The sequence below is a fragment of the Arachis hypogaea genome, chromosome 7, assembly GCF_003086295.3.
Source record: "Arachis hypogaea cultivar Tifrunner chromosome 7, arahy.Tifrunner.gnm2.J5K5, whole genome shotgun sequence".
Taxonomy (NCBI): Eukaryota; Viridiplantae; Streptophyta; class Magnoliopsida; order Fabales; family Fabaceae; genus Arachis; species Arachis hypogaea.
The window spans coordinates 43,243,139-43,387,317 of record NC_092042.1 but is presented as its reverse complement, the minus strand read 5'-3'; the positions used below and the strand labels follow the sequence as shown (position 1 = coordinate 43,387,317).

Sequence of the window (144,179 nt, the reverse complement as noted above, 5' to 3'; positions counted from 1 at the left end):
AAATGTCCTATTTATACTAGACTAGCTACTAGGGTTTACAAAAGTAAGTAATTGATGCAGAAATCCACTTTCGGGGCCCACTTTGTGTGTGCTTGGGCTGAGCTTGAGCTTTACACGTGCAGAGGCTTCTCTTGGAGTTGAACGCCAAGTTGTAACGTATTTTTGGCATTCAACTCTGGTTCATGACGTGTTTCTGGCGTTTGACTCCAGAATGCAACATGGAACTAGCGTTGAGCGCCAATTTGCATTGTCTAATCTCGAATAAATTATGGACTATTATATATTGCTGGAAAGCTCTGGATGTCTAATTTCCAACGCCGTTAAGAGTGTGCCATTTGGAGTTCTGTAGCTCCAGAAAATCCATTTCGAGTGCAGGGAGGTCAGAATCCAACAGCATCAGCAGTCCTTTGACTGCCTTTTATCAGAGTTTTGCTCAGGTCCCTCAATTTCAGCCAGAAAATACCTGAAATCACAAAAAAACACACAAACTCATAGTAAAGTCCAGAGATATTAATTTTACTTAAAAACTAATAAAAACATCCCTAAAAGTAGCTAGATCCTACTAAAAACTATCTAAAAACAATGCCAAAAAGCGTATAAATTATCCGCTCATCAGTCTCCTTCCTTTTTGCAGGTTAGTTTTCTTTTTTTTTTTCATTCTTTCCGCACTTATTTTTGAAAAGTTTTGTTCTTTGTTTTGTGAAAGCTTTAATCTTTTCTGCTTTTGTCGTGTATCTGGTCAAATGCGTGCTTTGAGAATTCTGTGCATGACTTTTTCGTGCTTCCTGCTAGTTAGGGTTTTGACTGCTGATATTATCTTCTTGATTGTATCTTCTTAGTTTGTGCCTTTGATTATTTCCCTTTAGTGAAAATGCTGAACCGTCTGACTTTGAGAGAAGATTGTGCCCTTTTTTTATATTTTCTGATGATTTTACGATTTTCCTCTCGGAGTGTTGCTTGTTGGAAGAGGGTTATTTTCTTTGTTGAGAGTTTTGTTGGGACGTAGCCTTGTAGATTTTTCTAAGTCCTTGCTCTGTCACTGCCTCCAAAGGACGTCCCTGGACCTTGGGTTGTGTCCTGGGGTTTCCTTTTGCTATTGTGTATGTTTTCGTCCAAGCTGTTTTCTTTGTTATGCCCGAGTTGTTTATTTAGTAATACTTCTCTCTTTCTCTTTTGTTGTAGGACTAGTTGATCATGTCTTCTCACAAAAATATTGTCGAGACATCTTCCAAGGTTCCTGAGGGTATGTCTGACTGGCTGGACTCCCTCGTCTTGATGTATGTTTCTGTAGTTAACTCTGAGTACTGTGCGGAGCTTAGAAAACATCATCGAATCTGTAGTAGTAGAGATCAGGAGAAAAACTATGAATTGGTAGTGCATGACTCTGATGAAAGGGTTTGCTTTTCGGCTCTGACCCAGGGGGAATGCCCCTATTTTTATGCTTACGACTACTTTTTCAATCAAATGAACATCACCCTTCCTTTGACCTCTTTTGAGACCGACTTGTTGTGGTCGTGCAACGTAGCTCCATCCCAGCTTCATCCAAACTCCTGGGGTTTTATCAAGATCTTTTAGTTGCTTTGCCAAGAGTTGGACGTCAAACCTTCTCAAACTCTCTTTCTTTATCTTTTTGTTTTGACTAAGCCTGGGATTCCTTCAAAAAAGAAAGCTTCGTGGATTTCCTTTCAGTCTTCTCAAGGGCATAAATTGTTTGCTATGTATGACGAGTCCTTTAGGGACTTTAAGAATTACTTTTTTAAGGTATGAGCTGTAGAGGAAGCTCGACCATTTTTTTTAGAGTCGAATAATGAACTTGCCTTCCCCTTGTGTTAGCAAAAGAATGTTGTGGTGTCTCGATACTCGTAGGAGATGCTTGATGAGGTCGAGCAGGCCTTTGTGAATGTGTTGGAGGATATTTGGGGGCAACCTCCTCATCTCACTACAAAGAAATTTTTAGGGGACCCTTCTCTTGTCTGAGCTGAGCTGGGTAGTGACCGACTTCCTTTGCTCCATTTTTACTTGCTTATGCTTCTATTTCTTCCAGTTTGTAACTTGGTTTCTGATTGTTTTATTCTTTTTTCAGAGATGGCAAAGACCAACGACTCCATAAAGGCCTTCAAAAAGGCGAGGAAGGCTAATGCTGCCCAGAACATCTTAGCTAAGGCTGCATGGGAGGGATCTTCTCAAGTTCCTCCGAAGAAGCCGATCTTGAGCTCTGCCGGGCCGAGGAGGATGATTCCAACTCCTCATGTCCATTTGGTTGATCCTCTCCAGACCTCTACTGCTACTTCCTCTCCTGCTGTTGGCCCTCCTCCGAAAAGACAGAGAACTGTTGAGCCTTTCAACTTGGACGCCCCTGATTTTGATGTTGTTGGGTTTGTTGACCAGCAAATTGCTCCTTATGGTGTTGTGCCTACGAATGATGTATCCATCCTTAGCCATTTGGAATTTATTACCCAAAACAGTGCTAAGATGGCACATATGGGGGCAGCTTTATACCAGACTGCCCAGGATCTTCCCATTCATGCAACAAAGGCTTTTATGGAGGAGGCCAAATCGGAGTTTGATAGGATCAAAGGTTTGAAGGATGAGCTTGAGGTGAATGTGACAAAGCTGGAAAAAAATTGGAAGGTGAGAAGACTCGGGCTACTGCGGCTGTAGCTATGGCAAATCTAGCTGAGGAGATGGCTTAGAAGCATAAGGATAGCTATGTCCGGACTTATAGGGAGATGGTAGAGTTTCGGGAAAGTTTGGAATCTGTTCGATCTGATTATGCCGAGCTCCAAGGTCATCTTGTGGGCAGTGTGACTGCTACTTATGAGAATCTGAAGTTTCAAGTCCGAGTTCTTTCTCCCAAGCTTGACCTGTCTCTCTTCAGTTTAGACAATATTGTAGAAGATGGGAAGATTGTCCCTGCCCCGGATGACGATGATGACGATGTAGATCCACCTCCTGTGCCATCTGCCAAAGCTCCTGCTGCCCCGACTTCTTCGGCTCCTACTACTGAGGTTGGCCATCCTGAGTCGAACCCTGATGTTCAGATCCTGAACCAGCCAGATGGAACTGTTGCTGATGTCCCACTTGCGACCCGTCCTCCTTTGCCTCGAGATGCTGCCACTGAGGAATCTTTGCATCCTTTATAGTTTCTAATTTGTTTTCATATCTGTGATGGCCCGACTTGTAGGTCTTTGGACTTCTATTTTATGACTGTTTGATCTGTTTTGACTTTGGATACTTTTAGTTACTTTTCTTTTAGCAACTTTATTTAGAAAAACAAAGTATTTTCTCAAGCTCTTGCGGTCGACTTTCAAATGGCCTCTTGAGTCTGTTTTATTATAACAACTTTGTTTCTTTGTGATATGCTCCTCTGCAACTTTCTTTAGCACTTTTCAAGAATCTTGAGAGTGTTGGAGTTTTGTTGTCCGACCTCTTTTTTGGTTCCTCTTGTGAGGTCATGGCTTGCTTTGGTTGAAGCTAGCTTTTGTTTACCTAGTCGTCTTTGCATTTCTTCATTACTTGTGGATTGGTTTTATGGCTTTCTGGGTCCGCCTTGAGTCCCTTATAGCGTATGCCTTCTGTTGGCTGACTTATTCATCTCGGTCTGTCCGAAGTTATTTCTAGTAATCCATATTATTTGGACCTTTGTCAGGTCTTTTTTATGGATTACTTTTTATAACTTTTCCAGGTTTGTTGGGCCAACTTCATCATGTCGATCCCTTCTAAGTTATTTCTAGTAATCCATTTTATTTGGACCTTTGTCAGGTCTCTTTTATGGATTACTTTTATAACTTTTGTAGGTTTGTTGGGCCGACTTCATCATGTCGGTCCCTTCTAAGTTATTTCTAGTAATCCATTTTATTTGGACCTTTGTCAGGTCTCTTTTATGGATTACTTTTATAACTTTTGTAGGTTTGTTGGGCCGACTTCATCATGTCGGTCCCTTCTAATTTATTTCTAGTAATCCTCTTTTTTAGGGTTAGCCATGCCTCTTTCTAGGGATTACTTTTTATAACTTTTGTTGTTGTAGTCGACTGGTCCGACTTCTTTATGTCGGTCCGTCTTTAAGTTATTTTTACCAACCCATTTTTTATTAAGACCTCGTCAGGTCCTTTCCTATGGATCACTTTTGATAACTTCTTGCATTATTCTGTTTTTGCCGCTTTCATCTTTGCCAATTTTGTAGAAATTGAGTTTGATTCTCACTTGGTTGACCTTTGATGAATTCGGTCTTTCACCTTTGTTGGTCTTTATCATGATCGAGCAGTGAATTCTGATTTTCACTTTTTGCCGATCTGTCACTTTATAATCGGGCGATGAATTTTTTTGCGTTTCAGATTAATGCGTCTTGATGAAAGGATTTGTAGAAAATCTGAAAAACTTTATTCAAAATAAGCAAATATATACATGTGGGTGTTTTACCCTTCTAAGTCGGGCAATTTTATAGATCTTGGCTTGGTGCCTCATTAAAAACCTTTTCAGGAAAAAGAGTGCACCTTGACCTAAGATCTTTATTACCTCTAACTATAATACCTTCTTAGGTTGCAGGCATGCCTCAACCATGGTAGCTCTCGCCCTTCTAGTTCGGACACCCTGTAGTAGCCTTTTACCAGTACTTCTGTGACTCGGTAGGGTCCTTTCCAGTTAGCTGCTAGCTTCCCCTCTCCCGGTTGACTTGTTCCGATATCATTTCAGATTAGGATGAGGTTGTTGTTCGCAAAGCTTCGCTGTACTACCTTCTGATTCTATCTTGAAGTAATTTGACGTTTTAATGCCTCTTCCTTGATCCGAGCTCTTTCTCAGATTTCTGGAAGTTGGTCGAGTTCTGCTCTTTGAAGTTGGGAGTTGGATTCTTCACTGTAGTGGATTACTCTGGGCAATCCTTCTTCGAATTCTATTAGGATATTGCCTCTATTCCGTAAGCTAATCGGAAGGGTAACTCCCTTGTTGTGGAATGTGGAGTTGTCCGATATGCCCATAGGACTTGTGGGAGCTCTTTAGCCCAGGCTCCGTTTGCATCTTGTAATCTCCATTTTAGCCCAGCTAATATGACTTTGTTAGCAGCTTCTGCTTGTCCATTAGCCTGGGGGTGTTCTACGGATGTGAATTGGTGTGTTATGTTCAGGTCGGCCACTAACTTTCTAAAGCCTGCGTCTGTGAATTGAGTGCCATTGTCTGTGGTAATGGAGTATGGAACCCCAAACCTTGTGACGATGTTCCTATATAGGAATTTCCGACTTCTTTGAGCAGTGGCGTTAGCTAAAGGCTTTGCCTCAATCCATTTTGTAAAATAATCTACCCCTACAATGAGGAACTTGGCTTGTCCCGATCCTTGAGAGAAAGGACCGAGGAGATCGAGTCCCCATTTTGCAAATGGCCAGGGTGAGGTTACGCTGATGACCTCCTATGGTGGGGCGATATGAAAATTGGCATGTTTCTGACATGGTAGACATGTCTTCACAAATTCTGTTACCTCTTTTTGTAAAGTCGGCCAACAGAATCCGGCCCGGAGTATTTTTTTGTGAGAACTTGCGCTCCGAGATGGTTGCCACATATGCCACTGTGTATTTCTTCTAAAACTTCCTTTGTGTTAGAAGTCGGTACACATTTCAATAGGGGTGTTGAAATCCCTCTTTTATATAGAGTATTGTTTATTATGGTGTAATACTATGCCTTCTATTTCAACCTCTTTGCCTCCTTCTTATCTGTAGGGAGTGTTTCTATTTTGAGGTAGTTAATTATGGGAGTCATCCATCCTTGATCCAAACCTGTTATAGCTAGGACCTTTTTTTCTTTCGAGATGGACGGGTTTTGCAATATTTCCTGGATGAGGCTTCTATTGTTGCCCACTGGTTTGGTGCTGGCTAGTTTTGAGAGTGCATCAACTCGAGCGTTCTGTCCCTGAGGTATGTGGCGGACCCCGAGTTGTTCGAGCTGTTATCTGGTTTTGTCCAAGTACTTTTTCATGGTGGGATCCTTGGCTTGGTAGCTCCCTGCTATTTGTGAGGTGACTACTTGTGAGTCGCTGAAGATGATAAGTTTTTGAACTCCGACCTCTTTAACCAGCTTCAAACCAGCTAGTAATTCCTCGTATTCGGCTTGGTTATTTGAAGCAGGGAACCCGAACTTGAGGGAAAGTTCGATTTGGGTTCCCTGGTCGCTTTCTATTATCACACCTGCGCCGCTTCCAATTTTTTTTGAAGAACCATCTACGTAGAGATTTTATTCATTGGGATTTCCAGGGTGTCAGTAAACTCTACAATGAAGTCGGCCAGATACTGTGATTTGATGGCTGTCTGAGCTTCATATTGAAGGTCGAATTCAGACAACTCGACTGCCCATTGTAAGATTCTTCCTGCTAAGTCTGTTTTCTGCAGAATGCCTTGTATGGGCTAGTTGGTCTGAACCTCAATGGTGTGGGCCTGGAAATAAGGGCGAAGTCGTCGAGATGTTAGTATGAGAGCATAGGCAAATTTTTCTATTTTTTGGTAGTTCAGCTCGGACCCTTGTAGTGCTTTGCTGGTGAAGTATATTGGTTGTTGTCCATGTTTGTCCTCTCTGACCAGTGCTAAAGCTATTGCCCGATGCCCTATTGCGAGGTACAATACAAGGGGTTCTCCTTCCCGTGGCCGAGTTATAATAGGTGGTTGTCCCAGGAACCTTTTGAAATCCTGGAAAGCCTGTTCACACTCAACTATCCATTCAAACTTCTTTCCCTTCATTAGAGTAGCGTAGAAGGGGAGAGATCTTATTGCCGATCCGGATAGAAATCTGGACAAGGCTGCCAATCTTCCATTTAGTTGTTGTACCTCTTTGACACAGGTCGGACTCTTCATGTCGAGTATAGCCCGGTATTTATTCAGATTTGCCTCGATTCCTCTTTGTGTGAGCATAAAACCTAAGAATTTGTCGGCTTCCACTACGAAGGTGCATTTGGCAGGGTTAAGTCGCATGCCCTGCCTTCTTATGGTATCGAATACTTGGGTGAGGTCGGACAGAATGATTCCTCGCTTTGTGTCTTTATTAACATGTCATCCACGTATACCTCCAAGATCTTTCCGACATGGTCAGTGAAGACTTTATTCATTAACCTTTGGTAAGTGGCTCCTGCATTTTTGAGTCCGAATGGCATGACGATATAGAAGTAGTTTACTTTTGGGGTTAAGAATGAGCTTTTTTCTTGATCGGGCGGGTACATCGGAATTTGATTGTATCCCGAATAGGCGTCTATAAACGAAAGGTATTTGTATCCGGAGGAGGCATCCACCAGAGCGTCAATACTGGGGAGTGGATACGGATCTTTTGGGCAAGCTTTGTTGAGATCGATGTAATCAGTGCACATCTGCCACTTTCCATTTGACTTTTTCACCAAGACGACATTGGCTAGCCATAGTGGGTACTTGACTTCTCTTATGAATCCCACCTCTAGTAGAGCTTGTACCTGTTCTTTCACAGCTTGGGATCGTTCTAGTCCGAGCTTTCTATGCCTCTGCTGTACTGGCCGAGATCCTGGGTAAACTACCAACTTGTGGCACATTAACTTGGGGTCTATGCCCGGCATGTCTGCGGCCTTCCATGCGAAGAGGTCGACATTGTCTTTTAAGAACTATATGAGGGACTCCTTTACGTCTCCTTTTAGGATTGTGCCGATATTGGTTGTTTTATCTGGGACATCTCCGATCTGGACTTTTTCTATTTCGCCTTCGGGTTGTTGACGAAGTTCTTCCTACCCTCGAACTCCCCCGAGTTCGATGGTGCGGATTTCTTCTCCTTTGCCTCTGAGGTTCAGACTTTCGTTGTAACAGCGGTGCGGTATCTTCTGGTCTGCTTTTATCGTAGCTATCCCTTCTGTGGTTGGAAACTTCATGCAGAGATATGGAGTCGAGACTACTACGCCGAGCTGATTTAGCGTTGTCCGACCTATCAGGGCATTGTAGGCTGAACTTACGTTGACCACGATGTAGTCTATGTTGAGCGTTTTTGACCAATTTCCTTTTCCAAAGGTTGTGTGCAGTGAGATGTATCCAAGTGGTTGGATTGGAGTGTCTCCTAGTCCGAATAAACTGTTTGGATATGCTCTGAGCTCTTTTTCTTATAGGCCGAGTTTGCCGAAGGCAGTTTTGAACAATATGTCAGTCGAGCTTCCTGATGAGCGGATAATTTATACGCTTTTTGGCATTGTTTTTGGTATGTTTTTAGTATAATTTAATTAGTTTTTAGTATATTTTTAGTAGTTTTTAGTTAAAATTCACTTTTCTGGACTCTACTATGAGTTTGTGTGTTTTTCTGTGATTTCAGGTATTTTCTGGCTGAAATTGAGGGTCCTGATCAAAAATTTGATTCAGAGACTGAAAAGGACTGTAGATGCTGTTGGATTCTGACCTCCCTGCACTCGAAGTGGATTTTCTGGAGCTACAGAAGCCCAATTGGCGCGCTCTCAACGGCATTGGAATGTAGACATCCTGGTCTTTCCAGCAATGTTTAATAGTCCATACTTTGCCCGAGATTTGATGGCCCAAACCGGCGTGGCAAATCAGCCTCAGAAATTCCAGCGTTTAACGCTGGAACTAGCATAAAACTTGGAGTTAAACGCCCAAACTGGCATGAAAGCTGGCGTTTCACTCCAGAAAGAGTCTCTACACACGAAAAGCTTCAGTGCTCAGCCCAAGCACACACCAAGTGGACCCAGAAGTGGATTTTTATGTCATTTACTCATTTCTGTATACCCTAGGTTACTAGCTCACTATCAATAGGATCTTTTGACATTGTATCTGTACCTCATGATACTTTACACGTTTCTTTGTGTACTTTCCACGGCATGAGTCTCTAAACCCCATGGTTGGGGGTGAGGAGCTCTGCTGTGTCTTGATGGATTAATGCAATTACTACTGTTTTTCATTCAATCATGCTTGCTTCCATTCTAAGATATCACTTGTTCTTAAATCGGATGAATGTGATGATCCGTGACAATCATCATCATTCTCAACTATGAACGTGTGCCTGACAACCACCTCCGTTCTACCTTAGATTAAGTAGATATCTCTTGGATTCTTTAACTGGAATCTTCGTGGTATAAGCTAGAACTGATGGCGGCATTCAAGAGAATCCGGAAGGTCTAAACTTTGTCTGTGGTATTCTGAGTAGGATTCAATGATTGAATGACTGTGACGAGCTTCAAACTCTTGAAGGCGAGGCGTTAATGACAGACCCAAAAGAATCACTGGATTCTATTCCGGCCTGATTGAGAACCGACAGATGGATAGCCGTGCCGTGACAGGGTGCGTTGAACATTTCCACTGAGAGGATGGGAGGTAGCCACTGACAACGGTGAAACCCTTGCATACAGCTTGCCATGGAAGGAACCTTGCGTGCTTGAAGAAGAAGACAGTAGGAAAGCAGAGATTCAGAAGATGGAGCATCTCCAAAACCTCAACCTGTTCCCCATTACTGCAAAACAAGTACTGATTTCATGTTCTTTTACTTTTCACAATCAATCCTGATAATTTCTGATATCCTGACTAAGATTTACAAGATAACCATAGCTTGCTTCAAGCCGACAATATCCGTGGGATCGACCCTTACTCACGTAAGGTATTACTTGGACGACCAAGTGCACTTGCTGGTTAGTTGTGCGGGGTTGCAAAAGTGTGATTGCAATTTTGTGCACCACGTCCCTGGTCTACCAGCGTGCGGTGGAGATTAGCGTTGGCTAATAATATGATAGTGATGACCATGGGGTTATCATGTCCTGAGATGACCCCAGCTGCGTCTTCTTTAGTGAAAGTGATAGTGGGGAGGTCGGGTGCTCTTTCTCCTCCCTCGACATGATATACTTCTTTGAGATGTCTTTTGCGAGATGATTTAGAGATTTCTCCTCCCGAAATCCTCCGTGTATCATATGAACGTGTCTCTCTGGGGTACGAGATGGTCGTTCAGTTCGTCCGACTTCTTTGTCCCTTCTTCTTTTTCTTGGCTCATCTGATTTGTTGGCTAAGTACTGATCTAGTCTCCCCTCTCTTACCAATTTTTCTATGACATTCTTCAAATTGAAGCACTCTTTGGTGGGATGTCCATAAATCCGATGGTATTCATAGTATTCTGCCTGATTTCCTCCTCCTTTCTTGCTTTTGAGTGGGCGAATCCAAAAACTTGGTGTTCCATACCATGGCATAAACACAACTTCGCACAACTAACCAGCAAGTGTACTGGGTCGTCCAAGTAATAAACCTTACGCGAGTAAGGGTCGATCCCACAGAGATTGTTGGTATGAAGCAAGCTATGGTCACCTTGTAAATCTTAGTCAGGCAAACTCAAATGGGTATGGTGATAAACGCATATAACATAAAGATAAAGATAGAGATACTTATGTAATTCATTAGTAGGAATTTCAGATAAGCGTATGAAGATGCTTTCCCTTCCGTCTCTCTGCTTTCCTACTGTCTTCATCCAATCCTTCTTACTCCTTTCCATGGCAAGCTTAAGCAAGCGTTTCACCGTTGTCAGTGGCTACCTCCCATCCTCTTAGTGGAAATGTTCAACGCACCCTGTCACGGCACGGCTATCCATCTGTCGGTTCTCGATCAGGCCGGAATAGAATCCAGTGATTCTTTTGCGTCTGTCACTAACGCCCCGCCCTCAGGAGTTGGAAGCACGTCACAGTCATTCAATCATTGAATCCTACTCAGAATACCACAGACAAGGTTAGACCTTCCGGATTCTCTTGAATGCCGCCATCAGTTCTAGCCTATACCACGAAGATTCCGGTTAAAGAATCCAAGAGATATTCACCCAGTCTAAGGTAGAACGGAGGTGGTTGTCAGTCACACGTTCATAGGTGAGAATGATGATGAGTGTCACGGATCATCACATTCATCAAGTTGAAGAACAAGTGATATCTTAGAACAAGAACAAGCGGAATTGAATAGAAGAACAATAGTAATTGCATTAATACTCGAGGTACAGCAGAGCTCCACACCTTAATCTATGGTGTGTAGAAACTCCACCGTTGAAAATACATAAGAACAAGAGTGATCATTGGTTTCGGCCCCAGAGAGGGAACCAGAAGAACCAAGATGAAAATATAATAGTAAAAGGTCCTACTTATAGAAAACTAGTAGCCTAGGGTGTACAGAGATGAGTAAAAGACATAAAAATCCGCTTCCGGGCCCACTTGGTGTGTGCTTGGGCTGAGCAATGAAGCATTTTCGTGTAGAGACTCTTCTTGGAGTTAAACGCCAGCTTTGGTGCCAGTTTGGGCGTTTAACTCCCATTCTTGTGCCAGTTCCGGCGTTTAACGCTGGAATTCCTGAGGGTGACTTTGAACGCCGGTTTGGGCCATCAAATCTTGGGCAAAGTATGGACTATCATATATTGCTGGAAAGCCCAGGATGTCTACTTTCCAACGCTTTTGAGAGCGCGCCAATTGGGCTTCTGTAGCTCCAGAAAATCCACTTCGAGTGCAGGGAGGTCAGAATCCAACAGCATCTGCAGTCCTTTTTGGTCTCTGAATCAGATTTTTGCTCAGGTCCCTCAATTTCAACCAGAAAATACCTGAAATCACAGAAAAACACACAAACTCATAGTAAAGTCCAGAAAAGTGAATTTTAACTAAAAACTAATAAAAATATACTAAAAACTAACTAGATCATACTAAAAACATACAAAAAATAATGCCAAAAAGCGTACAAATTATCCGCTCATCACAACACCAAACTTAAATTGTTGCTTGTCCTCAAGCAACTGAAAATCAAATAAGATAAAAAGAAGAGAATATGCAATGAATTCCAAAAACATCTATGAAGATCAGTATTAATTAGATGAGCGGGGCTTTTAGCTTTTTGCCTCTGAATAGTTTTGGCATCTCACTCTATCCTTTGAAATTCAGAATGATTGGCTTCTTTAGGAACTCAGAATCCAGATAGTGTTATTGATTCTCCTAGTTAAGTATGATGATTCTTGAACATAGCTACTTATTGAGTCTTGGCTGTGGCCCAAAGCACTCTGTCTTCCAGTATTACCACCGGATACATACATGCCACAGACACATAATTGGGTGAACCTTTTCAGATTGTGACTCAGCTTTGCTAGAGTCCCCAACTAGAGGTGTCCAGGGTTCTTAAGCACACTCTTTTTGCCTTGGATCACAACTTTATTTCTTTCTTTTCTCTATTTTTTTTCGAATATTTTTTTTTCAAAATTTTCTTCTTTTTTTTTTTCATTGCTTTTTTCTTGCTTCAAGAATCATTTTTATGATTTTTCAGATCCTCAGTAACATGTCTCCTTTTTCATCATTCTTTCAAGAGCCAACATTCATGAACCACAAATTCAAAAGACATATGCACTGTTTAAGCATACATTCAGAAGACAAAAATATTGCCACCACATCAAAATAATTAAACTGTTATAAAATTCAAAATTCATGCAATTCTTCTCTTTTTCAATTAAGAACAATTTTTTTCAAGAAAGGTGATGGATTCATAGGACATTCATAACTTTTAGGCATAGACACTAAGACACTAATGATCACAAGACACAAACATAGATAAACATAAGCACTAAAATTCGAAAAACAGAAAATAAAGAACAAGGAGATTAAAGAACGGGTCCACCTTAGTGATGGCGGCTCTTTCTTCCTCTTGAAGACCCTATGGAGTGCTTGAGCTCCTCAATGTCTCTTCCTTGTCTTTGTTGCTCCTCTCTCATGATTCTTTGATCTTCTCTAATTTCATGGAGGATGATGGAGTGTTCTTGATGCTCCACCCTTAGTTGTCCCATGTTGGAACTCAATTCTCCTAGGTAGGTGTTAAGTTGCTCCCAATAGTTTTGTGGAGGAAAGTGCATCCCTTGAGGTATCTCAGGGATCTCATGATGTGTGGGGTCTCTTGTGTGCTCCATCCTCTTCTTAGTGATGGGCTTGTCCTCATCAATAGGGATGTCTCCCTCTATGTCAACTCCAACTGAATAACAGAGGTGACAAATGAGATGAGGGAAGGCTAACCTTGCCAAGGTAGAGGACTTATCCGCCACCTTATAAAGCTCTTGAGCTATAACCTCATGAACTTCTATTTCTTCTCCAATCATGATGCTATGAATCATGATAGCCCGGTCTATGGTAACTTCGGACCGGTTGCTAGTGGGAATGATTGAGCGTTGAATAAACTCCAACCATCCTCTAGCCACGGGTTTGAGGTCATGCCTTCTCAATTGAACCGGCTTCCCTCTTGAATCTCTCTTCCATTGGGCTCCCTCTTCACATATGACTGTGAGGACTTGGTCCAACCTTTGATCAAAGTTGACCCTTCTAGTGTAAGGATGTTCATCTCCTTGCATCATGGGCAAGTTGAATGCCAACCTTACCCTTTCCGGACTAAAATCCAAGTATTTCCCCCGAACCATAGTAAGATAATTCTTTGGATCCGGGTTCATACTTTGATCATGGTTCTTGGTGATCCATGCATTGGCATAGAACTCTTGAACCATTAAGATTCCGACTTGTTGAATGGGGTTGGTAAGAACTTCCCAACCTCTTCTTCGGATCTCATGTCGGATCTCCGGATATTCACTCTTTTTGAGTGAGAAAGGGACCTCGGGGATCACCTTCTTCAAGGCCACAACTTCATAGAAGTGGTCTTGATGCACCCTTGAGATGAATCTTTCCATCTCCCATGACTCGGAGGTGGAAGCTTTTGCCTTCCCTTTCCTCTTTCTAGAGGTTTCTCCGGCCTTGGATGCCATAAATGGTTATGGAAAAACAAAAAGCAATGCTTTTACCACACCAAACTTAAAAGGTTTGCTCGTCCTCGAGCAAAGGAAGAAAGAAGAGAGTAGAAGAAGAAGAAATGAGTAAGAAGGGAATGGCTTTGTGTTCGGCCAAAAGGGGGAGAAGTGGTGTTTAGGTTGTGTGAAAATGAAAGAGTGAAGATGGGTTTATATAGGAGAGGGGGAAGGGAAGGGTTCGGTCACTTGAGGGTGGGTTTGGGTGGGAAAGTGGTTTGAATTTGAATGGTGAGGTAGGTGGGGTTTTATGAAGGATGGATGTGAGTGGTGAAGAGAAAGATGGAATTTGATAGGTGAAGGGTTTTTGGGGAAGAGGTGTTGAGGTGATTGGTGAATGGGTGAAGAAGAGAGAGAGTGGTGGGGTAGGTGGGGATCCTGTGGGGTCCACAGATCCTGAGGTGTCAAGGAAAAGTCATCCCTGCACCAAATGGCAAGCAAAATTGCGTTTTTAGCCATTTCTGGCGTTAAACGCCGGGCTGGTGCCCATTTCTGGCGTTTAACGCCAGCTTCTTGCCCTTTTCTGGCGTTTAACGCCAGTCTGGTGCCCCTTTCTGGCGTTAAACGCCCAGAATGGTGCCAGACTGGGCGTTAAACGCCCATCTGCTAACCTTACTGGCGTTTAAACGCCAGTAGGTGCGTCCTCTAGGGTGTGCTGTTTTTCTTCCTGTTTTTTCATTCTGTTTTTGCTCTTTTCATTGATTTTGTGACTTCTCATGATCATCAACCTACAAAAAACATAAAATAACAAAGGAGAATAGATAAAATATAACATTGGGTTGCCTCCCAACAAGCGCTTCTTTAATGTCATTAGCTTGACAGAGGACTCTCATGGAGCCTCAAAAATGCTCAGAGCAATGTTGGAACCTCCCAACACCAAACTTAGAGTTTGAATGTGGGGGTTCAACACCAAACTTAGAGTTTGGTTGTGGCCTCCCAACACCAAACTTAGAGTTTGACAGTGGGGGCTCTGTTTGGCTCTGTTTTGACAGAAGCTCTTCATGCTTCCTCTCCATGATGACAGAGGGATATCCTTGAGCCTTAAACACAAAGGATTCTTCATTCACTTGAATGATCAACTCTCCTCTATCAACATCAATCACAGCCCTTGCTGTGGCTAGGAAGGGTCTGCCAAGGATGATGGATTCATCCATGCACTTCCCAGTCTCTAGGACTATGAAATCAGCAGGGATGTAATGGTCTTCAACTTTTACCAGAACATCCTCTACAAGTCCATAGGCTTGTTTTCTTGAGTTGTCTGCCATCTCTAGTGAGATTTTTGCAGCTTGCACCTCAAAGATCCCTAACTTCTCCATTACAGAGAGAGGCATGAGGTTTACACTTGACTCTAAGTCACACAAGGCCTTCTTGAAGGTCATGGTGCCTATGGTACAAGGTATTGAAAACTTCCCAGGATCCTGTCTCTTTTGAGGCAGTTTCTGCCTAGACAAGTCATCCAGTTCTTTGGTGAGCAAAGGGGGTTCATCCTCCCAAGTCTCATTTCCAAATAACTTGTCATTCAGCTTCATGATTGCTCCAAGGTATTTAGCAACTTGCTCTTCAGTGACATACTCATCCTCTTCAGAGGAAGAATACTCATCAGAGCTCATGAATGGCAGAAGTAAGTTCAATGGAATCTCTATGGTCTCATTTTGAGCCTCAGATTCCCATGGTTCCTCATTGGGGAACTCATTAGAGGCCAGTGGACGTCCATTGAGGTCTTCCTCAGTGGCGTTCACTGCCTCTCTTTCCTCTCCACATTCGGCCATGTTGATGGCTTTGCACTCTCCTTTTGGATTTTCTTCTGTATTGCTTGGGAGAGTACTAGGAGGGAGTTCAGTAATTTTCTTGCTCAGCTGACCCACTTGTGCCTCCAAGTTTCTAATGGAGGACCTTGTTTCAGTCATGAAACTTTGAGTGGTTTTGATTAGATCAGAGACCATGGTTGCTAAGTTAGAGTTATTCTACTTAGAACTCTCTGTCTGTTGCTGAGAAGATGATGAAAAAGGCTGGCTATTGCTAAACCTGTTTCTTCCACCATTATTATTGTTGAAACCTTGTTGAGGTCTCTGTTGATCCTTCCATGAAAAATTTGGATGATTTCTCCATGAAGGATTATAGGTGTTTCCATAGCGTTCTCCCATGTAATTCACCTCTTCCATTGAAGGGTTCTCAGGATCATAAGCTTCTTCCTCAAATGAAGCTTCCTTAGTACTGCTTGGTGCATTTTGCATTCCAGACAGACTTTGAGAAATCATATTGACTTGTTGAGTCAATATTTTGTTCTGAGCCAATATGGCATTCAGAGTGTCAATCTCAAGAACTCCTTTCTTCTGACTAGTCCCATTGTTCACAGGATTTCTTTCAGAAGTGTACATGAATTGGTTATTTGCAACCATTTCAATCAGTTCTTGAGCTTCTGTAGGCGTCTTCTTCAGATGAAGAGAGCCTCCAGCAGAGCTATCCAAAGACATCTTGGACAGTTCAGACAGACCATCATAGAAAATACCTATGATGCTCCATTCAGAAAGCATATCAGAAGGACACTTTCTGATTAATTGTTTGTATCTTTCCCAAGCTTCATAGAGGGATTCTCCTTCCTTCTGTCTGAAGGTTTGGACTTCCACTCTAAGCTTACTCAATTTTTGAGGTGGAAAGAACTTTGCCAAGAAGGCATTGACTAGCTTTTCCCAAGAGTCCAGGCTTTCTTTAGGTTGTGAGTCCAACCATGTCCTAGCTCTGTCTCTTACAGCAAAAGGGAATAGCATAAGTCTGTAGACCTCAGGGTCAACCCCATTAGTCTTGACAGTGTCACAGATTTGCAAGAACTCAGCTAAAAACTGATGAGGATCTTCCAATGGAAGTCCATGGAACTTGCAATTCTGTTGCATTAGAGAAACTAATTGAGGCTTAAGCTCAAAGTTGTTTGCTCCAATGGCAGGGATAGAGATGCTTCTCCCATAGAAGTCGGGAGTAGGTGCAGTAAAGTCACCCAGCACCTTCCTTGCATTGTTGGCATTGTTGTTGTTTTCGGCTGCCATGAGTTCTTCTTCCTTGAAGAATTCGGTTAGGTCCTCTACAGAGAGTTGTGCCTTAACTTCTCTTAGCTTTCGCTTCAAGGTCCTTTCAGGTTCAGGATCAGCCTCAACAAGAATGCTTTTGTCTTTGCTCCTGCTCATAAGAAAGAGAAGAGAACAAGAAATGTGGAATCCTCTATGTCACAGTATAGAGATTCCTTGAGGTGTCAGAGGAAAAGAAAAATGAAAGGCAGAAGTAGAAAATTCGAACTTATCAAAGAAGATGGAGTTCGAATTTTGCATTAAGGGATAGTGTTAGTCCATAAATAGAAGGATGTGAGAAGAAGGGAAGTGATTTTCGAAAATTAAGTAAGAAATTTTGAAAACATTTTGAAAAACACTAATTAATTTTCGAAAACCAAGAGTGGGAAAGAGGTAAAGTGATTTTTGAAAAAGATTTTGAAATTAGAACTCAAAAAGATTTGATTGAAAACTATTTTGAAAAAGATGTGGTTAAGAAGATATGATTGATTTTAAAAAGATGTGATTGAGAAGATATGATTTGAAAAACATTTTAAAAGATTTGATTTTGAAAATTAATGACTTGGCTATCAAGAAAAGATATGATTCAAACATTAAACCTTTCTCAACAGAAAAGGCAATATCTTGAAATGTTGAATCAAATCATTAATTGATAGCAAGTATCCTTAAAAATGGAAAGAAATCAATTTTGAAAACATATGATTGAAAAGATATGATTTGAAAAAGATTTGATTTTGAAAAAAACTTGGAAAACTTGAAAAAAATTTGCATTGAAAGCAAAATCTTCCCTCTTGTGCCATCCTGGCGTTAAACGCCCAGAATGGTGCACATTCTGGCGTTTAACGCCCAAAACTATACCCTTTTGGGCGTTAAACGCCCAACCAGGTACCCTGGCTGGCGTTTAAACGCCAGTCTGTCCTTCTTCACTGGGCGTTTTGAACGCCCAGCTTTTTCTGTGCAATTCCTCTGCAGTATGTTCTGAATCTTCAATTCTCTGTATTATTGACTTGAAAAGACACAAATTAAAAATATTTTTGGATTTTTAATAATAAGGAATAATCAAAATACAACTAAAATCAAATTACAATGCATGCAAGACACCAAACTTAGCAGTTTGTATACTACTGACACTAATGAGAATGCATATGAGACACATAAACACTCAAACCAAGAGAATTCAAAGATCAGAATAAGAAATCATCAAGAACAACTTGAAGATCCTTAAGACACATGAATGAATGTATGCAATTGACACCAAACTTAAAATGAGACACTAGACTTAAACAAGAAATATTTTTGGATTTTATGACTTTGTAATTTTTTTTTTGTGCTTTTTCAAAAATCTAGTGGAAAAAGGTATCAAAATTCTTAATGAGAATTCCAGGAATCATGCAATGTTAGTCTAAAGCTTTAGTCTAAAGAAATTAGACATGGCTAGCCAAGCTTCAGCAGGACATTGCATTCAAGAGCTAAATTGATGAAGATCAATCAGCTTTGGTGATGACAAGAACATCACCTTGAAACACTAGAATTCATTCTTAAGAATTCTGAAGAAAAAAAATACCTAATCTAAGCAACAAGATGAACCGTCAGTTGTCCAAACTCAACAATCCCCGGCAACGGCGCCAAAAACTTGATAGCGCGAAATTGTGATCAATACTTTTCACAAATCAAATAATCCCCGGTAATGAATCCAAAAACCTGGTGTTCAATACCATGGCATAAACACAACTTCGCACAACTAACCAGCAAGTGTACTGGGTCGTCCAAGTAATAAACCTTACGCGAGTAAGGGTCGATCCCACAGAGATTGTTGGTATGAAGCAAGCTATGGTCACCTTGTAAATCTTAGTCAGGCAAACTCAAATGGGTATGGTGATAAACGCATATAACATAATGATAAAGATAGAGATACTTATGTAATTCATTAGTAGGAATTTCAGATAAGCGTATGAAGATGCTTTCCCTTCCGTCTCTCTACTTTCCTACTGTCTTCATCTAATCCTTCTTACTCCTTTCCATGGCAAGCTTAAGCAAGGGTTTCACCGTTGTCAGTGGCTACCTCCCATCCTCTCAGTGGAAATGTTCAACGCACCCTGTCATGGCACGGCTATCCATCTGTCGGTTCTCGATCAGGCCGGAATAGAATCCAGTGATTCTTTTGCGTCTGTCACTAACGCCCCGCCCTCAGGAGTTTGAAGCACGTCACAGTCATTCAATCATTGAATCCTACTCAGAATACCACAGACAAGGTTAGACCTTCCGGATTCTCTTGAATGCCGCCATCAGTTCTAGCCTATACCACGAAGATTCCGGTTAAAGAATCCAAGAGATATTCACCCAGTCTAAGGTAGAACGGAGGTGGTTGTCAGTCACACGTTCATAGGTGAGAATGATGATGAGTGTCACGGATCATCACATTCATCAAGTTGAAGAACAAGTGATATCTTAGAACAAGAACAAGCGGAATTGAATAGAAGAACAATAGTAATTGCATTAATACTCGAGGTACAGCAGAGCTCCACACCTTAAAATTCACTTTTCTGGACTCTACTATGAGTTTGTGTGTTTTTCTGTGATTTCAGGTATTTTCTGGCTGAAATTGAGGGTCCTGAGCAAAAATCTGATTCAGAGACTGAAAAGGACTGTAGATGCTGTTGGATTCTGACCTCCCTGCACTCGAAGTGGATTTTCTGGAGCTACAGAAGCCCAATTGGCGCGCTCTCAACGGCATTGGAAAGTAGACATCCTGGGCTTTCCAGCAATGTATAACGCTGGAACTGGCATAAAACTTGGAGTTAAACGCCCATACTGGCATGAAAGCTGGCGTTTCACTCCAGAAAGAGTCTCTACACACGAAAAGCTTCAGTGCTCAGCCCAAGCACACACCAAGTGGACCCAGAAGTGGATTTTTATGTCATTTACTCATTTCTGTATACCCTAGGTTACTAGCTCACTATCAATAGGATCTTTTGACATTGTATCTGTACCTCATGATACTTTACACGTTTCTTTGTGTACTTTCCACGGCATGAGTCTCTAAACCCCATGGTTGGGGGTGAGGAGCTCTGCTGTGTCTTGATGGATTAATGCAATTACTACTGTTTTTCATTCAATCATGCTTGCTTCCATTCTAAGATATCACTTGTTCTTAAATCGGATGAATGTGATGATCCGTGACAATCATCATCATTCTCAACTATGAACGTGTGCCTGACAACCACCTCCGTTCTACCTTAGATTAAGTAGATATCTCTTGGATTCTTTAACCGGAATCTTCGTGGTATAAGCTAGAACTGATGGCGGCATTCAAGAGAATCCGGAAGGTCTAAACTTTGTCTGTGGTATTCTGAGTAGGATTCAATGATTGAATGACTGTGACGAGCTTCAAACTCTTGAAGGCGAGGCGTTAATGACAGACCCAAAAGAATCACTGGATTCTATTCCGGCCTGATTGAGAACCGACAGATGGATAGCCGTGCCGTGACAGGGTGCGTTGAACATTTCCACTGAGAGGATGGGAGGTAGCCACTGACAACGGTGAAACCCTTGCATACAGCTTGCCATGGAAGGAACCTTGCGTGCTTGAAGAAGAAGACAGTAGGAAAGCAGAGATTCAGAAGATGGAGCATCTCCAAAACCTCAACCTGTTCCCCATTACTGCAAAACAAGTACTGATTTCATGTTCTTTTACTTTTCACAATCAATCCTGATAATTTCTGATATCCTGACTAAGATTTACAAGATAACCATAGCTTGCTTCAAGCCGACAATATCCGTGGGATCGACCCTTACTCACGTAAGGTATTACTTGGACGACCAAGTGCACTTGCTGGTTAGTTGTGCGGGGTTGCAAAAGTGTGATTGCAATTTTGTGCACCACGTTCCTGGTCTACCAGCGTGCGGTGGAGATTAGCGTTGGCTAATAATATGATAGTGATGACCATGGGGTTATCATGTCCTGAGATGACCCCAGCTGCGTCTTCTTTAGTGAAAGTGATAGTGGGGAGGTCGGGTGCTCTTTCTCCTCCCTCGACATGATATACTTCTTTGAGATGTCTTTTGCGAGATGATTTAGAGATTTCTCCTCCCGAAATCCTCCGTGTATCATATGAACGTGTCTCTCTGGGGTACGAGATGGTCGTTCAGTTCGTCCGACTTCTTTGTCCCTTCTTCTTTTTCTTGGCTCATCTGATTTGTTGGCTAAGTACTGATCTAGTCTCCCCTCTCTTACCAATTTTTCTATGACATTCTTCAAATTGAAGCACTCTTTGGTGGGATGTCCATAAATCCGATGGTATTCATAGTATTCTGCCTGATTTCCTCCTCCTTTCTTGCTTTTGAGTGGGCGAATCCAAAAACTTGGTGTTCCATACCATGGCATAAACACAACTTCGCACAACTAACCAGCAAGTGTACTGGGTCGTCCAAGTAATAAACCTTACGCGAGTAAGGGTCGATCCCACAGAGATTGTTGGTATGAAGCAAGCTATGGTCACCTTGTAAATCTTAGTCAGGCAAACTCAAATGGGTATGGTGATAAACGCATATAACATAAAGATAAAGATAGAGATACTTATGTAATTCATTAGTAGGAATTTCAGATAAGCGTATGAAGATGCTTTCCCTTCCGTCTCTCTGCTTTCCTACTGTCTTCATCCAATCCTTCTTACTCCTTTCCATGGCAAGCTTAAGCAAGCGTTTCACCGTTGTCAGTGGCTACCTCCCATCCTCTTAGTGGAAATGTTCAACGCACCCTGTCACGGCACGGCTATCCATCTGTCGGTTCTCGATCAGGCCGGAATAGAATCCAGTGATTCTTTTGCGTCTGTCACTAACGCCCCGCCCTCAGGAGTTGGAAGCACGTCACAGTCATTCAATCATTGAATCCTACTCAGAATACCACAGACAAGGTTAGACCTTCCGGATTCTCTTGAATGCCGCCATCAGTTCTAGCCTATACCACGAAGATTCCGGTTAAAGAATCCAAGAGATATTCACCCAGTCTAAGGTAGAACGGAGGTGGTTGTCAGTCACACGTTCATAGGTGAGAATGATGATGAGTGTCACGGATCATCACATTCATCAAGTTGAAGAACAAGTGATATCTTAGAACAAGAACAAGCGGAATTGAATAGAAGAACAATAGTAATTGCATTAATACTCGAGGTACAGCAGAGCTCCACACCTTAATCTATGGTGTGTAGAAACTCCACCGTTGAAAATACATAAGAACAAGAGTGATCATTGGTTTCGGCCCCAGAGAGGGAACCAGAAGAACCAAGATGAAAATATAATAGTAAAAGGTCCTACTTATAGAAAACTAGTAGCCTAGGGTGTACAGAGATGAGTAAAAGACATAAAAATCCGCTTCCGGGCCCACTTGGTGTGTGCTTGGGCTGAGCAATGAAGCATTTTCGTGTAGAGACTCTTCTTGGAGTTAAACGCCAGCTTTGGTGCCAGTTTGGGCGTTTAACTCCCATTCTTGTGCCAGTTCCGGCGTTTAACGCTGGAATTCCTGAGGGTGACTTTGAACGCCGGTTTGGGCCATCAAATCTTGGGCAAAGTATGGACTATCATATATTGCTGGAAAGCCCAGGATGTCTACTTTCCAACGCTTTTGAGAGCGCGCCAATTGGGCTTCTGTAGCTCCAGAAAATCCACTTCGAGTGCAGGGAGGTCAGAATCCAACAGCATCTGCAGTCCTTTTTGGTCTCTGAATCAGATTTTTGCTCAGGTCCCTCAATTTCAGCCAGAAAATACCTGAAATCACAGAAAAACACACAAACTCATAGTAAAGTCCAGAAAAGTGGATTTTAACTAAAAACTAATAAAAATATACTAAAAACTAACTAGATCATACTAAAAACATACTAAAAACAATGCCAAAAAGCGTACAAATTATCCGCTCATCAGTATGGGAAGGCCTGTCATCTGCCCGTGGAATTGGAACATAAAGCCTACTGGGCAACCAGATTCCTAAACATGGATGCCCAGTTAGCTGGTGAAAAAAGATTGCTCCAGCTAAATGAGCTAGAGGAGTTCAGACTCAATGCCTTTGAAAATGCAAAAATTTATAAGGAAAAGGCAAAGAAGTGGCATGACAAGAAGTTGTCATCCAGAGTCTTTGAGCCAGGACAAAAAGTTCTGCTCTTCAACTCTAGGCTCAGATTGTTTCCAGGAAAACTCAAATCCCGGTGGAGGGGTCCGTATGTGATTACAGGAGTGTCACCATATGGATATGTTGAGCTTCAGGATATTGATTCTGACAAAAAGTTTATTGTTAATGGACAGAGAATCAAGCATTATCTTGAAAGCAATTTTGAGCAGGAATGCTCAAAACTGAGACTTGAGTGATTCTCAGTAAAGGTCCAGCTAAAGACAGTAAAGAAGCGCTTGCTGGGAGGCAACCCAGTCATTAGCAGGTTATATGTTTTGTTTTTACAAAGGCAAGTATCAAAAATGAAGGAATTCACAGAGTTACAGAAGGATTCAGTGCAAAAAGCAGAGAAAAAGAGCTTACTGGCGAAAAAACGCCAGTAAGGGGCATTTTGGGTGTTAAACGCCAGAATGGGCACCATTCTGGGCGTTTAACGCCAGGTGTGCAGCATCCTGGGTGTTTAGAAAAACGCCCAGTGATAAAGGGAATTCTGGCGTTTAACGCCAGCTAGGGCACCTGGCTGGGCGTTAAACGCCCACAATGGGCAACAAATGGGCGTTAAACGCCAGAATGGATGCCATTCTGGGCGTTTAACGCCAGAAAGGTGGGGGACCAAGATTTTGATTTTCAATCAAATTTTTTTTAAATTTTCCTTTTCTTACCCATACTTTTCTACATAAATACATCCCAACCTTTCATCATTCACTTTCAAATCTTCAAAAATCTAAAGTCATTCTTCAAATCTCTCTCAAATCAATCCCAAATTTTATTCAAAAACTCACCCTTCTCTCAAATTCTCTCCATATCTTCTCAAATCTCCTTTCAATTTTTTTCGAAATCTCCTCCCCCCCTTATAAGAACATGTTCGGCCTCCTCATTCCCCCACACCATTCGAATTTGCTCTTCTCCTCTCTCTCTTCTTTCCTTTATCTTGCTTGAGGACAAGCAAACCTCTAAGTTTGGTGTGCTTTTCCGTGATCACTAAGCCAAGATTCATCAAGATCATGGCTCCTAAGGGAAAACAAACCAATTTAAGAGGAAAGAAAGAGAATAATCCAAAGAATCTTTGGAATCAAGAGAAGTTCTTAACCAAAGAACATGAAGACCATTATCACAAAATAATGGGTCTGAGGTCAGTGATCCCGGAAGTTAAATTTAATCTGAAAGAAGATGAATATCTGGGGATCCAAGAGCAAATTCGAAATAGAGGATGGGAAGTTCTAACCAATCCTGAGATAAAGGTTGGAAGGAATATGGTTCAGGAATTCTACTCAAATCTGTGGCTAACAGATAAGCAGAGAATGACTGGAACTGCTTACCATACCTACAGAACCATGGTCGGAGGGAAAGTTATGTACTTCCATCTGGACAAAATAAGAGAAATCTTCAAACTGCCTCAATTGCAGGATGATCCTGAATCCTTTAATAGGAGAATGGGGAGAGCAGATAAAGGGTTGGATCAAGTTCTAGAGGACATATGCCTCCCTGGAACTAAGTGGATAACCAATTCAAAGGGTGTCCTAAACCAACTCAAGAGGGGAGACCTCAAACCAATTGCAAGAGGTTGGCTAGACTTTATTGGGCGTTCCATACTGCCCACTAGCAACCGTTCTGAGGTCACTATCAAGAGAGCAGTGATGATTCATTGCATTATGCTTGGAAAAGAAGTGGAGGTTCATCATGTGATTGCTTGTGAGATCTACACAATTGCAAATAAGAATTCCACTGAAGCCAAATTGGCTTACCCAAGCTTGATCTCCTTGCTCTGTAAAGAGGCTGGGGTAAAGATGGGAGTAGATGAATTCATACCCATTGAACATCCAATCACCAAGAAGTCAATGGAAGGACAAATGCAAGACAACTCTATCAAGAGGAGGGCGTAGGAATTCCTCCCTGAATTCCCTAAAATTGACTACTGGACCAGCCTAGAAGCATCCATCATCAAGTTACAAGAAACTATGGAGCAACTGAAGGAAGAACAGCAGAATCAGAACTGCATGCTCTGCAAATTGCTGAAGGAACAAGAGAAGCAGGGGCGTGAACTCCAAGAGTTGAAACGCCAAAAGCTCTCATCTCAAGTTGAGGGAGCATCCACTTCTCAAAATCAAGGTTGTTGAGTCCTAACTCTGTGAAAACCTCTATCATTAGGAGCCTATTTAAATTTTTGTTTTCTATTTTTATTTTCTAGTCTCATCTTATATCTATTTTTGAGTCTTGTTTTTAATTCATAATTAATAAAATTTAAAGATCATGTCTTAAAGCTATGAATGTCCTATGAATCCATCACCTCTCTTAAATGAAAAATGCTTTAATCACAAAAGAACAAGAAGTACAGGATTTCGAAATTTATCCTTGAAACTAGCTGAATTAGTTTGATGTGGTGACAATAATTTTTGTTTTCCGAATGAATGCTTGAACAGTGCATATGTCTTTTGAATTTGTTGTTTTGAGAATGTTAAAATTGTTGGCTCTTGAAAGAATGAGAAAAAAAAGAGAACTGTTATTGAGGATCTAAAAAAATCATTAGATTGATTCTTGAAGCAAGAAAAAGCAGTGAATACAAAAAAAAAATAAAAAAAAATTTCGAAAAACAAAGAGAGAAAAGAAAGAAATAAAGTTGTGATCCAAGGCAAAAAGAGTGTGCTTAAGAACCCTGGACACCTCTAATTGGGGACTCTAGCAAAGCTGAGTCACAATCCGAAAGGGTTCACCCAATTATGTGTCTGTGGCATGTATGTATCCGGTGGTAATACTGGAAGACAGAGTGTTTAGGGCCACAGCCAAGACTCATACACTAGCTATGTTCAAGAATCATTATGCTTAACTAGGAGAATCAATAACACTATCTGAGTTCTGAGTTCCTATAGATGCCAATCATTCTGAACTTCAAGGGATGAAGTGAGATGCCAAAACTGTTCGGAAGCAAAAAGCTACTAGTCCCGCTCATCTAATTGGAGCTAAGTTTCCTTGATGTTTTGGAGTCTATAGTATATTCTCTTCTTTTTATCCTACTTTGATTTTCAGTTGCTTGGGGACAAGCAACAATTTAAGTTTGGTGTTGTGATGAGCGGATAATTTATACGCTTTTTGGCATTGTTTTTGGTATGTTTTTAGTATAATTTAATTAATTTTTAGTATATTTTTAGTAGTTTTTAGTTAAAATTCACTTTTCTGGACTCTACTATGAGTTTGTGTGTTTTTCTGTGATTTCAGGTATTTTCTGGCTGAAATTGAGGGTCCTGAGCAAAAATCTGATTCAGAGACTGAAAAGGACTGTAGATGCTGTTGGATTCTGACCTCCCTGCACTCGAAGTGGATTTTCTGGAGCTACAGAAGCCCAATTGGCGCGCTCTCAACGGCATTGGAAAGTAGACATCCTGGGCTTTCCAGCAATGTATAACGCTGGAACTGGCATAAAACTTGGAGTTAAACGCCCATACTGGCATGAAAGCTGGCGTTTCACTCCAGAAAGAGTCTCTACACACGAAAAGCTTCAGTGCTCAGCCCAAGCACACACCAAGTGGACCCAGAAGTGGATTTTTATGTCATTTACTCATTTCTGTATACCCTAGGTTACTAGCTCACTATCAATAGGATCTTTTGACATTGTATCTGTACCTCATGATACTTTACACGTTTCTTTGTGTACTTTCCACGGCATGAGTCTCTAAACCCCATGGTTGGGGGTGAGGAGCTCTGCTGTGTCTTGATGGATTAATGCAATTACTACTGTTTTTCATTCAATCATGCTTGCTTCCATTCTAAGATATCACTTGTTCTTAAATCGGATGAATGTGATGATCCGTGACAATCATCATCATTCTCAACTATGAACGTGTGCCTGACAACCACCTCCGTTCTACCTTAGATTAAGTAGATATCTCTTGGATTCTTTAACCGGAATCTTCGTGGTATAAGCTAGAACTGATGGCGGCATTCAAGAGAATCCGGAAGGTCTAAACCTTGTCTGTGGTATTCTGAGTAGGATTCAATGATTGAATGACTGTGACGAGCTTCAAACTCCTGAAGGCGGGGCGTTAGTGACAGACGCAAAAGAATCACTGGATTCTATTCCGGCCTGATTGAGAACCGACAGATGGATAGCCGTGCCGTGACAGGGTGCGTTGAACATTTCCACTGAGAAGGATGGGAGGTAGCCACTGACAACGGTGAAACCCTTGCATACAGCTTGCCATGGAAGGAACCTTGCGTGCTTGAAGAAGAAGACAGTAGGAAAGCAGAGATTCAGAAGATGGAGCATCTCCAAAACCTCAACCTGTTCCCCATTACTGCAAAACAAGTACTGATTTCATGTTCTTTTACTTTTCACAATCAATCCTGATAATTTCTGATATCCTGACTAAGATTTACAAGATAACCATAGCTTGCTTCAAGCCGACAATCTCTGTGGGATCGACCCTTACTCACGTAAGGTATTACTTAGACGACCCAGTGCACTTGCTGGTTAGTTGTGCGGGGTTGCAAAAGTGTGATTGCAATTTCGTGCACCACTTCCCTGGTCTACCAGCGTGCGGTGGAGATTAGCGTTGGCTAATAATATGATAGTGATGACCATGGGGTTATCATGTCCTGAGATGACCCCAGCTGCGTCTTCTTTAGTGAAAGTGATAGTGGGGAGGTCGGGTGCTCTTTCTCCTCCCTCGACATGATATACTTCTTTGAGATGTCTTTTGCGAGATGATTTAGAGATTTATCCTCCCGCAAATCCTCCGTGTATCATGTGAACGTGTCTCTCTGGGGTACGAGATGGTCGTTCAGTTCGTCCGACTTCTTTGTCCCTTCTTCTTTTTCTTGGCTCATCTGATTTGTTGGCTAAGTACTGATCTAGTCTCCCCTCTCTTACCAATTTTTCTATGACATTTTTCAAATTGAAGCACTCGTTGGTGGGATGTCCATAAATTCGATGGTATTCGTAGTATTCTGCCTGATTTCCTCCTCCTTTCTTGCTTTTGAGTGGGCGAGGTGGGGGTATCTTTTCAGTATGGCATACTTCTCGATAGACATCTACAAAGGACACCGGAAGAGGGGTGTAATTGTGGTATTTCTTGATCTTTTTTCCATGCTGATCTTCTTTTTTCTTGGACTCTTTATCCTTATCTCGAGAGGAGTAGGAGAATCTGGACTTTGAGGTCTCTCCTAGTCAAGAGTTTTCCTCCATGTTGATGTATTTTTCTGCTTTTTCTTGTACTTCGTTCAGAGATGTGGGATATTTTTTTGATATGGAGTAACTAAAAGGTCCTTCTCGTAAGCCATTGATGAGACCCATGATGGCTGCTTCTGTTAGTAGACTTTGTATGTCCAGACATGCTTTGTTGAATCTTTCCATGTAGTTGCGAAGACTTTTCCAATCTCCTTGCTTAATTCATAATAGGCTTGGGGCATGTTTAGTTTTGTCCTTCTGAATGGAGAATCTGGCTAAAAACTTCTTGGCTAAGTCGTCAAAGCTTGAGATGGACCTAGGGGGCAGATTCTCGAACCATTTAATTGCTATTTTTGTCAAGGTAGTCGGGAAGGCTTTGCAGCGGACTGCATCTGAGGCGTTGGTAAGATACATTCTACTTCTGAAATTACTGAGATGATGGCTGAGATCTGATGTGCCATCGTACAGAGTCATGACGGGGGGTTTGAAATCTTTTGGGATTTTGGCCTTCAGGATCTCTTTAGTGAATGGGTCTTGGTCCTTGCGGGAACTATCTTTGTGGCTGGATCGAGTAGTTTTAGCTTTTAGATCGGCTTCAAGCTTTAGGAGCTTGTCTTCTAATTCTCGGTGTCGCCTAGCTTCCCTTCGTAAGTCTCTCTCAGCTTCCCGTTGATATTCGACCTCTTTTTAGAGTTGCTTTAGGCGCTCTTGAAGTGCCTCCATGACTCCTGTGTTTGGTGAATTTTTATCTTTGTTAGGTTGAGAAGCATCGTCTAGTGTGACATCCGCGTTCTTATGTGGCATTCTGTTTTCCAGATCAGAATTGTGGTTCTTGTCAAAGTTGTCCACCATGATGATGGGATGACTTCCAGGTTCCCCGGCAACGGCGCCAATGTTCCGAGGGTTACCAGAAACTGTAGGTCGATCTCAGACGAGATCTTCTGTACTGGTCGGAGCTATTGTGTCTGACTTGATGATGGTGGCCGGAGCCGCCGTGTCCGACTTGTTGGACTTGGTGGTGGTGCTGATCCTTTGCCACCGGAGGGTGGTGGTACCTGCAAGGGACTCCGATGCTTAAGTTAGCAAGGGTATTAAGTAGATTTTTAGTAGAATCAGAGTATTAGTTATACCTGGGTGCTCCAGTGTATTTAAAATCATATGGAGTGACCTTTCTGGAGATAAGATAGTTATCTTATCTTTGAGTGAAGTCATCTTATCTTCAAGGGGACCGCCCTTATCTCTATAGGCTTGGGCTGCCTTTGGATTTGGGTCGTGCTCTTCTGTTTTGGCCTTTTTTTGGGCTTTCCTGGTGATTTGGCCGAGCTCTTTTCAGAAGAGGTCGGATAGTCCTGACCTGAAGAGGTCGGTCGACTTGTCGTCAATCAACCCGGGTCGAACAGCTCGACCCAAGGTATGAACAATATTCAATTAGGCAAACCATTACAAGTAAACAAAGCATACAAACAGATAGAAAATGCATATGATGAATGCCAGCCCTACTGTGATATCACATTGTCAGTTCAACTACCAACCCGACACATCTCCATGGAGATGTTGCCTTTTGGAATCATTTTATGGGAATCCCCGAGATATAGTGCCCGAATCACTATCCAGGTACCGGTGCCTGTACGCCCTATTGATCCGAAGGGATGCGAGTGGGATACTCTTGCCACAGACCTCACATCTAAGCGCAAGCAAGATGAACTACTGCCCTTACGTCGCCGCCGCTACCTCGACAGGCGGGATTAACCACCGTCCCTACTAGGCGCATAGCGTCTCAAAATCTTAATACAAAGCAGTAATTCAGTGGTTTTTCAAAAAACATTTTCAGTACGCATAGATCCAGCATCTTCTTCAGAGTCCTCCACTCATCTCAATCACTGTAAGTTCACATCTTAGTTCCGAACTCATTAGTTCCTCAATTCTCATCCCATACAGCAACCATTCATCACATAACGTCAAACCATCCTCAGCATGCCAGAAACCTAGGCCTCCATTTTCTAAATTTTCCAAATAATATCATCTAAAACTCTAAAATCTTTCCCAATAATTTAAATGTCTAAAACTAGGCCCAAGAGTCCTATAATGGTGTTAGAGAAGCTTACAACCTTGTTGGGAAGGTAGAATAGTTGAAAATAAGTAAATTTGTGAAACAGGACGTGTGCGGCCGCACAGGGGTCTGTGCATGCGCACGCCCAGGAATTTTAAAATGTGTGTACACACAGGAGTGTGCATACGCACAGGTGGCAAAACTTTCAGAATCTGTTCACTCGCACAACCTGTGCCAACGTCCCCAATAGATTGGCCTTCTCAACGTGTGCGTCCGCACAGGTTGAAATTTTCCCTTAGATATGTGAACACACAAGCTGTGCTAGTGCGGCAAACGAAATGCACTTCCCTGCCTGTGCGTGCGCACTGGTGTGTGCGTCCGCACAGGTCAAAATTTTCACAGGGTGTGCGCTGACGAACGGTTTTTCTATCGGTAAAGAAATTTAAAAATATAATCGCGTTGTAAGTATAGTTTCTAAACCAACAGAGAATCCTTTCATACAAACGTTTGGTTGTCACAAGTAACAAACCCAATAAAAATAATTAACCGAAGTATTCAAACCTTTGGTCGTCTTCTCAAGGAGTTGTAGGGAAGTATAATTTATTATTGGTTATTGAAAATAATATTTTTGGGTTTTTGAAATAAGGAACAAGTAGTTTGAATGACAAGAAAAATAAATTAATAATAATAAAATCTCTTGGCAAGGTATGAGAACTGGAAATCCTATCCTAGTTATCCTTATTAGGCGTGATGAGAATTGTTTATTACTCCCACTTAGTCAACCTCTAACTATGAAGGTAAGTCAAGTGGATAAATCAATATGAATCTCAAGTCCTAGTCAACTCCTGTGGAGAGACTAGCTTTAGAGGTATCCAAATTAATTAGCAACTCTCAATTTCAACTATTGCTTTATTTCGACAACTCAAGCGTTACCAATTACTCAACCAAAGCCAAGAATATAGAAAGTTAAATAAAAATCATATAACTGAAATACCTCAATTTGTATTAAAGAGAAAATCAATGTAAACATAAAGAGTTCATAAACCAAGTTGAGAAAAAGAACATTGAACCTGTAATTTGAAAAGAAGAAATAATCCCAATAAGATAAATCCTAATCCTAAGAGAGAGGAGAGAGCCTCTCTTCCTAAACTACGTCTAATCATAAAATTGTGTGTTATCAGCTTATGCTCTGTATGGATGCATTCTCCCACTTTATAGCCTCTAATCTATGTTTTCTGGGCTAAAAACTGGGTCAAAAACAGCCCAGAAATCATTGATTGCGAAATCTGTCACTTACAGATCGCTGCAAAGTCATGCGGAAGCGTCGTCCACACGTTCGCGCGGATTGGGTTTTTGCCAAGTCACGCATCCGCATGATCCATGCATTCGTATCACCTGTCTTCGAGTCAGCTATATGAAATTATATATCGTTGCGAAGCCCCGAACGTTAACTTTCCAACACAACTAAAACCGCGTCATTTGGACCTTTGTAGCTCATGTTATGGTCGATTTAGTACCAGGAGGTCAGGTTGTACAGCTTTAGCAGTTCCTTCAGTTTTTTGTATTCCTTCCACTTTTGCATGCTTCATTTCCATCCTCTAAGCCATTCCTGCCCTGTAATCCCTGAAATCACTTAACACACATATCAAGGTATCGAATGGTAATAAGAGAGGATTAAACATAGCAAACTTAAAGCCCAAAGAAGCATGTTTTCAATCATAGCACAAATTCTGGGAAAGAATTGTAAAACCATGCAAATAGTATAAATAAGTGGGTAAAGAGTTGATAAAAACCATTCAATTGAGCACAAGATAAACATTGAAATAGTGGTTTATCATGTGCCCGCACAAGGGTGTGTGTCCGGACATATCAGAAATCATGAAATTCTACAACTTTGCAGAATTTCAGATTTTTAACACCAACTTTGAATGATCATAACTTCCTCTGCAAAATTTCAAATTTTACAAACTTTATATCGATTTAAAGGGTTTTCAAAGATCTTTAAATTCCATACAGATTTCACTCAATTTTGAAAATCGAAGCAAAAGTTATGATCAAACAAAGTTCACCAAAAACTAACTTTTACCTAATTTCACCATTACCTCAATTTCTCATAAAACATAACCAAAACCATACCAAACCATTCCAAACTTCATTTCTCATCAATATTAACCCTTTGTATCATATACTACCAAGCACACCATAATTTCCTTTACCATTCATCATCCTCAACTTCCACATCAATAAATCACATTATAATCAATACTCATTAATACTTTTCCAACAACCTTACCAAATCATTAACCTTATCATCATATATTCTAATACAATCTACTTCTCAACCTCACAATTCATTCATCCTTATCATATCATTATTAATCATCATAATCAAACTCAACAACCATCAATTCATCATAAATCAACATACAACCACATTTAATACTCATCAACCATTTTTAATTCAAACCTATCATATGGATCACTAGTCTAAGTGTCCATGAATATTATATACTACATAGAGGAAACCAAAAACATACCTTGGCCAATTCCCAATATGCACCAAAACCCCAAATTGAGCCCAAGACAAGCTTTTAAGCACAATCTATGCCACCAAGAAGCTCCAACAAGCATCAACAAGCTCCAAACATCACCATAAACAAGCTATATGTAGATAAACCATCATAAATCAACCTATGGCTCATTATAATTGAAATTTCACAAGAGTTTTAATGCCTCTTACCTTGCCCAATAGTTTTGGAAACCAAAACCAACATCAATCAAAGGCTATAGTGTACCTAAACACCCAAAAATCACAAAACCTCACTTAGCCAAAACCCTAAAAACTCGAAACTTTGAAGAGAGGAACTGGGAGATTTCGTGATTACCTCAAGAGTTTCTTGGATAGGTTTTTTAGAGCTCTTCACAAGGAACGCGTAGCCGCAAACGGTGCGGCGATCGGAGCTCTGTAGCTCAAGATATCGCGAAAAGGAAAAATGTGTGAATAGTGAAAATGGAGGTTCTCTTCTCCTCCCTAGCAGCTGTGTGAGTGTTGTGTTTTGAGAGAGTTATGGCTGGTGGGTTCACTTAATGAACCCATTTATATGTTGGGCTTGGGCCCGATCCAACGCGTTAGCATTTTTAGCCCGTTTGACCCAACTTTGGGCCAAATCTTTAACACTAACACCCGGTTTTCCATTTCTAATATTTTTCTAAGGTTTTTGCTGTTTCCACTTTTTCTCGTGTGGTACCGGTAGACTTGAACCGGTTCGACTGCCGGTTTGTAGTTTTTCATGATTTTTCGTAGAAAACACATTTTCTGAATCCAGTTCTTACAAAAGGTGCTAAAACAATAGCTTGCAAGGAATTGTAAATAAAAACAGAAATTAAATCTAAATCTAAGAAGAAATTGGAGTAGAAACCCTAAAATCCTCTCTCTCTAGAAAACTACATCTAAAACCTAAAATTATGTGAATGAATTATAAATGATTAATTCTCCCCTTCTAGCTCCACTCTGCAGCCTCTATTCTTCATTTTCAGGTTTGAAACTGGGCCATAAGCAATCCAGAAATCGCCCCCAGCATTTTCTATAAATTGCCGCACGTGATGCTCTGTCACGCGTACGCGTCGCCCACGCGTACGCGTCGATTGAACAAACCCCTAGTCACACGTACGCGTCATCCACGCGTGCACGTCACTTGTCTCCTGCGCTAGTCACACGTACGTGTCGTCTACGCATGCGCGTCGCAGCTAGCTTCTCAAAACTCCAATTTCTTGCGTTCCTTCCACTTTTGCATGCTTTCTTTTCATCCCCTAAGCCATTCCTTCCCTTTGAAACCTGAAAACACCTAACACCCATATCACGACATCAAATGGCAATAAGAGAGGATTAAAATTAGCAAATTTAAGGCCAAAGAAGCATGTTTTCAATCATTGAACAAAATTAAAAAGGAAAATGTAAAACATGCGAATTATATGCATAAGTGTGAGCAATGGCGGAGCTTGAAACAAAATTTTAGGGGGCCAGAAATTTAATATAAAAGTTTAAGGTCAAACTCATCTAATGCAACTCTTTGAATTTTTTAAGATTGTATCTCACTTTCTTCGTAGAAGAACCATTTATAGGTGTTGATATTGTAGAAGTTATATGTTTTCCTTCTTGAATATTAGTCTTCCTCTTAAAAAATGCATCAATTCTTTGATTTTTCATCATTATTTTGTATAAAAATTTGAATATATATCCTGTAAAATATGAAAAAAAATTAGAAGGATAAATATTAAAATTTATAATATTTATTGATTTTTTTATCAATTTATACAAATACAATAATATCAATACTTATTGGATATTCTAATATTTTTTATCATATGAAAAATTAAATTAAATAAACAGTAATATATAAAATAATATTAAATTAAACAAATAAAAAATACCTAATTTTAGAATGAGAAACAAAACGTGTTTTTAGAATGAGAAACAAAGCAGCAAACATGATGATTTTTGTTAGATCACTTTTTTTGTTAGATGTGTTGTGAAGCCAATAAAGGTCCACTCTAAAAATAGGCGTTGAACCTGGGTGTCCTAAATTATAGTAAAGCATTTGAGTCAACTAAACTACTCTTTATTTTTTGAAGAACTACTACTAATTTTTTTATAAAAAAAAATTTGGGGGGGAGGGGCCATGGCCCCCCATTGCCCTAGTTAAGCTCCACCACTGAGTGTGAGAATAATGGATAAAATCCACTCAATTCAATACAAAATAAACCATAAAATAGTGGTTTATCACATATTCTATATGTTTGTTTGCTTTGCTGACTTGCATTGTTTGCCTAATTGTATAACATGCTTAATTGCTTCTTGCTTTACTTGCTATACATGATAATTACTTGTTCTTTACTTGTATGAATTACTTGTGTTTTCTTCTGGGATTGAGGAGGTTCGGTAGGCGGTGGCGATAGGATCGCATGGCAGTTAGGCTGGCGAAGGCTGTAGGTCAGCGGTGTAAATGTTAGTTTAGAAATTCTTTAAGATAGACTACCTTGATTCATTTATGGTTTTAAATCTTGTGCTCGATGTGAAGTTCTAGGATTGCCTCTGGCATTCTGGAATATTACATCTTACATTATTGAACATTATTACCATACTGAGAACCTCTGGTTCTCATACCATATTCTGTTGTTATTTTTCAGATGCAGGTTGTAACTCACCCCAGTGAGTTACGTAATGGTGACAGAGTGGAGGATCTCCTATCATCTTTTGCATTTTGATTACTTTTGTTTAGTACTCTCACTTTTGCTTTTTATTTGCCTTAGAGGCCAACTTTGAGAGATATATGATGTGTTTTATTTTAACATTCAAAACTTTATATGTTAGTGTATAACTGGTCGGCCTAAACTCCGCGGGCTGAGGCTAGTATCTTATCATTATTATACTCATATATATATCTATTTATACCTTGTTATTTTGTATCTATATCTTGTGCCTTTTTGCTTTTAGCTTCGTGTGAATGTTTCACGCTTTTGTAACTCGGTTTTTGAGTTTATTTCTTCATCAGGCTTCTAGAACTATTATCTCTTTCTATTATCGTATAAGCTTTAGAATTGTCGTGACTTTTAATTAACCTTTACTTTACGACATGAGGTAAGGTTTAGGGTAATTAGAGTGTTACATGAAAAGAGTTGACAAAATCCACTTAATTCAACCCAAAATAAACCATAAAATTATAGTTTATCAATTGTTCTAACCATGCTAAGACTAAAATCTCCCTAAACTAGATCCACTGGAAAATTGTTCCTACATCTTGGACTTCTTACCAACATCATTATAAGCATTTTTTTTCGCTTTTTCAACTTCACTTCCATAAGCAGAGTTTAGGATGGGCTTGAAAGATATGCGTCCAACTTCAGGTATAAGAGTAGTGAACATAGGTTCTGCCAACCCATGAATGAACCGGCAAACTTCCGTCTCTAAGTAAGGAGCACTCTTAGAAAGTTAGTAAACTCCTTAGCATATTCGATCATTGACATATTCTCTTGCCTTAATCTTTCGAAGGCAATTGTATCCTCTACTTGCTTGTTAGCTGGATAAAATCGAGCAAGAAACTCTTCTGTGAACTCTTCCCAAGAAGGAGGAGGAAGTCCAGTTGCTTTTTTTCTCTCAAGAAGAGACTCATACCAATAGCTTGTTGAATCATGCAAGTTGTAGGATACCAACTCATTAACCCATTTTTTGGTGCACTTGAGAATGCGAATATTTTTTTGTATCTTCTATATATTATTGTAGATCATTGTTTAAGGAATCCCCAATGAAAATGAATGAATTTAACTTCAGATACTTCTCAATTGGCAGTTCTTAATCCCCAAACAATTGATGAATTTTTTGAAGTTGAAGATTTGACACATTAGTAAGTCCTGCTTCACCCTTATTTTGATTTGTTAGGGCTTGTAGCACCAAATTAAAGGTTTCATTCCTCTAATTTCAACTGCTAAGTCTGCTTGAGCATCTTCTACTATGGAATTCTCTTGAACTCTCTCACGTGGTATTTCTCATCCACACCTACTAGCTATTTTTTGGCTTCTTTCTCCTTGTTGAGGCACTCCATGTGGAGGAAAAAGATTCAGTAGTGTCAAAAGCACGAATAGCTCCACTATGTTTCTTCTTAGATGGCATATTTCACCTATTGAGTAAGTAAAGTGATTGGATCACAAACGACATATATATATATATATATATATATATATATATATATATATATATATATATATATATATATATAGTTTAAAAGACAATATGATAAATAAAAGGATTTACGAGAACAAAGAATTGAGGACAATGCCTCTGGTAACATCACACTTTGTGAAAATAGGCCGGTTGTACAATTGTGATTTTACAAAAGGACACTTGTTCTATATTATACAAGAATACCTAAGGCTCTTATACCACTTTATCATGGCCCAAATCAAACTATGATTAGTGCTCAAGGGACAAATCTCTCAGCAAGCCAATCAACAAAATTTACAGAAAAATAGACAAAGTATCTTCTATTCTAGAATCTTGCCAAAATGAGTATTATCTTCCTATATCAATAATAACAACAATATATCCCAAATATATTCACAAATCAAATATATCAAAAGTCACATTATATATTTTAAGTTCATAACTAAAGTATATAGTTGATTCCATAGTTTTACATAACCAAATCATAATTTCTATCCAAAGATTTTGACTTCCAAAATTACATAACCCGCAAGAGGATCGTGTCTGTGACAAATGAAGTATTAACATAATCTAGATTTTTAGCACAAAGATTCCACCACATACAAATATAGTCCTTGGATAGAAGAAGAGCTCACTGAAAAGACTAAGATCTACTGTGGAACGGGTGAAATAGAACCTGGATTGACACCTGTATCTGAAAAATATGAGAATACAATAGAGTGAGTTTTGTAATTTAATGAGTAAATATTATATCTATAACCTACACAAGACAATATAAACTTTACCTTAAAAGTCATATTTTTGTTTAGAGATAAGAAATTCATATTAAGTAATATAGGGATGACAAATTTTCTAATCCTAATTCGAATTTATACATACTCATAAATATAAAGATGGCAAAATTAAAGATATAACTAATTATTAAGTCAAAGAGTTACCTTAAACGTTCAATAATAATTGAAATTCAAGATTTGAAATTCTCCTATTACCTGCTAAAACTTGAATTTCATTAATGAGGTTATGAAAAATAAAATTGGAGTATAAGTGAAATATTAAAATAGAGACGCGAAGAATGAAAATTAAATCTAGTGTGTTGTGATTAGGTAAGAAGTTTTGAATAAATATGATAGAATGAAAAAAGAGATGAAAAAAAGAAAAAGGGTTTTATTTTTTGTAAAGAAATGAAAAAAATAGAAAATAAAAGACAGAGAAGATCCTAAAAGAACATAAGAGAGAAAAGAAGAATTTAAGTGGGGGCATATGCTCCCCATGTGCTTGCTCTATCGCTTTTATTATTATTATTATTATTATTATTATTATTATTATTATTATTATTATTATTATTATTATTATTACATTAATATTTTAAAATTATCTTAATTTTGTTTCACTTTGAGATACAAAGGATGCATTATTCTAAAAAAATGGTCAAATTAAGTAAAATAAAAATATGATACCTATATAATAAAGTATAAATTATACGTTTTTATTTTTAATGTATCAAATTTTTTTAATATTTACTTTAAATGAATTTTATTTTGAACTTTGAAATAAATTTTAGTTTTATCATTTAATAATATCAATTTTTTTATGGTATATAGTTATTCAATTATTTGTTAATCACATCTAAGTAAATTATTTTTATTATAAGTAATTTTTTTTAAAATTTTACTCTTAAAAATTATTACTCAATATGAAACATTTGTAAAATGACTAGTATATAAACTTATGGAAAAGAAAAAAAGAGCATGGTACATACATAATAAAGTTTAAATTATACCTCTTTAATATAATTAAAATTTATTTTTAATTTTAAAATAAATTTTAATTTCATCTTTCAATAATATCAATTCTTTTATGATAGATAATTATTCAAGTATTTTTTTAATTACATCCAAGTAAATTATTTTTATTCTAAATTAATTTATCTTTTAATTTTATTTTTAATCACATAACTTACATTCTAAGTAAATTAATTTTTTATTAAGAGAAAAATTAAAAAAAATTGAATAATTATTTGTCATAAAAATTAAAATTATTGAAAAAAATTAAAATTTATTTAAAAGTTAAAAATAAAAATTAAATTAAATTACACATTAAAGAAGTTCAATATATTAGAAAAAAATATAATTTATACTTAATAGTATATGTACCATATTCTTTTTTTCTTTTTTTGGAAATTTATACATTAGCCACTCTACAAATATGAGTCAAAATATTGAATTCGTATTGCAATTCATTCCGTTGAAATTTACTATCATTTTGATAATTCTTCTAAGAGTAATGTAACATTTTATCCCCCAACGTTTTTGTCCTATTTAAGTTCTTAATATTTCAAAATCGTTTCAATTTTGTCGCACCGTTAATTCTGTTAACAGATCACTAACTACATGACAAAATTTGAGACGATTTTAAAATGTTAGGGATTTAAATAAATTCAGAAATTAAATGTTAAGTGCCAAAAGTTGAGTGAAAATTATTCTATGGTCAAATTTAATAATTTAATATTGGCAAATAAATATTATTATCATATACTATTCGAAAAAAACTTTAAATCGTAGTGAGGCACTTGTCCGATTGCCTCCATAACAATATAAGTAAATCCATTTCTAAATAATTCTAAAATATTTTTATATAATTTTTTAAGAAGAATATATAGTATTTACAATAACTTTTCTTTTAATAAAAGATGTTATTGTATTAAAGTAAGTCTCAATGAAAGTGTATATTTTAAGGATTATTAATATGATTTTTATTTAAAAAAATTATTGAACAATGTATTCTATTTTTGTCCCCAGTGTTTAAATTTTATTTCAATTTTATTTTTAATGTTTGATTTTAATTTTATCCCCAATGTTTTAATATGTTTTAACTATGAAGCACGGACACTTTGTTTAATTGCCGTGTCGATGTGTCAGACACATTTCGGACACGACGCACGGAAACAATCGTCTGACACGCGTGTCTCCCGTGTCCAAACCCCCTGTCCAAAAAAATAAAAAAAAACAGCCGGACACGGCCAAATGACATTTTGGAAAGCTCTCCTCATCATTTTCACTATCACCTTTCAATTTAACAAAAGTTAAAAACCTAACCTTTCACCTCCACCCCCAAACCCGTCTGTGGCTCCCTGGCTACATCCACTCACCCTCTCCTCACCGCCAGTCTACCGCCACCTACGGTCGTCACCGCCGTAGATGTTCATCATCTCTCTCCACAGCCACTCACTCTTAATCTCAGCATCTCCTCTTCACTGCCACCACTTCTTCTGCGGTGCTTGTCATCGCTGTTCGTTGCCGGTCACTACTTTTCCAGCCACTACTTGTTGTCGTCATTGCTCCAGTTCTCGCTACCGTGTTCGCCACCTCCCCGATCGCCACTTCTACCGTGACCGTTGCCCTGCTCTCGTGCTCTTCTGCCGTGGTCTTCTGCATTCTTCATTTCAAGTAAGGGAGAATATTTATTTTTTCATCAATCAATTTTCTGGTTCTATATTTCTATTTTTCTTTGGCCTCTGTGCTTCTCTTTGGTTCTGATTTATTTTGTCAATTTTGTGCTTCTATTTGATTTTGGATTTCTATTTTGTTCTGTGAATCTTCTTGGTTTGGTTTTGTTTTATTTTGTTTTGTGCTTCTGGAATTAGGTATTGTTAGATACTTTTTTCATAATTTTTTTCTACTGATATGAGAAGATTAGAAACTACAAAGTAATAGAAAGACACAAAACTGATAGAAGAAAGACAAGAGGAAAAAAACTAGTTGGATGGTAAGGTTACTCTTGAGTCTTGATGGTTTAAAAGTGGAGCTAGTCTCACTTCCTGATGGGTTAGGAGTTAGGACCTAAAGATGATAGAAGTGATGTGGCTGGTTTAATTGCTTCAATAGTGAGAAGTGGAGCAAGAGTTATGGTGGTGGTGGCTCTAGTTCAGAGGCTAAGGGACTGATGGAGCCAGTATTCAGCACTTATGTATATGAAGAGGAATATGGCAGTGTCTTGTAAGATTCCTAGAAATCAATTTATTTTGATTTTTTAGTTTTAGTGTAAATGTCTAGACTCTAGATAGCAATTTATCTATAATTTGTTCTATATGCACTTATGTATATGCCGTTATTATATATATCATGGTTCTAATGCTAATCCTGATTCATAGCTTTAGGTTATCTTTCTCTTCTTAGTTCTTAGTAATCATGTTCATATTGAAGGATTATTTGTTAAGGTTTTGTTGTGGTCCTTGGCATTTCGCACCTCTTATAATATGTTTTTATCTGTTTCTTTTTTAGTAAACATTAAAAAATAATAGATGGGAATGAACTCACCTTACTTACACATATTTTTAGTATTATATAATAATTTTCTTTGGTTTTGTTTTCTCTTTATGCTTTTTTGTTTTGTTTTGCTAAAGTGATGAGCGGATAATTTATACGCTTTTTGGCATTATTTTTAGATAGTTTCTAGTAGGATCTAGCTACTTTTTTGTATATTTTTATTAGTTTTTAAGCAAAATTCACATTTCTGGACTTTACTATGAGTTTGTGTATTTTTCTGTGACTTCAGGTATTTTCTGGCTAAAATTGAGGGACTTGAGTAAAAATCTAATTCAGAGGCTGAAAAAGGACTGCTGATGCTGTTGGATTCTATTCATACCCTGGGTCGAGATATCCGACCCAGAATGTTCTACAGACAAAGCGACCAACCTTTTCAGGTCAGGACAAACCGATCTCTTCTCAAAGAGCTCGGCCAAGTCACAGGAAAGCCCAATAAAGGGCCTAAATAGAGGAATACAACTCCAATCCAAAAGGCAGCCCAAACCTATAGAGATAAAGGCGGTTCCCATGAAAGATAAAAGATAAAGATAAAGATAAGATAACTAACTTATCTTATTTGCAAAGGTCACTCTACACCATTATAAATACACTGGAGCACCCAGGTATAACTAATACTCTGATTCTACTCAATACTGCTTAATACCTTGCTAACTTAAGCATCGAAGTCCCTTGCATGTACCCCCCACCCTCCGGAAATGAAGGATCACCACCATCACCAAGTCCAACAAGTCAGACACAACAGCTCTGACTTACACAGAAGATCTCGTCCGAGATCGACCTACAGTTTCAGTGGCGCCGTTGCCGGGGAACCCTGAAGTCATCCCATCACCTTGGCGGACGACCATGACAACGACCACACCTTAGATTTAGAGGAAAGAATGCCGCACAAAAGTACGGATACCACACCAAAAGATACTTTTCAAATAAACAACAAGAAGAACTCCCCAAATGAGGGAGCTGTGGATGCATTTCAAGACCGGTTAAAACAACTTGAGGAAGAAGCTCTACGCCAACGAGAGGCCGAGAAGGACCTACAAAGGGAAATAAGGCGACGCCGGGAATTGGAGAACAAACTCCTAAAACTTGAGGCCGATGTCAAGACAAAAGCCAGCCGATCTACTCTTGAAGATAGCAACCACAAGGAGCATGATCCATCCACCAAGGAGATCATGAAGACAAAAATCCCAAAGGACTTTAAACTCCCAGACATGACCTTATACGATGGCACTACAGATCCTAGCCATCATCTCAGCAACTTCAGAAGCAGAATGTATCTCACCGACGCCTCAGATGCAGTTCGTTTCAAAGCCTCCAACTACTTTAACAAAAACAGCAATTAGATGGTTCGACAACCTCCCTCCTAGGTCCATCTCAAGTTTCGATGACATGGCTAAGAAATTCCTGGCTAGATTCTCCATCCAAAAGGATAAAGCTAAACATGCTCCGAGCTTACTGGGAATCAGACAAGGAGAGCGGGAAACCATGCGTAACTACATGGAGAGATTCAACAAGACATGCATGGATATACAGAACCTGCCAACAGAAGCCGCTATTATGGGCTTCATTAATGGCTTGCGAGAAGGGCCCTTTAGTCAATCTATATCAAAGAAATACCCCACATCTCTGAACGAGGTGCAGGAACAAGCGGAAAAATACATCAACATGGAAGAAAACTCCCGATTAGGAGAGACCTCGAAGGCCGGGTTCACTCCCCGAGATAAAGACAAAGATTCCAAAAAGAAGGAAGATCGACATGGAGAGAAAATAAAAAAAATACCACAATTACACCCCTCTTCAGGTATCTCTTGTGGATGGTTTGCAACACGAAAAAAATACCACCAGCTCAACCTCTCAAAGGCAAAAAAGGAGGAGGAAACCAAGCTCGTACGAGAAGGAAAGCTAGATCAATATCTAGCCACCTATGATGATGAACAAAGAAAAAGAAAAAGAGGAGAAGATGTCGGACCAACCGCGCGATCATCTTGAACGCCAAAAAGACATGTCCACATGATACATGGCTCCAAATCATCTCACAAAAGGCATCTCAAAGACGTATATCACGTTGTAGGAAAGGAGGAAGCACCCGACATCCCGGCGATCACTTTCACCAAAGAAGACGCATTCGGCGTTGCCTCAGGGCATGACGACCCCATGGTCATCACTATTATACTAGCAAACGCAAATCTTCACCGCACGTTGATAGACCAGGGGAGTTCCGCCGATATCTTATTTAAAACTGCTTTTGACAAACTCGGCTTAGAAGAAAAAGAACTCAGAGCATATCCGGACAGCCTGTTCGGGCTAGGAGATACCCCAGTTCAACCAATGGGATGCATCTCGCTCCACACAACTTTCGGGAAAGGAAGTCAGTCAATAACACTCAAAATAGATTACATCGTAGTCGACGTAAGTTCAGCTTACAATGCCCTAATAGGTCGGACAACGTTAAATCAGCTCGGTGCAATAGTCTCGACTTCGCATCTATGCATGAAGTTCCCAACTGTAGGAGGAATAGCCACGATAAAGGCAGATCAGAAGATGGCGCACCGCTGTTACAATGAAAGTCTAAACCTCAGAGGCAGAGGAGAAGAATTCTACACAATTGAGCTCGGTGGAGTTCAGAGACGGGAGGAGCTCCGCCCACAACCTGAAGGAGAAATGGAGAAAATCCAGATTGGGGACACCCCGGACCAAACAACCAACATCAGAACACTCCTAAAAAGAGACATAAAAGAATCACTCATACAGTTTCTACAAGACAACGCCGACCTCTTTGCGTGGAAGGCCGCAGACATGCCAGGCATAGATCCCAAACTAATCTGCCACAAACTAGCAGTCTACCCAGGATCTCGGATGGTACAACAAAGGCATAGAAAGCTAGGACCAGAACGCTCTCAAGCCGTGGAAGAAGAGGAATGAGCTCTATTGGAGGCAGGTTTCATAAGAGAAGTCAAATACCCGCTATGGCTTGCTAATGTCGTATTGGTAAAAAAGTCAAACGGGAAGTGGAGAATGTGCACTGACTATACCGATCTCAACAAAGCCTGCCCAAACAATCTCTACCCACTCCCGAACATCGATGCTCTGGTGGATGCCTCCTCCGGATATAAATACCTCTCCTTCATGGATGCATACTCGGGATATAACCAAATTCCAATGTACCCACCCGACCAAGAAAAAACCTCGTTCCTAACCCCAAAGGAAAATTACTGCTACATTGTTATGACCTTCAGTCTTAAAAATGCGGGAGCCACTTACCAAAGATTAATGAACAAAGTTTTTTTGGATCACATCGGAAAGATCATGGAAGTCTACGTAGACGACATGTTAGTGAAAACGCAAGACAAAAAGAAGTTATTATCCGACCTAACACAAGTATTCAACACCATAAGACGACACGGCATGCGACTCAATCCCGCAAAATATACCTTCGCAGTAGAAGCTAGTAAATTCTTGGGTTTTATGATCACACAGAGAGGAATCGAGGCAAACCCGGACAAGTGCAGGGTCGTACTCGACATGAAAAGTCCGACTTGTGTCAAAGAGGTACAACAACTCAATGGGAGGTTGGCAGCCTTGTCCAGATTCCTGGCCGGATCAGCAATAAGATCTCTCCCCTTCTACGCTACTCTAAGAAAGGGAAAGGAGTTTGAATGGATAGTAGAATGCGAGCAAGCCTTCCAAGACTTCAAAAGATTCCTGGGACGGCCACCTATACTAAGTCGGCCATAGGAAGGAGAACCACTCATATTGTACCTCGCGGTGGGAAATCGGGCAATAGCCTCAGCACTGGTCTGAGAGGACAACAGTGGACAACAACCCATATACTTTATCAGCAAAGTATTACAAGGATCCGAGCTGAACTACTAGAAAATAGAAAAGTTCGCTTACGCTCTCATAATAGCATCTCGACGACTTTGCCCATATTTCCAGTCTCACACCATTAAAGTTCGGACCAACCAGCCCATAAAAGGGATCTTACAGAAAACAGACTTGCCAGGTAGAATCTTGCAATGGGCAATCGAACTGTCCGAATTCAACCTTCAATATGAAGCTCGGACGGCCATCAAATCTCAATATCTGGCCGACTTTATTGCGAAATTCACGGACACATCGGAAATCCCCACAGAATGGAATCTATATGTGGATGGTTCCTCAAATAAAACAGGAAGTGGTGCTGGTATAATAATTGAAAGTGACCAGGGAAACCAAATCGAACTCTCCCTCAAATTCGGGTTCCCTGCCTCAAACAATCAAGCGCAATATGAGGCACTACTAGCTGGTTTGAAGCTGGCTAGGGAGGTTGGAGCTCAAAAACTTATCGTCTTCAGCGACTCACAGGTAGTCACTTCACAAATAACAGGAAGCTACCAAGCCAAAGATCCCACTATTAAAAAGTACTTGGACAAAACCAGGGAACAGCTCGGACAACTCGAAGAGTATGAGATTCGTCACATACCCCGAGAACAGAATGCCCGGGCCGATACACTCTCAAAACTATCCAGCACCAAACCAGAAAGCAACAATAGAAGCCTTATCCAAGAAATTCTACAGAATCCATCAATCTCAGAAGAAGAAAAAATCTTAGCCATAACAGGTCGCGATCAGGGATGGATGACTCCCATAATTAATTACCTCAAAACAGAAGCCCTCCCTACAGATGAGAAAGAGGCAAAGAGGTTAAAACGGGAAGCACAATACTACACCATCATAAATAATAGTTTATACAAAAGAGGAATTTCAATACCATTGCTAAAATGCGTGCCGACTTCCGACACAAAATACGTCTTAGAGGAAGTACACAGTAGCATTTGTGGCAATCACCTCGGAGCGCAGGCACTCGCCAAAAAAAGTACTTCGGGCATGATTCTATTCGCCAACTCTACAAAAAGAAGCCACAGAATTTGTAAGGACATGTTCACCATGTCAGAAACATGCCAACTTTCACACTACTCTGCCAGAGGAACTCATCAGCGTAACCTCACCTAGGCCATTCGCAAAATGGGGACTCGATCTCCTCGGACCTTTTCCTCAAGGATCAGGACAAGTCAAATTCCTCATAGTAGGAATAGACTACTTCACAAAATGGATCAAGGCAGAACCCCTAGCCAACGCCACAGCTCAAAAAAGTCAGAAATTCCTATATAGAAACATCGTCACAAGGTTCGGAGTTCCATACTCCATGACCACAGACAATGGTACCCAATTCACAGACGCAGGCTTCAGAAAATTAGCGGCCGACTTGAATATAAAACAACAATTCACCTCTGTTGAGCACCTCCAAGCCAATGGATAAGCTGAAGCTGCTAACAAAGTTATATTAGCAGGGTTAAAACGGAGATTACAGGATGCAAAGGGAGCCTGGGCTGAGGAGCTCCCACAAGTCCTATGGGCGTACCGAATGACTCCACATTCCACGACAAAGGGGTCACCCTTCCGATTAGCTTACGGAATGGAGGCAATGATCCCAGTAGAGGTCGAAGAAGGATCACCCAGAGTAATCCATTTTAGCGAAAAAGCCAATTCCCAACTTCAAAGGGAAGAGCTCGACTTACTTCCAGAAATCCGAGAAAAAGCTCGAATAAGGGAAGAGGTGTTGAAACGACGAATGGCCTCCAGATACAACCGAAAAGTAATACAGCGGGCCTTTGCTGAAGACGACCTCATCCTAATCCAAAACGACATAGGAACAACTCGACCTGCAGAAGGAAAGCTGGCAGCAAACTGGAAAGGACCCTTCCGAGTCATAGAAGTACTGGGAAAGGGCTACTACAAGCTTTCCGAACTCGACGGGTGAGAGCTTCCTAGATCATGGCACACCTGCAACCTAAGAAGGTACTATAGCTAGGGATGATAAAAGATCTTGGATAAGGCGCACTCTTTTTTCCTGAAAAAGGTTTTTTAACGAGACGCCCCGCCAAGACCTACAAACCACCCGACTTAGAAAATTAACTCCTCATGTATATTTGCATACTCTTTTAATAAAATTTTTTCAGATTCTCTACAAACGCTCAAGTCGTATTATTCTGAAAAAATTCATCGCCCGATTGTAAAGATACAGATCGACAGAAAGTGAAAACCGAATTCACTGCGCGGTCACGATAAAAACGAGGGCTAAAACCCAAATTCTACGAAATCGGCAAAGATGAAAATAGAATAATGCAAGAAGTTATAGAAGTGATCCATAGAAAGGACCTGACGAGGTCCTAATAAAATGGATTGCTATAAAATAACTTAAAGGCTGGCCGGCACAAAAAGTCAGACCAGCCACAACAACCCAAGTTATAAGTAAAGCCATGGAAAGAGGTCTGGCCAACCCTATAAAAGAGGATTACTATAACTTCGAAGAGCCCAACATGAGGAAGTCGGACTCCTACAAAGATAAGTTACAGAAGATAATCCCTGAAAGAGACCCAAAAACGGTCCAAAAAAGAGGATTATCAAGTAACTCGACAGGGCCCGACATGACAAAGTCGGCCCAGAAAGACAAGTTACAAAAGATAATTCCTGAAAGAGACCTAAAAAGGTCCAAAAAAGAAGATTATCAAGTAACTCGACGGGGCCCGACATGACGAAGTCGGCCCAAGATACAAAGTTACAGAAAGAGATCCCTGAAAGAGACCTGAACCAGGTCCAAGAAAGAGGATTACCAAGTAACTCGACAAGATCTGACATGACAAAGTCGGCCCAAGATGCAAAGCTACAGAAGGTAATCCCTGAAAGAGACCTAAACAAAGTCCAAGAAAGAGGATTACCAAAGTAAACTCGACAAAGCCCGACATGACGAAGTCGGTCCAAGATATAAAGCTACAAAGGTAATCCCTGAAAGAGACTTGAACAAAGTCCAAGAAAGAGAATTACCAAGTAATTTGACAGGAACCAACATGATAAAGCTACCCTTGGAAGAGACCTTAAGTAAAGTCCAAAAAGGAGGGCTACAAATGAACAAAAACCAAGTTGAAAAATCGGCAATCTCAGTATTGCGACTCCAAGCGAAAAATAGCAGTTTAAGAATTGATAAGAGCAACGACAGGCCAAAGAATCAAGCTGACCATGTCAGATAAAAACCTACGAAGGTGCCAAGACGAGTGCAAAGCAGACAGGATATAAAAACTACTAAGTTATGATAATAGCAAGCTTCAGAGGCCACCAAAATCAGCCCAGGAAGCTCGAAAGCCACTTTATTTTTCAAAACAAAGTTGCTAAACAAGCAACCGAAGTATCAACAGTCAACAAAACACCATTACCAAATAAAAAAGTTCAAAGCCCATAAGCCGGGTATACACAAATACATCAAAAATAATCAAAGAGAGTCCAAAGGTTTCCCAGTAGCAGCATCCCGGGGTGAAGGAGGACGAGTCTGAAGAGGCACTGCATCTATCGTTCCATCATCCCGGTTCAGGATCTGGACATCAGGATCGGACTCAGGCTGAACGACTTCAGCTGCCTGAGAAGAAGAGGACGGCACAACGAAGACTTTGGTAGATGGAACAGGAGGAGGCTCAACATCATCATCGTTAGGGTCCTCGAGAACAATTTTGCCATCCTTCACAATATTATCCAAGCTAAACAAGGCAAGGTCAGCCTCCGGGGCAAAAACCCGAACCTGTTCCTTCAGGTTCTCATAAGCAGCAGTTACGCTGCCCACAAGATGACCCTGGAGCTCAGAATAATCAACCCGGACCGATTCTAGCTCCTCCCGAAGACGCATCACTTCTCAGTAGGACGAGACATAGCTTTCTTTGTACTTCAAAGCCACATCCTCAGCCAATCGCACAGAGGCCGCCAGAGCAAGAGAGCTGGCCTTCTCCCCCTCCAGCTCCTTCTTTAGTTTAGTCACCTCTGCTTCAAACTCCTCCTTGAGACCCTTCATCCGATCAAATTCTTGCTTAGCTTCCTCCATAAAAGCTTTGGTAGCATGCATAGGCAGATTTTGGGCAGTGCGATACAAAGCAGCCCCCATATGAGCCATCTTAACACTATTCCGAGTTATAAAATCCAAGTGATGAAGGAGAGATACATCATCCATTGAAAGAGCACCATAAGGTGCGATTTGCTGGTCCACAAATCCAATAGGATCAAAATCTGGGGCATCTAGATTGAAAGGTTCAACAGTTCGAGGTCTTTTTGGAGGAGGGGCGGCCGAAGAAGAAACCACAGCAGCAGTAGAAGATTGAGGGGGATCCACTACACGGACCCGAGGTGTAGGGATCATTCTCCCCAGGCCAGGAGAGTTCGGCACGGATGGCTTCAAATGAGCTTGGGAAGTTCCTTCCTCATCAGCCCGGGCCGAGATGTTTTGAGCTGCAGTAGCTTTCCTCGCCTTCTTGAAAGCCTTCATTGCATCATTATTCTTGGCCATCTCTGCAAAATAAATAACAACAATTTATCATGCCAGGAAAGAAAGCAGGAGAAAAACAAGATAACAAGATATATCAAGACAAATACCCAATGCAGTTCGAATAAGGGACGGGTCTCCCAAAGATTTTTTAGTATCCAAGTAAGGAGGTTCCCCCCAAATATCCTCAAGGACATTCACAAAGGCCTGCTCGATCTCATCCAACATCTCCCAAGTATATCGGGAGACCACTATGTTTCTCTGCCACTCTAAGGGAAAGCAGGGCTCATTATTTTCGTCCAAAAAGAAAGGTCGGGCTCCTTCAACAGCCCGGACCTTAAAGAAGTAGTTCTTAAAATCCCGGAAAGATTCGTCATACATGAAAAAACCTTATGCCCTTGGGCAGACCTAAAAGAAACCCAAGAAGCCTTCTTCTTGGTAGTCCCAGGCTTGGTCAACACAAAAAGGTATAGAAAACGAGTTTGCGAAGGCGTAACACCAAATTCTTGACAAACAAGCTAAAAAATCTTGATGAAGCCCCATGAATTCGGATGGAGCTGCGAAGGGGCTACGTTACAAGACCATAACATGTCAGTTTCAAAAGAAGTAAAAGGACAGGTGATGTTCATTTGGCTAAAAAAGAAGTCATAAGCATAGAAGAAGGGACGCTCCCCCTGGATCAGGACTGGGAAGCAAACTCTATCACCAGAATCAGGTGCTACCAACTCATAATTGCCCTCCTAATCCTCACTGCTACAGACACGATGATGCTTTCTAAGCATCACACAAAATTCTGAATCGACTAAAGAAACACACAGCAAGACAAGAGAGTCCAGCCAATCGGACATCCCCTCGGGAACCTCAGAAGATGCCTCGACAATATTTTTTCGGGAAGACATGGCCAACTAATCCTACAAGCAAGAAAAAAAATTGGGTTACTAAAAAGGTAAAGACATCCCAGACGAAATCAAAACAACTCGGACAGCACAATCCAGCGCGGTACAGCAGATAAAAAGGAAAACCCCAGGACACAACCCAAAGTCCAGGGGCATCCTTTGGAGGCAATCAGGGAATAAAGATTCAAGAAAAATCCACAAGGCTAATGTCTCAGCAGAAACCCTTTCCAAGAAAAACAAACCCGAAGAAGATCAAAAAATCCATCAAAAGGAGCAAAAACAAACAAAGTTCAGCAAAATAGGAGTAGCATACGAAGCCCTAAAAAGCCGAATCCGGAGAAAACACCCAGAAGCATACATAAAGGCAAAAAGAAGACCAGAAGGCATGCATTACAGTGATAAACCAAGCATGATAATATACAAAGATTCAAGCTTTCCAATATGCACTCAGTCAGAACTTCAAAAAATAAATACAGAGCAGCAAAACAGACGACGGAAGAAAAAGAAAAACCAACCTAAAAAAAGGAGAAGAATGCGGAAGAAGATTGAAGATGAAGAGACCAGAAGCTGCCGTCGGAAGCACTCACGATCGCCAAAACCACGTTGAGACACCAAGAAACGTAAGCTTTCAGGAGAAAAACAGAAGATGAGAAAGAAAAGGGAAGTTACGGAATAGAGAAGAGAAACCGTTTGGTGAAAAGTTCAAAAAGATCAAAGAAACAAAGCATTAAAACCAATTAATGAGGGCATTAAAAAACCCTCGTGCGTTCCCAAGGCAAGGACGCTAATCTAAAAGCACGTTCTCTCAGAGAAAGTGAAACGTTTCGCATTTAAAAAGGAACTCTACAAAGATAAAGTCGACAAAATGCTCGAGTTCGGCTCCACCCGAGAAGGTTCGAAATCCTAAAAACTAAGACTTTACCTCCAAAGGGAAACCGAGCTCGAGTAGGGACACTATTCATACCCTGGGTCGAGATTTCTGAACCGGAATGTTCTACAGACAAAGCGACTGACCTCTTCAAGTCAGGACAAATCGACCTCTTCTCAAAGGGCTCGGCCAAGTCACAGGAAATCCCAATAAAGGGCCCAAATTGAGGAACACGACCCCAATCCAAAAGGCAGCCCAAGCCTATAGAGATAAAGGCAGTTCCCATGAAAGATAAAAGATAAAGATAAATATAACATAACTAACTTATCTTATCTGCAAAGGTCACTCTACACCATTATAAATACACTGGAGCACCCAGGTATAACTCATACTCTGATTCTACTCAATACCTGCTTAATACCCTTGCTAACTTAAGCATCGGAGTCCCTTGCAGGTACCACCACCCTCCGGGGACGAAGGATCAGCACCATCACCAAGTCCAACAAGTCGGACACAACAGCTCCGACCCACACAGAAGATCTCGTCTGAGATCGACCTACAGTTTCAGGTAACTCTCGGAACAGATTCTGACCTCCCTGCATTCGAAATAGATTTTTTGGATCTACAGAAGCCCAATTAGCGCGCTCTCAATTACGTTGGAAAGTAGACATCCTGGGCTTTCCAGAAATATATAATACTTCATACTTTGCTCGAGTTTTGATGACGTAAACTGGCGTTCAAACGCCCTATTCTGGCGTTAAATGCTAGAAACAGGATAGAAGCTGGAGTTAAACGCCCAAAGTGGCATAAAAACTGGCGTTTAACTCCAAGAAAAGTCTCTACACATGAAAGCTTCAATGCTCAGCCCAAACATGCACCAAGTGGGCCCCGGAAGTGGATTTCTGCACTATTTACTTATCTCTGTAAACCCTAGTAACTAGTTTAGTATAAATAGGACATTTTACTCTTGTATTAGACGTCTTGGATATTCTGGTTCCCTCTCTGGTGCCGAAGCCAATGAACACCATCATCACTTATGCATTTTAAATGGTGGAGTTTTTATACACCATAGATTGAGGTGTGGAGCTCTGCTGTTCCTCGAGTATTAATGTAATTACTACTATTTTCTATTCAATTCATGCTTATTCCTATTCTAAGATATCCATTTGCACACAAGAACATGATGAATGTGATGATTATGTGACGCTCATCACCATTCTTACTAATGAACGTGTGCCTGATAAACACTCCCGTTCTACATGCAAATAAGCTTGAATGCATATCTCTTAGCCTTCTGGTTCACAATCAGAGTCTTCGTGGTATAAGCTAGAATCAATTGGCAGCATTCTTGAGATTCGGAAAGTCTAAACCTTGTCTGTGGTATTCCGAGTAGGATCTGGGATGGGATGACTGTGACGAGCTTCAAACTCGCAAGTGTTGGGCGTAGTGACAGACACAAAAGGATCAATGGATCCTATTCCAACATGAGTGAGAACCGACAGATAATTATTCGTGCGGTAACATCGCATTTGGACCATTTTCACTGAGAGGACGGATGGTAGTCATTGACAACGGTGATCCCCCAACATACAGCTTGCCATAGAAAGGAGTATGAAGGATTGTACGAAGGTAGTAGGAAAGCATAGATTCAGAAGGAATGACGCATCTCCATATGCTTATCTGAAATTCCCACCAATGAATTACATAAGTATCTCTATCTTTATTTTATGTTTATTTATATTTTAATTATCAAAACTCCATAACCATTTGAATCCGTCTGACTGAGATTTACAAGATGACCATAGCTTGCTTCAAGCCGACAATCTCTGTGGGATCAACCCTTACTCACGTAAGGTTTATTACTTGGACGACCCGGTGAACTTGCTGGTTAGTTGTGCGAAGTTGTGAAAAAGAGTTGAGATTACAATTGTGTGTACCAAATTGTTGGTGCCATTGAGATCACAATTTCGTGCACCAAGTTTTTGGCGCCGTTGCCGGGGATTGTTCGAGTTTGGACAACTGACGGTTCATCTTGTTGCTTAGATTAGGTAATTTTCTTCTTGTTTTAACCATTATTTTATTTTCAAAAAGTTTTCAAAAATCTTTCAAAAAAATTTTTTCTTCTTTTTCGTTCTTCCAAAATTAATTTTCGAAAAAAAATAAAAAATTAATAATAATAAAATCATAAAATCAAAAATATTTTGTGTTTCTTGTTTGAGTCTAGTGTCAATTTTTAAGTTTGGTGTCAATTGCATGTTTTTAAAATTTGTGCATTTTTTGAAAAATTCATGCATTGCATTCTTCATGATCTTCAAGTTGTCTTGATAAGTCTTCTTGTTTGATCTTCATATTTTCTTGTTTTGTGTCTTACCTTGTTTTTCATATGCATTTTTAGTTTGTTAGTGTCTAAACATGAAAAATTTCTAAGTTTGGTGTCTTGCATGTTTTTCTTTTCTTAAAAATTTTTCAAAAATAAGTTCTTGGTGTTCATCATGATCTTCAAAGTGTTCTTGGTATTCATCTTGACATTCAAAGTGTTCTTGCATGCATTTTGTGTTTTGATCTTAATTTTTCATGTCTTGTGTCAACCTTGCTGTTTACTGAAAAAAAAAAGAGAAAAAGAGAAAAACACAAAAATGATATCTTTTCTTTTTCTCTTTCCTAATTAAATTCAAAAAATCAAAAAAAATATCTTTCCCTTATTTCTCTCATAAATTTCGAAATTTTGGGTTGACTTAGTCAAAAAATTTTAAAATAAGTTGTTTCTTGTTAGTCAAGTAAAGATTTCAATTTCAAAAATTTATCTTTTCAAAATCTTTTTCATTTTTTTCCTTTGTTTTTTGAAAATCTTCAAAAATCTTTTTCAAAACTTTTCAAAATATTTTTCCTATTTTCACCTTATATTTTTCAAAATTAACACTAATAATTAATGTTTTGATTCAAAAATTTCAAGTTTCTTATGTTAAGAAAGATTCAAACTTTAAATTTTAAAATCATATCTTTTGATTTCTTGTGAGTCACGTCATTAATTCTGATTTTAAAAATTAAATCTTTTTCAAAATAAATCTCAATTATATCTTTTCAATCATATCTTTTCAAACATATCTTTTTCAAATCATATCTTTTTCAAAATCAATTTCAAAATCTTTTCTAACTTCTTATCTTTTCAAAATTAATTTTCAAATCTTTTTCAATTAACTAATTGACTTTTTGTTTGTTTTACTATTTCTTATCTTTTTCAAAACCACCTAACTACTTTTCTCTCTCTAGTTTTTGAAAATCACCTTCCTCTTTTTCAAAAATCTTTTTATTTAACTAATTATTTTAACTTTTAATTTTATTCCTTTTCTTAATTTTTGAACTCTAACAAAATTGTAAAATAAAAACAAAAATATTTTCCTTTTCCTTTTAATTATTTTCGAAAACTCTCTTTCTCATCTTCTTCTATTTATTTATTTAATCACTAACACTCTTCTCTCTTCTTATAATTCGAACATTCTCTCCCTCTCTGTGTTCGAATTCTTCATCTCTTCTCTCTACATCATTCTTCTATTCTTTTCTTCTTCTACTCACATAAAGGAATCTCTATATTGTGATATAGATGATTCCTCTTTTTTTCTATCCTCTTCTTTTTCATATGAGCAGGAGCAAGGACAAGGACATTCTTGTTGAAGTAGATCCTGAACCTGAAAGGACTCTGAAGAAGAAGCTAAGAGAAGCTAAAGCACAACAATCCAGAGAAAACCTTACAGAGAATCTCGAAAAAGAAGTAATGGCCGAACCCAACAACAATGCAAGGAAGATGCTTGGTGACTTTACTGCACCAAATTCCAACTTCATGGAAGAAGCATCTCAATCCCTGCCATCGAAGCAAACAACTTTGAGCTAAAGCCTCAATTAGTTTCTCTGATGCAATAGAATTGCAAGTTTCATAGACTTTCATCAGAAGATCCTTTTCAGTTCTTAACTGAATTCTTGCAGATCTGTGATACTGTTAAGACCAATGGAGTTGATCCCGAGGTCTATAAGCTTATGCTTTTCCCTTTTGCTGTAAGAGACAGAGCTAGAATATGGTTGAACTCTCAACCTAGAGACAGCCTGAACTCTTGGAATAACCTGGTCACGGCATTCTTAGCCAAATTTTTTCCTCCTCAAAAGCTGAGCAAACTTAGAGTGGATGTTCAAACCTTCAGGCAGAAAGAATGAGAATCCCTCTATGAAGCTTGGAAAAGATACAAGCAACTGACCAAAAAGTGTCCTTCTGACATGCTTTCAGAATGGACCATCCTGGATATATTCTATGATGGTCTGTCTGAATTGTCTAAGATGTCATTGGACCATTCTACAGGTGGATCTATTCACCTGAAGAAAATGCCTGCAGAAGCTCAGGAACTCATTGAAATGGTTGCAAATAACCAGTTCAATTACACCTCTGAAAGGAATCCTGTGAGTAATGGGATGCCTCAGAGGAAGGGAGTTCTTGAAATTGATACTCAGAATGCCATATTGGCTCAGAACAAAATATTGACTCAGTAAGTCAATATGATTTCTCAAAGTCTGAATGGTTTGCAAAATGCATCCAACAATACTAAAGAAGTATCTTCTGAAGAAGAAGCTTATGATCCTGAGAACCCTGCAAGGGCAGAGGTGAATTACATGGGTGAAGCCTATGGAAACACCTATAATCCCTCATGGAGAATTCATCCAAATTTCTCATGGAAGGATCAACAAAAGCCTCAACAAGGCTTTAATAATGGTGGAAGAAACAGGTTTAGCAATAGCAAGCCTTTTCGATCATCCTCTCAGCAACAGATAGAGAATTTTGAGCACAGCCCCTCTAGCTTAGCAAATATATTCTCTGATCTATCTAAGGCCACTATAAGTTTCATGAATAAAACAAGGTACTCCATTAGAAATTTGGAGGCACAAGTGGGCTAGCTGAGTAAAAGAGTCACTGAAACTTCTCCTAGTACTCTCCCAAGCAATACATAAGAGAATCCAAAAAGAGAGTGTAAAGCCATAACCTTACTTGGTGTGGCCGAACCTAGAGAGGAGGAGGAGGACATGAATCCCAGTAAGAAAGACCTCATGGGACGTCCTCTGGACAAAAAGGAGTTCCCAATTGAGGAACCTAAGGAATCTGAGGCTCAACTAGAGACCATAGAAATTCCATGGAACCTACTTCGGCCATTCATGAGCTCTAATGACTATTCCTCCTCTGAAGAGGATGAAGATATTACTGAAGAGCAAGTTGCTAAGTACCTTGGAGCAATCATGAAGCTGAATGCCAAGTTATTTGGTATTATGACTTGGGTGGATGAACCCCCCTTGCTCACCAATGAACTAAATAACTTAGTTAAGTAGACATTACCTCAAAAAAAAAGAAGATTCCGGAAGGTTCTTAATACCTTATACCATGGGCACCATGACCTTTGAGAAGGCTCTGTGTGACCTGGGGTCAAGCATAAACCTCATGCCACTCTCTGTAATGGAGAAATTCGGAATCTTTGAGGTTCAAGTTGCAAGAATCTCACTAGAGATGGTAGATAAATCAATGAAACAAGCTTATGGACTAGTAGAGGATGTGCTAGTGAAGGTTGAAGGCCTTTACATCCCTGCTGATTTCATAATCCTAGACATTGGGAAAGATGAGGATGAATCCATCATCCTTGGCAGACCTTTTCTAGCCACAGCAAAAGCTGTGATTGATGTTGACAGAGGAGAGTTGGTCCTTCAATTGAATGAGGACTACCTTGTGTTCAAGACTCAAGGTTCTCCTTCTGTACATATGGAGAAGAAGCATGAAAAACTTCTCTCAATACAGAGTCAAACAAAGCCCCACATTCAAACTCTAAGTTTGGTGTTGGGAGGCCACAGTCAAACTCTAAGTTTGGTGTTGGGAGGCCACAGCCAAACTCTAAGTTTGGTGTTGAGAGGCCACAACCAAACTCTAAGTTTGGTGTTGGGAGGCCCCAACCATGCTCTGAATATCTGTGAGGCTCCATGAGAGCCCACTGTCAAGATATTGACATTAAAGAAGCGCTTATTGGGAGGCAACCCAATTTTTATTTATCTATGTTGTTTTATGTTTTCTTTAGGTTGATGATCATGTGGAGTCACAAAAACAATTGCAAAAATCAAAGCAAATTCAAAAATAGCATTAAAAACAGCACACCCTGGAGGATAAGCTTACTGGCATTTAAACGCCAGTAAGGTTAGTAGGATGGGAATTAAATGCCCAGTCTGGCACCATTCTTGGCGTTTTTACGCCAGAAATGGGCACCAAACTGGCTTTTAACGCCAGAAAAGGGCACAAAGCTGGCGTTTAACGCCAAAAACAAGCAACAGCTTGGCGTTAAACACCAGAAAAGGTATAGAATCTGGCGTTTAACGCCAGAAACAAGCAGTAATCTGGCATTAAATGCCAAGATTGAACAATAGGGGCATTTTGCACGCCTAAAAGGAGCAGGGATGAGAAATCCTTGACCCTTCAGGATCTGTGGACCCCACAGGATCCCCACCTATCCTACCTCTCTCTGTCTCCCCCTCACACATCTCTATAGCACTCTACCCAAAACACCACTCACCTATCAAATCCTATTCTCTTCCTTATATTATCTTCACCAATCACCTCCATCCCTCTTCTCCAAAAACCTCACCTACCTCACCTTTTAAATTCAAACACTTTTCCCTCCCAAACCCACCCAATTCCATTCGGCCACCCTCTCTCTCTTTCCCTATAAATACTCCTCTTCACTCCTTCATTTTCACACATCACAAACCCTCTCCTACCCCCTTGGCCGAACCTATCTCTCCCTCCATCTCCTCCATTTTCTTCTTCTCCCCCTTCTTTCTTTCTTCTTTTGCTCGAGGACGAGCAAACCTTTTAAGTTTGGTTTGGTAAAAGCATTATTTTTTTTCATAACCATTTATGGCACCTAAGGCTGGAGAAACCTCTAGAAAGTAGAAAAGAGAAGGCAATTACTTCCAACTCCGAGTCATAAGAGATGGAGAGATTCATCTCAAAAGCCCATCACTAGAAAGAGGATGGAGCAAACAAGAGAGCTCACTCATGGACCTCAACAAGAGCATGAAGAATTCCCTCATCAAGAAACCCCTGAGATACCTCAAGGGATACATTTTCCTCCACACAACTATTGGGAGCAACTAAGGATAGGAGCACCAAAAGCACTAAGGATGGAGCACCAAAAGCACTCCATCATCCTCCATGAAATTAGAGAGGACCAAAAAGCTATGAGGGAGGAGCAACAAAGGCAAGAAAGAGACATAGAGGAGCTCAGGCGTTCCATTGGATCTTCAAGAGGAAGAACTAGCCACCATCACTAAGGTGGACCCGTTCTTTAATTTCCTTGTTCTTATTTTTCTATTTTTCGATTTTATGCTTTATGTGTTGTCTATGTTTGTGTCTTCATTACATGATCATTAGTGTCTAGTGTCTATGTCTTAAAGCTATGAATAACTCCCTAAATCATTCACCTCTCTTAAATGAAAAATGTGCCTAATTACAAAAGAACAAGAAGTACTTGGATTTCAAATTTTATTTTGAAATTGTTCAATTATTTTGATGTGGTGACAATACTTTTTATTTTCTGAATGAATGCTTGAACAGTGCATATTTTTATAGTGAAGTTTATGAATGTTAAAATTGTTGGCTCTTGAAAGAATGATGAACAAAGAGAAATGTTATTGATAATCTGAAAAATCATGAAATTGATTCTTGAAGCAAGAAAAAGCAGTAAAAAAAAGTGGCAAAACTTAAAAAACAAAGAAAGAAAAAGAAAAAGCAAGCAGAAAAAGCCAATAGCCCTTAAAACCAAAAGGCAAGGGTAAAAAGGATCCAAGGCTTTGAGCATCAATGGATAGGAAGGCCCAAGGAAATAAAATCCAAGCCTAAGCGGCTAAATCAAGCTGTCCCTAACCATGTGCTTATGTCATGCAGGTCCAAGTGAAAAGCTTGAGACTGTGTGGTTAAAGTCATGATCCAAAGCAAAAGAGTGTGCTTAAGAACTCTGGACACCTCTAATTGGGGACTTTAGCAAAGCTGAGTCACAATCTGAAAAGGTTCACCCAATTATGTGTCTGTGGCATTATGTATCCGGTGGTAATACTGGAAAACAAAGTGCTTAGGGTCACGGCCAAGACTCATTAAGTAGCTATGTTCAAGAATCAACATACTGAACTAGGAGAATTAATAACACTATCTAAAATTCTGAGTTCCTATAGATGCCAATCATTCTGAATTTCAAAGGTTAAAGTGAGATGCCAAAAGTGTTCAGAAGCAAAAAGCTACTAGCCCCGCTCATCTAATTGGGATTAAGTTTCATTGATATTGTAAGATTCATTATATATTCTCTTCTTTTTATTCTATTTTGTTATCAGTTGCTTGGGGACAAGCAACAATTTAAGTTTGGTGTTCTGATGAGCGGATAATTTATATGCTTTTTGACATTATTTTTAGATAGTTTTTAGTAGGATCTAGCTACTTTTTAGTATATTTTTATTAGTTTTAAGCAAAATTCACATTTCTGGACTTTACTATGAGTTTGTGTGTTTTTTTGTGATTTCAGGTATTTTTTGGATGAAATTGAGGGACCTGAGCAAAAATCTGATTCAGAGGCTGAAAAAGGACTGCTGATGCTGTTGGATTCTGACCTCCCTGCATTCGAAATAGATTTTCTGGATCTACAGAAGCCCAATTTCCGTGCTCTCAATTGCGTTGAAAAGTAGACATCCTGGGCTTTCCAGCAATATATAATAGTCTATACTTTGCCCTAGTTTTGATAACGCACACTGACGTTCAAACGCCAACTTCCTGCCCTATTCTGGCGTTAAACGCCAGAAACAGGATAGAAGCTCGAGTTAAACGCTCAAACTAGCATAAAAATTGGTGTTTAACTCCAAGAAAAGACTCTACACATGAAAGCTTCAATGCTCAGCCCAAACACACACCAAGTAGGTCTCGGAAGTGGATTTCTACACTATTTACTTATTTCTGTAAACCCTAGTAACTAGTTTAGTATAAATAGGACTTTTTACTATTGTATTAGACGTCTTGGTTATTCTGGTTCCCTCTCTGGGGCCGAAGCCAATGAACACCATCATCACTTATGTATTTTCAACGGTAGAGTTTCTACACACCATAGATTGAGGTGTGGAACTCTGCTGTTCCTCGAGTATTAATGCAATTACTACTATTTTCTATTCAATTCATGCTTATTCCTGTTCTAAGATATCCATTTGCACACAAGAACATGATGAATGTGCTAATTATGTGACGCCCAACACCATTCTCACTTATGAACGCGTTCCTGACAAACACTCCCGTTCTACATGCAAACAAGCTTGAATGCATATCTCTTAGCCTTCTGGTTCATGATCAGAGTCTTCGTGGTATAAGCTAGAATCAATTGGCAGCATTTTTGAGATTCGGAAAGTCTAAACCTTGTCTGTGGTATTCCGAGTAGGATCTGGGATGGGATGACTGTGACGATCTTCAAACTCACAAGTGTTGGGCGTAGTGACAGACACAAAAGGATCAATGGATCCTATTCCAACATGAGTGAGAACTGACAGATGATTATCTGTGCGATGACAGCGCATTTGGACCATTTTCACTGAGAGGACGGATGGTAGCCATTGACAACGGTGATCCCCCAACATACAGCTTGCCATAGAAAGGAGTATGAAGGATTGGACGAAGGCAGTAGGAAAGCAGAGATTCAGAAGGAATGACGCATCTCCATATGCTTATCTGAAATTCCCACCAATGAATTACATAAGTATCTCTATCTTTATTTTATGTTTATGTTTATTTATATTTAATTATCAAAATTCCATAACCATTTGAATCCGCCTGACTGAGATTTACAAGATGACTATAGCTTGCTTTAAGCTGACAATCTCCGTGGGATCGACCCTTACTCACGTAAGGTTTATTACTTGGACGACCCAGTGCACTTGCTGGTTAGTTGTGCGAAGTTGTGAAAAAGAGTTGAGATTATAATTGTGCGTACCAAGTTGTTGGTGCCATTGAGATCACAATTTCGTGCACCATAAAAAAATTGAATTGTAAAAAAATAATTTTGGTTCTTAAATTATTGTAGGGTTGTGAGAGATGAGTTCAGAGAGTGTTCAAAACAATTATGAAGAAAGTGTTGATAAGCCTTTATGGAAATTTGTAACAAAGAAAGATAAAATTGAAGGGGGCGGAAATCTTGAATTTCAATGTAAATTTGCAAGGTTTTATTCAGTGGTTCTTATACTAGAGTAAGAGCACATTTATCGAAGATTTCAGGAGAAGGAATTAGATTTTGTGCAAAAGTTACATCAACAAAGCTTGAAGAACTTAAGAAACTTGATAGTGAAAGTACATTGTTGCATGAAAGTAAAAAGGCTAAGTCAATTCCTCTTCCACCCTTATCTAATGCAAGTGAACTTGATTCAAGAAAAAGAAGAGCTACTGGACCTTTAGAGAAAGCTTTTAATGTGAATGCAAGGGAGACTCTAGACTTACATATTGCTAGAATGTTTTTTCCATCCGGATTACCTTCTCATCTAGCGAAAAATCTGTATTTTGTCAAAGCTTTTTCTTATGCTGCTAATAATTATATTGATGGTTATATTCCTCCTGGATATAATAAATTGAGGACAACTTTGCTTGAGAAAGAGAAGCAACATGTGGAGAGAATGTTAGAACCTATTAAGAATTCATGGAGTGGAAAAGGAGTGAGCATTGTAAGTGATGGATGGAGTGATCCCCAAAGGAGGCCTCTTCTTAATTTTATGGCTGTAACTGAAAGTGGGCCTATATTTTTGAAAGCTGTAGATTTTTCAGATGAGATCAAAGACAAGGATTATGTTGCAAAGCAAATAAGAGATGTGATAAGAGAAGTTGGTCTCTCAAATGTAGTGCAGATTGTGACTGATAATGCACCGGTTTGTAAAGCTGTTGGTTTATTGATTGAAGCTGAATTTCCATCTGTTTTTTGGACTTCTTGTGTTGTTCATACTCTCAACCTTGCTTTAAAAGATATTTGTGCAGCTAAGAATATAGAGAAGAATAATTTTGTCTATCAACAATGCTCTTGGATTACTCAAATTGCTGAAGATGCTTCTTTTATAAAAAATTTTATTGTTAATCATCATATGAGGTTATCTATTTTCAATGAATTTAATACATTGAAGTTGCTTAATGTTGCTCCTACTCGATTTGCTTTTACTATTGTGATGCTCAAAAGATTTAGGTTGTTAAAGCAAGGCCTCACAGAGATGGTTATAAGTGAGAAGTGGTCTTCATACAAGAAAGATAATATTGGCAAAGCTGAGTTTGTTACAGAAAAGATTTTGAGTGAAAATTGGTGGCAAAAAATTGATTATATTCTTGCTTTCACAAATCCTATTTATGATGTTTTAAGAAGTACAGACACAGATGCACCTACTCTTCATTTGGTCCATGAGATGTGGGATTTAATGATCAAGAAAGTAAAAGTGTTATATATCTCTATGAAAGAAAAGATGAACAAGAGTCATCGTCCTTCTACAATGTTGTGCACTCAATATTAGTTCAAAGATGGACAAAAAGTAGCACACCTCTTCATTGTTTAGCACATTCATTAAATCCAAGGTAACTTTTTATATTTATTGTTTATAACTTTTATTTATAAGTGAAGATAATTGAATCATTATTAATTTATGCTCAAACACTAATTATATAGGTATTATAGCCACCAATGGTTGAGAGAAGATCCTACACGAGTTTTTCCTCATTAAGATATTGAGATCACTAATGAGAGAGTTAAATACTTGAAGAGGTATTTTCCTAATAAAGAAGAGAGGAGAAAGGTAAACATTGAATTTACAAGCTTTTAATGATAGAGGCATAGTTGATGCAAAGTCTTGGTGGCTAATTCATGGTGGTAAAGCAAAATTTCTTCAACCAATTGCTCTTAGGCTACTAGGGCAACCATCTTCATCTTCTTGTTGTGAAAGGAATTAGAGCACATATTCTTTTATCCATTCCCTAAAAAGAAACAAGTTGAAGCCTAAACGTGCAGAAAATGTAGTATTTGTCCACACTAATCTTCGTCTTCTTTCAAGGAAAACTCCACAATACAATAAAGGAGAAACTATGATGTGGGATATTGCTGGAGATGCTTTTTCACCAATTGATGAAGAAAATGGTGTTCTTGAAGTTGCTCACCTTTCTCTTGATGAACCGGAGTTGGAAAGAGTGACTTTTTCTAATGATGAAGATATCAACCATATATGATGGAGAAATAATGACTTTAGATAACTTTTTTGTGTACATGTGATGTACAGAATTCTTACTATCTCTATTAAGACATAGGAGTTTAGAATTTTATCTTTTGAACCTATACACTTTACGAAAAAATGCATATCATATGGTTATTTTTGAAAATATCTCTATTAAGACATATCTCTATTTAAATATATTATATTATTAATATATTCGTGTGTCACCGTGTTGCATGTCGTGTCGTGTCCCGTGTCCGTGTCCGTGTCTGTGCTTCATAGTGTTTTAATGATACTCTTAGATAGAACAATATATAACTGAACAATCCTATATTAACACACAATTATCACGTCAGTATTTTTACTAAAATTGTTAATGGTCAAGGATATAATTGAAACATATTTAAAACATAGACAAAAATAAAACAAATTAAACATTAAAAGTATTTTAAAAATTTTTGAAAAATTTTCGGTACAAAAGATACCCTCACCAAAATTGCTCCAACTTTTTTAAGATTACGTTTGTTTCTGAGAACAGGATAGAACAAGACATTGAGAACATGATAGGACAAGACACTAGATAGAGACACAAAATTTTGTGTTCTTATATTCTATTTGGTGATAAACTAGAACAAATTATGAAAATTCAATTTATTCTAAATTTTTTTCATTCAAAAAATTCGAGGTGGAAAATATAATAATAAAAAATATAATTATGAAAAATTAATAAGAATAATGAAAGAAAAAATAAAAAATAAGTTGTATCCCTTGTTAGTGTCCCCGTGTCCTTTCTGTTAGGATGGACACAAAATATGTCCCTAATTCTGTGTCTCTGGACACATTGTCTCTGTCTATGTCTTCTCTGCCAAACACAATTTTGTGTTTTTGTTAGGGTTGGCAAAACGAGTTGAACCCGTCGGGCTGACCCGCTAAAAAACATGGATCCGGCTAGGATTTAGAGCCCGCCAAATTAAAAAAATCTACCAAACCTGCACCGCCAAATTGACAGGCTTTGGCGGGGCGGGACGGGTTGGTCCGCAGGGCCACAAATTTTTATTTTTCTTTTTTTATTAAATAAAAGAGTGATTACTATTATAAAATTAATAATTATAGAATTTTTAAATACTTTTTTTTCTTTTAGTTATTAACTTTATTTATTTTATTTTATAATTTCATATATTTGTTTAAAGTATGTGATTTATTTTTTAAAATAAAGATAGTTCTATGGACAAATATTATTTTGAACAATTTTATTAAAGTTAAAAATTAAAAAAAAAAGACAGTGAAAAAAATTATACTATAATTTGACTATTTTTTATTTGTATTTGATTTTTTAATTATTATTTTTTAATTAATTTTAGTGAATTTTATTTTTCACAAAAAAAGAGTTAAGCGAGCTAGCCCGCCGACCCGTCAATCCGCCATAAAATGAGGTGGGCTAGCATTTTGAACCTATTTTAGTTGGCGGGGTGGACCAACCCGCCCCGTTTATGGGGCGGGCCTAGGCAGGGTGGGACGGGTTGGGATGGGCCGGTCCGCTTTGCCATCCTTAGTTTCTGTGTCCCTATCTCAGTGTCCTATTCCTATAAACAAACATAGCCTTAATATAAATATCCTTCATTTTTTATAACAACAAAGAGATTTCTAACATATTATAAAATTCGACAAAAATAATTAAAAAATATTATTTTTTTTATATGTAGTAATTTATTTTTGTATTTAAAAATTGCTTATATATTTGATTCAAAATTTTGTAAAAATATTTGTATAACTATTTAGTAAGTATATAATAAAATTAAATAAAAATTCGATCCTTAGAATTTTTTATTATTTTTTGTTTTTTATGATCATTGACAAAATTAATTACAAAAAATTACTTAAATAAAATCACAAAATTTTAAGGATATAAATAGTCTTCAATTAATTGCACCTTAATAATTTTTAAGATTGGAAAATATGCATTTTAATAATACAATTGGAAAATTATGGATGATTTTAAGGGCAATTTACGAAAATAAAATATTTGGCTTCCAAAATTACGGAAATACAACTTTTATAGTTTGAATACAAAAATGTAACTTTCTACGAATCTATGTAAATCGTAGAAGAAGTTTCACGAATTTGAAATACAGGTAAACCACTTGAGGGGTTCCACGGTTTAGGTTGATTAAGCATTTGGAAAGAAACTGCGGTAAGGGTTTTACAGTTTCTATATGGATGCAAAACATGCATAAATATACAAAACACGCATCGAATTTTACTATATATACTAATCTAGAATGAGTGGTGTGATGGTAAAGTGTCATTTTTATTTCAGAAATTTGCCCTTTTATTTGTTTAACGCTTAAAAAATTGAAAAGATTTTAAAATCTTTATACTAATACAAATGGGGAGCTCATTTGCTGACGTGGTGCTCATACGTTGAGTCTGGGAATTCATTTGCTGACGTGTCATCACTAGAAATTTTAAGATTTATATTTATTAATTATAAATTATTTGCTTAAGTTGTTATTTTTAAATTTTAAGTTTAGGTTGTTTTACTTAGGTTGTTATTTTTTAAATTGTTTTATTTGTTTGGATTGTTTTACTTAGGTTATTATTTTTTAAATCTCAAATTATTTTATTTAAGTTGTTATTTTTTAAATTTTAGATTTTTGTACTTGGGTTGTTATTTTTTATATTTTAAATTATTTTACTTAGATGGTTCTTTTTTATATTTTAACACTATTTTTTAAAAACCTGTTAATTCTTTTTAGCATTATTTTTTAAAATTTTGTTGATTTTTTTTTAAATTGCAGCTACATAAATTCTTTTAAAGAAATTTAGAGTTTTAAAAAATTTACGTTAATTATACTTCGGTTGTTACATACTAATACTTCGGTTGCTTTTAAATTATTATTTGTTTAGGTTGTTATTTTTAAATTTTAAGTTTGGGTTGTTTTACTTAGTTTGTTATTTTTTAAATTTTAAATTAAAGTCAACCAAAATTTAAAAAAATTTAGTTATGATGCAACTATAAAAGTATAAGTTATGAGAGATGTAAAGCACCACAATTTAAAGTATATCAATCCCTTTCTTTCCATATATCCAAAATCTCTCTACTTATCCCTTTCTAATCATTTTTTTATTTTTATTCATTAATTCTAGGGAGGAAAAATACAGCCTCAGTTAAGAGGACTTTTGTGTCTCGATTTGTGAATTTGTTGGAGGAAGGAATATCTTACCAAATAAGATCTTTTGGTGTTGGACTCAATAAAGGTTACTTCAAGACTACACATCATGAGTATGTGGTTAATTTAAACCAACGTACTGACGTGCACAGACTTCCAGAATCATCGATCCCACGATATGGATTTAAGTTTGTGAGTTTTGACACTCTCAATGCTCTTGGGTATGATTACACCTATTTAGTTGGTAAGTTTATATTTTAGAAAAAGTATAATTTATGTATAACTTTATTTATTTTATTGATAATTTATTCTGTGTTTTTTTAACAAATTTATTTACAACAATTTTTTATTTTATTTTAAATCATTTCAGATGTTGTTGGATATCTCACTGAAATTGGAAATGAGAGGACTCTTGAAAAGGATGGCAAATCTACTAAGTATACTATTATTGAATTAGAAATTGATGATGGATAATTATCTATTTATTTTTATAAATATAAAAATTTTAATAATCTCATCTTTTTAAATTATTATTTTAACTTATTTTATTATAAATATTTTTATTAATATTATTAATAAGTAACAAATGTATCTTAACTAACATTAAGCTTAGTTAAAATTTTTTAGATTCAAAGGCACCGTTTTTAAACGTCTAAGTATTTAAATATTTTGAAAAAATCAATTCGGATTGATTAAAAAAAATTCTAATTTTACAAAAAAAAAATTAATAAAAAACATTCTTTCCATGGTTTTTTTCTTACGAATTTAAAATAATTAATTAATTAATTATTAATTTTTTTTAAAAATTGTATTTGATATTTTAATTTTATTATTAATTTTGAAATTTTAAAAATATAAAATATATATAATTTAATATTATTTTATAGGTAGTTACGTTTTTAATTATAATTATGTTTTGTTTATTTTGTTATAAAAAAATATATTTAACATTAAACATTCTATTTGATATAGAAAAATAATGGAGTGTGTACTTTTTAGCAACTATGCACATTAATTAAATGTTTTTCTGGGATTCGGCAATAAGGATGGAACTGTTGTCATCTTACAGTTTGTTAGAGTGAAGTTATATAACGGTAATATTTATCCATAATTTTTTAACAATATATTTTTATATGTGAGCTTTTATTTATTGTTTATGTGAATTTTTACTCATTTTGTATTAAATTAAATTTTTAAGAAAAGATTATTTTACAAAATTCCATGTATGGCACAAAAATGTTCTTCAATCTTGAAAATGCAACTGTCATCTAATTTAAAAATAGGTGGGTATTTTTTTAATTATTTAGTTTCATACTATGTGTGTGTTATCTAACATAATTTTTTTTTCTTTATTTATCTAGCTTTGTAAGATTTGAAGAACTTAGAGGTAACATCGGCGGAATTCCAAATGAAGCTGCATTCTTAAAATTTTATCAAGGCAAAATCATTGAGCAGTTAAAAGAATTAGATATGGTAATTTTCTTTTTTGAAAAAAAGTTGAGAAAAAAAATAACTGAAATTCGTTGTACATAGATTATTTTTGTTTATTCATCTTATTTATTTAAAAACTCACCAAAGTTTGGGATCCTGGAGTTTGTTCTAACATTCAGCGCACTGGAAGCCTGAAAACCTGTTTGAAACTGCTCAAAGGCTTTACGTGCCTTGTTTGGGATCCCGGAGGCTGTTGGCATTTCAAACATTGGTGAAGATTTCTGGATGAATTCAAGCACAAGCCACCATAACAGGAAGCTCATCAAATGTCCAACTTAAGGACATTAACTAAAAGTGCTAGGTGGGAGACAACCCACCATGGTATGATCGTTCCTTTTCCATTTTAGTCTGTTTTTGAATTTTGATTGAACCTGGAATTGTGCATAACATTCATTACATTCTGTATACTGCATAAAAAAGGGAGCATGCGACGCGACAGCGTCAATGACGCATCCGCGGTGCCTTAGAAACGAGAAGAAAAGGAAATGAGAGTCACGCGAAAGTGTGGCTGGAAGCGTGCCTTTGGCACAAACTACACCACGCGACCACGTGAACGACGCGATCGCGTCATTAACGAAATAGCCTCCCCATGCGTCCGCGTCACCCACGCGACTGCGTGGCCCTGTAAATCGACGTATAAGGGTGTATGGCTGAACGTTGAGTTGGAATTCGGCTGAACTCGTGCTAACATCACAAGCCCTACCACGCAAACGCGTGCCCTACGCGTCTGCGTCGTTCTTTAAACAATGCCATCCACGCGATCGCGTCCACCCAAAGTTTTGGCAAAATGAGCTTTTCACCAGAGAGTTGCGCGGCCGTGAGGCTGCACTCGCGCTGAAGGCACGAACCACTTCACGCGTTCGCGTCACTTCATCGATGCGCTATCCACGCGACCGCGTGCCCCACGCGTTCGCGTTGCCTGCGTCGCACAGCTTATCCACATCAGCCAAATATCTTATCTTTTCTTCCCCAATCCTAATTTTTACTTCTCCCTTCTTATTTCTTTCTTCTTATTTCTTTCTTCCTCCTTTCTTACTTTCTTTTTCCTTTTCCATTGGTGTTAAAATTCTCTTCTTCAACTATTGCATCTTTTCTTGAATTATTCTCATGCTTCATGACTTGTTTTATTTTGATTGGGTATTATTATTCATAAATCAATGCTAATTTTTATAATACTGATATTCCTTTTGCATTGATATGCACTTACACTATCTTGCATTACCCACACTCTCTTCCCCGTTGTTGCAACTTTTGCACTATTGATATGCTATTTGCTTCTACTATTTTCTCACTTGCATGTTGTAGCTACCATGTAATTGAGACCTCTATTATTTGGCATTAACACCCATATTTTATTTATGCTCTTATCTTTATTTCTGGGTTACTTTTCTTCCTTTTCCTCTACTTTTAGGATGGCCACCGAGAGGGGAAAGAAAGAACTTCTATATGGGGAGATAGGCAAGTCAATCTGCACAATCTGTAGAGAAAGGTATCAGTTGGAGCAGCCCGTCCATTTGCACATCTTACCATGCACCAAGGACGGTGCAATCTTTACGTGTGGGGAGGTCGATACCGATTTCCACGAGTTAGTTATTCTCTTCTCAATACCAATATTCTATTTTCTTTATTTGTTCATTGTTGCATTGCATAATAGATTGCATGTGTAGTTGATTGTTTGCATTTAAGTACTACTTAGTTGAAAAATAATAAGTTTCTTTTTAAGACCCTATTTTTGAAAAATTTCACTAATTTAAATTAAAAAAATTAAAATTTTCTATGTGTTAAATTTGTTTGAAGATTGTACATTGGAACATGGTTTTTGAGCTAAAGAACACACAACCTGTGAGATTTTGAGCTTATTTACATGGTTACACTATTTAAACCATGAATTTTATTCTTGTGTGTTTTCTTCTCTATGATTGCAATCTTTACTTTGTTTCAGTCTATATGTCCATTATTTAGTGTATTTACATGCTTGCATATGATTGAGGCCATTACTTGTTTTAGCTCACTTCTCCCAAATAAGCCTACCCTTTTATGTCATCCTTGTTAGCCACTTTGAAATTTTTAACCCCCTTCTATTTCATAACCACATTACTAGCCTTAAGCAGAAAAACAAAATAAAAATCCCAAGTTGAATCCTTGGTTAGCTTAAGATAGATATTGTGTATAATTTAAGTGTGGGGAATTTTATGGGAACATGGGATGATAGGAAAAAAAAGTAGGGAATTAAATTGAATAAGTTATTTGAAAATTTGGGAAGCATGCTCATGTGAAATCAAAATAATTAAATTACCATGTGCATTGATAAAAAAAAGAAAAAATTATTAAGTAATTAAATAAGGGGATAAAAAAAATATTACCCTAAATGCAAAATAAAAAGAATCAAGGCACATAGGACAAAACTCAAAAATAAGTTTGATACATGAGCATGTAATACAAAAGTGGGAAAATTTTGGGTAGCTAGGTAAAGCATTTTAAATTATATAAAGTGTGTATGTTAGGTGAGATCTTAGACTAATCAAGGATTCACTTTATTAGCTCACTTAGCCTTATACATATATCCTCACCTTTACCTTAGCCCCATTACAACCTTGAAAAGACCTCATGATGTTTGCATTGATATACTAAATATTTGTTGATTGGTTAGATGAAGAATAAAGTTTAAAAAGAATGATTAGAGAAGAGTAGAGTGATTGACCCTAGACACTTGAGAGTTAGAGTGATATACACTACCAGTAAGGGTTCAGTGCTTGATTCTATGTTTCCTGCTTTCATGAGCTATCTTCTTACAAGTATACTTGTCTTTTACTGTATGATTTGAATTAGTGGAATTTGATTCATATTATTCTTGGAGAACTTATTTATTAACCAAGTAGGTAGAAACATTTTGCATGTAGTTGCATTCACATAGATAGGTTGCATTTCATACTCTCTATCATTCCTCTTCACTCCTTTATAGCTTATCTTGAGCTTAGCATGAGGACATGCTAATTTTTAAGTGTGGGAAGGTTGATAAATCACTATTTCATGTTTTATCTTGTGCTCAATTGAGTAATTTTTATCAAGTCCTTGCCCACTTATTCATATGATTTGCATGGTTTTACATTCTCCTTCCTGATTTTGTGCTATGATTGAAAACATGCTTCTTTGGACCTTAAAATTGCTATTTTTAATCCTCTCTTATTACCATTCGATGCCGTGATGTGTGTGTTAAGTGATTTCATAGATTACAGGGTAGGAATGGCTTAGAGGATGGAAAGGAAGCATGCAAAAGTAGAAGGAATACAAGAAACTGAAGAAATTGCTAAGCTGTCCAGCCTGACCTCTTCGCACTCAAATGGTCATAAATTGAGCTACAAAGATTCAAATGATGCGGTTCTAGTTTCATTGGAAAGCTAACATTTGACGCTTCACAACGATATATAATTTGTCATAGCTGCCCCGAAGTTAGGCGACACGAACGCGTGGATGACGCGCACACATCGCATCTGCGAATTTCAATCCACGCAAACGTGTGGACAACGCCTCCGCGTCACTTTGCCGCGACCTGTACGAGCCAGATTTTAAAATCAGCGAATTCTGGGCTATTTTTGACTCAGTTCTTGGCCCAGAAAACACAGATTAGATGCTATAAAGTGGAGGAATCCATTAATTCATGATCATTCATTCATAATACACACTTTTCACAATTTATATGTAGTTTTTGGAGAGAGGGGTTCTCTCCTCTCTCTTAGGATTAGGATTAGGATTAGAATTTCTATTAGTATTAGGATTTCATCTTCTTCAAATCACAGGTTCAATGTTCCTTTTATTTATTTTTCCAATTTAATTTATGAACTTTTCCATGTTACATTTGATTTTCTTAATTAATACACATTGAGGTATTTCAGACTTATATGTTATTGATGTTTTCGCTGTATCCAAATTATTTTCATTCGAGTAGATTTTATTTTCCCTTTCGTCTTTGGTTAATTAATTGGTAATACTTGAGTTATCAAACTTAGCAGTGGTTGAAATTGGCAATTGCTAATTGGTGCATGAAAATTACACTCACATTATGTAATTCTGCATAACTAACCAGCAAGGCACTGGGTCGTCCAAGTAATACCTTACGTGAGTAAGGGTCGAATCTCACGGAGATTGTTGACTTGAAGTAAGCTATGGTTATCTTATTATTCTTAGTCAGGATACCAATAGGGTTCTTTAGTTTCAATTGTAAAAAGTGAAAGGGCATAAAATAAGTAATTATTACTCAATAATAGAGAATATGTTGGAGTTTTGGAGATGCTTTCTCTTCTGAATCCCTGCAACATAATGCTTTCTTACTTCCAAACATGCAAGGCTCCTTCCATGGCAAGCTGTATGTAGGGCGTCACCGTTTACAATGGCTACTTCCCATCCTCTCAGTGAAAATGGTCCAAATGCTCTGTCACAGCACAGCTAATCATTTGTCGGTTCTCGATCATGTCGGAATAGGATCCATTGATCCTTTTGCGTCTGTCACTACGCCCAACACTCGCGAGTTTGAAGCTCGTCACAGTCATCCAATACCTGAATCCTACTCGGAATACCACAGACAAGGTTTAGACTTTTCGGATTCTCAAGGATGCTGCCAATGGATTCTAGCTTATACCACGAAGATTCTGATTAAGGAATCTAAAAGATACTCATTCAATCTAATGTAGAACAGAGGTGGTTGTCAGGCACACGTTCATGGGTTGAGAATGGTGATGAGTGTCATGGATCATCACATTCATCACGGTTAAGTATGAATCAGTATCTTAGATAGAAACAAGCGTGTTTGAAGGGAAAACAGAAATAATTGCCTTAATTCATCGAGACGCTACAGAGCTCCTCACCCCCAACAATGGAGTTTAGAGACTCATGCCGTCAAAAGGTACAAAGTTCATATCTAAAAAAATGTCATGAGATACAAAATAAGTCTCTAAAAGTTATTTAAATACTAAACTAGTAACCTAGGTTTACAGAAAATGAGTAAATTAAGATAGATAGTGCAGAAATCCACTTTTAGGGCCCACTTGGTATGTGTTGGGGCTAAGACTTAAGCTTCTCACATGCCTGGGCTGTTTCTGGAGTTAAACGTCAGGTTATAACCTGTTTCTAGCGTTTAACTCCAACTTGCAACTTGTTTCTAGCGTTCAATGCCAGAATGCAACATGGAACTGGCGTTCAATGCCAGTTTATGTCATTTATCTTCGTGAAAAGTATGGACTATTATATATTTCTGGAAAGCCCTGGATGTCTACTTTCCAACCCAATTAAGAGCGCACCAATTGGACTCCTGTAGCTCCAAAAAATTCATTCCGAGTGCAGGGAGGTCAGAATCCAACAGCATTAGCAGTCCTTATTCAGCCTGAATCAGATTTTTGCTCAGCTCCCTCATTTTCAGCCAGAAAATACCTGAAATCATAGAAAAATACATAAACTCATAGTAAAGTCCAGAAATATAAATTTTTCCTAAAAACTAATAAAAATATACTAGAAACTAACTAAAACATACTAAAAACTATATGAAATTACCCCCCAAAAAGCGTATAAAATATCCGCTCATCAGAACACCAAACTTAAACTGTTGCTTATCCTCAAGCAACTAGATAAATAAAATAGGATAAAAAGAAATCAAGAAGCAATAGTATCTCAGAGTTTTAAGTGAAGCTTAGATTCTAATTAGATGAGCGGGACTAGTAGCTTTTTGCTTCCAAACAGTTTTGGCATCTCACTTTATCCTTTGAAATTCAGAATGATTGGCATCCATAGGAACTCAGAATTCAGATAGTATTATTGATTCTCCTAGTTTAGTATGTTGATTCTTGAACACAGCTACTTTATGAGTCTTGGCCGTGGCCCTAAGCATTTTGTTTTCCAGTATTACCATCGGATACATAAATTCCATAGACACATAACTGGGTGAACCTTTTCAGATTGTGACTTAGCTTTGCTCAAGTCCCCAATTAGAGGTGTCCAGATTTTTTAAGCATACTCTTTTGCTTTGGATCACGATTTTAACCACTCAGTCTCAAGCTTTTCACTTGGACCTGCATGCCACAAGCACATGGTTAGGGACAGCTTGATCTAGCCGCTTAGGCCTGGATTTACTTCCTTGGGCCCTCCTATCCATAGATGCTCAAAGCCTTGGATCCTTTTCACCCTTGCCTTTTGGTTTAAAGGGCTATTGGCTTTTTCTACCTCTTTTACTTTTTTTTCACTGCTTTTTCTTGCTTCAAGAATCAATTTCATGATTTTTCAGATCAGCAATAATATTTCTCTTGTTCATCATTCTTTTAGGAGCCAACAATTTTAACATTCATAAAATTCAATATAAAAAATATGCACTGTTCAGGCATTCATTCAGAAGACAAAAAGTATTGCCACCACATATAAATAATTAGAATTTTCCTTATTAAGAACTCGAAAAAAAATATATTGCCTCTTTATTCTAAAAATCTACTATTTTATTCATGTTTGATGATGATGAGAAAAATAAATTATAGCTTAATTGGAGATAAAATCGAAATAGATATACTAATTACTACTACTCATATATAATTTCTAAGGTAAATTCCTATAAGAACAACTATCACAGAGTTAAAGCTAAGATTAGGACTCAACAACCTTTATTTTGGGAGGTGGATGCTCCTTTGATCTGTGGGGTGCTTGGCCCTTCAAGAGATAGCTTCTGTCGCTTCAGTTGCCTCAGTACACACCCCTGCTCCTCTTGTTCCTTAAGCAGTTTACAAAGCATGCTATTTTGATTTTGCTGTTCTTCCTTTAATTGCTCTATAGCTTCTTGCAACTTGGTGACAATGCTTCAAGACGCTCCCAGTATTCAATTTGAGGGATTTCCGGGAGGAACTCTTGTGCTCTCCTCTTGATGGGGTCGTCCTGCACCTGTTGTCCTTCCATTGACTTTTTGGTGATTGGTCGCTCAACTAAGATATACTCAGTTACTCCCATCTTCACCCCAGCATCTTTACATAGCATAGAGATTAAGCTTGGATAAGCCAATTTGGCATCTTTGGAGTTCTTGTTTCCAATTGTGTATAGTTCACAAGAAATCAGCTGATGAACTTCCACTTCTTTTCCTAACATAATGCAATGGATCATTACTACTCTTTTGATGGTGACTTCAGAGCGGTTGCTAGTGGGCAGTATAGAATGCCCAATGAAGTCCAGCCAGCCTCTGGCGACTGGTTTGAGATCTTCTCTCTTGAGTTGATTTGGAACACCCTTTGTGCTGGTTTTCCACTTGGTTCCAGGAAGGCATATGTCCTCTAGAATTTCGTCCAAGCCCTTATGTGTTCTCATCATTCTCCTATTAAAGGAGTCTGGGTCATCTTTCAGCTGAGGTAGCTTGAAGATCTCCTTAATTTTGTCAGGATGAAGGTGAACAATCTTTCCTCTTACCAGAGTTCGATAGTCATAGAAGGCAGCTCCAGCTAATCTCTGCCTGTCTGTTTGCCACAGATTGGAGTAGAATTCCTGAACCATGTTCCTTCCTACCTTTGTCTCAGAATTAGCTAGGATTTCCCAGCTCCTGTTTCGAATTTGCTCTTGGATCTCCGGATATTCGTCTTCTTTCAGATCGAATTTACCTTCCGGAATCACTGACCTTAGACACATTATTTTGTAGTAATGGTCTGAATGTTCTTTGGTTAAGAACTTCCCTTGATTCCAAAGTGGTTTTGGAATATTTTCTTTCTTGCCTCTTGGAGTGGTTTATTTTTTCTTAGGAGCCATGATCTTAGTGGGTATGGCTTAGTGATCACGGATAAACACACCAAACTTAAAGGTTTTATTGTCCTCAAGCAAAAGAAAGGAAAGGAGAGGGATAGAAGGAGAGCCAATTTTGAATGATGGAAGAGAGGAGGAAGGCCGAATGTGGATTTAAAGGGAGGGCGGATAGGTTTTCAAAAATTTTGAAAAAGATAAGATAGAAGATATGATTTGTGAAAGATAAGTATGATAAGAAAAAAATTTAATTTAAAATTGAAGAGTTATGAAAGATATTTGAAAAAGATAAATCTGAATTTTTATTTTTTTAAAAAAAAAGATTTGAGATGAATTTGAGAAGATAATTGAGTTTTGAAAAAATTTTGAAAAGAAGTTGGATGGGATTTGAAAAGGATTTGTGTTTATGAATTAAGATACATTTGATATCTTTGAAAAAGGGTTTGAAAAATTAGGATTAAAATTTTTGGAATTGAAAGATGAGAGTTTGTAACATATTTATGCAAGAAATCATGAATTGAAACATGAAAAATGGAAAACATTTGAGTGGAAAACGAATTCACCTCCTCCCCACAATCCTTGTGTTAAACGCCCAAACACTACATGTTTTGGGCATTTAACGCCCATCTGTAGCTTCTCCTGGGCATTTAACGCCCAGCTGTTGCTTCTGGCTGGCGTTAAACGCCAGGAACTCCTTTGTCACTGGGCGTTTTTCTGAACGCCCAGGACGCTGTAAATCTGGCGTTTAACACCCAGATGGCTATCTCTACTGGCGTTAAACGCCCAGTAGATGCTTCTTTTGGGCGTTTAACGCCCAAAACAGCTCTTACTGGCTTTTTCGCACCAGTGAGCTTCTTTTAGCTGTTTTATCCTCTGAATCCTTCTGTAACTCTGTGAACTCATGCAATTGCCATTTTACCTTGAAGAAAATTAATATGAACCTATAAAAATCAATTAATTGAAAAATAAGCTTTGTTAATGGCTGGGTTGCCTCCCAGCAAGCGCTTCTTTATTGTCTTTAGCTGGACTATTACTAAGCTTTAATCAAGTCTCAATCTTGAGCATTCTTGCTCAAAATTGCTTTCAAGATAATGTTTGACTCTCTGTCCATTAACAATGAACTTTTTGTTAGAGTCATTATCCTGAAGCTCTACGTATCCATATGGTGACACACTTATAATCACATATGGACCTCTCCACCGGGATTTCTATTTCCCAGGGAATAATCTGAGCCTAGAATTAAACAACAGAACTTTCTGCCCTAGCTCAAAGACTCTGGATGACAGCTTCTTGTCATGCCATCTTTTTGCTTTCTCTTTGTAAATTTTTGCATTTTCAAAAGCATTGAGTCTGAATTCCTCTAGCTCATTTAACTGGAGCAATCATTTTTCTCCAGCTAACTTGGCATCAAGGTTTAGGAATCTGGTTGCCCAGTAGTCCTTATGTTCTAGTTCCACTGGCAAGTGACAGGCTTTTCCATACACAAGCTGGTATGGAGAGGTGCCTATAGGAGTCTTGAATGCTGTTCTGTATGCCCACAGAGCATCATCCAAGCTTCTTGCCCAATCCCTTATACGATTAATCATAGTCCATTCCAGGATTCTTTTAAGTTCTCTATTAGAGACTTCAGCTTGCCCATTTGTCTGTGGATGATATAGAGTGGCCACCCTGTGGCTAACTCCATATCGAACCAAAGCAGAGTAAAGCTGTTTATTACAGAAATGAGTACCCCCATCACTGATTAGTACTCTAAGGATACCAAATCTGCTGAAGATGTATTTCTGGAGGAATTTTAGCACTATCTTAGTGTCATTAGTGGGTGTTGCAATAGCTTCCACCCATTTAGATACATAATCCACTGCCACCAGAATATAAGTGTTTGAGTATGATGGTGGGAAAGGCCCCATGGAGTCAATACCCCATACATCAAACAACTCAATCTCCAAGATCCCTTGTTGAGGCATGGCATAACTGTGAGGCAGATTGCCAGATCTTTGGCAACTGTCACAATTAAGTACAAACACTCGGGAGTCTTTATAGAGAGTAGGCCAGTAGAAGCCACATTGGAGGACTCTTGTGGCTATTCGCTCACTTCCAAAATGTCCTCCATACTGTGATCCATGGCAGTGCCAGAGGGTCTTCTGTGCTTCTTCTTTAGGCACACATCTACGGATTACTCCATCTGCACATCTCTTGAAGAGATATGGTTCATCCCAAAGATAGTACTTTGCATCTGTGATCAATTTCTTTGATTGCTGCCTACTATACTCTTTGGGTATGAATCTCACTGCCTTGTAGTTTGCAATGTCTGCAAACCATGGCACTTCCTGGATAGCAAAGAGTTGTTCGTCCGAAATGTTTTCAGAGATCTCAGTAAGAGGGAGGGACACCCCTTCTACTGGTTCTATTCGGGACAAGTGATCTGCTTCTTAGTTCTCTGTCCCTTTTCTGTCTCTTATTTCTATATCAAACTCTTGCAGAAGCAAGACCCATCTGATGAGTCTGGATTTTGAATCCTACTTTGTGAGTAGATATTTAAGAGTAGCATGATCAGTGTACACAATCACTTTTGATCCTACTAAATAAGATCCGAACTTGTCAATGGCGTAAACCACTACAAGTAACTCTTTTTCTGTGGTTGTGTAGTTCTTTTGTGCATCATTTAAAACACGACTGGCATAATAAATGACGTACAGAAGTTTGTCATGCCTTTGTCCCAACACTCCACCAATGGCATGGTCACTGGCATCACACATCAGTTCAAATGGTAATGTCCAGTCTGGTACAGAGATGACTGGTGTTGTGACCAGCTTAGCTTTCAGAGTCTCAAACGCCTGCAGACACTCCTTATCAAAGATAAATAGCGTGTCAGCAGCTAGCAGATTACTCAGAAGTTTGGCGATTTTTGAAAAATCTTTTATTAACCTCCTATAGAATCCTGCATGCCCCAGAAAGCTTCTGATTGCCTTAACATTGGCAGGTGGTGGTAATTTTTCAATTACCTCTACCTTAGCTTGATCCACCTCTATTCCCTTGTTTGAAATTTTGTGCCCAAGGACAATTCCTTCTGTCACCATAAAGTGACATTTTTTCCAGTTTAAAACTAGGTTAGTCTTTTGGCACCTCTTTAGAATAAGTGCTAGATGGTCAAGACATGAGCTTAATGAGTCTCCAAATACTGAAAAGTCATCCATGAATACTTCCAGAAACTTTTCCACCATATCAGAGAAAATAGAGAGCATGCACCTTTGAAAGGTTGCAGGTGCATTGCACAGGCCAAATGGCATCCTTCTGTATGCAAATACGCCGGATGGACATGTGAATGCTATTTTCTCTTGATCTTGGGGATCTACTACAATTTGATTATAACCTGAATATCCATCTAGGAAGCAGTAGTATTCATGACCTGCTAGTCTTTTTAGCATTTGGTCTATGAATGGTAAAGGAAAATGATCCATTCTGGTAGCTGTATTGAGCCTTCTGTAATAAATACACATATGCCACCATGTAAATGTTCTTGTAGGAACCAGTTTATTTTTTCATTATGAACCACTATCATACCACCCTTCTTAGGACCGACTTGGACAGGGCTTACCCAAGGGCTATCAGAAATGGGATAAATAATCCCAGCCTTTAGTAATTTAGTGACCTCCTTCTGCACCACCTCCTTCATGGCTAGATTCAGCCGCCTCTGTGGTTGAACCACTGGCTTAGCGTCACCTTCCAATAGGATCTTGTGCATGCATCTGGCTGGGCTAATGCCCTTAAGATCACTGATGGACCACCCAAGAGCTGTCTTGTGTGTCCTTAGCACTTGAATTAGTGCTTTCTCTTCCTGTGGCTTTAAGGTAGAGCTTATGATTACAGGAAAGGTATCACCTTCTCCTAGAAATGCATATTTCAGGAATAGTGGTAATGGTTTGAGCTCGGGTTTGGGAGGTTTCTCCTCTTCCTGAGGGATTTTCAGAGGTTCTATTATTCTCTCTGGTTCCTCCAGATCAGGCTGAGCATCTTTAAAGATATCCTCTAGCTCTGATTCGAGACTCTCAGTTATATTGACCTCTTTTACCAGAGAGTCAATAATATCAATACTCATGCAGTCGTTTGGGGTGTCTGGATGCTGCACAACTTTGACAACAACTTAAACTTGTCCTCATTGACTCTCAGGGTAACTTCCCTTTTTTGGACGTCAATGAGGGTTCGTCCAGTTGCTAGGAAAGGTCTTCCTAGAATGAGAGTTGCACTCTTGTGCTCCTCCATTTTCAGCACCACAAAGTCAGTGGGAAAGGAAAATGGCCCAACCTTGACAATGATGTCTTCAATCACGCCTGATGGGTATTTAATGGAGCCATCGGCAAGTTGGAGACATATCCGGGTTGGTTTGACTTCTTCAGTCAAACCAAGCTTTCTGATAGTGGATGCAAGTATTAGGTTGATACTTGCCCCAAGATCACATAGAGCTTGCTTGGTACAAGTACCCTCTAATGTGTATGGTATCATAAAGCTTTTGGGATCTTTAAGCTTTTCTAGTAAGCTTTTCAGAATGACTGCACTGCATTCTTCAGTGAGATAAACTTTTTCAGTTTCTCTCCAATCCTTCTTATGACTTAAGATCTCTTTCATGAACTTAGCATAAGAGGGTATTTGCTCAAGTACCTCTGCAAAAGGAATCTTTATTTCAAGAGTCCTGAGATAGTCTGCAAAGCGGGCAAATTGCTTATCCTGTTCCGCTTGGCGGAGTTTCTGAGGATAAGGCATTTTGGCTTTGTATTTCTCAACCTTAGTTGCTGCAGGTTTATTGCCTATAGATGTGGGTTGAGAAACCTTTTTAAAGGGGTTGCTATCAGCACTTGTATGTGTCTGATCCCCTACTGGTGTTTGAATGCCAGGGGTGGAAGCTGGAGTGGCATTAGACGCCAACTCCTTACATGTTTCTGGCGTCTGAACGCCAGAACTGAGCTTCCTTTGGGCATTCAACGCCAACTTCTTGCCTATTTCTGGCGTTTGAACGTCAGAACTGAGCATGGGTTGGGCGTTTAACGCCAACCCTTCACCCCTTTTCTGGCGTTTGAAAGCTAGAATTGTTCCTCTCTAGGCTCTTACTGTCCTCAGAGGGATTTTGGGTAGCAGTTTGTTCATTTCTTGGCTTCCTGCTGCCTTGAAGTGAGGTATTTAATGTCTTCCCACTTCTTAATTGAACTGCTTGGCATTCTTCTGTTATTTGTTTTGATAACTATTGTTCTGTTTGCTTCAACTGCACTTCTGATGAGCGGATAATTTGTACGCTTTTTGGCATTGTATTTAGTATGTTTTTAGTATGATCTAGTTAGTTTTTAGTATATTTTTATTAGTTTTTAGTTAAAAATCACTTTTCTGGGCTTTACTATGAGTTTGTGTGTTTTTCTGTGATTTCAGGTATTTTCTGGCTGAAATTGAGGGACCTGAGCAAAAATCTGATTCAGAGACTAAAAAGGACTGCAGATGCTGTTGGATTCTGACCTCCCTGCACTCGAAGTGGATTTTCTGGAGCTACAAAAGCCCAATTGGCGCGCTCTCAACGGCGTTGGAAAGTAGACATCCTGGGCTTTCCAGCAATATATGATAGTTCATACTTTGCCCAAGATTTGATGGCCCAAACCGGCGTTCAAAGTCACCCTCAAGATTTCCAGCGTTAAACGCCGGAACTGGCACCAAAGTGGGAGTTAAACGCCCAAACTGGCATAAAAGCTGGCGTTTAACTCCAAGAAGAGTCTCTACACGAAAATGCTTCAATGCTCAGCCCAAGCACACACCAAGTGGGCCCGGAAGTGGATTTTTATGTCATTTACTCATCTCTGTAAACCTTAGGCTACTAGTTCTCTATATGTAGGACCTTTTACCATTGTATTTTAAAATCTTTTGGACATCTAGTTCTTAGATCAGATCTTGGTTCTTCTGGTTCCCTCTCTGGGGCCGAAGCCAATGATCACTCTTGTTCTTATGTATTTTCAACGGTGGAGTTTCTACACACCATAGATTAAGGTGTGGAGCTCTGCTGTACCTCGAGTATTAATGCAATTACTATTGTTCTTCTATTCAATTCCGCTTGTTCTTGTTCTAAGATATCACTTGTTCTTCAACTTGATGAATGTGATGATCCGTGACACTCATCATCATTCTCACCTATGAACGTGTGACTGACAACCACCTCCGTTCTACCTTAGATTGGGTGAATATCTCTTGGATTCCTGATACACGATGCATGGTTGATCGCCTGACAACCGAGCGCTCGCCTGACAACCGAGCCAGCCATTCCGTGAGATCAGAGTCTTCGTGGTATAGGCTAGAACTGATGGCGGCATTCAAGAGAATCCGGAAGGTCTAACCTTGTCTGTGGTATTCTGAGTAGGATTCAATGATTGAATGACTGTGACGTGCTTCAAACTCCTGAGGGCGGGGCGTTAGTGACAGACGCAAAAGAATCACTGGATTCTATTCCGGCCTGATTGAGAACCGACAGATGGATAGTCGTGCCGTGACAGGGTGCGTTGAACATTTCCACTGAGAGGATGGGAGGTAGCCACTGACAACGGTGAAACCCTTGCATAAGCTTGCCATGGAAAGGAGTAAGAAGGATTGGATGAAGACAGTAGGAAAGCAGAGAGACGGAAGGGACCAAGCATCTTCATACGCTTATCTGAAATTCCCACCAATGAATTACATAAGTATCTCTATCTTTATCTTTATGTTTTATTCGTATATCACCATATCCATTTGAGTTTGCCTGACTAAGATTTACAAGGTGACCATAGCTTGCTTCATACCAACAATCTCTGTGGGATCGACCCTTACTCGCGTAAGGTTTATTACTTGGATGACCCAGTACACTTGCTGGTTAGTTGTGCGAAGTTATGTTTATGCCATGGTATTGAATACCAAGTTTTTGGGTTCATCACCGGGGATTATTTGATTTGTGAAAAGTATTGATCACAATTTCGCGCTATCAAGTTTTTGGCGCCGTTGCCGGGGATTGTTGAGTTTGGACAACTGACGGTTCATCTTGTTGCTTAGATTAGGTATTTTTTTTTCAGAATTCTTGAAGAAGAATTCTAGTGTTTCATGATGATCTGTTGAAGTCTGGCTGGCTGTGAAGCCATATCTAATTTCATTGGACCGAGGTTTCAACTTATCATCACAAGAGCTTGTTGATTTCTATCAAACTTGCTGTTGGAGCAGTGATCTGCTAAGGCTTGGCTGGCCATTGGCCATGTCTAGTGTTTTGGACCGAAGCTTTCCTTGAAAGCTTGGCTGGCTGTGAAGCCATGTCTAATTCCTGGACCGGAGTCTTAGACTAAACATTGCATGATTCCTGGAATTCTCATTAAGAATTTTGATACCTTTATTTTCTTTTTCCACTTAATTTTCGAAAATCACAAAAAAATTACAAAATCATAAAATCCAAAAATTTCTTGTTTGAGTCTAGTGTCTCATTTTAAGTTTGGTGTCAATTGCATGCTTTCATTCATGTGTCTTAAGGATCTTCAAGTAATTCTTGATGATTTCTTACTCTGATCTTTGAATTCTCTTAACTTGAGTGTTTATGTGTCTCATATGCATTCTCATTAGTGTCAGTAGTATACAAACTGCTAAGTTTGGTGTCTTGCATGCATTGTTATTTGATTTTAGTTGCATTTTGATTATTCCTCAATATCAAAAATCCAAAAATATTTTTAATTTGTGTCTTCTCAAGTCAATAATACAGAGAATTGAAGATTCAGAACATTCAGCAGAAGAATTGCACAGAAAAAGCTGGGCGTTCAAAACGCCCAGTGAAGAAGGACAGACTGGCATTTAAACGCCAGCCAGGGTGCTTGGTTGGGCGTTTAACGCCCAAAAGGGTAGAGTTTTGGGCGTTAAACGCCAGAATGTGCACCATTCTGGGCGTTTAACGCCAGGATGGCACAAGACGGAAGATTCTGTTTTTAATGCCAATTTTTTTCAAGTTTTCAAAATTTTTCAAAATCAAATCTTTTTCAAATCAAATCTTTTCAATCAAATGTTTTCAAAATCAATTTCTTTCTATTTTCAAAAATACTTGCTATCAATTAATTATTTGATTCAACATTTCAAGTATGTTGCCTTTTCTGTTGAGAAAGGTTTAATGTTTGAATCATATCTTTTCTTGATAGCCAAGTTATTAATTTTCAAAATCAAATCTTTTTAAAATGTTTTTCAAATCATATCTTCTCAATCACATCTTTTTAAAACCAATCATATCTTCTTAACCACATCTTTTTCAAAATAGCTTTCAATCAAATCTTTTTGATTTCTAAATTCAAATTCTTTTTCAAAAATCACTTGATTTCTTTCCCACTTTTATTTTCGAAAATCAATTAATGTTTTTCAAAAATGTTTTCAAAATCTTTTACTTAACTTTCGAAAATTGCTTCCCCTCTTCTCACATCTTTCTATTTATGGACTAACACTATTCCTCAATGCAAAATTCGAACTCCATCTTCTTTGATAAGTTCGAATTTTCTACTTCTGCCTTCTATTTTTCTTTTCCTCTGACACCTCAAGGAATCTCCATACTGTGACATAGAGGATTCCATATTTTCTTGTTTTCTTCTCTTTCATATGAGCAGGAGCAAAGACAAAAGTATTCTTGTTGAGGCTGACCCTGAACCTGAAAGGACCTTGAAGCGAAAGCTAAGAGAAGCCAAGGCACAACTCTCTGTAGAGGACCTAACAGAAATCTTCAAAGAAGAAGAACAAATGGCAGCCGAAAACAACAACAATGCCAACAATGCAAGGAAGGTGCTGGGTGACTTTACTGCACCTACTCCCGACTTCTATGGGAGAAGCATCTCTATCCCTGCCATTGGAGCAAACAACTTTGAGCTTAAGCCTCAATTAGTTTCTCTAATGCAACAGAATTGCAAGTTCCATGGACTTCCATTGGAAGATCCTCATCAGTTTTTAGCTGAATTCTTGCAAATCTGTGACACTGTCAAGACTAATGGGGTTGACCCTGAGGTCTACAGACTTATGCTATTCCCTTTTGCTGTAAGAGACAGAGCTAGGACATGGTTGGACTCACAACCTAAAGAAAACCTGAACTCTTGGGAAAAGCTAGTCAATGCCTTCTTCGCAAAGTTCTTTCCACCTCAAAAATTGAGTAAGCTTAGAGTGGAAGTCCAAACCTTCAGACAGAAGGAAGGAGAATCCCTCTATGAAGCTTGGGAAAGATACAAACAATTAATCAGAAAGTGTCCCTCTGACATGCTTTCTGAATGGAGCATCATAGGTATTTTCTATGATGGTCTGTCTGAACTGTCCAAGATGTCTTTGGATAGCTCTGCTGGAGGATCTCTTCATCTGAAGAAGACGCCTACAGAAGCTCAAGAGCTGATTGAAATGGTTGCAAATAACCAATTCATGTACACTTCTGAAAGGAATCCTGTGAACAATGGGACTAGTCAGAAGAAAGGAGTTCTTGAGATTGACACTCTGAATGCCATATTGGCTCAGAACAAAATATTGACTCAGCAAGTCAATATGATTTCTCAAAGTCTGTCTGGAATGCAAAATGCACCAAGCAGTACTAAGGAGGCTTCATCTGAAGAAGAAGCTTATGATCCTGAGAACCTTTCAATGGAAGAGGTGAATTACATGGGAGAACCCTATGGAAACACCTATAATACTTCATGGAGAAATCATCCAAATCTCTCATGGAAGGATCAACAGAGACCTCAACAAGGTTTCAACAATAATAATGGTGGAAGAAACAGGTTTAGTAGTGGCAAGCCTTTTCCATCATCTTCTCAGCAACAGACAGAGAGTTCTAAGCAGAACCACTCTGACTTAGCAACCATGGTCTCTGATCTAATCAAAACCACTCAAAGTTTCATGACTGAAACAAGGTCCTCCATTAGAAATTTGGAGGCACAAGTGGGTCAGCTGAGCAAGAAAATTACTGAACTCCCTCCTAGTACTCTTCCAAGCAATACAGAAGAAAATCCAAAAGGAGAGTGCAAGGCCATCAACATGGCCAAATTTGGAGAGGAGAGAGAGGCAGCGAACGCCACTGAGGAAGACCTCAATGGATGTCCACTGGCCTCCAATGAGTTCCCCAATGAGGAACCATGGGAATCTGAGGCTCAAAATGAGACCATAGAGATTCCATTGAACTTACTTCTGCCATTCATGAGCTCTGATGAGTATTCTTCCTCTGAAGAGGATGAGTATGTCACTGAAGAGCAAGTTGCTAAATACCTTGGAGCAATCATGAAGCTAAATGACAAGTTATTTGGAAATGAGACTTGGGATGATGAACCCCCTTTGCTCACCAAAGAACTGGATGACTTGTCTAGGCAGAAACTGCCTCAAAAGAGACAGAATCCTGGGAAGTTTTCAATACCTTGTACCATTGGCACCATGACCTTCAAGAAGGCCTTGTGTGACCTAGGGTCAAGTGTAAACCTCATGCCTCTCCCTGTAATGGAGAAGCTAGGGATCTCTGAGGTGCAAGCTGCAAAAATCTCACTAGAGATGGCAGACAACTCAAGAAAACAAGCTTATGGACTTGTAGAGGATGTTCTGGTAAAAGTTGAAAACCATTACATCCCTGCTGATTTCATAGTCCTAGAGACTGGGAAGTGCATGGATGAATCCATCATCCTTGGCAGACCCTTCCTAGCCACAGCAAAGGCTGTGATTGATGTTGATAGAGGAGAATTGATCATTCAAGTGAATGAGGAATCCTTTGTGTTTAAGGCTCAAGGATATCCCTCTGTCACCATGGAGAGGAAGCATGAAGAGCTTCTCTCAAAACAGAGTCAAACAGAGCCCCCACAGTCAAACTCTAAGTTTGGTGTTGGGAGGCCACAACCAAACTCTAAGTTTGGTGTTGAACCCCCACATTCAAACTCTAAGTTTGGTGTTGGAAGGTTCCAACATTGCTCTGAGCACCTGTGAGGCTCCATGAGAGCCCTCTGTCAAGCTACTGTCATTAAAGAAGCGCTTGTTGGGAGGCAACCCAATGTTATATTTCATCTATTTTCCTTTGTTATTCTATGTTTTTTGTAGGTTGATGATCATGAGAAGTCACAAAATCAATTGAAAAAGCAAAAACAGAATGAAAAACAGAAAGAAAAACAGCACACCCTGGAGGAAGAACCCACTGGCGTTTAAACGCCATTGAGGCTAGCAGATGGGCGTTTAACGCCCAGTCTGGCACCATTCTGGGCGTTTAACACCAGAAAGGGGCACCAGACTGGCGTTAAACGCCAGAAAAGGGCAAGCTCCTGGCGTTAAACGCCAGAAATGGGCACCAGCCCGGCGTTTAACGCCAGAATTGGCTAAAAACGCATTTTTGCATGCCATTTGGTGCAGGGATGACTTTTCCTTGACACCTCAGGATCTGTGGGCCCCACAGGATCCCCACTTACCCCACCACTCTCTCTCTTCTTCACCCATTCACCAATCACCTCAACACCTCTTCCCCAAAAACCCTTCACCTATCAAATCCCATCTTTCTCTTCACCACTCACATCCATCCTTCATAAAACCCCACCTACCCCACCATTCAAATTTAAACCACTTTCCCTCCCAAACCCACCCATACATGACCGAACCCTACCCTCTTCCCACTCCTATATAAACCCATCTTCACTCCTTCATTTTCACACAACCTAAACACCACTTCTCCCCCTTTTTGGCCGAACACAAAGCCATTCCCATCTCCCTCATTTCTTCTTCTTCTACTCTCTTCTTTCTTCTTTTGCTCGAGGACGAGCAAACCTTTTATGTTTGGTGTGGTAAAAGCATTGCTTTTTGTTTTTCCATAACCATTTATGGCATCCAAGGCCGGAGAAACCTCTAGAAAGAGGAAAGGGAAGGCAAAAGCTTCTATCTCCGAGTCATGGGAGATGGAGAGATTCATCTCAAGGGTGCATCAAGACCACTTCTATGAAGTTGTGGCCTTGAAGAAGGTGATCCCCGAGGTCCCTTTTTCACTCAAAAAGAGTGAATATCCGGAGATCCGACATGAGATCCGAAGAAGAGGTTGGGAAGTTCTTACCAACCCCATTCAACAAGTCGGAATCTTAATGGTTCAAGAGTTCTATGCCAATGCATGGATCACCAAGAACCATTACCAAAGTGTGAACCCGGATCCAAAGAATTGGCTTACTATGGTTCGGGGGAAATACTTGGATTTTAGTCCGGAAAATGTAAGGTTGGCATTCAACTTGCCCATGATGCAAGGAGATGAACATCCTTACACTAGAAGGGTCAACTTTGATCAAAGGTTGGACCATGTCCTCACAGTCATATGTGAAGAGGGCGCCCAATGGAAGAGAGATTCAAGAGGAAAGCCGGTTCAATTGAGAAGGCATGACCTCAAACCCGTGGCTAGAGGATGGTTGGAGTTCATCCAACGCTCAATCATTCCCACTAGCAACCGGTCTGAAGTTACTATAGACCGGGCTATCATGATTCATAGCATCATGATTGGAGAAGAAATAGAAGTTCATGAGGTTATATCCCAAGAACTCTATAAGGTGGCGGATAAGTCCTCTACCTTGGCAAGGTTAGCCTTTCCTCATCTCATTTGTCACCTCTGTTATTCAGTTGGAGTTGACATAGAGGGAGACATCCCCATTGATGAGGACAAGCCCATCACTAAGAAGAGGATGGAGCAAACAAGAGATCCCTCTCATCATCAAATCCCTGAGATGCCTCAAGGGATGCACTTTCCTCCACAAAACTATTGGGAGCAACTAAACACCTCCCTAGGAGAATTGAGCTCCAACATGGGACAACTAAGGGTGGAGCACCAAGAACACTCCATCATCCTCCATGAAATTAGAGAAGATCAAAGAATCATGAGAGAGGAGCAACAAAGACAAGGAAGAGACATTGAGGAGCTCAAGCACTCCATGGGATCTTCAAGAGGACGAACAAGCCGCCATCACTAAGGTGGACCCGTTCTTTAATTTCCTTGTTCTTTATTTTCCTTTTTTCAAAAATTATCCTTATGTTTATCCATGTTTGTGTCTTGTGATCATTAGTGTCTATGCCTTAAAGTTATGAATGTCCTATGAATCCATCACCTTTCTTGAATGAAAAATGCGCTTAACTGAAAAAGAAAAGAATTGCATGAATTTTGAATTTTATAACAGTTTAATTATTTTGATGTGGTGGCAATGCTTTTGTTTTCTGAATGTATGCTTAAACAGTGCATATGTCTTTTGAATTTGTGGTTCATGAATGTTGGCTCTTGAAAGAATGATGAAAAAGGAGACATGTTACTGAGGATCTGAAAAATCATAAAAATGATTCTTGAAGCAAGAAAAAAAGCAGTGAATACAAAAAAAAACAAAGAAGGAGAAAAACGAAAAAAAAAGGGGGAGAAAAAGAAAAAGAAAGAAATAAAGTTGTGATCCAAGGCAAAAAGAGTGTGCTTAAGAACCCTGGACACCTCTAATTGGGGACTCTAGCAAAGCTGAGTCACAATCTGAAAAGGTTCACCCAATTATGTGTCTGTGGCATGTATGTATCCGGTGGTAATACTGGAAGACAGAGTGCTTTGGGCCACAGCCAAGACTCAATAAGTAGCTGTGTTCAAGAATCATCATACTTAACTAGGAGAATCAATAACACTATCTGGATTCTGAGTTCCTAAAGAAGCCAATCATTCTGACTTTCAAAGGATAGAGTGAGATGCCAAAACTATTCAGAAGAAAAAAGCTAAAAGCCCCGCTCATCTAATTAATACTGATCTTCATAGATGTTTTTGGAATTCATTGCATATTCTCTTCTTTTTATCTTATTTGATTTTCAGTTGCTTGAGGACAAGCAACAATTTAAGTTTGGTGTTGTGATGAGCGGATAATTTGTACGCTTTTTGGCATTGTTTTTAGTATGTTTTTAGTATGATCTAGTTAGTTTTTAGTATATTTTTATTAGTTTTTAGTTAAAAATCACTTTTCTGGGCTTTACTATGAGTTTGTGTGTTTTTCTATGATTTCAGGTATTTTCTGGCTGAAATTGAGGGACCTGAGCAAAAATCTGATTCAGAGACTAAAAAGGACTGCAGATGCTGTTGGATTCTGACCTCCCTGCACTCGAAGTGGATTTTCTGGAGCTACAGAAGCCCAATTGGCGCGCTCTCAACGGCGTTGGAAAGTAGACATCCTGGGCTTTCCAGAAATATATGATAGTCCATACTTTGCCCAAGTATTGATGGCCCAAACCGGCGTTCAAAGTCACCCTCAAGATTTCCAGCGTTAAACGCCGGAACTGGCACCAAAGTGGGAGTTAAACGCCCAAACTGGCATAAAAGCTGGCGTTTAACTCCAAGAAGAGTCTCTACATGAAAATGCTTCAATGCTCAGCCCAAGCACACACCAAGTGGGCCCGGAAGTGGATTTTTATGTCATTTACTCATCTCTGTAAACCTTAGGCTACTAGTTCTCTATATGTAGGACCTTTTACCATTGTATTTTAAAATCTTTTGGACATCTAGTTCTTAGATCAGATCTTGGTTCTTCTGGTTCCCTCTCTGGGGCCGAAGCCAATGATCACTCTTGTTCTTATGTATTTTCAACGGTGGAGTTTCTACACACCATAGATTAAGGTGTGGAGCTCTGCTGTACCTCGAGTATTAATGCAATTACTATTGTTCTTCTATTCAATTCCGCTTGTTCTTGTTCTAAGATATCACTTGTTCTTCAACTTGATGAATGTGATGATCCGTGACACTCATCATCATTCTCACCTATGAACGTGTGACTGACAACCACCTCCGTTCTACCTTAGATTGGGTGAATATCTCTTGGATTCCTGATACACGATGCATGGTTGATCGCCTGACAACCGAGCGCTCGCTTGACAACCGAGCCAGCCATTCCGTGAGATCAGAGTCTTCGTGGTATAGGCTAGAACTGATGGCAGCATTCAAGAGAATCCGGAAGGTCTAACCTTGTCTGTGGTATTCTGAGTAGGATTCAATGATTGAATGACTGTGACGTGCTTCAAACTCCTGAGGGCGGGGCGTTAGTGACAGACGCAAAAGAATCACTGGATTCTATTCCGGCCTGATTGAGAACTGACAGATGGATAGCCGTGCCGTGACAGGGTGCGTTGAACATTTCCACTGAGAGGATGGGAGGTAGCCACTTACAACGGTGAAACCCTTGCATAAGCTTGCCATGGAAAGGAGTAAGAAGGATTGGATGAAGACAGTAGGAAAGCAGAGAGACGGAAGGGACCAAGCATCTTCATACGCTTATCTGAAATTCCCACCAATGAATTACATAAGTATCTCTATCTTTATCTTTATGTTTTATTCGTATATCACCATATCCATTTGAGTTTGCCTGACTAAGATTTACAAGGTGACCATAGCTTGCTTCATACCAACAATCTCTGTGGGATCGACCCTTACTCGCGTAAGGTTTATTACTTGGACGACCCAGTACACTTGCTGGTTAGTTGTGCGAAGTTATGTTTATGCCATGGTATTGAATACCAAGTTTTTGGGTTCATCACCGGGGATTATTTGATTTGTGAAAAGTATTGATCACAATTTCGCGCTACCAACTTCCATATTCATATTAGCCATTCTTGTTTGTTGTAGTATCTCCTTGAATTCGGCTAGTTATTTTGTTAGAAAATCTCATTGCTGATTGAATTTAGTAACTTGTTCTACAGGACTGAGTTCAGCAGTTACTATTTTAGCCTCTTCTTTCATGGAAGGTTCACTGCTTAGGTACAGATGCTGATTTCTAGCAATTGTATCAATGAGCTCTTGAACTTCTTCAATTGTCTTTCTCATGTGGATAGATCCACCAGCTGAGTGGTCTAGAGAAATCTAAGCTTTCTCTGTAAGCCCATAATAGAAGATGTCTAACTGCACCCACTCTGAAAACATTTCAGATGGGCATTTTCTTAGCATCTCTCTGTATCTCTCCCAGGCATCATAAATGGATTCATTATCTCCTTGTTTAAAGCCTTGGATGCTCAGCCTTAGCTGTGTCATCTGTTTTTTAGGGAAATATTGATTTAGGAATTTTTCTGACAACTGTTTCCATGTCCTTATGCTGGCCTTAGGTTGGTTATTTAACCACCTCTTAGCTTGGTCTTTTACAGCAAATGAAAATAGTAATAATCTGTAGACATCCTGATCTACTTCCTTATCATGTACTGTGTCAGCAATTTGTAAAAACTGTGCCAAAAACTCTGTAGGTTCTTCCTGTAGAAAACCGGAATACTGGCAACTTTGCTGCACCATGATAATGAGCTGAGGATTCAACTCAAAACTACTGACTCCGATGGAGGGTATATAGATACTACTCCCATATGAAGCAGTAGTGGGGTTAGCATATGACCCCAGAGTCCTTTTGGACTGTTCATTTCCACTAAGGTCCATGATGGAAAAAGGGAGATGATGTAGATTTATTTTATTTTTTTATTATATAAGAAAAGAAATTCTCAAAATAATAAAATAAAATAAAACAAAAAATACAATAAAATAAAAAAAGAGATTTGAAAATATTTTATGAGGATTTTCGAAAAATGAAGAGAGAGAAAAAGTGGTTAGGAAGTTTTGAAAAAGATGTGATTTTTAAAAAAGATAAGATTTGAAAATTTTTGAAATTGAAATCTGAATTTTTATAGAAAATTTCGAAAAATCTGCTTAAAAATAGTTAAAAAAGATATTTTTTGATTTTTTTTAGTTTTATTATGAAAGAAAAAAACATACAAAAGACACAAGACTTAAAATTTTTAAACCCAATGCTCCTTGTTTTCAAAAATTTTGGAGGGAAAACACCAAGGCACACTAAACTTAAAAATTTTAAGATCAAAACACAAAGAAGACTCACAAGAACAATAAGAACAAAAGTAAGAACACCAAACTTAAAATTTTTAGAAAACCAAAGATAAATTTTCGAAAACTAAAGAAAAATTAGCAAGAAAACACCAAACTTAAAATTTGGCACAAGATTTATTCAAAGAAAAATTATTTTTGAAAAAGATTTTTAAAAGGAAAATTTAAAGGGGCAACTATTCCCAAGAAAATAGACACATTCAAAAAATGCATGAACTAAATGGAGAAAAACTATTTTTTTGAAAAATTGAAGGAACACAAAAAGTATGCAATTGACACCAAACTTAAATCAAAAAACTGGACTAAAAAAAACTAACAATTAATGAAGAAAAATAATAGTTTTGAAGAAAAAAAAATTTTAAAGGAATAATAAAAGATGCAATTCTAGTGACTCTAAAAAAAAGACAATTTTTTCCTAATCTAAGTAACAAAATAAACCGTTAGTTGTTCAAACTCAAACAATCCCCGGCAACGGTGCCAAAAACTTGGTGCCTGAAAATTACACTCACACTATGTAATTCTGCACAACTAACCAACAAGTGCACTGGGTCGTCCAAGTAATACCTTACGTGAGTAAGGGTCAAATCCCACGGAGATTGTTGGCTTGAAGCAAGCTATGGTTATCTTATTATTCTTAGTCAAGATGCCAATAGGGTTCTTTAGTTTCAATTGTAAAAAGTGAAAGGGCATAAAATAAGTAATTGTTACTCAATAATGGAGAATATGTTGGAGTTTTGGAGATGCTTTGTCTTCTGAATCCCTGCAACATAATGCTTTCTTACTTTCAAACATGCAAGGCTCCTTCCATGGCATGCTGTATGTAGGGTGTCACCGTTGTCAATGGCTACTTCCCATCCTCTCAGTGAAAATGGTCCAAATGCTCTGTCACAGCACGGCTAATCATCCGTCGGTTTTCGATCATGTCGGAATAGGATCCATTGATCCTTTTGCGTCTGTCACTACGCCCAACACTTGCGAGTTTGAAGCTCGTCACAGTTATCCAATCCCTGAATCCTACTCGGAATACCACAGACAAGGTTTAGACTTTTCGGATTCTCAAGGATGCTGCCAATGGATTCTAGCTTATACCACGAAGATTCTGATTAAAGAATCTAAGAGATACTCATTCAATCTAATGTAGAACAGAGGTGGTTGTCAGGCACACGTTCATGGGTTGAGAATGGTGATGAGTGTCACGGATCATCACATTCATCACGGTTAAGTACGAATCAGTATCTTAGATAAAAACAAGCGTGTTTGAAGGAAAAACAGAAATAATTGCCTTAATTCATCGAGACGCTGCAGAGTTCCTCACCCCCAACAATGGAGTTTAGAGACTCATGCCGTTAAAAGGTACAAAGTTCATATCTAAAAAAATGTCACGAGATACAAAATAAGTCTCTAAAAGTTGTTTAAATACTAAACTAGTAACCTAGGTTTACAGAAAATGAGTAAATTAAGATAGATAGTGTAGAAATCCACTTCTGGGGCCACTTGGTGTGTGCTAGGGCTGAGACTTAAGCTTCTCACGTGCCTGGGCTGTTTCTGGAGTTAAACATCAGGTTGTAACCTGTTTCTGGCGTTTAACTCCAACTTGCAACCTGTTTCTGGCGTTCAACGCTAGAATGCAACATGGAACTGGCGTTCAACGCCAGTTTACGATGTTTATCTTCGCCCAAAGTATGGACTATTATATATTGCTGGAAAGCCCTGGATGTCTACTTTCCAACCCAATTGAGAGCGCGCCAATTGGACTCTTGTAGCTCCAAAAAATTCATTCCAAGTGCAGGGAGTTCAGAATCCAACAACATTAGCAGTCCTTTTTCAGCCTGAATCAGATTTTTGCTCAGCTCCCTCATTTTCAGCCAGAAAATACCTGAAATCACAGAAAAATACACAAACTCTTAGTAAAGTCTAGAAATATGAATTTTGCCTAAAACTAATAAAAATATACTAGAAACTAACTAAAACATACTAAAAACTATATGAAATTACCCCCAAAAAGCGTATAAAATATCCGCTCATCACTAATTAATTTGGATCGCTCTAAAAGTTGACTGAGTTTTCAAATCAATTTGTTTATGATAGAGAATCAAGGGAATGGCATCCACGCAAAAGAGGGTATTCTATCGAGAGGTTAAATTATGTTCCACCGGGTACAGGTGATATTTATTATATGAGAATTTTGTTAGCTGTTCAGAGAGGTTGCACAGCATATGAGTCTATTAGGACAGTTAATGGAATTACATATTCTAGCTTCCAAGATGCTTGCTATTCCATGGGAATACTGTGCGATGATAAGAAATTCATTACAGCTATTAATGAGGTAGCTGAACTTGCATCTAGTTATCAATTGAGAAAACTATTTGCGATGCTACTCATATCTAATAGCATTAGCAACCCAGAGCGTGTTTGGAATGCAACTTGGACATTATTAGCTGATGGAATACTATATGAGAGGAAAAAAGCTTTGAAAAATCAAGGTATTTTACTATGTTTTTTTTTATATCAAGATTGTATTCTCTTATTATCTTTATTTTTTTTGATAATATTAATAGTTTTATTTTGGAATTACTTATTAAATAATTCATAAAACCACCATGTGATTTTGCTAGGACTAAACATGACTGATGACGAATTGAAAAACCTCTGCCTTATTGAGATTGAGAAGATACTCAACAGCAATGCGAGATCTTTAAGAGACTATCAATCAATGCCATATCCTGAGATGTCTGATGTTCGCCTTTTTCAGAATAAGCTAATAGAGGAGGAGTTAGCATATGACACAAATGAGTTGACTCATACAAACTTATATACGGAACAAAAGATGACTCATGAGAAAAGGTTAGTATTTGATGAGATACTCAATGCTGTTATTACAGACTCTGGTGGTTTTTACTTCGTTTATGGGCATGGTGGGTGTGTTAAGACATTTATTTGGAATGAACTTTCTGCTGCTATTCGGTCTAGAGGAAAGATTGTTTTAAATATCGCATCCAGTGGAATTGCTTCTTTACTCTTACCTGGTGGCAGATCGGTTCATTCTAGATTTTCAATACCCATTACAATTACTGATGAATCTACTTACAACATCAAGCATGGCAGTTTGAAGGCTGAGCTGCTCATCCAAAGTAGCTTAATAATTTGGGATGAAGCTCCAATGCTCAATAAAATGTGCTTTGAAGTACTTGATTAGACGCTCAGGGATCTTATGTCAGTTACCGATCAACATAAGACACATCAACCATTTGGTGGTAAGGTTGTTGTTCTAGGAGGTGATTTCAGACAGATACTTCTGGTGATTCTGAAAGGAAGTAGACACGATATATTGGCATCCGCTATTAACTCATCCCATCTGTGGTCATTTTGTAAGATTCTAAAACTGCATATGAATATGAGACTTCTAAAATCTTCTTCAGATCAAGATGATGGCGAAATGAAGAGATTTGCTAATTGGATACTTGATGTTGGAAATAAAAATATTGGCTCTGTTGTTGGTGATGAATCAGAAGTTGAAATTCAAGATGATCTATTGATTACAACTACTGATGACCCTTTCTCTCATTTGCTAGACTTTGCATATCCAAATTTGTTGCAAAACATGTCAGATTACAGGTATTTTCAGAGTAGGGCAATTCTTGCACCCACGCTTGAGAGTGTCGAGAAGGTAGATGATTTTGCCTTGACAATCTTTCCAGGGATGGAAAAAGAGTATTTGAGCTCTGACACAACATGTCAAGCTGATGAGAATGAAGATGTACAACAAGAGTAGTTCACACCAGAGTTCCTAAATGACATTAAATGTTCGGGACTACCCAATCACAAGTTGACTTTGAAGCCAGGAGTCGCTGTAATGCTACTGCGAAACATAGACCAGACTTCAGGTTTATGCAACAGGACAAGATTAATAGTTAACGAACTTGGCAGCAACGTAATTAGAGCGACGGTAGTGACTGGTAGAAATATTGGAGATAAAGTGTACATTCCAAAAATAAACTTGATTCCTTCAGATTCAGGATTGCCATTTAAGTTTCAACGGAGACAATTTCCATTAACAGTATGTTTTGCAATGACCATTAACAAGAGTCAGGGTCAATCATTATCACATGTAGGGCTTTATTTGCCAAAATCAGTGTTCAGTCATGGACAACTTTATGTTGCTTTGTCAAGAGTTAAGAGTCGCAGTGGCCTCATAGTTTTAATTCTAGACGAAGACAGCAATCCAAAGTCATCAACAACAAATGTCATGTTCAAAGAGGTTTTTAATAATATTTAGGTAAGAATAATATTATTTTCATTTTAATAACATGTTATGACTTATACTTTTGTACAAATACTTACTATAGATATAACTAATTTATCTATAACTCTTTTTTCAGATTTGAAACGAAATGTGTAACAAGGAGCATAACATCCTATGTCAATTGCTTTTCTAATGAAGTTAGTAAGATACTAGGTTACCGATAAATTTTTATTAGTTTTTTGATATAAAATTTAGTGTAAAATTAACATGCTATTATTATAGTTATATATGTTCTTATTTTTTTCATGTCTCCCTCCTTATGGTTCAAGAATATTATAAACTTCAAACTCTTCTATTTATATTTTACTTTGAATAAAGATAAAACAACATATTTAACACGTTTATTATATAACGACGATGATAGTGTTATACTAAATTTAAAAAACATATAGTTATAAAATATTATTTTTAATTTAACTTATCAAATTTAAATATAACCCCGTGCATCGCACGAATTTAACACTAATAATAGTACAAAATAGGAAGTACATTTGAACTTAGTTAAAAGAAAAAGTTGAGTACACTGAATGATTATTAACATGACCAGACCCTTCGAAATGCTTGTCCCTAGTGATGTTGTAAGCTTACAACTTGTCCCTAGTGATGTTGTAAGCTTACAACTTCTCTTAAGGCTTATTTTTTTGTTTTATTTTGAATTTATCCTTCTTTAAGTCACAAAAAAAAATTATTAGCAAATATATGGAATTATATATCATCTAAATAATAAATTTTATAATTTTAAAAATTTAAATTATATTTATTTAAATTTTAAATATTTTAGAATAAAATATATTATTATTAATAAAAATTTGAGAGTATTATTTAAATAAATATATAAATATACGTATTAAAAATTTAAAATATTATTTGAATATATGTACTAAAAATTTGAATAAATTACTTAAATTAAAAAATTAAAATTTAAATAGAATATAATTTTATTTAATTCAAATTATAATAGATTAAATCAAAATAGTTTGAAAAACAAATTTAAATTAACACTGTATAAATCAATTATTTGCATAAAATTGAATTAGATTGAAAAGTATAAATCAAATCAATATTATCCATATAGTTTAAAATTATATCATTTTTACAATTTGAATAAATTTAAAATGTACTACAAGATATAATCTTATTTCGTTGACAATATAAATGATAGATGTAAATATATTCCACTCACTCTAGATTAGTATATATAGTGAAACTCGTATATAAATGCAGTTTATGCATGTTTTACATTCTTACAGACACCGTAGAACCCCTGCCCACGGTTTTTTTCCAAATGCTTCGTCAACTAAACATTTTCGTATTTAAACTGCAAAAGTTGCATTTCCGTAATTTTAGAAGCAAAATATTTTATTTTCGTAAATTGCTCTAATTTTAATATAATTTTCTAATTTTGGAAACAAAACTAAAATTTAACTCGATAAAAATATTTTAATTTTTTATTATACTTGTAAAAAATATTATCAAAATTTAATTTATTTTAATTTTTTAAAAATATATATTTGATTTAATATTTTTATTGGATTTGAAATTTTTTAAAAATATTTTTATCAAAGATTTAGTTAATATATATTTTCAAGACACATAATAAATTTATTATTAATAAAATTTTTTTAATGTTCTTATTTAATAAATACAAAATAAATATATTAAAAATTTAAATTCTTTATATAATTTTTTTATTTTATAATCTTAACTGATATATCCTTATCAATTAAAAAATTTGGATATCATTATAGCTTGGTGAAAAATCTAGAGCGATTTTGATTGTTTAGCCAATTAAAAAAAGAAAAATAAAAATTGAAAAAAGTGAAACGCCACTATATAGAGGAAAGGAGGCAAGCGTGTCGAGTAAGTTTCCGCCAAGTCACAAACCCATACATTTTGGCGCGCTTTCTTTCTTCTTTGTTCATCTATTAACCACCCTCTTCGTTCCCTCTATTTCCTCCCACCACTTACTCATTCTCCCCCCCTCTCTCTCTCTCTCCCCGACTAACATAATCTCCCAAAATGACTATACCATCGGCACCGCCGCCCTTTGCCTTAACGGTGCTCTGCGCTGGCTGCAGCACGCCACTGACCACGTCGATGAACGTCGTGGAGTTCGTTTGCCCTGCTTGCCAAATGCCGCAGCGGTTGCCGCCGATGCCATTACCACCTCTTCCACCACCATCAGTATCACCGCCACAATCGCAACCACCAGTACCGCCGGCTGGAGCGGCTGCGAAGAAGCGGAAACACGCCACGGAGACTAGCAAGCTACGCAAGAAGCAGAATGGCGGCTCTGGTTCAAGTAAGGTTGAGGTTCCATGCAGATGCTGCAAAGAGGTTTTTTCCGTTCCAGCTAGTCTCACGAAGTTCGCTTGCCCTAAGTGTGGTGTTGAGAACCCCGTCGAGACCGAAGAAATCAATGAGGTGTATTTTATTTTTATTCCGAAAGCTTCTGTTTATTATTATAAAATCTCATTTTAAATAAAAAAGGAAAGAAGCTAGTTTGATTGATTTGACGTTGATTTAACAGGCGATGGATCTTCTTAATTTTTTTAACAATGGAAGGAAGTGTGATTTTTAATTTTTTAATATATTTTTTAATTTTTTATTAGTTTCACTCATAAAATTAAAAATAAAAGTTTTATTTTATTTTTTTATCTGTTAAAAAAAATTAAAAAGTTTTATTTTATCGGGAAAAAAAAGAGTAAAAGGTGATTTTTCATGTATTGTTTTAAATTAAATATTTCACCAGAAAACAAAATATTATCACCATTTATGGAACATCGTGTATAATAATTTTTTGTATTTTTATATTATTTTTTATAATAATTTCTTCCTCCTAAATTTCTAGTTGAAAAATCACGCTTTGTATTTTTAATATGGAGTAGAAGGTGGTGTTTTTAAATAAGGTAAAAACTTTATATGGATATCACAAATCTGATGGTCAGATTTGTGGTGTTTTAATTTTTTTTTGTTGATAACCACAAAACTGAGAGTCAGATTTGTGGTTTAAATTTTTTTAAAAAAAATACAAATTTGAGTCAGATTTAGATTTTTTTACTCCTCAAATCTGATGGTCCGATCTGTTACTCAAAATTAAAAAAAAAATTAATCCATATTCAAGAAAAACACACCAATCCATGATGATGAATTACACACAATTTTTTTTCATATAAAAAGAATTAGCCGAAAAATCAACCCTACTTTTTGTCCAAGCGTTTTATTAGAAAATTTTCCTTTTCTAAATAAGCATGCTTTTGTGGATGTGGTTTTTAGAATGGTTGTGACTTTATCTTGAATTTATTTGAGTGACGTTAATATTTGTTGAGTTGATGAGTCTAGCAGTCTAGCACAGAAAGGGATATAGAGGAGACAAAATAAACTCTGCTCAATGTCATCTATTGGAAACAGGGAATTTTTTTTATCTCAATATTTTAAATCAACATTAAACTAATAACAGCTAGCGGTTGAGGTTGAACGTGATGAAGATGAAGGCGGAACAGCAGGAGAAACATTTACAGATTATGTGAGTTAAAGATCCTCTCCATTGAACACCGGTGTTTCTTTATCATTTATATTTTTTTATGTTAACCAAATTAGCAAATAGATATTAACTATCCATTTCAAGCCTTGGAAACACAATTGGCTGCTCAAACTTTTCACGTTTCTCATTATTCAGCGGCCAGCAAAAGTATCTATGGGACCTCCGCACCCAGATCCTGTTGTTGAGACTTCTTCCTTGTCTGCAGTGCAGTCACCTGAACCTACTTATGATCCAATACTTAAAGATTATTTGGAAAGTTCAAAGGCTTTGTCATGCCTGCAGATAGAGACATTGGTCTATGCTTGTCAGGTTTGTCGTTTTTTCTTTGACATTTATTGATAACAAATAATGATGGTTTGGCTTCTTGTCTATGATGCTCTTTTCCTCAACAGAGGCATCTTCTACACCTTCCAGACGGCACAAGGGCAGGATTTTTTATTGGGGATGGAGCTGGTGTTGGTAAGGGCCGCTCAGTTGCTGGGCTTATTTGGGAGAACTGGCAGCAAGGACGGGAAAAGGCGTTGTAAGTTCAGATTGCTCTCTGAACATACAGTCATGCATCTATATTGAAATTAACTAGTCTCTCGATCCTGAAATATAAGCAACTTTTTGTCAAAAAGTTTGTCCACGAATGCTTGTCATTTGATTAGTTTAAGGATGTTTTAATATCTTTTTTCCCCTAGTTATACCTTTTTCATTAATTATATGTGCAATAAGTATTTAATAAAGGGTGAGAGCATCTTTTACATATGTTTAATTTAGTTACTCCAAACACTTCAAATGTTTTTGAAGTTAGTGATTTCTTAATATGCATGTTTTTGTCAAAAGTGACTTATATTTGTAGTTAAGGGAGTATAATTCACGATTTTGATGCTTGCTTATATATGCTTGTAACCCTTTTTTTCCGTAGTATGAACTTGCATACTGGGATATTTTTAAATCGCCCCTTTATGTTTCCATGATCATGTAGATGGATTTCTGTTGGTTCAGACTTGAAGTTTGATGCCAGAAGAGACTTGGATGATATGGGTGCAACTTGTGTTAAAGGTATATTATTTAGCTAAAGTTCTATTACATGCTAGCTTTTATGGTGTAGATATAACTAATGTCAGCATAGATGGTTCTTATAAGAGACTGACAGATGGGGATAGGAATCCTCCAAAACCCAAAATGCAGATAACTAAAGGAGAAGAGAAAATCCCAACTAGTGATATATTTCAAATTAGGAACTCCACAAATATTTATTTATCTCCTGATTGTTGACGTAGATCTGAAACAGTAGTTATGCTTTTTATCGAACAAAAATCATATGTTAAAAGGATTATCTGGTTCTGATTAGATTGCCTTGGGTAATCACAAAATAATGTAGGTCTTGGGTACACTTTTGATATGAATTATAGAGCCTCACCTTGTATTTTGCTTGCTGACTCTCAAGCTACATTTATTTTCTTGAAATTCCTTTTAGACGTTTATAGCATTATATTTATTTATTTATTAAGGTTTCGTTACAAACAGGGTGTTATTGTTTAATCACTATTTAAAAAGTTATTATGCAATATACATTTAACTGTCTTCCTTTTTTCGCTGGACCTAGTGCATGCTTTGAACAAACTGCCTTATTCTAAGCTTTCTTCGAAGTCTGTTGGAGTCAAGGATGGGGTTGTTTTCTCAACTTACAGTAGCCTCATAGCATCCTCTGATAAGGGTCAATCTCGTCTCAAACAACTTGTGCAGTGGTGTGGGCCAAAGTTTGATGGTCTTATAATATTCGATGAGGTTGGAAGTAATTGAATTATTTTCTTCCAAGTGAAAACTGTCAATTTTGTTGTTCGATTTCATATGATATTTGGTAGTGATGAGTATTTCTTGTAGTATTTTTTGTGTTTGGTGTAACTTTCTGTTGCTAAGAATGATCTGTTTAATTATAGTGTCACAAAGCGAAAAACTTGATGCCGGAAGCTAAAGGTGGTATGCAGCCAACACAAACTGGCAAAGCAGTGCTTGATATACAGGTTTTTGCTTAATGCTCTAATAATGCTTGGATTAGTACGGCAATTTCTGATATCGTGTTTTATATTATTGTGACTAGTAATTCTACAGTGAGCCACAAAAGTATATATATATTTCAGGGGAAAGAAGGTTAACCTAACTGAAAATTCCACAATTCATAAACTAGGAGCTGCCTGATAATTGATAAAGAAAGATAATATAAATCATAGTATTTCATGTATACACTGACATATTTTTTTGCATAAGCCCATAGTGATGAAGATAAGACCTATACAAATTATTGTAGCCGTTAGAAAACCTAAATTTATTTTTGTATACTTCTTTTTCTTGTTTTTTGATTTGTAAACCTCATCCTTGTTTCATTTTCTGCTTGCCTCTCTACATCTCTTTACCTTTTCAATGCATGGTAAGCAATCTCGTTCTATAATTTATGGAACCTAGAGATATTTATGTTTTTATGATTCTTGTGCACCGGGTAGCCCTTTCTCTTTTGGTAATCTATTAGTAATATATTAAAAGAAAGCTAAAGATAGTTTCTAGATTTCTTGTTAGTCTTCTAGGTTTATACTATTATACCACTCCAGCTTATGTGGCTAATTCATACAACTTGAGCACAATTCTTCTATCCTTGCATTATGTCATAGGATTTTTATTGTATTTTTATCTCCTCATAATAACCTATCTTTATATAATATTAGAAGATTTTTTTTAACCTTAACTTTACATATTTTCTTACCCTTTATTTTTATGTAGGTTATACTATTGTTTTCAATGTTAATGTTAATTCTTTTTAATAGGTATAAATGTATTTAAAATTTAATTCATTCTCTTCTCTTCTTATACTCATTACTCATTTTTATGTTTACTATATAAATCAATATTCATTTCATACATTTTCTTTATCTCCTCTCACATAATTTCATACCTTTCTCTTTCTCCTTCTCTCTCTCCATTCTTACTAATTTTTTGCACAATTGAAATTTGGTTGATGACCATAGTTTTTATTTTTTAATTTGCTAAATGTATGTATTACATAATTGTGTAATTGTATTCATGAGTTATGTAGTGTCTTTGTTGCCTATATATAACTTCTTTTTCCTTAATTGAATATCGTTTTTAATTATCAAAACATTAATAATATTTATTAGATAAATCAAGGGTGATGCTAGGTAGCCAAAAAATAATTATAATATAAAAATATTACATAAAAATTTTCATTTTCTTGATAAGCAAGTGACATATACCACCTTATCACTTATGCTCGTTATTACTTATCCTCCTTATCACCTACTATTTTGCTACATGTTTGGAGTCATTAATGTCTTTCCAAAATTAATTTCAGTTTCTTCCAAATCAAATACCTAACATCTCTCAATCATATTATTATCCATTAAAATGCAATAATTCTCTACAAAAAATATAGAAATTAAATTAAAAAGTTTTAACAACTTCTACTATACAACTTATATTTTACATATAAACTATTAAAATATAAAAAATAAAATATAAACAAAAATTAAAAAATAATTTTTTAAAAATAATTATTAACTTGTCATATTAAAATAATTAAAATCATAGTCTATTAGTGTACATATGAGATAATTTGAAAAATACAATAAGACGTATAGTTTAAAATTTGTTAATATTAATTATACAAATTTATTAATTATAAACATTATAGGTATGAAATTATAAGTATTATGAATACAAATTATAGATGTTATTAACATGAAATTATGGATGCTATATGTATGAATTTATAGATGTTATGTGTAAATTTATCAATTGAATAAATTAATTTAAGAATTTGATATTTTTTTAAAATCAATTATGATAAAATTTAAAAAACATCTGTGTTAACTTTATATTTACATATGCAATAACTAAAAATTGATATGTGTATGGATATAATATCTAATAAACATGAATTTAATTTTTAGATGTTAGTTGCATGTAATTATGGATGTTATTTATATGTATGTATGAATATTATGTGTATGAACTTAGTTAGTATACAATATAATTATAAATGCACATAAAAGCACAAAAAAAAATTAAATCAGTTTATTACCATACCTTATCAAAGCTAGTGTGATTTTTCATATTCTCGAGAATTTGTTGACTAACAACATTTTCGTCGGGTGAGTTTGTTTGTTCAAATTTTTCATCAGCACCTTCTACTATAGGTACCGTATTAAGGTCGAATTCAAATGTCATACTATTTGCAACGATAAACGCGACTTCTTGTAAAATTTTTTGACTTGTACACTATTTTGCTTGCAATGGTATTAGAGTCATCATTTTTGAATGATCATAATTAAATTAATAGAAGGTATATATTACAAAGAATCAACTGCAAGTAAATTCTTTAACGGAAACAAAGAATTAATGATTTTTTCGTATTTTCATTGATTGATATTAAATGCCTTAAAGGAAACAAAGAATCAAGTTTAATTAACTCAATAATGTATATTATCATTACCGTCCATTATTATTATTATTATTATTATTATTATTATTATTATTATTATTTAATGTATTCTTAAATATAAAAATTAAATTATAAAAGGAATATTAAGTATTGATTATAAGAATGACTAAGGAATATGATATTATAATTAATATCATTAATAAGTAGAATTGATAAGAATATGATAAGTGGAATGATAAGAGAGTTAGATAAAAAATAAAACTGTTATTAAGTGATATAAATGAAGTAAATTATAGAAACTTAGCTAATTATGGCTGAAAATTTTTTGTTACCAAACTTTTTCCATAAATCAACATTCACTTTATACATTTTCTTTATCTCCTCTAACATAATTTCGTACCTCTTTCTCTTTCTCCCCTTTCCATGCTTGCGAATTTTTCACACAACTAGAATTTGGTTAATGATCATAGTTTTTTTTTTAAATTTGCTAAACGTATGTATTAGGTGATTGTGTGATTGTATTCATTAGTTTTTCTATTTCTAATTGAATTCATAAGTTATATATTGTTTTTGTTGCCTATATATTAGATGAATAAATTTCAATTGAATGTTATTATTACTTATAGTTTGATTTATGTATAATTTTATTTTTTATAATCTTAAATTTTGAATTAATTTTTTATTTTAAATTGTCATTTATCATCAATTGTTATAAAATTTAAATTAATTTTTATATTCTACTAAACAAAATTTTAAATTTCTAATCATTTAAATTTAATTCATATTATTATTCAATTGAATTACAAAGTAACGGCTAAGCACAATTATTATCTATATTTAACTGTATATTTTTCTTTGTATTTCTTTTTTGTGGGTAATAATATTATTAAATCATAGATAAATTGGCAAATTAATAAATGTATTGTACAATATTTTTTATAAATTAACTTCTAAGTTTAATATTAATTTACATATGATCTAATATATTCCTAAGCAGTATATATAGCATTTTAAATTTATACTATATAATATAATTAATTTAGCTCAAATGCGCGGGTCTTATCTAGTTTACTTTATTTTGTTTATTTAATTTTTATTATGCAGCTTGTGGGGAGTGTTAGATGCTAGAGTATTTCATGTTGTGTCACATTATACGTAATGTTGGTATGTTGTGTATAAGGCTAGGCTTGTTGGGGTTTTCCCATACTTAAACATGGCCTTGGTTATTGTCTTGCGCAAAAATTATGATAACTAGTGGCTTAACCGTTTTTTTATTGTTGAATTTATAATTAAAGTTAAGTAAACATAATTTTGAGAAATTTATATTAGTAATTATTCAATTACTATTCATCAATAAAAATATGCACATTACAAAATAATTTCAATTCAATTGGTTATAGGTTGGATGATAGTTTTTTCATGAATGAGGTAAGACTTATAAGAAGGGATGTGTGTTTGCGTTTGTACTAGGATGAGAAGGGAGGAGATTTTTTTGTAAAACTGCCAAAAGGAGAACATGGAGGATGTTAGGTGAAGCGTTAGATATGCTGGTTGACATAGTAGTGTGCAGAACGGTAGTTTGAGGATTAAAAAGTGACCAAATGGCAGTTTATTTTGCCTCAAGCCCTTTGTTAGTAGCAAAATAGATAGATATTTTGGTCCCGTAGAGTAGGGCTTAACATATTAGTCTGTCAAAAACAATTAGCCCATATTTTTGTCTATAAAAGTTGAAATGTGTTGCAAGAATTTTGTTATGAAACTAGAAGTGATGACTGAAACTACCAACTAGAAGAGCTATCCTGTTATGGCATGATTGTCTTAGAAAGGTGACATGTATGCATTTCATGTTCTAGACTTCTAGGTACTTAGGTGTTATAATCAAAATATTGTGGGGATTATATTTAGCAAAATGTTATTATCGGTTTTGCTAGTAAAAACAAGTAGGGTTACAGGGTCAAAGTCTTGTATAATAATTATTTCTCTTTCTTGTTTGTACAAAGAAGTAGTAATATGAGGTTTATGTAAAATTTGCTAGTAATGTATGAAGTGTTCTGTGTGTCTTTTCATAATCAAAGTGATTTTTAAACATTTCCTACTAACTTGAATTTATAGAAAAGCTCTTCCACAGTCTTGGTTCATCTCTGTTTCTCTGTCTTCAATGTCTGTTGCTGTGTTTCTCTGTCTTCAATGTTGTAAAATTTTCATTTTGTAATGATGAGAGATGAATTACTATATTTTCTACTAAGCTTTCGTAATCTGATTTGATTTGATAGTCTCAACTACCCGAAGCTCGTGTTGTTTATTGTTCTGCCACTGGTGCATCTGAACCTCGCAACATGGCTTATATGGTTCGACTTGGCCTTTGGGGTGATGGAACTTCTTTCTGTGATTTCAAGGAATTTTTAGGTAGAGTTTATATCTTTTTTTTTTTGAAATATCTATTATAGCTACTTCTTTATATACTCTCTGTCCTCCCTTTCATGGATATGTTTTAGTTTTACCCAGTCTCTTGTATTTATTAGCTGTTGTACTCTTTTCAGAAGGAAATTCTGTTGTCTAATCGTTCACGTAATCTTGGCCATTCTAACATACATTAAAGATTGCTTAGTTTGTATTTGTTGTATCATATAGCAAAACATATAATATTTTTAATTTTATTATTCCTAGACTATAAATATACTCATTCTCATGTGGAAATTTGTGCAAAATAGTGGTAATGGCTTCTCTTTGTATCCTTTTTTGTGCTAGATAATTTATTTATTTTTGGTTGTTTAAATTCCCATTGCTGCTTTGTTTGGAACAGCTTTGGAATTGCTTAGTTTCAATGTTTGTCTATGTACCTGTTTGATTAATTCATGTATGTTGGCTCAGACCCCCTAATCTTTTTATCATTCTCATGGTATATACATCCAGGTGCACTTGACAAAGGGGGTGTAGGAGCTCTAGAACTAGTTGCCATGGACATGAAAGCAAGGTTATATTATTTTCACATATGCGCCCACTGCAGCCTTATGCACATGTATGCATGTAATATATATTCTTAATCTTTATATTTCAGGGGAATGTATTTATGTCGGACCCTTAGCTACAAGGGTGCTGACTTTGAAGTTATTGAAGCACCATTAGAGGATAAGATGATGGTATGAGTCACTGCATAAGCTGAACTATTATCTGCGACGATAGAGTAAGCTAGTAAGATAGCTTAAGAGAATAGAAACTAGAATAGAGACTGCTGTGCTTGCTAGGATTAGCTTGCTGCTAGCTCTCATAACAGATTACAGTTTCTTAGAAATCAATCTCTCTCTCTTTAATCGAATATGATATGTTGTTTATTTCTACTAGAAAATATCAATCTCATGCACTGTCCATATGTTTATCTGGACATTCACAGCTTGAAATGCCATATGTTTTCACTTTTCAGTATCTTGAACTTAAAATGTGATTTTTTTTTTTAATTCTGCACATTTTGATTGGTGTTAGAATATAATTAGAATCAATTAGGATCAATTAGCATATCTGGATATTTATTATAGGATATTACGTCTTTATTATTACGATTCTCTTAGCACTTATAAATAATTAAATATCCTTCTATATTGTATCGTTCTAGACAAGTTGAATAGAAAACTTGAATACACTCAATAATATACAAATCTTTTTCCCTGTTTAGTCTCTTGTTTCTACCATGGTATCCTCTTTGAAGAGGATAGGTTGTTTTCCTTGCGGTGAAATCACTGTGGTTTTTGCACTTTTTTTTCGATGTTATTATTCTTTCCCTTTTGTCACTCCTTTGATGCTCGTTCACCTTACCGACTAGCCTATTTTGAGTACCACTGTCATCCGCTGCTTACCTATTCTCATGAAGAAATCATATAGTTTTTGCTCTCTTTCGGCAGTTCCGTCTGCGTTCTCTTGTGGCAATTTCGTTTGCGTTCTCTCATGTTTGGGTCCTCTCGTGGCAGTTTCGTCTGCGTTCTCTCGTGGCAGTTCTGTCTGCGTTTTTCTCGTGGCAGTTTCGTCTGCGTTTTTCTCGTGGCAATTCCATCTACGTTTCGTCTATGTTTCCTTGTGGCAGTTCCGTCTGCGTTCTCTGGTGGCAGTTCCGTCTGGGTTTCGTCAGTGTTTTCTTGTGACAGTTTCATCTGCGTTTCTTTCCCTGGGTTTCGTCAGTGTTTTCTTGTGGCAGTTTCGTTTGCGTTTCTTTCCCGCAGTTCCGTCTGGACGCTTCGTTCCGACAAGCGGCAGTTCTGTCTGCACTTCCTAGTTCCTTCAGACAGCGGCAGTTCTATCTGCGCTTCCTTTTGGCAGTTCCGTCTGCACTTCCTGGTTCCTTCAGACAGCGGCAGTTCCATCTGCGCTTCGTTCCAACAAGCGGCAGTTCTGTCTGCACTTCCTAGTTCCTTCAGACACCGGCAGTTCTATCTGCGCTTCTTTTCGGCAGTTCCGTCTGCACTTCCTAGTTCCTTCAGACAGCGCAGTTCCATCTGCGCTTCCTTTCGACAGTTCCGTCTGCACCCACGGCAGTTCCATCTGCGCTAACTTCCGACAGCGACAGTTCCATCTGCGCTTTCTTCCAGCAGTTCTGTCTGCATCTGTTCTATTAGTTTATGCATTTTTTTTATTTCATTATTTTAAATATGTTTCAAACTCAAGTTGTCAACTTGAGTTTGAGGGGGGATGTTAGAATATAATTAGGATCAATTAGCATATCTGGATATTTATTATAGGATATTACGTCTTTATTTTTACGATTCTCTTAGCACCTATAAATACCCTTCTATATTGTATCATTCTAGACAAGTTGAATAGAAAACTTGAATACATTCAATAATATACAAATCCTTTTTCCAGTTTAGTCTCTTATTTCTAACAACTGGTAGGCTCTACATTCTGTTTTGTATGGTTCTTTTCTAAGTAGGAGTTCTCGTCCTCCTCTTCTGTTAATCTCGCACCAGTTATAGGACCTTTATTCTTCCAAAAATGTGGAATTGAGAAACGATGTATTTTTCATTGAACCTTTAGACATAAGTTGTGAATTTTACATCTCTGTGGTAGAAGAGAAGAACTGCCTTGTATACATAATAAAGAATTAAAGATATATGGGCATCAGTCATCACCTGCACATTATTTAAAAAGTAGTTCTATTTATTATGGTTTAGTTTCACAATTATTTTCTGATTTGAATATTGTCAGTTGATTATGTAATTGATCTTATCAAATTTCTTAGGACATATATGAAAAAGCTGCAAAATTTTGGTTGGAACTGCGTGTGGATTTACTGTCTACAACTTCCAATGCCTTTTTAAATGTGAAATTTGATTCACGTACACTGTGGAGATTATACTGGTCATGCCACCAGGTAAGGATTGGTGCTTAATGACAATCTCAGTTTTGATATCTCATTGATGCTAATATTTTGTTTGTTTTGTTTTATTTGTCACATTTCAATGCAATGCTGCAGCGTTTCTTTAGACACATGTGTTTGTCCGCTAAAGTACCTGCTACTGTGAGACTAGTGAAGCAAGCATTGATGGAAGATAAGTGTGTAGTTATAGGACTGCAGAGTACTGGGGAAGCCAGGACTGAAGGAGCTGTGGCAAAATACGTGGGTATTTGGATTCTGTTGCCGCTCCATGTAAACCAGTTTTTCTCTGATGTCACTACTTGACATGATTTTTATTCTTCGTTTTTCTTTTTCTTTTTTTTTTTCTCCCTGATAGGGTTTTGAACTTGATGATTTCATTTCTGGGCCTGAAGGGTTGCTGGAAAAATTTGTAGATGACTGTTTTCCATTGCCAGAGAACCCCGAACTTCATGGTATATTTGGGCCTTGTTTTGCAAGTTCCATCTTGTACGTATAATATATTTTCCATTTATTTGATCAATTTTTTTTTCTGTTCTATTATAGAAAAGGATGCATTGCTTGATCTCGAGGGGATGGGGCACTCAACGAGTCCTTGTGTATCAGGAAAAGTAAAGGGCAGGAACATAGCTAAGGTGCATCCTTCTAGTAATATTGAAAGTTACGAAGAATCTGAAAGTGAGTGTCTCAAAGCAAATTTTAATGAATTGTGTTTCATTTCTATCCTTTTTCTTATTTTGTTTGTGCTGATTTTGGTATCAAGTCATTTCACATACTATTTTGTCATTATGTAAGTTGGTCATAGCCGTTTGGTGGGTGATAAAGGGTGCCAATTAGCAATCATAAAATAAAGTTTTCTTTTCTCAATAAAAGAAATAAATATCTATCTATTAATATAATTTATTCTTTGTTTTCTTGCCCATTTTAAGAATTTATTCCATGAATATTAATAATGTGCAGTAGTGGAGTATACAAATTAATACAAACAGAATTACATCATAAAGAAAGTGCTGTTGCCACTTAGGTTCAAGGGAACCTTTTTCCTTGGGTAGAACTAGGAAGCAGTTTATTTTTAAAACTCAAATTAGAACTCACCATGCACTAGTTTTTCTTATATACTTATGAGATTGTTACGAAATGCTAGTAAGTCACCCAAATTCTCACAAATGTCTAGGGATTCTGACGAATCTATTTCTATCTTTATTTGTTGTCAGACTAAGTTCTCTAGTTACTTTGAACTAACTTGGAAACCTAACATTTAGGTGCCACATTTTCTGTTATATGTAGTAATTCCTTTTAGTTTATTCTGCACCGCAATCGAAGACACTGATGTGTTTTCAATGCAACTGTGATTTATAATCGATTGACAACTCTGTATGATTTTGGATAAGCCTTCAAAAACTGTATGTTTGTGATAAAAAGCAGCTTCTAAAAGAAAAATAATTATCTTTTGATGCCTTTGCTTTTAATTAGAGAAGCTTATCCAAAAGCTACACAAATCTAGGTTGTACTGTTCTTTTATAACGAAGTATGAAGAGAATTACACACAAGATTGTCTTTAACAAAATAAAATTTTCCTAGTTTGGCTTCTTTTTGGTAATGATTAGATTTAAAAAAATTAAAGGATGCTAGGTGACTGAGAAGCTCCGTAGTGATGCATTTCTTCAGCACATTCTGACCTCACATGATCCTCCATCTTTGATTTTACCACTATATTGATGCAGCTGACACTGATCCTGAAATGGATGAATCTGATTATGAACCAGAAGGTGAAGAGAGTGGTATGTTTTCTGTCATTTTTAGATAGAATTTAATTTTGATGCACTATTAGTGTAAAGTAGTTTTACACGTGCATTCAGTCATATAACGCCACATTAGCACAAATAACTTCTTTTTACATTGACCATGTAAATCGTCATCCAAAAGAATGCATGATTGTGTAAAATGTTTTATACTATCTGTGCATCAAAATTAAACTCTATTATATAATGGATCTGTAATGTTTCTGTATTGTGCAATACTAGAATTAGTTTCACCTGTTTGGGTTACTTTCTGTAAATATTGTTTATATATAGTCTAAAAAATATAATAAAGTAAATTAAAGAACATTGTTTTATATATAGAAAAATCACTGTTTTGAGGAGTTCTTATGTAGATGCTGATGAATATCTTTAAGTTCTGGTAATATAATGACTGTAATATCTGTTGCATGGCCTCATTTGACTTGACTATTGGGTTGGTGTAGCTGCCTCTGCTCTTGAATCTAGTGACTCTGATTATGATGAGCTTCAGACATGTGAATTATGCAGCTTAGAGGAGGTATCGTTTGAATTTATTTATTTATTCATTCATTTTTCTAATGAAAAAGCTTTTTTGAATAATCTTAACTCTAGAGATGTTGGACTTGCAATTTTCATTGCAGGAAAGGCATAATTTGCTTTCATGCTCCGGCTGTGGTAAACTGGTCCATCAAGAATGCTTAAGTCCCCCAATTCACAATTTAACTCCAGAAAAATGGTTATGCACTGTGTGCAAAGGAAGAACAAATGACATCCAACCAGGTCCTGACTACCTAACTGAACTCAAGAAGAGGTTTGGCACATGTTTTAACGAATTCTGTAACTGTGGTTTTAATGGTATTTGTGTTGAACTATTTACAGGATCTACTTTAAGGCACATTAAACTAAAGCAACTATGACTATAATTGGAAAATAGATGGTTTATTTTGGCAGTGATTATTGTTCTAATGAACTTTATTTACAGGTATGATGCAGCTTTGGACCACAAGACAAAACTGTTAGAGACTATTCGTAAATTAGATCTTCCGATCAATCCCTTGGATGATATTATTGATCAGGTGACGGGAATTTGTGTTTATTCATCTCGCATCACAATGATTTGCAGTTTACTGGAGCTTATATTCACTTTGCTATCACGTACATACTCCTTTTTACATCCTGGAGCATTTTAACATGATCTTCCATCATGTTACAATTATTTTCGCATATTTGGTTAAGTGGCATGAAATACATAACGTAGCACTCCCATCATCTTGAACAATTGCTTCTAAAATGCTTATATTATTTTCTAATGGCTCAAATGTATTTTTATATCAAATAAAAATGTTCAACCTTTTATACTAAAGGTTATATGCTTAGCAGATGGTTTACCAATCACCACAAAAATTAAAAAAAAAAGATTTAATCTTGTAAAGGCTTTAGTTTGTCCTCTGACATGATTTATTATTTATTTTACCACATTACATTAAAATAGTAATAGAAATTTATTTTTAATTCTCACTTTTTTCTTCTGTTGCCTAAAACTCATAATCTCAACAAAGATGAATAAGAGCATGTTGACAGCAGAATACTGAGAAATATCCAAGTTATGATAAATTGGTACTTATGTCAAGATAATGAGTATTAGCTAGGTTAGGAGAAAGAGAACATACCATGTTTTGATGTTAGTGAAAAAAGCAAGGAGAATTCACATTGATCCTTGAAACAGATGCTGGACACTAATTTGATCCTGAAAAGGTTTGCAGCATTAGTTTGATCATTAAATGTTTACCTTACAACTTATTTGGCATGCTAGCCTCAGTGATATAACTGCTAGGTCCTGTTTGATATCTCCCATAATGTTATAATATGCAATATTATTTGCAATTGTTGAGATTGACCACCAATTACTCTACAAAAGAGTTGCAAGATAGCAATTTGTCCAACAAAATCTTGTATCTTCAATTTTGTCATCTAACAATTTGTTTTTATCTTGTTTGTCCAAATATAATTTATAGAAACAATGATTTTGTATGGTCAATGCCTACTTGATCTAGAGGGGAGAAATTTTGAGTGATTAATTTATTAATTTACCTTATTTATAAAATCAGTATATTTGTGCCAAAAGTATCTTAACTATGATTCTCTACTGATCATTAAAATTACAATTTTGTGTAGTTAGGAGGCACTGAAAAAGTTGCTGAAATCACAGGAAGAAAAGGCAGGCTTGTGAGGGCCCCTTCGGGAAAGGGTGTAATTTACGAGCCTCGTAACAAGTGAGTTGTTTTTGGCTCCCATTCTATTTCAAACTACTTTTCTTCCCCACTGAATTATCTTGTCTTTTTTCCTCTACAGAAAAGATATCAGTATGGAGATGGTAAACATGCATGAAAAGAAGCTTTTTTTGGATGCTAATAAGTTTGTAGCTATTATATCTGAAGCCGGATCTGCGGGTTTTTCATTGCATGCAGATAGAAGGGTTATTAATCAGGTATATCAACCTGTTTTGAATAATGAATAGAAGTTCTTCAATAGCTTTTGTAAGTTTAGCTTTATCAATCTACAATAATCCATATCTATGATATGTTTGCCCTTTTTGTGGAAATATTGATGGTTTCAGTGGCTAAGAAAAGGGGGTTGAATCTTAGCCCCCTTTTTGCTTGCTAACACTTGCTGGACTTAGAGGAAATTTTTTTGTTTTTAGCTCGTCCCTAGCCACGAGACATTTTCATTTTGTCTCGTCACTTGACACGAGACATTTTTGATTTTTCATCTGAACAGTAAAAACAGAATTGAGTAGGAAGAGAGGTAGAAGATTACACCCAGATATATCCTGGTTCAGCTGCTAAGTGTAGTGCAGCCTACATCCAGTCTCTATCACAACAATGATGGAATTTTACTATAATCATTCAGATTACAAATTGTAAAGTGCTAACCCAACTTATAAGGGGATTTCTACAGAATCATGAAACACAACACAGATGTACAAAGGAACTCTAAGGACATCTATGGCTTTTTCTTTTAATTTTGCACTTTCTGCCTTTTTCTGTTTTATGGCTTTTTCATACAAACCTCACTGTTTGTCTTTTACCATGAGATTCAAGACATAACAAAATTAAACAGAAAATATTAAACATAATATATTGAAGGAGAAGAGAAAAGGTAGCTCTGAGACTTCTGTGCCTTGCACTCTCAAATTTTCTCCTTTAATCAAACCATGACTGTTCACCCCTTTTATAGAGAAGTGAAGCCTTCACAGTTGAAACACAAACCCGAGCTCAGCTTCTTTTCCTTCAAAACACAACCGGTTCGGCCACAGAAAGAGAAGAGGTAACTCATGCAAAAACCAACATGCAAATACCTCTAGTCCTTCCTTAGTCATCTCTCTTCATCAATCCGAGCGCTCCATCTTTCCTCTCCAAGATGGATTTCTGGCCCTTGATGTTTCATGATGATGATGGCTTTATCTGCTCCAATCTCTGCCTCTTCCATCACTTCGCCACTCTAGCTACTTCCTGTGGTGGTTGAGCAGAATCAGAGACAAGCCATGCCTCCAAAGATCTTCCTTGTTGGCCGAATCTCTTCCTTCTTTTTGAGTATGAAAGATCCGAGATTACCTCACCAAATCTTACCACATTTGGTGATGATCTCAGCCAGAGCATACTTTTTCTTTTTCGTGCCATCAACTCGATGGTCTTTAGGCTTGCTTTCCCTTCCTTTCAGTAGCTTCAAGTAGCTTCCATGGCTTCCTGGTTAATGACCGAAGAAAGAAGAAGAAAGAGATGAGAGAGAAGAGAGTATCTGAAGTAAAAGCAATTCAAAGTGATTAAACAAATTAATTGGAAATAGCTTGCTTTTACTTCCCTGGGTGGTTTAACGTGCAGCATTAATCATAATGATTCCCATCACATCAAATTCTCTCTCATTGTTCCAAGGTCTGCAATAACTCCATTTAATAAAATTTGAATTCCATCAAGGAATAAAAGTGATATCCGTTGGAGCATGCAACCATGATCAAGGGAATGGGTTTTATTTGATTAAATGAATAAAGCAATATTGTGTCCCATCTCCCTCTTTTTGTTTCGGACCAAACAAGTTGGTTATACACCAATAATGAATTTAGGCTTGCATGTTTAAGTCTGGCCCAAACCAATTCAGCTTCAATGATTTAGATCATTTGTATGAATGCTGAATAATTTTTAATCAAACTGGGCTTGTTGTAGATTTGTTTTCGGCCCAACAAAAATCTGCATCACAAAATTATTAATTAAGCAAATATAAATTAAGATCAAATTAATAGTTTTTAATAATGTTTGTTCATCATCTAATTAAATTAGAGTTTTCCAAACTCATCAAATATGTTTACTGTAATCGGGACTGAAATCTTTAAATCATATTTATTTATTTTTCTTTTTATGTTGTATGATCTTTCCCTCTTTGAAACAGAAAAGAAGGGTTCATATAACTTTAGAACTTCCTTGGAGTGCTGACAAAGCAATTCAGCAGTTTGGAAGAACTCATCGATCAAATCAAGCTTCAGCTCCAGAATACAGGTCAGTGTGCAGTTTTTGTTAAATTATCACTTTCCTGCTTACTATTTTGGTTTCATTGTTAACTGAACTAGAATATATTATTGTCAGAGTTCAAAATTTGCACTTGTTAACAAGAAGGTCAAGACTTTGGTTGATGTTATTTTTGTAGTTGAAAAAGTATTATGGAAGAATAAGCTTGCATTATGAGTTTATGTGATGGAGGATGCTTTCCATATGAGAACAAGTTTGTATATCAAGTATATATGTAGTGTATTATAGTACAAGGAAGTAGTGCTCGAGTTTGAAAGGCATTCTTCTTTATATGGACATAATAAATGTTATCATAGACCCTATGACAAAATTAAAGAATCTTAGGTTTGTTCCTGACTCCACCATTGCTTCTGTCTTTAGATCAAGTGTCTAGTCATACGGTGAGTTTGGAAAGGTGAATGATGAATTGTCTTTATAAATATGGGGTTCTTAGTGACCAAACATGGTTGGCTGCCTCCCTTAGTATGGTTCTTTAAGAAATGAGAAACAAAATGTGAAAATCAAAGACCAATGGGGCTGTGAAAGAAAAACACTTGTAGTAGTCTGACCCTTCTACCATAACTTGAAACCTTGGAAATTTTGCATTAACTTTTCATTCTTGTCAGGTATCCATTTGGTATCTTGTACAAAGAAATAAAATAACAGTTATACTAAATGAGTATTGAAATTGACAAAATGACACCATTCAAAACTCAGTCCTTTTAAACTATCATGCTCGTTGGGGATTGCTTTGCTCCCAAAGCAACAACTGGCTATGTTAGGGACGTAGCAACCACTCAACACACATGCCTTAATTAATACAGGTCAAAACTGCCATAATAATATGAATGTCTTTATTTAGTAAATCCTTTACCCACTTGTTCCATCTGCAAGAAATCACGATGTTGTAAATCATATCATATTAATGCTAATCCTAAGATGTCATACTTGATACTCTGATATAATATGATTCTATCCTGATTTCTAGCACCTTTAATACCTTTTAATGCACATGACTCAAAATATCCACAGCTAAAGTAGAAGGAACCTAGGCAAGTTTTTGTTGCACGACAGACCACCTGTTGGCATATCACTAATAATATTAAAAGAATGTGACATCATACTTGATGAAGGAACTTTGTTCTTGTTGATACGCCTTTCTAGATGATGCACCTATTTAGCCAATCTCAATTGAGTAAATGCTCTGCAGGGTACTCTTTAGTAACCTTGGTGGTGAACGAAGGTTTGCATCTGTTGTTGCTAAAAGATTAGAATCTCTTGGTGCTTTGACTCGGGGGGATCGCAGGTAAGCTGGATTATCTACCTTTTTATAATGATTGCATGGACAAGTTGTAATTTCTTTGCCAATGTTATTTTTTATGCATGACAGGGCTGGACCTTCATTAAGTGCTTACAATTATGATAGTAGTTATGGAAAGAGGGCTCTAATGATTATGTACGAAGGAATATTGGAACAGGTTTTGTAATTTCTACGTTATGAAAATTATGTAGTTCTGTTATAAACTTATAATCAACTTGAAGTTTTATTTACTTATAAATGTGTTTTAGGATTCTCTTCCTGTTGTTCCTCCTGGATGTTTATCTGACAATCCTGTTACAATCAATGAATTTATTATGGAAGCAAAATCTGCTCTTCTATCTGTTGGAATAGTTAAAGGTACAATTATTAATTCATTCTTTCACTTCACCCAATATCAGATGGAGTAATGAAATAATAATCATCAACTTTTTAACTATATCTTAGGGTTGGTCATTGATTATTTAAGTTTATTTTGTGAGGCAATATTCAACTCTTCTCTCGGCCATATTTCTGGCTTCTTTTTTTTAGGATATGAGGAACATTTTGGAAGTTTATCTGGCTACATTAGTGATAATGATATGCAAGATGTTCGGCGATTCCTCAATCGGCTTCTAGGACTTCCTCCTGATATTCAGAATAGGTTTGTTGGTTAATCTTTTTAGTGACAATTATGTATTTAACAGACTAGAATATATGAAAATCTCTCATAGTAGATTCTCTCATTTTGTCTATCCCTTTCTATAACCATGTTATCAATATAAACATATGATTCTTGCACTTTAAGCATTAGATTCAGTTTGCTGATTACTACTCTGGCAACAGGCTTTTTGAATTATTTGCGAGCATATTTGATCATCTCATTCAGGATGCTCGCATTGAAGGTAACCTTGATACAGGCATTGTGGATATGAAGGCTAATGTTGTAGAACTACAAGGGACTCCAAAGGTTTTCCATTTGCACGAGAGTTTTTCTGCTATTACTTTGTTTATTGTTATTTTTATATTAATATAGTGTGGAGAGAATTTTCATTGTTGTGCAGACAGTTTATATTGATCCAGTGACGGGGGCTTCAACGGTTCTGTTCACTTTCATCTTGGATAGGGGGACCACATGGCAGGTGCCATTGTTTTCCATGTCATCCAAAATAATTAGTATTTATTCTTACATTTGCTGACTTGTTATTTATGTGTCAGCTGGCAACCTCCATGCTGAATGAGAAGCAGAAGGGTGGGCTTGGATCAGTCAATGATGGTTTCTACGAGTCTAAGAGGGAGTGGTTAGGAAGGCGTCATTTCATTTTAGCATTTGAAAGGTATAATAACAATTTTAAGTGTTTGTTATATGCTTCTCGTAGTTTGAATTTTATTATAGTTTCAGAATTCCAATCATCATGTTAGGTCAACATGTCATATTTAAAATCTTAAGCTTGTTTTACAGTCACTCATAGAAATACAAATAATGATGTGTTACTTTAGTTCCATATCAGATATATATGGCCTAAATAACCTTTGCAACTCATTGACCAATTCTGCCCCGAGGTAGCATTGGGTGTGGAGTCATGCTTAAGAAGTTTATGGATTTTTGTGTTATACTGTCTTCTGGTGTTTTCCAAAGGTTTCTTGAGATGTACGATACATACTGACAGAGGCTTTCCTTATTCATTTACTGATGCCATTATTTATTATTATTAATTTTTTTTTTCTCATTGCATTCCAGTTCTGTTTCGAATATGTATAAGATAGTTCGCCCTACTGTTGGAGAATCCTTTCGGTATGTATTAGATAGTTTGTAATACTTGCTGAGCCTGAGTCTGTAATGCTTATGCATTTTCTCCTCCATTTACAGGGACATGCATCTGTCAGAATTAAAAAGGAAATATAAAAAAGTTTCATGTTTAAAGAATGCTCAAAAAGGATGGGAAGTGGAATATAATGTTTCATCTAAACAGGTATTCATCCTCATTAAAATATTAAAATCTCATGGGTTGAGAGAACGACAAGTTCTGCTTTCTATGTTGAAACTGATCCAGATCTGCTTTGATACTCGTTTTAAATTTGAGTTGTAGACTGTGTTTAGTTGTAACCAAGATCATCTATATTATTTATAAAGGATATTATAATTGCAATATTTGATCCCTCAAGTACTTGTCTAGTCAATATTGTTTATTTTGCGATCTTCAGTCAAATACCTGTTAATATTTTGATAATATATTGATAACTGCTAAGAATTTATATTAGAAGTGGACCTATTTTTTTTTTACTTTAAAAATTCTGAATAAAATAGTTTTAAAGACGAAAGAATCTTATAATGTATGTTAAAAAAATTTAAAAATTCATTATATATATGGATGTTTGAATTATTATTTCTTTAAATTTTGGTTGGTTATTTTTTACATAAAATAGATGCACAGAAATTTAAATTTAGACAATCATATCATTAGTCCTTTATTTTTTGGTTTCATATTCATCTTATTTATTAGTAGCTTCACTTTTAGGATCAACTTTATGCTCCACTGCAGATAAAAATTTCTTTTCATTTCCCTAAGCCAATGACAAACCACCAAAAAGAGGAGTATGCTTAGGTAGTAAGAGTCATGTTGGTTGCTGTTTGGGGGCTCTTGCCTTTGAATATTTCTTGAACTTAACTTTGTTCATAACCTTAAAGTTTGATGATTTGGCCTAATGAAGTTCTAATATATTAGCTTGTGATGATGATTATTAGCAATAGCCTTGCTAATTTTTCTTTGCATTTGTGTTCTTCCTAGAAATTGATTCTGCAATAACTGATGCGTTTCTGAGTCACTGACAAGAATGCATATAGCAGTATCAGAGAACTGTTTCATTTTTTTTTTTGTCTAATTTTAGATTCAGAGGAAATTTCACTTGAGTTATCAGTTTGTGGTTTTCTTCAAAAGGCTTTAAAATGAACCCTTAGTTTTCTAGTTTTGAAAAAGGGATGTCAAAACAGCTGTTTATCCAATATAATATTTTGAATCCACTCATATTTTTCTGCCACAGTAATGATACATCTTACTTCTGTGACTTTCGGTTGTTCTTAAATCGGATTATTTTAGTCCAACAAATAAATTTTATTAATAAGAAACAAATCATCCAAAGATACGGATAACAAAAGTTCCACTTTAAAGAAGACAATAATTGACAAAAGAACGACTATCCAGGGGGTAAAGCTTTTTTCGGCACTCATGTCTAAGATCTCTCCAAGACTTGTTTTGCTCTTTTTTTCCCTTTTTCATTGTGTCTTTTGTTTTTGTTTGTATGTTTTGCTTTGTTTTGTTTTGTTTTTGTATTTGTTTTCGTTTTGAAAATTTGTGTTAGTACTATAATATGGGGTCCAATGGCCACATATGGGACCTGAGTCTGACATTGAAAGTAGGAGACTTGGCTAGGTTTTATAAGGACTGGCTCTCCAATCACGATAGTTAGCTATATGGTCATGTTTTATTTTGTTTTTGTATTTAGGATAAAGTACTATTTTGGTCCTTAACGTTTCAAACGTCATATTTCTGTCTGAAAAAGTTTCAAACAGGTTTAATGTAGTCCTACTGTTAAATTTGACACTAATAGTCAATAGAGTGAGTGACGTGAACGTTAATAACGTTATTAGTTAGGTCATATCTTCTTTCATGTATTATAAAAACATAACCAAATCTTCTTATAAGTTATAACACTTCTTTTCCTCAATTTCTTTTTTGTACAAAACTTCAAATCCTAATAATAAATTGTCAACGCACTTCAAAATCAAAGGAAAAACTTTTATATTAATGATTGTTGGTGTATTGATTTTATTTAATACTGAAATCGAATGTTGTTGGCTCTTCAATATGCGAATTGTTTGTGTCAAATTTAATGGTGAGACAATATTTAACTCGTTCAAAACTTTTTTGGGACTGAAATAGGACATTTAAAAGTTTTTGGAACTGAAATATGATGTTTGAAATGTTTGAGACCAAATTAGGATTCGATCCAAACGAAGGGGACTAAAATGATATTTTATCCATGTATTTATTTTTGTTTTGATATTTTTTTACTACTATAATATAGGGTCCAATGGCCACATATGGGACCTGAGCCTGACATTGACAGTACGAGACTTGGCTAGGTTTTATAAGGACTGGCTCTCCAATCACAATAGTTAGTTATATGGTCATGTTCTCTAAGGTTCTTATCAATTGGTACCTTCTATATCTTTAGAACAAGTGCAGAAAGATGATGAAGTAGTGTTTAAAACCAGGAAAATAATAGGAAATAGTAGAAGGGAACAATAATGATATATCCCTGCCCATGCATGGAGAATTCACAACCCTATTTTAGTACCCATAAACGTTGTAACATAGCATGAGGAACTATGTAATATTTGTAGAATCCAAGCTAATGTGATTTGTTGGTTCCTATCCTTTGTTGGCAGTGCATGCACGGTCCCAAACGTAAGCTTGGCAACTTCTGTACTGTTGGCCGAAGTCGGCAGGAAGTAAATATCTTGGGTGGTGCTATTCTTCCTCTTTGGCGAGCTATTGAGAAGGCCCTTTCTAATCAGGTATTTAACCAGTATGTAATAAATCTCTTTGGTTCAATGATTAAATAGGCCCTTTCTAAGCTGGTAAGTAAATGGTGAGCTTTGCAGTATGGAAATAGTAGCCAATGGCATTTAGCATAGAAACTTTTCAACTGTGAACAAGTTCCTTCTTCCACCACAAGAGTTTGATCATGTGAGGCAGTGGTTTTTGAATCTGTGGAGAGCATTGCTAAAATTTTTTTCTTGATGTTACATGTAACTGCTATGATGCGTTTTTGGACTCTACATCAGAATTTACATCTCTAAATCTACATATGCTTATGTAAAAGAAATACTCATCTACAGATTTAAATCTGTACAGTTGCGCCGAAACCATAGGAGGCTACGTGTTGTTCGCATTGAGACTTATGCTGATAACCAGCATATAGTTGGCGTTCTTGTTCCTAATGCAGCTGTTAAATCCGTCCTTCAAGGTTTCTCATTCTATCTCCCCTATCCTTAAATGCACACATTCAAAGCTGTGAACATGGATCCCATATATATGCTTGCATAATGAATGATAAAAATTGAATATATGTGCATTTCTGACTGTTATATTAGCATTCATGTTTCTCTGTGTGCTAGAGTTTTGAACATACTGTGTAGTGTTTGACTGTTTGGAACATAGATCACTTAAAATGCATAAAGAAAAATGTGGCTTATGTTGCTTGTTTTTATATGATTTTAATTTCTTTGAAGAGTTTCCAATCAACTATTTCTATTTTATATCACTACCCTTAAAACAGTAAGGAAGTTTACAATATGGAAGGGTGCAATGTAGGGATTTATAAATAACGTATAAAAGGGCTAACTGTAGTATAGTATAGTGCCAATACCAAAGGAAAGTACGTGTGCATGAAATCAATACGGTGGAATTCAATGACGTATACTATAATAGAAAATGATGAACGAAGAATGAGATGTGAGAATATCTGAATGAGACATGATGAGCCCTTTTCCCCCAAGTACCTGCAAGAGGAAGGGGAAGAGTTCGGAGAGGGAGAATCAGGATAACAGAATCGTAGAGAGGGAATAGAAGAAATTTAGTTACCACAAAGCTAACGGACAAAGTCCCTTAGCCAGCTATTAGTAGCCCTCTCCCTTTTGCTCTTTCTCAGTCCCTGGATTAGCGGATTGCTTGCCAGCTGTCCATTTGAGCTGATCAACATTTCTTCATGCACTGATGGCAGTAGCTCATTCTCCTCATACCCTAATTCCTCACTGTCCCTAGTTCTCCTCGCACAATATGATCTACAGAGTGAATGATTCATAAAAATATTTGATTCTTGAAACATGCCAATGACAACTTGAAAAAAAAAAGCATATAAAAGTAGGAAGATATACCTCTTTCATTATTCACTAAATAATAAAACTTCGATAAAAATGGGTTGATTTCGGTTCCAATCAGAATTCTGCAGCAGCTTCTTAAATTTCTATTTTTTTTTTTGTTATAGTTATAATGGCATTACACTCAGAATGTTATAATTTTCATTTTCCAATCATTTTTTGTGTTGGAATGTCTTCTTGTTGGCCGCAAGCTATTCTGTTAGCATGTTGATCTCATAATTTTGTTATTTTGTTAATGATTTGTAGGTTTGGAATGGGTTCCAGCTGATGATAATTGACCCGTGACACTAGACAGGTCACTTTGTTTTTTGGTGAAGTGGCAAAAAGATGCTGCCTTCTCATGTTGCTTGTCCCTAGTTATTTTTTGGAAAAAGGTTAAACCTGGTTGTTGAATACTTTTGGAGGGAAACAGACTCATCCTCAGTGTCATGCAATATAGTTGGCATGATTTTGTTACCCATTTTTTGGTATATAATTTGATGTATAGTGTTGAGGGTGATGCTGATCACTAACTAAAACATAATAGTTGACTAAGTTCAGGGTTCAATATGAACAAGGTTGTATTATATCCCACACACTATTATCAAAAGCATGGATAAAGTAAATATACCCGTTTTGAAACGTCACATGTCCGGAGAAACCAACTATGATTCATAAGTCATAGCCTGCATGACATTATAAAATGCCCCATAAGCAAAAGCCTGCAATCAGCATGACATTATATCTTGGGATAAGTATTTTTTTCGTCCCTAAGATTTGAGGTGAAAATCAAAATCGTTTCCAACCTTTTTTTGTTATTAAAATCATCCCCAACATTACAAAATGATATAAAATCGTCATTTGTTACTTTAATTATATTTTTTTGACCAAATTACCCTTTATTATTAATAAAAATAATATTAAAAAAAATCAAAACCCTTTCTCTGTTCAAATTCAACACAATTTCATCTTTTTCACCATGATCATCAATCCAGCTCGTTCTTCCCCTCTCCGCTGGCAACGTCACGGACCTCCGCGAGCCCAGAAAACACCGCGACCCTCTTCTTCGCGGTACCCTCGTGCCACAACACTCTCCTTCCCTGCCTCAGCCCACTACTGCAACCCTTTTTCTTTTCTTCTTCCTCTCCTCTTTTCTCTTCTCCTTTGTCCACTGATCCATGGTTGAACCACCACCAGCGACTACTTCAGCTGCCTCTAGTAGCTGTTGTCCTCACCACCGCCGCTGCAACATCCACCTCTCCCTTGGTTTCTTTTTGCTTTGTTTTTTATTATAGGTTCATGAACTAACCTACTTTCAGTTCCTCTAGTTTTCGTTTAATTTAACTTAGGTTTAATTAGAATTTTAGTTTAATTTTTAATTAGTTCTAGTTGCTCGGTTAGTTTAGTTAGGTTAGATTTTTCTGTTAATGGATACTAGGTTATTAGGATAGGTTAGTTTAGGCTTGTTAATAGTAATAGGATTGTATGTGTTTGGATTTTTGAATTGTTGGTGGTTTTGCCATTGAATTGTATGTGTTTGCCTTATGAAGATTTTGTTATTCGAATTGTTGATGATTGTGTTAAATATGTGGGTACGTACTTGAATATATGGTTGTTGTGGATTAAAACTGGTTCCATTGACAGATTGCTGCTAGAATTGTTGAAACCTGTGGTTGGGTTTGGTTGTCGGTAGAGAGGGGAAGAGCGAGCTGGATTGATGATGATGGTGAAAAAGATAAAACTGCGTTGAATTTGAGAAGAAGAGAAGAAGAAAGAAGAGTGAGAAGAGGAAGGGGAAGAGGGGTGGGTGTCCTCCAGCGGTGGTAATTGCCGCGACGAAAGTGAGAAGAAGAGGGTGATGGTGAAGAGTAGAAGGAAGGGGATTGGGGGAGAGGTGAGAGGAGAGACCGAAGAGATGCTGGGGAGTGGGTGGGGTGAGGTTTTTCTTTTTTTTTTTAATATTATTTTTATTAATAATGAAGGGTAATTTGGTCAAAAAATATAATTAAAGTAGAAAAAAACGATTTTATAACGTTTTGTAATGTTGGGGATGATTTTAATAACAAAAAAAGGTCGGAGACGATTTTGATTTTCACCTCAGACCTTAGGGACGAAAAAAAATACTTATCCCTGGTATCTTATACGTTGAAGTTTGATTAGTATGCCAACTACTCAAACAAACTCGGAGTTGCCTTTAGAAAAAAATTCACTCACCTTCCTTGAGAGATGTTAGAATAAAACTCTTTTTTTTATTTGTAAAATATACATTCCTCTGATTTATAGCTTTTAAAAAATCTTCTCTTTAATTCATTTTAAATTCTGTGTTAACTAATGTTAATTTTATTCATTTTTCAAAAAAAATAAATTTTTTTACAAAAATATTTTTTAACAAAAATTTTATTTTTTTATCATTAAATTTTGCTTACCAAAATATCTTTTAATAAATTATTTTTTATTGATTAAATTAGATTTTTACCAAAATATTTTTTATAAAATTTAATAATTAAAAAATATTTTTTTAAGATACCTTTCAATAATTTTTAATTATTAAATTATGATTTTAGCAAAATTTTTATTAATTATTTTAATATTTTACTATTACTTTTTCGATATCAATATATATTATTTTAATATTAAATAAAAATTTACACTGCTAATATGTATAACTATTAATATTTACTGATATCGAAAAATAATTATACCAAAATTTTTTTGTTTAATATTAAAATAATATATATTGATATCGAAAAATTAATATTAAAATATAAAAATTGTTAATGAAAATTTTGGTAAAATCACAATTTAATAATTAAAATATTATTGAAGGGTATTTTAGAAAAAATAATTTAATTATTAATTTTTTAAAAATATTTTGTAAAATATAATTTAATCAATAAAAAATAATTTATTTAAGAGTATTTTGGTAAGCAAAATTTAATAATAAAAAAATAAAATTTTTATTAAAGGGTATTTTGTAAAAAATAATTTATTTTTCTTGAAAAATGGATAAAGTTAACATTAATTAAAACAAAAATTTAAAATGAATTAAAGAAGAGATTTTTTAAAAGTTATAAGGGAAGGAAATATATATTTTACAAATAGAGGGGAGAGAAGTGTCATTTTAGCATCTTTCAGGAGAGGGGAGTGGAATTTTCACATAATTTTTGTTTCGGGGCTTACCTAGAACCGGATGGTGGTTGGGTTTGTTTGTGAGGTCCAAGTGCTAGAGGAGGGTGGTCTCCGACTTAGTTTACGTCTGGGAGCCGCCGTCCGAGTTGTGTATGTGAAAGAATGGAGGGTGGTACCTGTAAAGATACTCCGATGCCTAAGTTAGCAAGGGGATAAGCAGGTTTAGAGTATTAGAACTTAGAGATACCTAAGGGGTGTTAGTGTATTTAAAGTGGTGATCCAATAACCACTAGTGTATTTATAGTGGTGATCCAATAACCACCTTTGGTGTAGTTCCACTTCTGAAGGTGGATAACCATCCCTTTATCTTAGGGTTGTTGAGATATTGTTTCTACAGGTGGATGAGAGATTTTAGGGGGCAGTTACTTATTTGAATAAGTATTATCTGCCAGCTCATGTCGTGCCCGACCTCTTTTGGGAGGGGCTCATGCAGAGTCCGATCATAAAACTGACATGGTAAGTGGTGAGGGCCAGCCTTTGTGTTGGGCCTTTTTGCTTACTTGTGCCTGGACCATAATGTTTGGGCCAGGGTATGAACAGTGCCCCTACTCGAGTCCGATCTCTTTGGTATGAATTTGATTCGAGTATTAATTGAGCTTCGAGTTCGTTCAAGTCGGAAAACCGACGTGATTTTAGTTTAAAATCGATGTGATTTCAAATTTTTCAACCATCGTGTCTATTCAAACGTTGTGTTCGTTTGGAGTTTTGCATTTACACGTGGGAGCAGTTACATTGGTAACGGCGCGTTTCTTTAATGATTGCGTCATTTTACCATTGTGCCCCTAACATGTTATAAATACTTTCCCTCTTCTTTCTTTGTTTTCTTTCGTCTTCTCTTCGAAGTTCCTTGCCTGCATTCTCACTTTTTCTTATTCAAAAAATCCTTTTGGTCTCTTCGTTCTTGGGTGCTTCATTGCTTTCTACCACCGCGACTACTTCTCTTTGATTTTACAGAAAAGGTTCATTTTTCTTTACCTTCTTCTGTTATTTGTGTAGTGCTTTCTTTATTTCTATTCGGTGCGTTTGTGCGTTTGAGGAGATTTTCATGTTTTTCCCACTCATTCGTTTGCAATGTGAGACTTTAGGATTCTTGTATGTTTATTAGAAATCATTGTTGCCACCTGATGATTCTTTTTCTTTTTTCTTTTGGAAAAGACTGCCTTATTTCTGGGAGCGCTGTTTTTTGATGATTTTATTTTTCTTTCTAGGTCTTATTGCTTTTATACCTACTTCCTTATTTGTCGGAAAAAATGTCTTCCCGTATTTCTGAGACCCTTTTGAAGTGGGTAGATGATTCTGTGCTTATTGAGAAACCTCTAGTAGATACCGATTTTATCACCGAGTTCCGTACCCATCATAGGCTTTGTAGTTTGGAGGCTGATGAGCCTAAGTATGAGTTAGTGGTCCCGGATCCTGAGGATCGGATTTGTTGTGGGAAGGTTGCTAATTCTGACCCACACTTTTTTCTTTATGTACGATTGCCTTTTCACCCGTTTGGGGGTTTCTTTTCCTTTTTCTGAGTTTTAAATGGACATTTTGTCTCATTGCCGAGTTGCTCCTACTCAGTTTCACCCCAACTTTTGGGGTTTTATGAGAATCTACTAACTTGTCAGCCAGGAGCTCGATTTTCCGATCTCTTTGAGAATCTTTTTCTACCTCTTCCATTTGACTAAACCTTTTAGAGCTTCAAATAAACAAAACAAACAGTAGTGGGTACCTTTCCGGGCCATTCAAGGTCGGAAAGTTTTTTCTATTTTTGATGAATCTTTCCACGACTTAAAAATCTTTTTCTTCAAGGTCCAAGCTGTAGAGGGCCACCATCCTTTTTTCTTAACTGAGAATAGCCAGCCCCGATTTCCTCTGTACTGGTCGGAGGCCTCCCCTGTTGAAAAATATAGCTTGGATGATTTGGATGAGGTAGAGGAGGCCATTGTTGGATTTTTCCGAGAGGCCTGAGGGAGAGCTCCCAACCTGGATACTAAAAAACTTTTCGTTGGCTCTCTGAGTTTTATCCAATCTGAGCTAGGTAGTTTTGTTTCTTTGTAGCTTATTTGACGAGTTCCGACCTACATCTTGCTTTCCTATGCCTTTGTAAGCTGATTAATTTTTATTTTTTCTTTTCAGAAATGGTGAAAAGCGGGTCCAGTGCTGCCTACCAAAAATTTCAAGAGGCGAAGAGGAAGGCTCGTGCCCAAGCTGATGCTGCGAAGCTCGGCGCCTCTGGCACTCCCCCTCCCCAAAATTCTGGTTTGGGGACTTCCTCCTCTAGCCCTATCCTAGTAAACCCTATTTATGCTTCTTATCTTCCTCCTCCTGCTCCTGTCCCCCCAGTTCGACCTTCTTCCGAGCCCGAGAAAAAGAAACGAAAGACCTCAGAGACGGGTTCTTCCCCTTCTGGGGAAGCCAATTTTGATGGTCCGAAGTTCGTTCGGAAGCATATCTTTCCTCATAGCCAAATTGCTATGGATGATGCTTCTCTTCGAAATCATCTTCAGATTTTGGTTCAGGGAGGGGTTCGGACTGTTGGGGTTTGCACTGCTCTTCTTCATATCTTCGACAAAACCCCCTTGAAATCTTTGGGCTCTTCCCAAAAAACTATAGAGGATCTTCAGGGGAGGATTGTCTTGTATCAAGAAGAAGAGAAGAGGCTTCAGGGGGAGAATGCCTGGCTGAAGGAGGAGCTGGCCCGGCTTCAGGAGAGGGAAAAGAAGCTAACGGGTCAATGTGCATTGGCTGAGGGGATGAAAGAGAAGGCAGAGCAAAATTATGTCAGGGTTTTTTCGGAGAACATTGATTTACAGAAGCAGTTGGAGCTAAATTGGGAGGTTTATTAGGACTTGAAGGATTCTATAGTGGAAAGCTCGGAGGAGGCCTTTAAGGTGTTCAAGGAACAAGTCGGAGTTATCGCTCTTGCCTTTGACCTTTCTCCTCTTCATCCCGAGAAGATCGTTATTGACGGAGTCATTGTCTCCCCTCCTCGTCCTGAAACAGATTCCGAGCTGAAGACTCGTGGGCAGCGTATTATTAAGTCACCTCTTCGTGAGGTGGAGCAACAGGAGGGATTCCTGCCGAGTTCTTCAGAGGTTCCGACTTCTGCCCCTGAAGAGACACTTCCGACTCCTGCAGCAAATCCGAGCTTCGTTCCCCTTGATGACTCCAATCTTCCTTCTTAGTGATTTTAGCTATCAGGGCCCGACTTGTGGGCCATTTTTAAACAATTTCTTTTATTCGTTTGTGTGTTGGTAGCTCCTGACATTTTTTACCTTTTTTATGGTCATTAAAAAAAGTTATTTGTTTTTGTTGGTCCTTCTTTGGAGTAAGGACCATTAACAAAATGATTAGATTATGCATGGGTGTTTTGGTGCTTCTATCTTTGAGGGTTCTTTTTTTTGAAGCCCTTTGCTTTTTTTGAAAAAATCTTCGTGCTGGATGTTTTGTCTAAGTTAGACAATTTTCCTGAAAAACTCTTTTTGAAAATTTAAGCAGTCCTTTGCTTCTATCCTCGAGGGATTTTCTTATCTCTTTTGTATTCCTTACATATTCAATTTTTTCTTATTGAATTATTTTCGTAACTCAGGTTATTTTTGCGATGCATTTTGATTTTTCTTGGATTTTCTGACTAGTGAGTCGCTTGTTCCCGAGTTATTATGGTCGTCTTTTGTAACCTCTTTACACCAATTTGTACCTCGTCATTTTATCCTACCGACCACCTAGGTCGGTCATGGAATTTTCACGCTTTTTCGAGCTTAAATCAGTGTGTTTTGTATAATGATGATAGTAATAACGGAATTATAAAAAGATAGAGTAAAATCTTTATTGATTGATGGAGGTAACTTTTATAAAAGTTAACTTAGCTACTAAGGGTTTTTAAGACTATTAACCCTTAGTCCCCACTTTGATGCCTCGTTAAAACTCCCTTAAGGAAAATCCTCTTTGGGAAAAAGCCATGAAGTCTGGAAAATGAGTACATCAGAGAGTGGAGTTCGCTTCTAGCAATAATACCTCCTCATGTTGCAAGCATGCCACGATCTTGGGAGCTCGACGCCACCCAGGTCGGATACCTTGTAATACCTTTTTCGAGGACTTCTCTTATCTTGTATGGCCCTTTCTAATTATCGGTGATTTTTCCTTCACCCGACTTGTTTGCGCCAATGTCATTCCTAATTAGGACCAAGTGGTCTGAGGTGAATTTTCTTTGAATGAATTTCTTATTGTACCTGTTTGCCATTCTTTGTTTTAGTGCTGCTTCCCTTATCTGGGCTTGTTCTCAAACTTCAGGGAGTAGTTCGATTTCTTCTTTGTATGCTTGAAGATTGCTGACCTCATCATAGAACCTCACCCTTGGACTTTGCTCATTGACTTCAACTGGAATCATGGCTTCTATGCCATAAGTAAGTCGGAAGGTTGTTTCTCCCGTGGCAAACTAAGGTGTAGTCTGATATGCCCATAGTACTAGAGGGAGTTCTTCGGCCCAAGCCCCCTTTGCATCTTATAGTCTTTTCTTTAATCCAGCCAGTATGACTTTATTGGTTGTCTCAGCTTGCCCATTTGCTTGTGGGTGCTCAATCGAGGTGAACTGATGCTTGATCTTCATACTGGCTACCAAGTTTTTGAATGTAGAGTCAGTGAATTAGGTACTATTATCTGTGGTGATGGAATGGGGAATCCCACACCTTGTAATAATATTCTTGTAGAGGAACTTTCGACTTCTCTGAGCTGTGATGGTGGCCAATGGTTCTGCTTCGATCAACTTCGTAAAGTAGTCTACCCCAACTATGAGGTTTTTTACTTGTCCAGGTGTTTGGGGAAAAGGTCCGAGAAGATCTAATCCCCATTTCGCAAAAGGCCATGGAGAAGTTATGCTTATGAGTTCCTATTGGGGGGTGACATGAAAGTTAGCATGCATTTGGCATGGCTGACACTTCTTCACAAAGTCGGTAGCATCCTTCTGCAAGGTCGGTCAGTAGAACCCCGCTCAGATGACTTTCCTAGCTAATGACCTTGCCTTGAGGTGGTTTTTGCAGATACTATTGTGCACCTCTTCCAGGACTTCTATTGTCTTTAAGGTCGGGACGTACTTCCGTAATGATGTGGATATTCCTCTTTTATAGAGGATATTTTTCACCATGGTGTAATTTTGTGCCTCCCTCCAGATTTTCTTGGCTTCTTTTTCCTCCTCGGGCAGGATGTCGAATTTTATATATTCGATTAGTGGGTTCATCCATCCGAGGTCCAAGCCAGAAACCTCTAAGACATCTTGTTTAACCTCTGTCTTCGTGACAGAAGGTTCTTGGAGAGTTTTCTGGAACAGGCTTCTATTATTTTCTCCTAACTTGGTACTTGCTAACTTGGAGAGGGCGTCTGCTCTACTGTTGAGATCCTAAGTTATATGTCTCACCTCAGTTTCTGAAAACTACCTAAGATACTCAAAAGTTTTATCTAAGTACCTTTTCATGTTGGGGTCTTTAGCTTAATACTCTCCATTGATTTGGGAAGTCACCACTTGAGAGTCATTCAAGACCACTACTTTAGTTGCACCGACCTCTTCTGCCAGCTTTAACCCAGTAATCAAGGCTTCATATGCTGCCTGATTGTTGTAGGCCGAGAACTCAAATGTCAGGGAGACTTCTATTTGAGTTCCCTTTTGGTTGACTAGTATTATTCCTGCACCGCTTCCGATTTCATTGGAAGAGTCATTCACGTACAATTCCCAAGTCGTGGAAGTCTCCTCTTGATCGTTTGCATATTCTGCCATGAAGTCGATGAGGCCTTGGGCTTTAATTGCTGTCCGAGCTTCATACCTTAGGTTGAACTCAGATAGCTGTATAGCCCATTGAACCATTCTGCCCACAATGTCTGTTTTTTTGAAGAATTTGCTTCATGGGCTGGTTCGTTCGAACTCTTATTATATGAGCTTGAAAATAAGGCCGTAGCCTTCGAGATGCCACTATTAAGACAAACACAAATGATGAGCGGATAATTTATATGCTTTTTGGCATTGTTTTTAGGTAGTTTCTAGTATATTTTAGTTACTTTTTAGTATAATTTTATTAGTTTTTATGCAAAAATCTAATTTCTGGATTTTACTATGAGTTGTGTGTTTTTCTGTGATTTCAGGTATTTTCTGGCTGAAATTGAGGGACCTGAGCAAAAATCTGATTCAGAGGCTGAGAAAGGACTGAAGATGCTGTTGGATTCTGACCTCCCTGCACTCGAAGTGGATTTTCTAGAGCTACAGAAGCCCAATTGACGCGCTCTCAATTGAGTTGGAAAGTAGACATCTTGGGCTTTCCAAAAATGTGTAATAGTCCATACTTTGCCCGAGATTTTATGGCCCAAACTGGCGTTAAAACACCGGTCAGAGACCATTTTCTGGTGTAAAACGCCAGAACTAGCACCAAAGCTGGAGTTAAACGCCCAAACTGGCACCAAAACTGGCGTTTAGACTCCAAGAAGAGCCTATGCACGTGAAAGCTTCAATGCTCAGCCCAAACACACACCAAGTGGGCCCCGAAAGTGGATTTCTACACTATCTACACCTAGTTACTCATTTTCTGTAAACATAGTTTACTAGTTTAGTATAAATAGCACCTTTTACTATTGTATTCACATCTTTAGATCATTTTTGAGACTATCTTAGGATCACTTTTGATCTTTTGATCACTTTTGGGGGCTGGCTATTCGGCCATGCCTGGACCTTCATCACTTATGTATTTTTAACGGTGGAGTTTCTACACCTCATAGATTAAGGTGTGGAGCTCTGCTGTTCCTCATGAATCAATGCAAAGTACTATTATTTTTCTATTCAATTCACGCTTATTCTTGTTCTAAGATATTCACTTGTACTTCAACCTGATGGATGTGATGATCCGTGACACTCATCATCATCCTCCCTTATGAATGCGTGCCTGACAACCACCTCCGTTCTATCTGCAAGAGCTTGAGTGTGTATCTCTTGGCCTCCTGGTTCATGATGCATGGTTGCCTCAAAGCCTTCCATTCCGTGAGATCAGAGTCTTCGTGGTATAAGCTAGAACTAATCGGCAGCATTCTTGAGATCCGGAAAATCTAAACCTTGTCTGTAGTATTCCGAGTAGGATCTGGGATGGGATGACTGTGACGCGCTTCAAACTCGTGACTGTTGGACAGAGTGATAGTGTGCAAAAAGATCATTGGATCTTATTCTGACACGATCGAGAATCGACAGCTGATTAGCCATGTGGGAAACCGTAGCGGACATGTTTTCACTGAGAGGACGGATGGTAGCTATTGACAACAGTGATCCACCAACATACATTTTGCCATGGAAGGGAGTACGCATGATTGGATGAGGACAATAGGAAAGCAGAGGCTCAGAGGGAACAAAGCATCTCCATACGCTTATCTGAAATTCCCATCAATGAATTGCATAAGTATCTATATCCTATTTTATGTTTTATTTCTCTTTTAATTATCAAAACCTCAACCATTTGAATCCGCCTGACTGAGATTTACAAGATGACCATAGATTGCTTCAAGCCGACAATCTCCGTGGGATCGACCCTTACTCACGTAAGGTATTACTTGGGCTACCCAGTGCACTTGCTGGTCAGCTGCGCGGAGTTGTGAGAAAAGTGTGAACTCACGATTTCGTGTACCAGCAAACTTCTCGAGTTTTTGGTACCTTAATTCGGGGCCTTGTTGAACTTTACTGGTGAAGTATACTGGATGCTTCCCGACTTTGTCTTACCGTATTAGTTTCAACGCCACAGCCTTTTCGGCTACCGATGAGCAGATATTTTATACGCTTTTTGGGGGTATTTTCATATAGTTTTTAGTAAGATCTAGCTACTTTTTTAGTATATTTTTATTAGTTTTTATGCAAAAATCACAATTATGGACTTTGCTATGAGTTTGTGTTTTCCTGTGATTTATGTATTTTCTTGCTGAAATTGAGGGACCTGAGCAAAAATCTGATTCATAGGCTGAAAAAGGACTGCAGATGCTGTTGGATTCTGACCTCCCTGCACTCGAAATGGAATTTTTGGAGCTACAAAAGTCCACATGACGCGCTCTCAAATGCGTTGGAAAGTAGACATCCAGGGCTTTCCAGCAATATATAATACTCCACACTTTGCCTGAGTTTAGATGACGCAAACTGGCGTTCAACGCCAGCCTTCTGCCTTATTCTAGGGTTAAACGCTAGAAATAGTTTCAAGCTAGAGTCAAACGCCAGAAAAAGGTTACAACTTAGCGTTTAACTCCAAGAATAGCCTATGTACGTGAAAGCTTCAATGCTCAGCCCCAACACACACCAAGTGGGCCCGGAAGTGGATTTCTGCACTATCTATCTTAGTTTACTCATTTTCTGTAAACCTAGGTCACTAGTTGAGTATAAAAACTACTTTTAGAGATTTATTTTGTACCTCATGACATTTTACGTATGAATTTGTATCTTCTACGACATGAGTCTCTAAACCCCATGGTGTCTCGATGAATTAATGCAATTATTTCTGTTTTCTATTCAATCACTTTTGTTTCTATTCTAAGATATTCATTCGCACTTCAACATGATGAATGTGATGATCCATGACACTCATCACCATTCTCAACCTATGAACGCGTGCCTGACAACCACTTCTGTTTTAACTTAGATTGAATGTATATCTCTTGGGTTCCTGGTTCATGAGTTTGACTGCCTCTCCTGACAACAGAGTATTCAATTCCGTGAAACCAGAGTCTTCGTGGTATAAGTTAGAATCAATTGGCAGCATTCCTGAGATCCGAAAAGTCTAAAACTTGTCTGTGGTATTCCAAGTAGGATCCGGGAAGGGATGACTGTGACGAGTTTCAAACTCATGAATGCTGCGCAGTGACGGTGTGCAAAAGGATCAATGGATTCTATTCCAACATTAGTGAGAACCAACAGATGATTAGCCATGTACATGGACCCTTTTCACTGAGAGGACGGCTGGTAGCCATTGACAATGGTGATCCACCAACATACAGCTTGCCATGGAAGGAGACATGCGTGCGTGAAGAAGAAGACAGTAGGAAAGCAGAAATTCAGAAGACAGAACATCTCCAAAACCTCAACGTGTTCTCCATTACTGCACAACAAATATCATTTAATTCATGCTCTTTTACTTTTTGCAATTAAGAATAATAAGATAACCATAGCTTGCTTCAAGCCGACAATCTCCGTGGGATCGACCCTTACTCACGTAAGGTATTACTTGGATGACCCAGTGCACTTGCTGGTTAGTTGTACGGAATTACAAAGTGTGAGTGTAATTTTCGTGCACCAAGTTTTTGGCGCCGTTGCTGGAGATTGTTCAAGTTTGAACAACTGACGGTTTATTTTGTTACTTAGATTAGGAAAATTTTGTCTTTTTGGTTTAGAATCTTTACTTTCTTCTCAAAAAAATTTTCTTCAAAAATATTTATTTTTCTTTATTAATTGTTAGTTTCCCATTGAGTCTAGTTGCATATTTTAAGTTTGGTGTCCTTTGGGCTTTTGTCATTTAAAAAAATATATAGTTTTTCTCTGTTCAATCCTTGCATTTGTTGAACGTGTCTATGTTCTTGGGAATAGTTGCCCCTTTAAATCTTCCTTTCTAAAATCTTTTTTTTTTAAATTTTTCTTTGATTAAATCTTGTGCCAAATTTTAAGTTTGGTGTTCTCTTGTTAATTTTTCTTTAGTTTTCAAAAATTTTATTTTGGTTTTCTAAAAATCTTAAGTTTGGTGTTCTTTCTTTTTGTTCTTGTTGTTCTTGTGAGTCTTTAAAGTGTTCTTGAGTCTTCTTTGTGCCTTGATCTTAAAATTTTTAAGTTTGGTGTGCCTTGGTGTTTTTCCTCCAAAATTTTCGAAAACAAGGAGCATTGGATCTAAAAATTTTAAGTCTTTTGTCTTTTATGTGTTTTTCTCTTTCATAATAAAATTCAAAAATCAAAAAATATATTTTCCTTTAATTGCTCATAATTTTCGTATTCATTAGGTTGACTTGGTCAAAATTTTTAAAAATCATATCTTTTTCAAAAACTCCTAACCACTTTCTCTCCCCTCATTCTTTTTCAAAAATCCTCATAAAATATTTTCAAATTTTTTATTTTATTTTATTATTTTAATATCCATTTTCTTATTCTTATTATTTCAAAAAAAATTAATAAATAAATATAATAAAGTAAATAAAATAAATCCACATCATCTCCCTTTCTCCATCATGGACCTAAGTGGAAATGAACAGTCCAGAAGGACTCTGGGGTCATATGCTAACCCCACTACTGCTTCATATGGGAGTAGTATCTGTATATCCTTCATCGGAGTCAGTAGTTTTGAGTTGAATCCTCAGCTCATTATCATGGTGCAACAAAATTGCCAATATTACGGTCTTCCACAGGAAGAACCTACTGAGTTTCTGGCACAGTTTTTACAAATTGCTGACACAGTACATGATAAGGAAGTAGATCAGGATGTCTACATATTATTACTGTTTCCATTTGCTGTAAAAGACCAAGCTAAGAGGTGGTTAAATAACCAAGCTAAAGCTAGCATAAGAACATGGAAACAGTTGTCACACAAATTTCTGAATCAATATTTCCCTCCTAAGAGGATGACACAGCTAAGGCTGGACATCCAAGGCTTTAAACAAGAGGATAATGAGTCCCTTTACAATGCCTGGGAGAGGTTGATAAACCACTATTTTATGGTTTACAATGTGTTTAATTGTGTGGTTTTATCATGGTCTTTACCCACTTATTCATATAATTAGCGTGCATTTATATTTTCTTCCTAAAATTATTACATGATTGAAAACTTACTTCCTGGAGACCTTTAATTAGGTATTTTAATCCCCCTTTATTCCATTCGATACCGTGATCTGTGTGTTAAGTGTTCTAGGCTTTATAGGGCATGAATGAGTGAGAGATTGGGAAGGAAGCTTGCAAAAATGGAAGGAATACAAGAAATTGAGGAGATGACCAGCGAGAAGTGACGCGCACGCGTCAGCGACGCGACCACGCGGAAGAGAGGAATTCGCAGTGACGCGGCCGCATGAGTGACGTGGACACGCGGATTGGAAAAGCAGAAGCGACGCGGAGGCATGGACGACGCGCCTGCATGGAAAAGAAAAACGCCAAATGACGCGTCCGCGTCACGCATGCGTTCGCGTCACGCACGCGTCCGCGTCGATTGCGCTGCACAACTTATCCTAAATTGCCAAATATCTTATCTTTCTCTTCCCCAAATCCTACTTTTTCTTTTCCCTTCCTATTTCTTTCTTCCCCTTTCTTCCTTCTTCCCTCATTCTCACTTTCTACTTTTTCTCTCCCTCACCACCATTATCAAGGTTTTTCTTTTCTTCTTCCCTCTTTACTTTTCTATTCTTCTTCTTTATTTATGTTTTCTTCGTCCTTTCTCTTTCTTTTTAATTTCATTGCATATGTTTTGTTTTTCTTTCTTTTTATTGGTGTTGAAAATTTATTTGGTCATTGTGCATTGTTTCATAATTGTTTGGCAATTATATTTTTAAAGGGGTTGCTTGCATGTTCAATCTATTATTTTTATTGGATTATTTACCATGCATGCTATGTGTTTGTGAGAAAGCCTATGTGGCATTATGCACTTTTCTACATTATCCTATTCTACTATTCAATGCATGCTTTTCACAAATTCCCTTTACTATTTTATTAATTGAATTTAATTGCCAATACAAACGTGATGGTTTGTTACAAAGTGATGCTTGATCTATGCTACTCATGCCCTTGCCGGCATGCCAATAATCATCTTGCATCTACTTACCCTATCATGCACTTGTTCTATTCCCTTTATTGATCTTTTCACATGTTGTCATGACAATGTGTTTATTTCATTCATCTTTACCGTGCACTGATTATCACTCACTCAATCCCCTTCCTTGCTTTATCTCTTTGGATTTAATTTACTTTCTCTTCCTTTTTTCAGAATGGCCACCAAGAAAGGCAAAGAGAAAGCTACCCCTAAACCTACCGCAAGGAAAGGAACGAAGAGAGCATTAGTGGTAGAGCCTTCTTCAATTGCAGTCAAGCCCTTAATATAAAGAATTAAAAGGATTATCAAGGTTGATGAAAAGGAGAGAGCCTTCCCAGCAAAGGACACTGCACAATTTTCAAATCGCTATTGTGAGCAGATGTTTCCTATTCTGGCAGCTCGAAATTACAACAATGAACACCTTCTTATCCTTCCGCCTCGTATTGCTGAATTTGTTGAGCCACAAATTGCACAAAGACATTGGAGATTCTTACAGAGACAGCCACGACAGGTCAATCTTTCTTGGGTAGTTGAGTTCTACTCCAACTTCTACCTGCCAACCCTGCAGTCTATCTATATACGTCAGAAGCAAGTCCCTATTACAGAAGAAGCCATTCAGCGAGCCTTAGATCTTCCACCTGCTCCAGAAGGATTGGACGCCTTTCAGAAAGCCGCAATCAAGCGCCAGGCATACACCTTTGACTGGGACGCTATTCTCAGAGTTATCGCTCAACCTGGCAGCAAATGGATCTTCGGATACCATCGTTCCCATCCCAAGGGAATCTTGGCTTCCGCACTTACCTTAGAGGCTCACGTATGGGCACAGATCATGTCCCATTACGTTTTTTCGAGTACTCATGAGTCCTCCTTCACCGCAGACATGGCCGTTCTACTATGGTGCATCCTCACAGACCAGCCTCTTAATTTACCAAGAGATATTCGGAATGCTATGGAACATGTGCAGATCGCGGGCAACCTACCTTTCCCTGCCTTGGTCTCTGATTTTATCTCAGCAGTCGGAGTATCCTACAGAGCTGGAGATAGCAAAGCCATTCTTCCACGGGATGATCAGTATGTCCCTAACGGGAGATATCTTAGGCCACAACTTGCCACTACCAGCCAGTCCACAGAGGATGTTGCAGCTCCTCCACCATCTACTAGTCAGCTGCTGCACCAAATACTGAAGCGGTTGGACCAACAAGAAAAGAAAGCAAAGCTCCGAGAGCGCCGTACCCACCGCCATTTCAAATACCTCAAGGAGCTACTTACAGGAAACCACAGACCCCATGATGATCCAGACACTCCAGACTCCACTTCTTTTACCAGCACAGGGAGCCCCGACGGCCCCGACTGTGGAGACACTGCCACCAGCCCACCACTGTTCTTGATAGATGGCACCGAGGACGGTGTAAATCCTTAAGTGTGGGGAGGTCGGTCAATACCTGACTTCTGGGGGTAATTTTTCTTCCCTAAACACCAATAAATTAGGATATTTAGTTAGTTTCTCTTTTAGAATAGGATAAATTGCATAGTAATAGATTAGTTGCATGCATGTTCCACTTGATTGAAAAGACAATAAGTTTCTTCTAAAACTCTATCTTTGGAACAAAATTTCACTAATTTTAATTAAAACTCTTATATTAAATTTGCCTGAAGTTGTATTTGGAACATGATTTTTAAAGCTAAAGAACACACAACCTGTGAGAACTGAGCCTTTATGCATGGTTACATTATTTAACCATATTTGTTTTATTCTTGTGTGTTTACTTCTCTATGATTATAACCTATATTTTGTTCCATCCTATATGTCTAATGTTTAATATATTTATATGCTGCATATGATTGAGGCCATTAATTGTTTAGCTCACTTATCCAAATTAAGCCTACCCTTTCAATTACCTTTGTTAGCCACTTTGAGCCTTTAAATCCCATTTGTTCTATAATTTACCACATTACTAGCCTTAAGCAGAAAAATAATTATATACCCCAATTTGAATCTTTGGTTAGCTTAAGATAGAATTGTGTGTGCTAATTAAGTATGGGAAATTGTGGGAACAAAAGATAATAAGGGGATATGTCATGATAATATAATAGGAATTTGGACACCTACTCATGTGAAACTATGAAAATAAAAATTCCATGTGCATTGATAAGCTATGTTTCAAAAAAAAAAATTATCCCAATATTGAGTTAAGAATCCAAAGGTCAATGCATGTAGGATAAAATTAAAATAAACAGTTGATACATGAGTATGGAATGTGAAGAGAGAATTCTGGGTAGCTAGGTACGAACTCCATAGTTATATAAAATACATAGGTTATGTTAGAGTTTGAGTTAATTAAAGATTCAATTTATAAGCTCACTTAACCATATATGTATCCTTACCCTTACCTTGGCCCCATTACAACCCTGAAAAGACTTCATGATGTTGCATTGGTATATTAAATGTTGTTGATTGGTTAGGAGAAGAACAAAATTTAGGGAGCATGATTAGAGAAGGATATAGTGATTACCCTATACACTGGAGAGATTAGAATATACATACATCATCGGTGATGGTTCAATGCTTAAAATTCTATGTTTCCTGCTTTCATGAGCTACCTTCTTGCATCTTTATCTGTTCTTACTGTATGAGAATTGAATTAGTGGAGCTTGATTTGTAATTGTTTTGAAGAGCTTATTTATTCTTGATCAAGTGGACAAGAATCATATAGTTGCATTCACATATATAGGTTGCATTGCATTACATGAGTTTTTACATGTTCCTACTCATTTATTCTATCTCCTTCAACTAAGCATGAGGACATGCTAATGTTTAAGTGTGGAGAGGTTGATAAACCACTATTTTAGGTTTACAATGTGTTTAATTGTGTGGTTTTATCATGGTCTTTACCCACTTATTCATATAATTAGCGTGCATTTATATTTCCTTCCTAAAATTATTACAGGATTGAAAACTTACTTCCTGGAGACCTTTAATTAGGTATTTTAATCCCACTTTATTCCATTCAATACCGTGATCTGTGTGTTAAGTGTTTCAGGCTTTATAAGGCATGAATGAGTGAGAGATTGGGAAGGAAGCTTGCAAAAATGGAAAGAATACAAGAAATTGAGGAGATGACCAGCGAGAAGTGACGCGCATGCGTCAGCGACGCGACCGTGTGGAAGAGAGGAATTCGCAGTGACGCGGCCGCATGAGTGACGCGGACACGCGGATTAGAAAAGCAGAAGCGGCGCAGAGGCATGGACGACGCGCCCGCATGGAAAAGAAAAACGCCGAATGACGCGTCCGCGTGAATGACACATCCGCGTGACGTGCGCGATCTGCAGAATTTCAGAAGTCACTGGCAGAGTTTTTGGGCCCGATTTCATCCCAGGTTTCGGCCCGGAATTACAGACTAGAGTCAAGGAACATGCAGAAACGAGAGACACAATTCATTCTGCATAATTTTTAGTTTTAGATCTGGATTTACTCCTCCCCTAGGTTTTTCACTCACTTGAGCATTCATAATTAGGATTGGAAGATTTTGGCTTTAGCTTTTGAGAAGAGTCTACCTCCGGTACTAGTCATCTTATTTTGTTATTTGCTTTTTATATTTATTCTTCCACATTTTTAATCCCTCTAAAGTTGACTTTGGCTTATTTTTACAAGTTATTAATATAGACTATTTTTATTTTCAATTAATCCTTTTATTATTGTTTCTCATGTCTTCTTTTATTTTCACCATTAATTATGTGAATTTTATTATTATGATGAGTGAGTAGTTCCATGACTTGATTGGGGGATGATTGAAAGGAACCCTTGAGTTGAACTACTCAAGAGAGAAATTATAATTGGGTTTATTGTTGAACCACCCTCTAATCATTAACTCTAGTCCTTCCCAAGGGAGAGGATTGGGACTTATGACTAGAAACCGATTTCTAACTTGCTTGACTTTCCTTTACCTAGTAAGGGTTAACTAAGCAGAGCAACTTCCAATTATTAATTAATCTTGAGAGTATTTCAACAAGAATAGGGCTTCCAACTAATCCACCCCAGTCAAGGCTTTTATTTAAAATTAATTAAATTCTCTAATTTAAATTTTTGTTTATCAACTCAACCATTTTTGAAAACACCCGATTAATGAAATAGCACATCTCTCTGCAACTCGTTGGGAGACGACTTGGGATTCATACTCCCAATATTTTAATTTTCAATATTGTGACAACTCCTTTTAAATTGATAAGCGGATTTTTGGTTGGTTAAGGACTGTACTTGCAATGTATCCATATTAATAAATTCTTAACTCACCAATTTTCGCCACGTCAGAGGTACAGAGAGATGCTAAGGAAATGCCCTTCTGAAATGTTTTCAGAATGGGTGCAGTTAGACATCTTCTACTACGGGCTTACATCAAAAGCTCAGATATCTCTAGACCACTCAGCTGGTGGATCTATACACATGAGAAAAACAATTGAAGAAGCTCAAGAGCTCATTGATACAGTTGCTAGAAATCATCATCAATACTTAAGTAGTGAGTCCTCCATAAAAGAAGAGGCTAAGGCAGTATCCACTGAACTTAGTCCTCTAGAACAAGTTGCTGAAATCAATCAGTAATTATGTTATCTGATAGAATAGTTGGCAGAATTTAAAGAGACGTTACAAGACACTAAGGATGCTAACATGAACATGGAAGCACAACTTGACCGACAAGACAGCAGTTATCAAAACAGATAACAGAAGAGTGCCAAGCAGTTCAATTAAGGAGTGGAAAAACATTGAATACCTTAGCTCAAAGCAGCAGAAAGCCAAGAAAAGAACAAATAATAGTGGATGAGCAGATTGCTAACCAAAATTCCTCTGAGGATAGTAAGAGCCCAGAGAGGAATGATTCTGGCATTCAAACACCAGAAAAGAGTGAAAAACTGGCGTTAAATGCCCAGTGGACGCCCAGTTCTGGCATTCAAACGCCAGAAAAGGGAGAAAAATTGGCGTTAAACGCCCAACCCATGTTCAGTTCTGGCGTTTAAACGCCAGAAAAGGGAGGGAATCTGGCGTTAAACGCCAATCTATCCCTCAATCCTGGCGTTCAAACGCCTATGAGGGGTCAGACACTTGCAAGTGCTGA

The 144,179-nt window shown here is 37.4% G+C and overlaps 1 protein-coding gene, 1 long non-coding RNA gene and 1 other non-coding gene across 4 annotated transcripts; 2 read left to right on the top strand and 1 right to left on the bottom strand.

Annotated features, from left to right (window-relative positions):
* Positions 1-16,298: 16,298 nt before the first annotated feature.
* On the top strand, positions 16,299-16,406 carry LOC112704471 (small nucleolar RNA R71). The gene has a single exon (XR_003155095.1). It is a non-coding gene; the product is annotated as a small nucleolar RNA R71 (small nucleolar RNA).
* Positions 16,407-99,069: 82,663 nt separating this feature from the next.
* On the top strand, positions 99,070-124,756 carry LOC112702977 (protein FORGETTER 1). 2 transcript variants are annotated; one of them, XM_025754239.3, is made up of 33 exons: positions 99,070-99,631; positions 100,668-100,733; positions 100,887-101,060; positions 101,144-101,274; positions 101,722-101,798; positions 102,346-102,527; positions 102,680-102,763; positions 107,466-107,598; positions 108,106-108,166; positions 108,251-108,332; positions 110,420-110,551; positions 110,654-110,797; positions 110,913-111,009; positions 111,101-111,232; positions 112,279-112,335; positions 112,800-112,873; positions 112,977-113,146; positions 113,318-113,411; positions 114,511-114,608; positions 114,688-114,823; positions 116,779-116,885; positions 118,105-118,200; positions 118,285-118,372; positions 118,464-118,572; positions 118,744-118,855; positions 119,038-119,161; positions 119,256-119,333; positions 119,410-119,528; positions 119,933-119,986; positions 120,062-120,164; positions 122,642-122,770; positions 123,111-123,222; positions 124,382-124,756. In XM_025754239.3, the coding sequence occupies exons 1-33, from the start codon at positions 99,227-99,229 to the stop codon at positions 124,411-124,413; spliced, it is 3,792 nt and encodes a 1,263-aa protein (XP_025610024.1). In that variant the 5' UTR covers positions 99,070-99,226; the 3' UTR covers positions 124,414-124,756. The 2 variants fall into 2 exon arrangements, with proteins under 2 accessions (XP_025610024.1, XP_072055506.1); XM_072199405.1 differs by lacking the exon at positions 119,933-119,986 and having other exon boundaries at positions 99,089-99,631.
* Positions 122,460-124,273, bottom strand: LOC112702978 (uncharacterized). Its single transcript, XR_003154392.3, has 4 exons — positions 124,133-124,273; positions 123,840-124,039; positions 123,625-123,757; positions 122,460-123,246 (listed from the first exon to the last, which is right to left on the bottom strand). It is a non-coding gene; the product is annotated as an uncharacterized lncRNA (long non-coding RNA).
* Positions 124,757-144,179: the final 19,423 nt, after the last annotated feature.

What these genes read in the sequence shown, in the direction of transcription:
- LOC112702977 (XM_025754239.3), top strand. Translation starts at nt 99,227, where the DNA reads ATGACTATACCATCGGCACCGCCGCCCTTTGCCTTAACGGTGCTCTGC. An exon ending in AAGGAGCTGTGGCAAAATAC is followed by an intron (nt 110,798 to 110,912) that starts GTGGGTATTTGG and finishes TCTCCCTGATAG; the next exon opens with GGTTTTGAACTTGATGATTT. An exon ending in TTCATTTTAGCATTTGAAAG is followed by an intron (nt 119,529 to 119,932) that starts GTATAATAACAA and finishes ATTGCATTCCAG; the next exon opens with TTCTGTTTCGAATATGTATA.